This window comes from Mesoplodon densirostris, chromosome 18 (genome assembly GCF_025265405.1).
Source record: "Mesoplodon densirostris isolate mMesDen1 chromosome 18, mMesDen1 primary haplotype, whole genome shotgun sequence".
Taxonomy (NCBI): Eukaryota; Metazoa; Chordata; class Mammalia; order Artiodactyla; family Ziphiidae; genus Mesoplodon; species Mesoplodon densirostris.
In genome coordinates, this window is record NC_082678.1 from 39,045,460 (window position 1) to 39,189,638 (window position 144,179).

General features: G+C 42.8%; 2 protein-coding genes and 1 pseudogene across 2 annotated transcripts; 1 reads left to right on the forward strand and 2 right to left on the reverse strand.

The window, feature by feature from the left end:
* Positions 1 to 1,539: 1,539 nt before the first annotated feature.
* On the reverse strand, positions 1,540 to 7,463 carry LOC132479227 (uncharacterized protein C3orf38 homolog; annotated as a pseudogene).
* A 9,469-nt stretch (positions 7,464 to 16,932) lies between these two features.
* On the forward strand, positions 16,933 to 96,094 carry HS3ST3A1 (heparan sulfate-glucosamine 3-sulfotransferase 3A1). Its single transcript, XM_060082146.1, has 2 exons — positions 16,933 to 17,531; positions 95,473 to 96,094. Exons 1-2 carry the CDS (start codon positions 16,933 to 16,935, stop codon positions 96,092 to 96,094), a joined length of 1,221 nt encoding a protein of 406 aa, XP_059938129.1.
* Positions 96,095 to 106,473: 10,379 nt separating this feature from the next.
* Positions 106,474 to 108,135, reverse strand: LOC132478406 (cytokine receptor-like factor 3). Its single transcript, XM_060081570.1, is given in 2 exon segments — positions 106,474 to 107,870; positions 107,872 to 108,135. Coding segments are annotated over 2 exon segments (1,317 nt in total). The 5' UTR covers positions 108,133 to 108,135; the 3' UTR covers positions 106,474 to 106,814.
* Between the last annotated feature and the right edge of the window lie 36,044 nt (positions 108,136 to 144,179).

Sequence of the window (144,179 nt, forward strand, 5' to 3'; positions counted from 1 at the left end):
AAGAAGTCTCTGAAATTAGAGTTGTCCAGACTTCCTCAGTGGTGAGAATAACGCCTTCCCTCGGGGTCAATGTTTGTTATTCAGAGAACTTTCTGGGCCCTCCACTAGAGATGCTTATTTAGTAGTGAGGGCAGGCAGGGGTTCTAGCACACTAACAAGGGTCCCAGGTGAGTCTGGCCAGCAGAAAACTCTGGGTCGCATTGCCCGAAAGAGTGTGTTTGTGACAGTTCTGGTGTGAGCTGGGGTCTCACGTGTAACCCGAGCTGCATGCCTTCTGCCCTTCTCTGGTGATGCGGTCCACCTTTGCCGTTCAGGTGTTTCGGGGACCACCTTCGACCTTTAACACCTTGGCAGGCTTGTTTCACTTTACTGCCATTACCTGGAGTCCTTGGCTACTTGTCTCCTGGAACCTGGTACTCGGTTCTCTCTCCTGTAGGTGGCTCCCTGTGTAGGAGGACGGCCACTGGGACACTGGGTGATTAAGTCCCTTCAGATTCGGCTCACCTCCAGGAGCGCAGCTTGGGATCCTGGTGAAACAGCTCTTTTCAGTTTTGCCACCCAGAGAGACCCTGAGAAGGGGCTAATTTGATCACAACGTGACACTGATGTCAGGGCCATCACCTCGTGACTGCCCTGTCCCTGAGTTGTCGTTGCTTCTGTCACTAACCACCCTCTTTTCCATACCTGTAAACTAGATAACACACACACATGCACATGCACACCCTTTCCAAAATTCTCAAACATATTTGTAAATAGCCCTACCTATGGGTGAGGTCCAGTTATTTCTCGTAGGGCTACTGGGCTCATCCAAATTAGAGGCTGTGATGAGGCACCTGTTTAGGTGACCCCAAGCATCCATATATAGATAAAGAGGCCTCCTCTTTCCTGAACGCAAGGAAGATCTCAAAAAACGGTGTCGCAAACTGCACGGGCTACTGTGGGCAACTCGGCCAAGGTACCACGCGCCACACCTTTAAAAAGAGTCGTCACTTCTTCCCGGTTCATTTCATCGTCTCAGCCCACGTTTATTGCCACCTCGATGCTGTGACTCATGCCGTTCCCCTTGCCTGGAAGTCCTCTCCTTTCCTTCCACCTACCCAAACTCTAAGCGTTAAAAAAAGGAATCCTCTCCTCAGGCTTCTGATTCTTCCAGCCTTCAGTGAGCAACTTCTTTTCTGAATTTCTAATCCTGCATGATCATTTTTTTTACAACGTTTAAAGTGGGATTTATTTGATGAATTGCATGAAGCTTTCAGAACATTTGCTGCAACTCAAGTAGAAGGAGGCAAGTGTTCACATAATATGTTAACCTGTAGTCAAGAAAGACATTTCAGCTAAAATATGTCAATCCCCGAATCTGAAATCACTTAAACATTACTATTGTAGTATCTGGAAGAATTTCTGTATACAAGATTTTTCAGACTGACATAGTACTTCAAGGGCTTCAAGGGCTAGGAAAAATTAATTCTCTTTTGTTCAACAGTGTCTCCTTTCCACTAGATAAAGTTTGGTCTCCAATCCCACTGTCCAGTGCCTGCCTTACATTGAGTCGTACTTCACTGGACCACGTAAAGTGTTTACATTATAAAAGGCTTCTAGATCACTTGGTTCAAGTGTAATAGCTGGTGTCATTAATGTCCCAGGAGCAAGGGAACTCTCTCCAATAATTCTCAGGTTGATAAATTTGATTTTCCCAGTATTCTCCACAAAAGGGCAGTGGATGAGTCCAAAAATCTGTTCAAAAATGCCCAAACAGGTGTTCCCTTGGTGGACGGTCCCAGCAAACTCCAACCATAATGAGACCATGGGGAGAAGAAGTGCATTTCAGTCCATGGGAATTTAGGTTGGGACTGAGAAAAAGATATTCTTCATTCCCTAGTGACAGCAGACGAAGTCTCACAACTTCTGCTCCATGGTAGTCTATCACATTTTGTTTCAGATATGTTGTAATAGAACCTAAGCTTGACATCATGCCAGAAGTGCTGTGGCCCCCATTCTTCTTGACGTGGTCCCAGAATAGCATTCTGAGAATTAAGAAGTTCAAAGAACCAGTGACAGAATTCTTCACCTAATCAACGAAAATCAAACTTTTCAGCTTTTTTATCTTCTTTCTCCTGCTGTTCAAAGAGTCTCATGTCCTCTGTCTTAACTGGCTTTGGCATTTCCTTCAATTTCACTTTTGACTGCTTTTTCTAGTAATCCTTCACATGCTGAATAAGATTGTGTTTTTCAGTAGCTGGAGGTATAATAACCACCTGTGTTGCAAGTACTTAAATATGATTTCTTGGTGGACTTTTTTGCACCTCAAAAGTTCTTCTGCACTTTGACTGTACACTAATATTGCACAAATGGCATCTTGGTGGTCCTCAGGCTGCACCAGGCAGTTGGTGATGGTGTCGCATAGGGCCGTGATCTCGTTCGTCGTTGTCCAATAGGCCGAGCAGGTTACGACAGCCCTCCATCTCTGGGTAGCTGAGCCCCAACTTCTCAACCCCCAGAAAGGGAGGGAGAGGATGCCAATAACGTCGCCCCCTTAGGCCCACCAGGCTGGCACCTTGGCAACAGATACCCTAATCCTGCCTGATCTTTATTGCACAATTTGCATTTGACTGCATGTCGTTTGTATCATTAAATATCAGTTCAATTATACATTTTCATTAGATCCATGAACATTATAAATTCCATTTTGGCATTCCTTTGGCCAAATTCTGTTTCTTTGATGGGCACTTATTTTCTTCCTTTTATTGTTAATGAGCTTTTCGAGTGCCTGCCTTCTGTTCTAACTAGATGGTTAGTTAGTATATCAGTCGGAAAAGACCTGCTGAACACCCACCATGTGCTGGCGAAATGTGTTCAAGGCAGATTTATTTTCACTGTCATGGAGCTCACAATCTTCCAGTTTTCTCCGGTAAGAAACCACTATTTCCTCAAAGAGAATTACATGTTTTAAAGTCCTTTATTCCTGCTGTGGAGATACCCTCGAAAACAAGATATAAAGCACCCATCCCATAAGTTTGGCTGCAAGATGTTCCCATTGTCAGGTCTAAAAATAAGTAAAAGGGAATAATAGCAATTACATATTTACCATTTTTTGAGCACTTTCTATGAGTCAGGCACTCTATAAAGCCTTTTATATGTATTAATTCATTTATTGCTCACATCAACTCAGTCATGATAGACAATCACATTACTGTTATCTCCATGGCACAGAAAAGGAAACTGAAGCCAGGAGAGATGAGGTAACTTGTCCAAGATCAGGCAGCTGACAGATGGTGGAGTCAGGGTTAAACCCAGATATTTCAACTCCAGAACTCAGCACAATATAAATGTTAGTTACTCTTTCATATAATCCCTCAGTCCCTTGTCTGTAAAATGGGGATGTTAGGTTTGATCTGATGTATCCCAGTTTATTTCTGTAATGGGTATATGATCAGAAATTCATCTGTTTATAAATTCCAAGGATCTTTTAATGATAAATTTTACTGAATTAAGAGTGTCTACACTTAGTGGTTGAGTATTAGATGTGACTCCACCATGATTCAAATGTACATGAAGGTATGATTTATACCTATTTTCCTTCTGTCAGCAATCCTTCATTATGTCAGTTTGGTGATGTAAATTTAATGAAGTTAAACTGCAGCTGCTCAAAATTGTGTGACTAATGACATTGCACTTCAGTTATAATTGGTACTCGATCCAAGGATGCTAGAGGTACACCTGGCAAGGTTAGTTCTACAAAAGGACCAGCGGGGCTGGTGGCAAATGCTTGCTGTCCTGTGAAGTCATGTGTGTTGGCCAAATTGATAGAAAACATTTGCTAACAAGCCTTCTGGGGCACACCGTTGGCCCCCAGATCACTGCAAGTGCAGTGGAGTGGAAAGATCACAGCCAGGCAGATCTGCAGTGCATCCCTGCTGACACCTGTTCAGCTTTCTGAGCCTGGCCCAGCATCTAAGATCCTGTAGGAGAGCTGTAAGGTTTAGACTTGATACAGATAAAACATCTAGCATAAAGCTAGTATTTTGGACTTGCCAGCCTCTATGATCATATGAGCCAATTCCAATAAACAAATAAATAAATAAATAAAATATATGGAGAGAGTTGCAGGTAGAGATGCATGTATGTATATGTGTATTGGGTTGTGATAAAAAATGTATTTTTTTACTGTAGGTCAAGGTCAAAAACAGTTTTAAAAGTACTGCCTTAGGTCTTATCATGACCAATAATTGCACTATCTCCAAAAGCCTTGTAACATCACATCTTATTTCTCTAGTCACTCACCTCAGATCCACTGGTTTTACCATTTCTCACTGTTTGATACACACTCACACCTTCCCTTTTCTCCCACTCATCTTAGGTTCTATGGTTTTCATACAATCCCTCCCTTAACTCCGTTTTCTTCTTTGACTTCAGAGTATTTGTTTGACACACTCCACCTTGATTCGTCCCTTATCTTGATGTATTTCAGCCTGGACCCATGCAACAAACTGCACATGACTCAAGACAATACAACTGTGCTGATTTGTTGTACTTTAAGTTCATGGCCACAAGTGCCAAGTGGGCTGCTGTGCTACATTTCTGGATAAATTCACTCTCCTGCTCTTAGACAGTACAGTTTCACACCCTTGTGTTTGTTTTCAGTCTCAGGCAAACTCTATCCACAAGGAGGCAAAGACACTTGTTTTCATTTTGTTTTGTAACTAAAGATTCTGTGATAGTGTATTTTTTTTCTAAGACTTAGTAAAAGTCTCATGAAAGGTTTTAATTAACTGGGTTTGGGTCATTGGCCTGGTTGTGAACAAATCACCATGGCCAAGTTCTGGCTTTTGTGCCCACGCCTGTAAATCAGGCTGGATCCATGCTTCCCAGGCCACATGGGCTAAGAATGAGGGAGTGCTCACTCCCCAAAGAGATGTTTTGGCTCGCCCATGTAAAATGAGACAGAGTGTTTCTACCTTGTATATGAGGTTCATAACACAATGCCCAACCCATAGCAAGTAAGCATTAGCTCGATACAAACAGCACATAGAAAAGCTTTGGGATGTAGACAAAGTTCTACTTAGATAAAATCTATAACCCTAAAAACTTCCATCACTGAACAACCAAAAAATGAAAATAAATAAAATATGATCTCTATTCTTGCTCAAGATTCCAGAACAGAGCAACAAAATGCATCTAAGGAAACTTACAGCAAAAATCAATGAATCAGAAAATAGAAAATGGTAGTTTTACTTCTCAATTTTTTGTTTTTGAACAAAATAAATAAACATACATAACTCTGGCAAGCTTAATTTAAAAAATATAGGGGAGGCTAAAACACAAGTGTACTAAATAAGAATTAGAATCATGAAGTAAACAGATACAATATTTTAAAAATCATAATTGAATACTGTACACAATTTGAACACTGATGAATAGAAAGATTTTAGCATGTTTTATGTTTATTAAGCAAATATTATACAAGTGAAACACGAGCATATTGTCATAGAAAGAAATCAAACAATTAAGTACAGCAAAACCAAGAAATCCCCTTTTCCATATCTCTTGAACTCCTCTTCTTAAAGATAACCACCATCAAGAGTTGAGTGTTCATTGTTTTCCCCCACTGAGGCCTATACATATGTGTGTATTTATGTCTTTGGTGTCATATGGGAAAATCTACATGTGAGATAATATTATCCATGCTGCTCTGGAACTTCCTTTTTCACTTAAGCAAATGAGTTGATGGTAAATCTAGTGTTGACATGTGGATCTACCTCATCCAATTTTACAGCTTCAGCATGTTCCTTGGGAAGGTAGCCTTTTAAATTACTTAACCATGTCTCTGTTGGACATTTAGGATGTTAGTAACTTTGCTTTTATCAACAACATGGAAATTGAGCATCTCTGCATCTTTGGGCACAAGTGCAAGTATTTCTTTAGCATAAATTTCTGGAAGGATTTATCATTTCTAGTTTGATAGAGAGTGGAAACTCACCTTCCTAAAAGTCAACACCAATATACTTTTCGCATTACTCTTTTAGATTTTTTTATTTTTATTTTTGCTCATTCTTGAAAATCTTTTCTGTCATCAGTGTTTTTACTCTGGCAGTTGGATGAGACCACCCAGCAATATATCTCATGCTTTCACTGCTCCCCAGCAGTAATTTCTATTACTTATTGATCAGAAGAGTCAAAAGATAAAGCTCCCTCCTCAGTTTTCATCTCTCCAGACTTGGGAATATTAGTAAAATTTCTCAGGTTTATGTCTCTTCACCTAGAATGGTTTCTAGGGATTGAAACAGACATAGGAGCAGAATCAAGTTTATCCCCAGCTCTGCTCAAATTGAATTAGGTCTCCTTTCTTTTTCTTTCCTCCCTCCCTCCCTTCCTTCCTTCTTTCCTGATACATTTTGTAATGGGAGAGAGGTAGCTTGTTTCTTAATTTTTACTCATTTCTTTAGGTATTGGCAAAGAGATTTTCTGTGAAGAAATTTCAGTGTTAAGGCAGAAGTAGAGTTGATTCTTTTCTGTGAATGCAGTGGTCTTTTGATCATCACTGACAATATTAATTTTACTTATTGAAAAGTGTTTTTGCTTCTTCTCTTTGCAATTTTACCTGTGGATATTGTTCCTTCTTTTTTTTTTTTTTTTTTTTTTTTTTTTGCTGTACGCGGGCCTCTCACTGCTGTGGCCTCTCCCGTTGCGGAGCACAGGCTCCGGACACACAGGCTCCGCGGCCATGGCTCGCGGGCCCAGCCGCTCCGCGGCATGTGGGATCTTCCGGGATCGGGGCACGAACCCGTGTCCCCTGCATCGGCAGGCGGACTCTCAACCACTGCGCCACCATGGAAGCCCTATTGTTCCTTCTTTTTTTTTTTTTTTTTTTTTTTTTTTTTTCTTTTTGCGGTACGTGGGCCTCTCACTGTTGTGGCCTCTCCCGTTGCGGAGCACAGGCTCCGGATGCGCAGGCCCAGCGGCCATGGCTCACGGGCCCAGCCGCTCCGCGGCATATGGGATCCTCCCAGACCGGGGCACGAACCCGTATCCCCTGCATTGGCAGGCGGACTCTTAACCACTTGCGCCACCAGGGAGGCCCTGTTCCTTCTTTTAATGCAATTAAGTATTGATCTTTCCTGGTGGTTCAAAGCAGGTTAACCAAATGTTATTACTGATGTTTGACTATTTTGTAACCTATAAAAACAGTGAATTCGTATTTTGCAAGTCTCGTAAGACCCTCTGTTTCTCTGCCTATGCTTTTCTATGTAGTTTGGTCACCGATAGGGTTACCGGGTGGGGTGGGCTGGCCCCTTGTGAACCAGAACCTCTGAGGGCTTCCCACTGCCTGGCCACACTGCAAGCTGGAGGGGCAGAGGGAGGAGGTTGAGCACTGCTTCCCATTTCATCACCCTGAGGAACTACTCCTCCACTTTTCATACCCACCCGTTGACTATGGCATTGAGACTACACGGGACCACGCTCATCTCTGCGACAGCGTCTCCTACAGCAGGGGTCCCCAACCCCTGCCCTGGGCCATGCAAATGAAGCTTCATCTGCGGCTCCCCATCGCTCCCATTACCGCCTGAACCCATCTCCTCCCAACCGCTGCCCCCCTCCAGCCACTCCCCTCTGCCCGCCACCGCCCCCCCACCCCCCCACCCCCCGGTCGGTGGAAGAATTGTCTTCCACAAAACCAGTCCCTGGTGCCAAAAAGGTTGGAGACCGCTGCCCTACAGCATGTTGGGTAGCACTTGGTTCCCTGTATCTATTCTTCTGTCTTGCTTTCATGCATTCTGCAACATTTCTGGTCTACTTGTTACACTTGTTACACTTTTTCCTTTATTTTCCTCCCCATAAGGTAATGAGCATGCTCACTTTACTATATTGATCTAAATTCTCATGAATGATTTTAAGGAATAATTACTGACTCGAGAAATGTTAGAAAATCTGAATATAACAACCATGATTTTTAAAAATTATTGATGAATATCCTTCCCCATTAGGGCTCCAGATCTGAATTGCTTTATGGATAGTTTTTATATTACTCTCATATAAATTATTTATACTCTTGCAGAGCACGGAAAAAATGTAGAATTTCTCGTGTCCTTTTAGAAAGCCAGCTTAATCATAATAAAAACACCTGACCAAAATTGAATACAATAAAAGTTTAGCCTTTTGAATGAATATAGATACAAGCATCCCAAATAAAATCTTAGCAAAACACATACAATGGCAAAATAAAATAATAATAACAATACAACATTACCAAGGAGATGAATATGAGTACACTTCAACATTAACACAAATTGATGTAACATAATATATTACATCACAGAAAACAAACCAAAAAGAACAGGTATCTCAGTATCTGTAAAAGGCCTTAAACAAAATCTCACTTATAATTAAAGTGTATTTTTATATTAGAAATGAAGTTAGCTAATTCTTTAATAAGATGAAGACTCCATAGTGGAAAAAAGAACAAATGTCATACTTAAAGGTCAAATTCAGAATTATTCCATAAATAACATAAACAGAAGAAGGACATCCGATATTTTATCATCATTTTTGCATTATTTTTATAGTTCTAGCCAATGCAGTGTAGCAAGAAAAATAAATGAGTTAGACTTTTTGGAAAGAGGATTTAAAATTCTTGTCAACTAGAGATTAAATAATTGTCTAACTGAAAAACATTGAAACTAGTAAGTAAGAGTATCCATTATGGGTGCCAGTTATTGAATATATGTGGAAAAGGTAATAACTTGCTTATATATCAAGGAAAAATCATGAGAAATATCTTGCGGAAAGATTCATTTACAAAACAATCATACATTTAACTCATACAGGAATAACCATAACAAAAGATGCAGGAATTTTTTGAAGACAATGAAAAATTCTTCCTGTGGTCATGCAATATAATTCAATAGAACAGAATAATGGTGATGATATAGAATAAGGCATACTGTGTTCTTGGAAGGGACTATATTGTATTATATTATATATACCTCAAGAAATCAGTAAATGAAATTAAAGTCCAGTAAAAATATAAACAGCATATTTTTGGGGGTAATTGATCTAATAAACTTAAATTTCTAGGAAAATAAAGTGTGAGAATAGTCAAGACACTTTGGAATGGTAGTTTAGGGTTTGGAGTCTTAAAGTGATAGTACATACATAGTAAGTACTATAATGATAGTGTGGTCCTGAAAGTAACAGATGAATAGAACAAAATAAAATGTCCCAGGACAGATTCAAGTACGTTTTAAGCTAAATATAAGAGAAACATGTCATTTCAAGTCAGCAAGGAAAGCATAGGTATTAGGTAAACTAGTTCATCATTTGGGGTGGGGGTGGGGAAACGTTGAATGGTTACCTTACAACACATAGAGAAATTGTTTAGGTAAGAAATGTACTCAGAATATCCCTTTCTTGGTAACTTTCCCTGGTCTCATTCATAATCTTTTGAGATGTTTAGTACACTGGATTGAATTCCCCTGTTTATAAAGGAAAAAAAGAGACCTAATCATATACAAAGAAGGGACTATTTTTTAAAATCAATATATATCCATGTCTAAAAACGTTATTTTTTTCCTGGGCAAATGGGTCCATAAAAATCACATTCCTATATAGTCTGGGATTTGAATTATTCCAAATCCTTTAAAAGAGCAAGAGCCGTGTCAGAGGCTAAGCTGTAAAAAGCTCAGAGGTGAGCTTGGGCTTTTAGTGTTTAATTAGTAAAGATAAGCATTATCTTTGCAGCCCCAGCTAATATTATGCCCGCAGTTGAAGGGCAGAATGCTAAAGAGAAGGGGCGATCAGATGGATAAAATGACCAAGTCAACATGCAGAAAAATATCCGCAGTAATGAGTCTTGCAGTCTTGGCACTCAGTTGCTTAATAATATGTCTGGAAAAGCTATATGATTGTGTAGAGATAATAATCAGAACTAAAAAGGAAAATAAAAACATTTGTTGAAAGAGGTGCTATGCATGGGTGTGTCAAGGCATGCCTTATATGTTCTGATGAGTTAACTAAGCCTAGGGGTTCTATACCTACTTCAGAGAGTATAATGAGCACAAAAATCTCAAACTGGAAATCAGGTGTGCACAAAGTAACTGTCTCATGCTTCTGAAAACTGAACTGGCTTTCCTTTTTTAGTGCCTGTTTTTCACAATGGCAGAAATGTAATCTCAGTACATTCTGGGGACCCTCAGGGTCTCCCCATCCCTCCCCCTGCCCCCAGTCCTTCTGCTCTCACTCCATATCTCTGGTTTGGTCTTAGAGATGCCAAGATATCATAGGGAATCTGGGTTTTGGCCATTGTTACCCATCCACTGGGCATCTGATGAGCTGTACTTTGTCCTTCCTGTCCTTGGTCACCAGCCCACGCCTATCATGGTTGCATCATGCCTTGTTCCTGATCCCCAGGCTTCTCCGGACCCTGCTCCGTCTCAGCTGATTGATTCTTCTTCCGTGCCTCTGGAGTCTTGAGGGGCCCCTAGGGAGTTGTTGCTGGTGCTAAGGAATCCACAGCCCTTCTCCTCTTCTGCTCTCAAGCTGCTCTGAGGTGGGGTATCTCTTTGAGGCTCGCCGCTTCCCTGGGTCCTCCCTGGGGACTGAGGCACAAGGCTCCTTTGCTCTCAGATTCCCTTGGCTCACCTAGGGGGTCGATGTCTCTCCTCCAGCTCCTGCCTTGGGAGGGGGACAGATAGGAAGCACCAGGCTGTCGCTCACCTGCTTTCCCTCCGACTCATACCTCCTTCTCCTATGATGTAAGGAAAGTTTAAAAATCTCCTCTAGAGGTGGAGAACCAAGGACACTCACTCTGACTCCCCTTATCCTTCAGGTCTATTATTTATGCCCCACATCATTCTAAAGTTCACCTAAAATATTAACTCAGTTTTGGTCTACTACCATAAAAAGTATGTGATATCTTTTAAATAAAAGAAATACCAATATTATAATAAACCAAAGAAAAAATTATGGACTCAGCATCCTCTCAGAAGAGAAACTGAGAATAAATAAAAAATAACCGTATAGCCCTTCTTGAATCAACTTTTAGCGCTCTATTATTTATTTAGGTAGGTCCTGCTTTTTAACTAACAGTTCTTATTTCTTCCTGCTTAACTTGTATTGTAGCCTGGAGATTTTGAGAAATGAGTGGTCAGTCTGCTGAAAATGTCCCTTGATCCTTTTGCATGCTAATTCACTTCTTAATAAGGTATATTTCAAAACCTGCACCCATTTCTTTCATATGTCACAGAATCGGAAAGAATTGACTCAGGACAGAAGCAAGACGCATGAGAAAATCTCTGTGTGATTATCAAGCTTTCCAGTTATTTTTGGCTGAATCAATAATTCATGAAAATTACCATTTGTCAAGACCTTAGTTAAAGCCCTGTCCCTCGGGGGAGGTGGGTCCCGGGAGAAATAATAGAACAAAGAAAAGTCCAGATACTTGGTGAAATGTCCCCCACCTGGTCTCAAAGTAAACCAAACCCTCACTATTTGTAGTTGAGGCCCCTGTACATTCAGAAAACATTTGTCCTTTGAGGTTCCTGACAACAGCAAGCCTTTGTAAAGTTTAGGATTACATTTCTTGATACATGTTCCTGAGAACAAGGAATATTACTGGATAGGGCATGGGTAATGGGAGTCCATGGTCCAAAAGCCTTGGAAAACATTGGATTAAGCAAAATTTAACTGGTGTCTTTACTGAAAAGTCATTTCAGAGACTGTAACATGCTAAAGTTTATCAGGAATGCCCAAGAGAGGGTAGTCTTTCAAATTTATTCTATCACAGAATACTTTGCTATGGAACACTTACCAGGATTAGGGGTATATCTGGGGAAACTCTGGCCTCTTCCAACATTAGAAATGGCAAGCAAAGACTTGAGCATCCACTCAGAGTAAGACCTAGTAGGAGCAGCTCCAGCACCCAGCACAATGTCTGGCCTTCAGGGGATATCACTAGTCTCTCTCCCTCATCATCCTTTCTTGTCGAAACTACGAAGACTAATATTGGTCACCAACGGTTGTAAGAACACTTTTTAATATTGTCTTGTAATAATTCTGTTTATTTTGTTTCTCGGTCTGGAACTACCACCATGCTCATCTCCATCTGCAAAACTCTTACTCCTTCTTCTACAAGGTCCTTCTTAAATTCCACTTACTTTGGGAATTCTTGGCGATCTTTCTATTTTATTGGAACTCTTAATGACTCACAGGATAGCCATTAATACATATTAATCAACATGTCACCTGAGATTGAGAAAACCATATTGCCCCCCACATGAGATGAGTAAGGATCATAGTGATCAAAATAGTCACTGGGACCTCTTGTCAAGTCTGCTTCATCCTTTGGTGAGAACGGTCTTGTGTCCAACGCTGTATCTTCAGTTCTGATAGTGACTTGATCCACCTTCAACTCCCACTTGGCCATTTGACTGCTACCTACTCAGCTCCATTTCTCCAGTCCTACTCGTGGGTCCCCAAGTCAATTTAGAGTATTCACCAGCATGCCCAACTGCAAAGATAGATGAAAAAACTGACTAGCAAACACACACCAGGCCAACTGGAGAAGGACCCATTCAGTGGCGATACTTGGAATGGCTTCTGAGTTTTCTTTCATCTGCGACATTTGCCCTATCACAGATTTTATGTTTCTTTGTAAGATATTTTAGATTTTCTCTATTTGTACCCTCTGCTAACGTTACAGTTTGGGATTTTATGATTTCATGGCTTATATCTAACTCTGGACTCTCCACTGGGTTGTCTACATCCAAGCTTTTCTAACCAATCCAGCATTCAGCTCGCAGAGTAATTTTCTAAAATGTTACCTTCACTATTCCTGGACTGAGCACAAGAAATCAGCCACTTGAATTTGAAGTCTGAAGATCGCAGACCCTAACATTTTTGTCTCTTAAGTTAAAAGAGAGAGCACTGAAACACTTCCTTAGGGCTACAATAAGTATAAATGAAGATTTGGTCACAGGGCATTACTCAACATTTATTGTCTGTGTCTTGCAGCAGACACCTTAGTGCTTATTCCTTGTGACCTAAAATATCATGTCCCCCCACCCCAGTCAATTCCTTAAGACCCATGTTGAAATCCAGCACCTCCACCAAATCTCCCTCCTTATTTCTAGCTAATTATCAAGACTCCTGCTTTCTTCTCTAGTCTTGTTTTTGTACTAATTCTAGTCCCCCCAGTGCCTTCCCCAGGCCAGCCCACACTTGGTTCACACTGAAACACAAGCGGTTTACACTGCACTATGCTCCCTCCCGTCTCTTGGCTTCTATGTGGTGCTCTCTCAGACTGGGATGCCCAGCCCCCAATCCTCTAGGTTCATTAGTTCATCAACAGATCTTCACCAGGCATCTCCTTGCACCAAGTAATATGCTAGATATTCCAGGTGTGCTACTGAGGAGTGGTTCCCGGCTCCTTGGAGTACAGCCTCTAACGGGGAAACACAGACATAACCACACACCTGTAACATTGCAAACCCTCATCAAGTCTGTAAGGAAACTGCCAGGAACTTTGAGAATCTGTACCAGGAGACATGATCAAACCAGGGACAGGGGATGCAGAGGGAAGGCATCCTTAAAGATGTGTACAGCTGACATCTGAGGGATGAAGAGGGTGTACATTCTAGGTCGAAACACCATGTGCTTTGGGACAGAAAGGGACAGGGCACATCCCGGAGCTGGATGCGAATCTGGTGAGTGGGCAGCACACCTGTGTTCAGTTGAACACAATGCGATTTTGCATTTCTAAAGAGTGTGTGTACGTTTTGTCTCATTAAGATCATATGCTCCTAAAACAAGGAATGGGGCAGTGGCGCGCCATAGCATTGTTTCCGAGATTTGTCAGTCTTCTGGGGGAAGCGTGGCAGTATGAAAGGTCCAGTGAAGCACCCAAAATTCTTTGAGGAGAACCATTCATGAATCCATGCACATCAACACCAGACACTCCTCTCACCAAAAACAACATCCTCATTTGTGCCGTCCAACATGGAAGCCACTAGCTCTTGTGGTTACTGAACATTTGACATGTGGCTCGTCCCTATAAAGCAGTGCTGAAAGTGTAAAACACATACTGGATTTTGAAGGCTTGGTATGAAAAGAAAGAACATAAATGACCTCAGTAATTTTTATATTGACTACATGGTAAAATCACATTTTTAGGTATGTTGGCTATATTAGTGAAATTAATTTCACCTGCTTTTTACCATTGTTAAGGTGGCTACTAGACATTTTAAATGACCTATGAGGCTTGTGTTCATGGCTTATATTTTATTTCTAATGCACAGAGCTGCCCTAGAGCTAGATATGGTGTGAGTGGTCCTTAGAACCCTGTCTCCTACATAGTGTGGGTGTTTAATACCCACATAAAGGAAATACCTGTGCTGGGAATGTGAAAGCAAAACGCATAATATCCTACCATGTTGGAGCTAGAAGGGAACTTGGCCACCACCATTCTCCAGATGGGAAAACCCAAGCATGTTTGAAAACATTTATGGGATTGCATATACTTTCAGAATAACTTTAAAACTGCCTTTTTTTTTTGGTCTCACTTTTGCAAGTCAAACTGAAATACTAAGAGACAAACTAGAATATATTAAAGCTCAAGTTAGTATTAAACCTCAACTAGATTGTTGATGTCCAATTTTAGGACACAGAGAGGCATTAAAGCTTGGCAGGACTTACTGTTCATCCTTGTAAAAAGCCCATTGCTTTATGGCAGTGGAACCTAACAAGCTCTTCACTAGTTTACAGAATAGGTTGGGACTGGCACTTCATAAACAGAAAACCACGTCCAGTCCTGGGTATTTATCCAACCGGCACAAACACAGCGATTCCACCCAGGCACCGAGTCAGAACCACCAGGTCCCCTTTGGAAGGTTAAAAAGGACTTCAATTCCACGTCAGATAGAGCACAGGAAGCCGAAGTTTCCCCTGTGAGTTTCCTGCAACCCTAGCTCTGCTGCCGCTGCCAGCCCTGGTCAGCACCCGCAGTGCGCCCCGAAAGCAGCCTGCACAGCTTGCAAGGGTGGGTACGAGGAGGTCAGGCTACCACCCACATTGCGGGGCATCCTGCCGAGGCGAGGAAGCCAAGAAATCAGGAACAAATCGGACTGGAATTAAAAACCACCTCATGCAGGTTCCACGGGCCACCTCCCTCCATTAAACAGCAAGGCGATTTGTATCCCTTCCTGACCTGCTCTCCGAGGAGCGCAGGGAGAGGATATAGGGTCAGGGGAGGCAAGAGAAAGAGGAAACCGCTTAGGAAAGCACATATAACTCTTTTAGCGTGGAGAGCGCGCGTGTGCGCGCGCGCACACACACACACACACACACACTAGTGCAAGCAACACTAAAAAAAGCCCTTCCTCAAAAACTGGGCATATGGATTTGGAATTGTAGCTGATATAATTTTTTAAATCTTCATTTCTCCCCTTATTTATTGGCTCATTTCCTAAGAGGTTGCTCCTTTCCACGTCCTGGGGAACTCTGATCATCCTAAACGAATACAAAGGAAAACAATCAAATGAAAAAACAAAAAACAACAAAAGCTGCTGCGGGGAGAAAAGGCTTTGCTCCGGAGCCTGCAGTGGACAGCAGAGTAGGTGGAAGGCGAAGCCGCAGCGGAGGAATTCAGTTCGTACAGGACAAATGGGGGCGTGGCGTGCGGCTTGGTCCCGGGAACCTCCGCCAACAAAACTTCTAAAGGTTCGCGGAGGTGGCGGGGGGCGGGGCGGAGCGGGGGAAGGATGTAGCGACTCCGGAGGGAGGGAACCAGGGCCCTCGGAGGGGTCTGGGCTGCGAAGGGCAGAGCGGCGTCGCAGAGGTTTGGGAACCCCTGATCCAGCGAGCGGCTGGCTGGGTGGAAGTCAGGCCCCCGGGGATCCGGCCACCCTGGCTGTCAGTCAGACGCCCCAGGAGCCACCGCAGACCCGGCAGCGCTCCGAGGGGGCGAGGCCGCCGGCTGGGGTTGGCGGGGAGGGGTGGGCGGAGTGGGGAAGGGGCGTCGCCCCTGTCGCCCCCGCCCTCTCCGATGTCATTGGGCGGCCGCCTCGGGGTCCGCGCCACCTTTTCCCCGTCGCACCCCGCCCTCCCCGCTGCGCTCGTCCGGGGGCCGGTCCGGCCCTGGCCGTTGACGTCACCTCCAAGTTTGCTGCCCTCGGAGCCCCACGTGTGGCGGCAGCGACGGCCCGGGAGGCGGCGAGCGCAGTGGCCACGGCTGCTGACAGGTCCCGCGCAGACCGGCTCGGCCACGCCGCTCCCAGGTGGGGCCCGAGAGCCGCCGGAGCGGCCGGGCGCGCACCAAGAGGGTCGGACGGCTCGGCGCGGGCCCTCTGGCTCCCGCTCGGGTAGAGGGATTCAGGGGACCTCGCCCCGGGGCCGAGAGCGCGCGCCCAGGCGGGCCGGGGACAGAGGAAGCGGCGGCTGGGAGGCACTGTCCCCGCCGCGGTCTGCAGCGCACGGAGCTCAGCGGCCCCGGAGCCGCACCTCCCCTCACCGGGACCGAGCGAGGGATGCACGATCGCTGAGCTGGGACTCGCGCCGAGAGGCCGTTCCGTCCCGGGTCTGAGACGCACGCCTTCGCCACCGCCGCCGACACCCCCATTCCGGCGACTCTCGGGGACCGGGGGCGCCGAGCGCGGCCCCGGGCTCAGGACTTGGGCGATTCTCAGACGATGGTTTCCTAAGCACGGCACCACGTCCCCCTTCCCGCCCCCTCGACCGGAGGCTGGGATCCCGCGCAGGGCTCCGTGGGCTCCGTCTCCCCGAGGAGCCTCGGCTGCCGCCGCCCGGGCAGCTCGCACGGCCGCAGGGGCGCAGGGCGATGTGGCCTCCGTCCAGCGCGCCGGCCCCCCCGGAGGATGCCACGGCACCTGGCGGAGTCCCGGCCTAGCATGGCCCGCGCGCTGCCCGACGTCGCCTCCGGCTAGGATGGCCCCTCCGGCCCCGGCCGGCTCCCACCCCACCTCGGCCGAGCCGCTGTCCCGCAGCATCTTCCGGAAGTTCTTGCTGATGCTCTGCTCCTTGCTCACGTCCCTCTACGTCTTCTACTGCCTGGCCGAGCGCTGCCAGACCCTGTCGGGCCCCGTCGTGGGGCGGTCGGGCGGTGGCAAGGAGGCGGGGGCCCCGAGTCGCGGCATCCCGGCGGGAGGCCCGGGGGAGCCGGCGGCGTGGCCCGCGGCCGCGCGAAGGAAGCGCCTCCTGCAAGTGCAGCCGTGGCCGAGGCGCCGGCCGCCCGCGCCGCGGGAAGACGGCGAGGTGGCGGCCTGGGAAGAGGAGCCCCCTGGCCTGGCGGGGAGTCCCGGCGGCTCCGGGGCCGGGAGCAGCGTGGCCGAGACGCCACCGGGGACCCTGGCCCTGCTGCTGGACGAAGGCAGCAAGCAGTTGCCGCAGGCCATCATCATCGGCGTGAAGAAGGGCGGCACGCGGGCGCTGCTCGAGTTCCTGCGCGTGCACCCCGACGTGCGCGCCGTGGGCGCCGAGCCCCACTTCTTCGACCGCAGCTACGATAAGGGCCTCGCCTGGTACCGGTGAGCTGGGGCCGGACAAGGCGGGCAGGCGGGGGCGGCCAGAGCCCGGGGTAGGGGCTCGAGGAGCCTGTGGTGACGCCCACCCAGTTCATCGCCCTCCCCGGTTTCATGCAGAGGGCAGAGGGTCATCGGTAGTTGTCCTTAAGATGAGGGGTCTCCTTCCCCACCCTGCCTTCTCCCGGGGAAGAGGGAGCGGGTGGGAGGGAAATTTTGGCCTTGCAGATTTTTTCTTTAGTTCTTGGAATTCCCTTTTCCCCAAATAGCCAATCTCATCATTTTCTCCTGCTTTGTGAAAGTTTCCCTGTGCGTAGCTAAAGAGAGAGAGAGAGAGAGAGAGAGAGAGAGAGAGAGAAAAAGAAACATGTTTCTTCCAAGTTAGAAACCTGTTCACCAATTACTGGATACGTGACCTAGTGGATCCCTTTCCCAAGGAAGCCTGTTTTTATTTCTTCTTCATCTTCTGGGCGTTTCCCTGCAGTTAACGCAGCCTTTGCCATCGCCTGTTTATTTATTTACCTTAACTCTTTGCCTAATTGTCCTAGGTAGTAAGTAATATAGACACTGAGTTAAAGTGTCAAGAACTAGACTCTAGGTTTTGGAGAGGTATATCTGAGAGCAGCGTGTTTTAAAGAAGGCTTCGTTGGCAATAACTTTTGTTTGGGGCTAGGAATGACTTTGTATAAAATGCTTTCTGTATTTGTAGGGAAGAGAACCTTTTGTCTCTGGACTGGCAGAAAGTTTTCTAAGGATCTCCAAACAATTCCCTTTAAAAATGAGGTAGACAAAATTTTTTGAAAGGAAGAAAAGTGGGGAAAAATAGGGATCCTGGTTACATTGTGAAAAACCCTCCTAATACAGGGTAGGAAACAAGTCTGATTTAGGTCTTAATCTTAAACTTGGCAGTCTTCTCAAATTCAGACCACCTTTAATAATAGAATAAGCCAAATTCTAATAAATCTTAGTGTCACCTGGATTTTGTTTGCCATAAAATATTGGCCTTTTTTTCTTTCCTCTGAGTATATGGAAGAATAGGCCAGAATTTTCCATTTTATAAAGTTTTATCTTGTTCATTAAATTTGCAGTCTCCTTGTTATCTTAACTGAAATGATAGGACAAAAGTTACAATACCATTTAAATATATTTCAAAAGCCCACTCAATTAACCATTCATCCCCAAAAGAGAAATGGATGTGATTTGACAAGTTTATTTACTTGAGGGTCAAGCACAGGAAGCAAATTTACAGTAACCCAACTCATGAGAAAACGTTTGGTCCTAAAAGTCGAACTAGAACATTAAACATGTTTAAAACAGTAACTTTCCATTTGTTGGAGAGGAAAACAAACAACCTTCCCTTACTATAGAATATATATCATTTAAAATCATCAGCCACTTAAAAAATCCCCTTGTGTTTCTGTCATTTACGTTGTATCCTCTGGGAAGTTCTTATAAAAATGACCTGTTGAATCTGGAAACAACAGGTCCTTCTTCTTAGCACAAAGGCAGCTCTGTTTTTTCCATCAAGGACACAAGAAAGAAGTGATTAAAGACCCCTAAAACTCTTATCTATAGCAGTTTGCATTGTATGTGGCCTGGTACAGGGCTATAAGTGAACACATTTCAAGCCGACTGCCCAAAAACATCTAAGACAATGTTGGACTCTGAGGTGCTATTAAATATGGTGAAATATTTAGTACTAAAACCCTTTATTTTCATTTTGCTATATAACTTTTATTTCCACAAAGTAGGACTGTTTCTTCCTATTCCAGAAATGAGTATTTGGGGGCACAGTATATCCACAGAGCTGGATCTTATTTTCCGTTGACCTTTCTGAGCTTGTGTAAGAGAAGGAAGGTTTCAAGGTAACTAGAAACACAAGTGTTTAAAAAAAAAAAAAAGGAAAGAAAAAAAGAAGAAAAAGTCATGAACTTTTAGGCTGCTGTCTTGTTTGGAAACTGGAGGCATGCTGTAAAGTAAATATCTCCTTGGATTGTTTACTTCGGTAGAGGAGTTTTATAAAGCAATTTATGGTGATTACAAAAATAACTGCACAGTAGACTTCATGGTTTGGTGAATTTAATTTTCTAAGTGTTGGAGCAGTGTCTTTGTTTTACCATTTGCAGTGGTCTTTTATTGAACGCATAAATTTAAGTTTAACTCAATTACATGGAAAACTATTTAAAAAGTCCAACCTATGGGGCCTGGATTATGTGATTATTTAATGAAACTTTGCTACAGTTCTCTTTCGTCTCGGCCCTGAACTTGGAGTTAGACGTTTGTGAAAAAGACTGAAGACTTACCTATGACAAAAAAATCACACAGAATGCCATTTAACTATTAGGCACGTTTTAGCTGCTTGTGTTTAGCCAGTATTTTAGGTAAAGGGATTCGCTAAGACCTTCTTGAGTCAGCCCAAAAATTGTAATATAGGGTTTCTAACACATTTATGACCACACACACACACACACACACACACACACACACACACAGAAAGAAAACCCTAGTATTTGAACCCTGAAGTGAATTATGGAAGAGAAAAAATTTGTACAATATTTTTTACATGCTCATTGACATGAGAGAATCATAATGTCTAAGCCTTGTTTTTTCGCCCAGTGAAATGTTCGGAAGCACTTTTGCCATAATAGTTTGTTGTGGCAGCGCCCCCTACCGTCCTGACAACGGGACAAATCTGTTGCTGCTGCGAAGTTGGAAGAAAATCTCTTGGAAATTGAGTTTGAGAGTTAAAAACGCCTGTTGTTAGGATGCGTCAATAAATTTCTCTCTCTGGGAAAAAATTAAAAGTACTTTAAAAACTACATGCAGAGAACAGTGTAATCAATGGTTTCTTCGTTTGGACAAATGTGTAGTAAAGGCCAAGAAAACGAATTTATTTAAAATCTCTAAAAAGGAAATTATTCTTATTGATTTAAAAATGTCCTAATATTACTCTAAAATAAATGAAATAAAGGAACATTTTAATATGACAGGAAATTTGTTGATGATAATTTAGGACGCTTCAGCGGACTTTTCTGGATATGAAACTCCACTCTGATGGGGTTTAAAAAAACATTCCACATTACTTAATTTAGCTGACATGATATCAGGACAACAAATGTCTGTGGCTTTCGTGTCACAGGAAAGCAATCCTTCACCGTGAGCGGTCTCCATTTCCATCGGATGTGTGGTGGGTTCCTCAAGAAAAGGGGGGAATTATTTCATTACCTTCAGAACTTTGAGATCTTTTCTGGAAGTTAAGACCAAATGCCTCTGCTGTGGTTCAAGAGCAGGTGAACTTGGAATTCTAAAAGAAGCCCCCTCCCCTACTCTGCCTGTATATCTGCACCAACTAGAGGCCATGGTTATTTTTCTCCTAAGACAAAAGATAGCTATTTATAAAGTATTTAAAGATATGTGTGTGCTTATATATACTAGTTACATATATATATATATTTATATATGTATATGAATATAAATGTTTGGATTCTGTAACACTTCAGTCTTTTGTTTGGGGACAAGATAGTAAGTTTTCATCATCTAATCTCTTGTGCTAGCATGTCTCTTTCCTATATTTTGACTCATTTTCTTTAGTGAGACTGGGTGATTTCCCCAGAGAAGAATGTCACTAAACTTATTTTACTCTGTAGCGTCCAGAAAGATCAAAGATTCCTCAGCTTGGAGTTGAGGAGTTGGTCCTTTCCGTGGCTTCATCAGAATGTGAAGTCTTCTGGCCCTTCCTGATCACTGCCTTGTTTATCAAGTCCATGGGAGAGGCAGGCTGAGCAGAGGCACTTCCGGTTCCTATCGGGGGCGATCGCATCTCGGAGCAGCTGGGAGCAGCTGCAGAGTACCTCCGTGTGCACTTCCCCACCCTCCTGAGCCACCAGCCCTTCTACATGAAGGGTTGGAAGTGAAATTCGAGCCAAGGGAGTCTGGCCACCCATGCAAGGTCCTGGGGATTGACATCCAGAGGGGCTCTGTGTCCTCAGAGGGAAGCAAAGGACCTTGGAAGGGATAAGAGGTGTTGGGAGGAAATCGGGGAGAAGCAGCTTTGGGCCCTGAGTCTAGGGTACATGTCTGTGTGTGTGTTGGGGGAGGGCCCAATTTCTTTCATGCATTTGCTCCCTGGAGCCCTCAGTGATTGGACACTCTCCATCAACTGAGGGGTTGCAAAGAACCCCTTTGAGAAGCCACATGCTGCCATTTTGTTTGCCCTGGGTTCATCTCCTCAGTAGACCAACCCAGCAAGACAAGTCCAACAGTCTCATTGTGTGTGTGTGTGTGTGTGTGTGTGTGTGGCGCACGAGGTTCATTCATGAACCCCTACACACATGTATGCAAGAGCAGGTACCCAGTAGGTGGGGAAAGTGATAGAATTGATAACAGAAAAGTTATTTAGTGGTTGGGGAACTTCTGAGCAGCATCAGACACCCAGGTGGAGCAAGGTCTAGGATTATTGAGTCCAGGCATTAAAAACAACAATAGCAAAACCATGTTTGGTATAGCCCGGCATTGGAATACCTTATGTGAGTGATTATTCCCGTGTAGTGATGAGATTTATCATGTGCTGATGTAGTGTGTGTGAAATGCACAGCCAAGTAGGAGCGAAAACCCTCCACGATATTGTAATCTTCTGCCTGCCTCTTAAAAAAAATCAAGAAACGCTCTGGCCAAAATATTTGTCTCATAGAAATGTCTGTTGATTGGCCCAGAAAGAGTACGTGCCACATCTGTATTCTGGAGGGGTCATGAGAACAAAATAAGCCTGTGCAATTAATGGCAACAGGGGCTGACCTTACACAGACCAGATGCTCCCATCATAGTAGGAGAGTGTCACAGAGCAAACAAACTGACTTGGTATAAACAACAAAGGCCTGCTATCTCTACGGGATGCATTTGAAGGACTGCACATCACAATTACCATCAGCCACATTGCTGCACTGGGTTGGGAACTTGACAGACATAGCGATTTCCCTTGGGGGCATGTCTTCCTCCCCCAAGGAACAGGAACTGGGCTGATAAAGAGCATCCTTTCTCCGTGTGCTTCCCAATGATATTAGACTCGAAGCTTTTAGAAAGTTTGTTTTTCCTTAAGTGATGAATCATAATTGTGGAAATGAGGTTTCTTATTAAAACATATGCCTTTGATGTGTAATCAGAGGAAATTGCACCTAAGTAATATTTTAGCTCCCTAGTCTTTGCATTTTTAAGAATGTCTTAAAAATATTTGGAAGCACTTTAAAATCTTTGCTCATTTGATACAGTTTAAAAAATCTATTTGGAGGGGGGAATATTGATATAGTTAATAAATAAACTTATGTGAAATAAACTTATGTGAAAGCAGAATGTAGAAACTGAGGAAATGCTGAGTTCAGAGAATTGAAACATCTTCCCAGCTGCTTGCCTCCAGTGATGCAACTCCTGATTTTATATATTACTCATGTGGTCATGACTGTTACGCCTCTAACATTTACATTTATTCTGTGATTCCTTGAAAGCTGGATTCCAGAAGTTCAGATTTGCTCAGTTTCAGAAGCTGTCAGATGGCAGTAAATGTGAAAACGAAAAGGGGAACTGCTTAATAAGAAGGAAGTTTAGTACTTGCCGTTAGTTTAGTACTTGTGATATTCTCACAAAGGTTAAAAAAAAAATCCTCTTCCTGGTCTCTTTTGAGAGCAGCCCACTTTGAATGTGACCTTTAGCGCCACCTAGTGGGATGGAGAGTCAGCAAGGAACTCAAAAGGGTGGACTTTGAAAACCTCATCATGATCAGAGTATATTTGGTCTCACTTAAAAAAAAAAATCATCCTGGGTAGCACTTACCGCCACTCTGCCTGAGCCGGCTCTTTCAGGCAGGGAGATTATCCTTTGGAGAGAAATAGAAAAGAGCTGCCTTGACAATAAACCTGAAAAAGAAGAGAGAAGTGATTGGGAGATTTATATTAGAAATGTGTGTGCCTGAAAGGAATGCCATATGCCCAGATTAGTTTTGTTAGTGTGTTTTGCCTCTGTTTCTGAAAGCCAGCTTCACATGAAAATACTCCCAGATGATTTTATTTCAACATCAGTAATGCAGTCTTATTTCTATCCCTGTGTTGTACAGGCTCTGGAAGAGGGTCCCAGGGTTCTTAACAGGCAGCACCCAGAAGCCTGTTTAACCCTTAATGCACCTGAGATACACTTTGGGAAGATCCACCACGTGGGATAGTTTTATAGGAAGGTGTTTTCAGAGTTCCAACGGGAGACTGTTTCCTGTGACTTTGGTCCAGGGCCTGGTGACGGGGGGTGAGCAGGTATGCACTACTATATATAGAATAGAACACCAGCAAGGACCTACTGTAGAGCACAGGGAACTCTACTCAATATTCTGTAATAACCTATAAGGGAGAAGAATCTAAAAAGATTAGATAGATATGTATTTACATCTGAATCACTTTGCTGTACACCCGAAACTAATATAACATTGTAAATCAACTATAATTCAACTTAAAAAAAAATAAGGAAGGGGGAAAGGGGAACATGGGAACGCTACGGTGGAGGAACGTGGCGGACCCCACTGGACCAAGTGCTGAGGGTGACGTTCCCTAGTTGCTGTGTTGAGATCTTGTATCCCCTGGTGTAAGGCAGGGAGGAGGGCTTCAACTGTGGGGTTTTCTTCCCCTAAATCCTTGACCCCCATCTAATCATGAGAAAACGTTAGACCAGCATGAATGGATGGTACAGCCGCAGAATACCTGACCAGCATTCTTCACAAGTGGCGAGATCATGAATAACAAAATAAGACCGATAAACTGTCTCAAAAGAGACTAATTGCTAATGCATAAATACAGTCTGGTACCGTCGACTGGATCCTGGAATAGAAAAAGGGCATTGGTGGAAAACTGAGGAAATGTGACTGATGTGTGTGGTTTAGTTCACGGTGTCATACCAAGGTTGATTTCTTGGTTTTGATCCTTTACCAGGGTTATGGAAGATGACAACCTCAGGGGAAACTGTCTGGCTGAAAGGGTCTCTGAGACTTTTCTGTACTGCTTTTTTTTTTTTTTTTTTTTTTACAGTTTTGTTGTCTAGAATGATTCCAAAACCAAAGGGAAAAGAACACCATTAACAAAGAAGGCAGAGGGTGTGAGGGGTCATCCTGAAACACTCCACCAAGCCAGCCCTTCACTCCTCTCCTCCCCGAGGCCCCCAGCACCAGCCTGCTAGCTCCCTCCACGCCAGCACCTGTTGCTCCAGGCATGCTGATCTTTCCCTCAGCTTATTTCATAATAAAATTGGCTCAGGGCCCCCTCCTACTCTCTTGTCTCTGAAACACGGACAGAGACTGTTTTGTCTTTCTTTCTCTTCTTTATGGTTGGCAAGTGTCAAGTCAAGAAGGTATAAAAAGTCACCCAGCCCTGACTGAATCCCTCTCTGCCTGGAGAGCAAAAACTTTGATGTCGGTGGCAAGTTTTTGAGAACACAAAGAACTGAAGTAGGGGTCAGAGGAAAATCTGATGTGGGCATCTGGCTTTTTTGCCTCCAATGTAGGAGGGGCAGTTGTCAGGACTGGGGAAGCTGGTGATGTGGTGACGAGATGGGGCCGTGCCTGGGGACACTCCTTACAGCTAAGATGACAGCACAGTCTGGATTTTCTGGGTCAGCTTAAATGTTCTATCTGCTTACTTGCCCTTGTGCTTTAACCTTTGGTTTAGACCCTGGCTTATGGGATCTGCCACGGGAGCAAAGCAGACCTGGAGCAATCACAGGGTTGAAGGAGAGGGTGGAAGGGAGAAAATCCAACTTCCGGAGCACTGGAGGACAGGACCTGGGCATCCTGGTGGTTCTTCCTGCTGGAACAGCTAAGCCTGGGATGCCAGCATTATCAGACTCAAAGTTCCTGTCCAGGTAGCGTGCTGGCATTTTCTGCTTCTGTTGTGCATCAGAGGCTCAGGTTTAATAGAGTAATGACAATCTGCCTCAAAACATTTCCTTTGATATTTTAACAACTGTCAAAATTAAAATCACATTTTCACTTAGGCAAAATGAAACAACACCTGGTACATCTCGAGACTCAGAGAAGATAACAGTATTTCCTCTTAATCGTTGGCTCACTTACCATGGTTGCATCTGTTTTATGAACCTGTATCGTGCAAAGGACAGGCTACTAAATGCTTATGTAGATAAAAATAATTCTGTGATTTAATGCCATTCTGGGCTTATTGTTTGACATTTTCCCATCTTAGTTGGTATAATGCTTTTCTTCATGCATGTTGAAACTTTTTAAAAATAGCAAAATATTTGAACCCTGCAAAGTACATTTGACGAAATCTGTCATTTTAGTTTCTATTTCATTTATTTTCACTCTGATTTTCGTTATTGCTTTCCTTCTTCTAACTGTGGGCTTAGATTGCTCTTCTTTTTCTGGTTCCTTAAGGGGTAAAGTTAGGTTGCTTATTTGAGATTTTCTTTTTCCTTAATGTAGGCATTTGTCACTATGAACCTCCCTCTTAGAACTGCTTTTGCTGCATCCCATAAGTTTTGGTGTGTTCGGATTCCATTTTCATTTGTCTCAAGATATTTTCTGATTTACTTTTTGATTTCTTCTTTGGCTCATTGGTTTTAAGTAGGATGTTGTTCAACATCCACACATTTGTGAATTTTCCAGTTTTCTGCTTGTTACTGATTTCAGGCTTCATACCATTGTGTTCAGAAAAGATACTTGATATGATCTCAATCTTCTTAAATGTGTTAAGACTAGATTTGTGGTCAAGCATACGATCCACCCTGGAGAACGTTCTGTGTGCATCCTGCTGCTGTTGTGTGGAATGTTCTGTATATGTCTGTTAGGTCTATCCAGTCTAACACATAGTTCAAATCCAATGTTTCCTTACTAATTTTCTGTCTGAATGATCTATCTATCATTTTAGATGTAAGGTAATAATAGCTGCATTTGTTGAGCCCACACTGGATGTTGCTAGATTTTACTGCATGACCTGCTGCATGTAGTCTGGATATTTTATTAATAAGACTAATATCATTAGGTAGGTCCTATCATTTACTGCCTTTTATAGCTCAAGAAACTGAGGCTCAAAAAGATGAAGTAACTTGCCCAGGGTTATATAGTCAAGTAAATAGTAGAACTAGTGCTGAACCCAAGTCCACCCACCTTATGCCAATGCTTCACCGCTGGGAAGCATCATGTTCTCAGATGGAATTGCCCGTGTGTGGTTCCTGCCTAGATATCCAGCCATCAGTGGCTCAACGATGGTAGGGATTGAAAGCCTGTCCCATGTGATAGAAGGACTTGGACATGTTTGATTCTGGGCCTTAGACCTTTAGTTAAAAACTAGGCAGCATATCAACATAGGGTTGACAAAGTGAATTTTTAAGTCTTTAAATATCCTTGTGAGTCTATTGGCCTATCTGGAATAACTAAAACCACCTCTACTTTTTGTGTAATTCTTTTTTTTTTTTAAGAAATAATATAATCTGATCACAGAGCTCATCTTATTGATCATATCAGAAATCCTGAGCCATTCAATTGATTTTTCACCCACCCATTGAAAAATAATCACCCTGAAAAAAACCTCTTTGTTTAGTGGTCCAAATGAGCAAGTTTCCTTCTTCTAAATGGCTGCATGGGGAAGCCAAAATATTGTCAGAGATATATGAGAAGGTGGCTGGCTGCTCCTGGAAGTGGGACAAGGCGAGTTGGTGGTTGTACCCATTCCCTGCTGTCTTCAACTTTGTAGGAAACCCCCAACCAGCCATGGCTGAGTCATGCCAAAGTCCATCTTTCTCACTCTTTTCTGTATTTGCCCTTTATTTTTTAGCTTTTTATTTTATATTGGAGTATAGCCAATTAACAATGTTGTAATAGTTTCAGGTACACAGCAAAGTGACTCAGTCATCCATATACATGTACTTGCACTTTCTGATTGACACTTTTTATTCTTTAGAAATGTTAATATTCCCAATCAGGCCATAGCGCAATTTTTACCCCCAAGCACTCTTCTATCTTCATTATTATTGTTATTAATAATTTTTATCTAATTATCCTGCCAGCTGGTCATTAATAGTGCCAAGCTCTTTACTGTAGTGATCGGATCATTGCCAAATAAGGCATGGTTGTTGATTTGAACTTTTCTGGCTCTAACCAGACAGAATCATAAACCGTAAAGGAAGTTGGAATTAAAAAGTATCTCAGAGATTGTCTTCTGCCTATGAGAAAACAGGGTGCGTTGCCCAAGGTTAAGCTAAAAGACAAGAGCTTAGAGCTTCCATTTTTCAGGGTAAAATTCTGGAGACTACAAGTGGGAAACCATTGCATGCTCTGAATTACATAAATATCATTTTGGAGGATTTGTATCGATGGCAAAATTATTCCAGAGAATGGAACAATTGATAGCATTATTCTTTCTCCTCCCAGAACTGGCGAATTAAAGTATTGAATTGAATTTAGTCAGTGATCAATTCATCTTTACATTTGTGGTTTTCATCTCAGATGTTTTCCCCAGTATTTTGATGCTTATGGATTTTGGAACCCAGCTAGCATGATTGGCCTGTGGATCCTTGTAAGTAATTTGTGTTTTATGGTTGTTACCTGCTTGTAAAAGATTAGTGGGAGAAATCCAACTACAGACAGAAAAAAAGTTTGCTTTTTCTCTCTCTCGAGCGTTCAGAGTAGGCAGTAATCAATCAAATTATGGGAATAAAATTCCTTTTCCCTTTTTCAGAGTTCTTACTTGGATTAGAGCTCTCCTTTCAATAGGAAATATCAAAGTTGCCAGGCTGGTTTGAATGACAAATTCAAAAGTGGTGTGTTTGTTACGGTCGTAAATCTTTGCAGATTCTCCTTAAGCTCAGGTATTTAAAAAGGGAACTGAATTAAGCCGAAACGAAAGTTACATTCCCAGAGCTAACTGCGCCCCTGGTCACCTTTCTTAACTGAAGCCATGTTTGCTTGCAATCGATGTTTGAAAAGTTCTGGTGGTAAGAAAAGGCTGCAGTGATGAAGTGATTTCGTTTTACAAACAAAGCTTTTGAGTAAACAAAAACTGGCATCTGGGTTTTTTCTTAATTTTCTGGTGGACTTTAATTATTGTAGTTTCTTTCATCAGATGTTGTGGGTTTTTCTTAAAGAAATAAAGGCCGCTTGTTTTTCTTTCTAATGAGACCTTTCTCTTTCTTCTTGGTGTAGGAGGACTTGAGATTACAACAGTATCTGTTAAAAAGGCTTTCCCCAAAGCCAGAGGGTCTACTAGAATGCCCTGCTAGGGTTTAATGATGGAAAGAAAACACATTGGATCTGTTTTATAGTTATATGGGGGGAGAGTTCATGGGGAGCTAATGCTTGCGATGAAAATTCTTGGGATTTTCAGGTGCATTTGCCCTGTGGCAGAGGGTGGCAAGTTGGAAGCAGACATTGGAGAAACCACTTCTCAGCTCCAGCTGACAGTTACCAAGAAAGAAAGTAGACTCATGATTGCCCTGCCCTCTGATTTTTCTAAAGAACCTTGGGATACTGATTTTTTAAAAAAACATATTGAGAAATAATTAACATATTAAAAACCAAAACTAACACAAACCAAAATTCTGCATAGAGGGAGTAAATCAATTTCATCTGGAGGAGAGGGGCTGCTAGTTTATAACCTTTGGCTTATAGTGAAGATCAGAGTTAGCAACAAAAAGCTGGTGTGTATTAAGAGTTTTTCAAACTGTGAATCCCAAGACATTAGTGTATAATAAAACCAATTATTATTTTTTTAATGGAAGGGGCTATAACAGGATAAAATAAGAGAGTGGATCCCAGGTAGTAAGCCGGGCAAATATTATCTTGACAGGCTTGGTTCAGGTATGTACATACATAAATAGATCAGTGTGTGCTGAAAGATTGGATGTAAACGTAATTATTATTAGTGGATTTCAATAGAAAAAAGTTTGAAAAGCACTGGCCAGTATGAACAGAAGTCCTGTGTGAAGAGACTAAAGTGAACATGCTTCAGGGTCCCTCGAGAAACTAACCTTCGTCTTTTTCAACTTTGTATCTCTGGGCCCTGGAACTGTACCTGTCACAGAAGAGATTCACTCTTTGTTTAATAAAAAAAGATGATGCCTTAGGCCATGGCTCAGTGATTTTTTTTCTGGAAAGGGCCAATAGTAAATGTTTTAGGTTTCATGGGTCATATGGTCTCCGTCACAACTATTCAACTCTGCTTTTTAGCAGGAAAGCAGCCTTAGACAATATGTAAATGAATGGGTGTGGCTATGTTCCAATAAAACGTTATTGACCAAAACAGGCCTTTGGCTCACTGGCCTGGTTTGCAGACTTCTAGGATAGGCTAAAAGCTTCAAATATGTCCCTGGACCTTCCCTTACTTTACTTAGCATGTGAGTATCCACCACGAACATTCATGGGAGGTGCTGAGGGTGTAGCTGAGGGACCCCCTATGCGAGGTGCCGCTCAGAAATAACAGCTCCTCGAGACTGGATGAGGCTAGAAGTGTCCATCCCAGGCAGTGACCAGTGGAAACTTTTTGAAATATGCAGACTTGTTCAGCATGGTGGCATTCCATGTAAAGGTGATTCATATGCTCAATGACAAATGTTCTACTTTGGAAGAGACATCATATAAACACAAATCGGCAGTCTTTGGTCATTTTTTTAAAAAAGCTTAATAATGCCTTTTGCTGTTTCCTTGACTTTGTCTTGAGTAGCTGTTTAATTTACATAGATCTTCCCCTGCTTCTCTATTCTTCCGTCTGTCTTCTGGATGCCTGGGCATCCTGTGATGGGGTCACCTGACCTCTGTCCTGAGAAGCAATCCCACCCAGCAGTTTCAGTCAGCAGTCTGAGTTTGCAGGTGAAGAGTGAGGCATCACGTTGGGATCAAAGTGTCAGAAAAGATTTTTGAGACCATTCAATAACATGTTTAGGGAGTTTGGACTTCATTCTAGATCAGCGTTGTCCAACAGAAATGTAACGGGAACCGCATATGTCCTCTTAAATGTTCTGGTAGCTTCTTTAAAAAAGTAGGAATGAAGAGGCAATGTTCATTCTAATAATATTTTGATTGAAACCAAGTTGTCTGAAATATTATAATTTCAATATGTAATCAACAATAAAACATTATCAACGAGACATTTTGCATTTTTTGTACAAAATCTTCCAAATCTCATATGCATTTTATTTTATTTTATTTTTTTAACACTTTATTTTATTTTATTTTTATTTTTTGGCCGTGCCACACTGCATGTGGGATCTTAGTTCCCTGACCAGGGTTTGAACCTGTGCCCCCTGCCTTGGAAGCACGGAATCTTAATCACTGGACTGCCAGGGAAGTCCCTCATATGCATTTTATGCTTGCGGCATTTCTCAATTCCGACTACCCACATTTCGAGTATTCAGTAGCTCCCTGAGGCCAGTGACTACCATATTGGGTAGTTACGGCTCTTGAGGCAAGGCCAGGGGAGGGGTTTTGAAGGCTTTCCATAGAGAGCTGATTCCGTAGACGTCCTCTGGTTCTGCCCAGGAAACCCAGTCCGAGGTGGCATGGGAAGGGCGGGGGATGCACACCAAGCCCCTGGTTGTTGAGTCTCAAGGACAGAGATGGAGGCTTGAACTAGAACAGGGCCATGGCCATGGGAAGTGGTAGGAAGGAGATTTTGCTGGACGTTTTGGTGGAAGGAATCATAAAACTTTGTGTGGGATGCTAACGAGGAGGAAGGGGAGAAACTGGAGAATACTGGAGGATTTCTAGCTCAGGGATAGTTATGATTGACTGTGACTGTCATAGGGAGGGACACAGAGGAGTTAACAGGTACCAAGGGGAACAGGCAACTTTGTTTTAGGCACATGAAGTGGATGGAGCCTCAAGGTGGGCTGGAGCACACAAATAAGGTCAGGCTTGGGGCCACCGTAGGCCTGATGGCTGAGGCCATGCCAGCCGTCACTGTAGCCGAGATATGAAACTGTGGAACAGAAACACAGGGGAGGGAGGGAAGAGCAGGAACAGGAAAACATGGTTATATTCTTGCCCCAAAGAAGGACCGTTTCTACAGTTTATGCTGTGCACGCACAAGTGTTTAGAGGGAAAGGTACTGATGTCTAGAATTTGGTTTGAAACACATTCAAAAGGATGAGATGAATTGATGGATGGGTAGAGGGTTGTGTAGATATGTGATAATAAAAGTGCAGAAAAATCCCTATTTAGAGTCTAGTTTGTGGGTAGATGGGTGTTTGGTTGTACAGTTCTTACCAATTTTTGCTATATTTAAAATTTTCATAAGAAAATGTTGGCAGTAGCAGGGAAGAGATGTTTTCAAGGTCAGTGGTATGAAATGCTACAGAAGGTGTGAATAGAGGTCCAAGACCAAAGAATGTTTGTCTCGTCAACTAGGAAGTTATTGGTGACCCTGAGACCAGGTGGGCTATGGCGTGTGACAAAAGCCAGCGGGCAGTGTGTTGATGGGTAAAAGAAAATTACTCAGAAGAGGCAGAGAGTGTGATGAACTTCATCCATGTGTCTGCCTGATCTTTGCTGTCTCCCTCTTTTTCCTGGATTGAGTTGGCCAGTGGGGTCCTCCTACTTGCTTTATGAACATTATGGCTGGTCATCCACGTAAATAAAACTTCCCTATATAGAAAGGAGGTTTTTACAATGTGTTTAGTATGTTTCTGTCCTGGTTACTGCATTTGTGTGTCCTGTTTTCTGCATGGATGTTGTTACTTAGGTCTGGTGGCTTGATCAGCAGTTTCTTTATCACAAGGTTTTAGGAAGCCTTTTCTTTTTTAATTGCAGACTGTGCTCTTTGGATGGATGCTTAAGACTTCCTGCGTTAGTTACTGAACACAAGTAGCATCTGATAGACCTGTTTAAGTTTCTTGAACATTCTGGTAAAAGTGTAGTGGCTAATTTTCAAGGCAGTGCTATACCAGCCTATTCTAAACTCCACTGCAAGGCTGGGCAGCAAAAGAAACTTGCTTTAAGAATCTCTGTCTTTTTGAAAACTCACTTGAAAATTCCCTGAAAGAATGAGGACTTCTGAATGCTTTGTGTTTTCTCTCACCAACACTGAAGTTTAAAGTTTCAACCATGGATATTCTTTCACTGGTGACATCTTTTTTTTTTTAAGATTTATTTTTATTTATTTATTTATTTATTGAGGTTGCACTGGGTCTTAGTTGCGGCATGAGAGCTCTTAGTTGCGGCACGTGTGCAGGATCTTGTTAGTTCCCTGACCGGGGATCGAACCTGGGCCCCTGCATTGGGATTGCGGAGTCCCACCCACTGGACCACCAGGGAAGTCCCTGTTGGTGACATCTTATTTTTCTCTAGGAATACCAAATAGAAGACATTCTTAGTAATGCTTCTAATATTTTCCTTTCTCTTCCCTGGAAATTTTGCTGCTGATGAGAAAGCATTTAAAAAAAAAAAAAAGGAAAAAAGAAAAACCTGAGAAAACCAAACCAACTTACTCCTACTGACTGACTCACAGATCTACTGCTTATGGGAAAAAAAATTGTTTTTGTAGTGTTTGTTTCTCATTTAAGTCAATGGCAGTCATTTCTTTCTGACTCATAGAGGCTCTTAGGGAAAGGACGTGAAGGACATTTCAAGTTGAAAATTGCTTAAAATAAGGGGACTCGCGTAATCTAAAGTTCAGAAACTGTTTTCATGGCATCTCTCTAGGTTTAGTCTTGGAGTATTGCAAATAATTCATCTGTTTCACCATGATGGTCCTTTCTAGTCCACTCAGAAATTGAGGGTGGACCTTTAAACAGCGTGGTGAGAGGTCAGCGTGGTGGTGAGATTTGGGAAGCGGGGGTGAGACGACCAGAGGACCGAGGAACTCAGAAGCTCGAGGGCTTACGTGTAAACAAATGACTGCATGAAATCTTCACTCATCTAATATCCTGATTAAAATGAAGCAGGCCACCGTGTCACCCTTTGCATTTGTGTGACAGAACTGGAGAACTTCTCATTGCGTGGCCAGAGGGCTGCATAATTGCAGCAGTGGAGAAAGTAGAAAACTAGAAGGGGAAAAGAAAGAGAAGCACTGCTGAGCTAAGGCTTCAGAGGCCACCAGTAAAGGGGCCCAGAGACCCACGAGGAGGGGCGTGGAGTGGGAAAGCGGGTTCAGAACTGGCTCAGATCTGGAACCCTTGATGTTTTCAGTAGATACCTCTGGGGACTTTTGTGAGTCCTGAAATTCTCAGATGTGGAAATGTTCGCACCTGCCCCTCCTTGTGTGTCTCCCTGTCTGCAAGCCTTCCTGTGGCCATCAGTTTCCAGTAAAGGTCTTCATTATTCTGTCCACTTGATCTTTCTCGAAAAGGAGCATCTCCCCACATTCGTGGAGACTGAACGGGCTATGTGCCTTCACAGGAATTCACATCGTCTGCGTCTGCAAATTAACACGTGTCTGAACCTCGTGAACTGTGCAGTCTGCTTACATAGCATCAGTGTGTCTGCTGGGGGTTACTATCTATGACAGACAAAGAGGATTTCAGAAAAATATGACAGTATTTCAAATATGGTTTCTTTAATAGATTATCGATTTCTTGGGGAGAGGAAACAGGAAAATCATGAGTCACCTGATACAATGTATGAACAGGGGTATGCAGATGTAAAAGGTGATTATTATGAAATACTTGGAAATCTGTTGGACATGAGATGTCTCATTCCATGGCCAATCCCCTGATTGTTCATCAAACTATGTCAAGGGATAGATTATATATATATGTTTTTAATTTTTTTATTGACATATAGTTGATTTACAATGTTGTGTTAGTTTCTACTGCACAGCACAGTGACTCAGTTATACATATGTATACACTCTTTCCTATTCTTTTCCATTTATCCGAGGACATTGAATCTAGTTCCCTGTGCTCTACAGCAGGACCTCGTTGTGTATCCTTTCAAATAGATTATATTTTGACTCTCTTCTTTCAGGCATTGTTTCCCCTTCCTTCATAAAAGAAAGCAAATAAATAATAGTTTATTTAAACAGCTCTGTTAGTACATTGGCTTGAACATGGGACGTATGTGTACCTATTGTCATAATCTGCAGCACAGTTTTAAAGGTTTGGGTGAAATCGTTGCCCTTCAAAACAGTAAGTTCTTGAAATTGCATAATAACTAAATATGTAAACAATTTCAGTGTATTGATTTGGGCCTCTGGCTTCTGAGGGCCTCTTATCAGAATTTGGTCGCATGCTGGCTCCGTTTTGAAAGCGTGGGCAAAATCATTTTCCTTAAATAAAGAAAATTCTTTTCCTTACTCCCAAGGCCTTAAAAATCTGAACTGTTGAACCCAGCTTTGAGTAATGATGTACTATACTTTGCCAAATGAGTCGTTTCCCCTTTTATCACATCCATCAGAAAAAGGAAGTGTTCTGTTGGACAAACTGTGTCCCAGGAAAGGCTTTTTTGTGCGTGTGTTTGTTTGCTTAAGTCAAGGTAAGTTTAAAATCAGAGGAAAATTTCATATTGTTCTCAGGTGATATTTACAACTTTGAGTCTGTGGGTTGTATTCTGTCGGCACAGAAATGCTAAGACAGTAGTTAAAGGAAAGAGGAATCTGTAATCAAAGGAAAGTAATGTAGACTGTTTAATAGTGCATGTTCATATAACAATGATGGAAATAAGACAGATTTGCAGTTTTTTTTAGACACAGCCACAACAAAATATAAAATGTATCATAAACAGTTTTTGAAAATTTGAAATATTTAGGCTCAGAACAGTGTGACCGAATTTACTTTTATGATACTCAATTCCTGTTTGAGTTTCACGGACTTTGTACTAAATCTCAATTCTCTTGGAACTGAACTTGTTTGTTCTCACCCCCAAATAAATTATCTAATTATTAAGAAATAAGTACACTATCATAAAGTCTCATTATTAGCATTAGAAATGACCTCCAGGTCATCTAGCTCAATACTTAGCTGACAGACCAAAGTATATTAAATGAGTTCCGTAGCTGCTCTAGTCAACAAATAATCTTCTGATATGTCTTCAAACACCGATATAACCTGACTTATTTGAAGGGTAAACTATTTAGTCAGTTCTTGGCTTCTTTTGCCTACTGGTTGCCAAGCAGAATCTCATCTATTTATTCTTTATTCATGTGACTAGTTGTTTGGAGAGAGTGCAGAGGGTGTAGACCGCTTTAGAAAGAGGGTTTTAGTAGCTCATATTCACGTTTATTTATTTATTAGAAAGGTAATACAGCAGTTCTGCTAGAGTGATTGTTTCGAACACGTTGAGTTTATTCCAGTGGAATTCATAGTTTAGGAAACCGTTTGCCTATACTGCCAATTTTAGATTTGTACATTTGTAGCCCATGTACATTTTCATCAGCAAGCAACACTAGGTGAATGCAGAAAACTGCACTCAGCTGAAGTGAGTCGTGTAAGAACACACACACACACGTGCACACATTAGCACACATGTGCCTCAACTGTCCACCAGCCACCTCAGCTCAGAGCCAGTTCTGAGTTACATTCATCTACATCTGGTGAACAACTTTCCGTCCCATTTTTGATAACCTGCTTTCAACCACTTCGCAATAACTCCCAAGCTGCAACCTTCCCAATGCGCAATTCCACTAGAAAACTTTAGGGCTTTTTCAAGGTCAAGTGTCATATTTATTGTACTGTTTATGAATCAATTGCTTAACCAGTTAAAGTGTGAAAACTGGGCTACCGTTATTATTAGGTTCCTACCTTTCAAAAAATGTGCCACTGATAAATTTTGAGAGTATTGTACCTTAAGTCCATTTTCCCCGTAAGCTCTGTGGTTTTTATTGTGTGATTTTAGGTAGTGGAGGGATTTTAGGAATGCACGTGTTGGAGTTCTAGCACAGCTGACTGGATACCATTACAGAAAATGCAGCAAATGCAGTACAGACAAGCCTTGTAACCAATGTGATGTATTTCCTCTCAGGCATTTTACTATGTGTCACATATTTTTTAAATTTGTTAATGTAATTAGGCTCAGGGCATATGTACAATTTGTTAGAAATTTTATCATTTAGGAGTGTCATATAAATATTTTCTAACTATATTGTTAGACCTTTTATAAATACTGTAATGACTTCTAAATCCCCTTTTAAGAATGTATCATAATTTACTTAAGGCCTTTACCAAAGGCCTTTAGGCATTTTTTAATTTGGGGCTCTTATACACAGTACTTTGATGGATATCTTTGTAACGCTTTTTGTTATATTGAATACAAGTTGTTTAGAATGACCTGCCAGAAATAGAATCGTAAGGTCAAAGGCTGTGAATATTTGATACATATTGCTGAATTGATTTCCAAAAGGATTGTGTGAATTTATACTCGCAGCAGTGTTGTACAGGTAGAAATGTGATCAAGTTTCTGTTTCTGGGATTCTAAAACAACAGAGTGACAATTTCATTTGAATGGGAAAACATGAGCCCTGTATCCGCAGAATCAGATGCTCAGCTGCTCACACGTCACCTCTGCTGGCTCTTGCCTTGTCCTTAGCATCCTGGCTTCTTTTAAACCTCCTTCTAAAATGTCCAAATGTGTTGGTTTTCTAATCCTTTCAAGGAATGTCCACAATACAAAGGTCCAACTGTCCATCTCCTAGGAAGGAAAGTGTCACAGTGTGATCTGAAAACTGGAGACGTACTCCTGAACCCGCCAGGTGATGACTTGATTTGGGACAAGTCTGTTCCCCTTGGTAGGACCTCAGTTTTGTTTTCTTAAAAACTGGGTTTGACTCAGTGTTTTCTGAACATATTTGGTCATCTTTAGAGATGTGTTCTCAAGGAATCGTAGAGGTAAGAAAGACACGGTGAGGGGGTGAGGTGAAGAGAGATGAAGGCAGGTGAAAAAAGATCTATTCAGCAGCATTCTGTTACTTAGGAGAACACTAATTTTCAAAACAGCATTTTGTTATGAAATATTTCAGTATATAGTAAAGTTAAAAGACTTTTGCAGTAAACACCCATCTACTCACTACCTAGAGTCTATTCTTAGAATTTTATTGTGCTTGTTTTATCACATATTTTTCCATCAATGTGTCCTCTGTGCACTGTGGATTCTCTTTTGTTTGTACGGTCCCTTAGGGCATGGTGACTCTCCTCAGACACCACAGGGCCCTGGGAAAGTTGGGGTAAGTTGCCAGTTAGTCACTGAGACCACTGGAGTTGGCAGATTCATACCCAGCGCCATCTTGGATGTCCTCTGAGGGAGAGTTTCTTCCTGCAGTTTCACAGAAAAGAGCTTTTGCTAAAATGATGCGTCAACTGCACAATATAAAATATAAGAATAAGGAGACTGAATATAAAAAAGCACAGGATCTGTAGATCCAAATGAGCAAAGTTCATCAAAGCAGTCTCCAGTGGAGGCTATGTACCTCCTCCAGTGTCGCCGTCACCCGGAGTACTTGGGGGCATTTTTTCGTTTGGAATTCCTCTCAGGATGCTACAGCTCCTAAGACAACTGGCTTTCTTGCTCGGAGCAGACACACGCAGGTTAGACTAGTGATGCTACTCCTCCAAGCCACCCTTCACCGCCCTTTCTCCCTTTAATCCCAGCTGTGGCTACTGTTCTCAGCACCCATGAGCTTGTGCGGGCTGAAGTCACAAACCTGAGTTCCCTGTGTTTGCAGACATCTAAGGAGAGAGCTTTCGTGACAACAAGCTTCTCTTGTCTCTCTGTGATGCTGAGCAACTCGCCACCAAATAAATGCCTGTGCTTGTTTCTTTCTCTGTAACATAGGGCCAAGAATTTTTACCAGGCTCAAGTTAGAGGGTTGTTGTGATAAAAAAAAAAAAAAAAAAAATGAGATACTTAGGAACCCCAAACTCCTGTAAATACATGGGGTAAAATGATTTTAAATATCATTTTACGATATTGAAATAAAAGTCATAAGGAAAAAAAGACTGAAAGGAGACACAGTAAAATGCTAGCATGCTAGAATTAGGGACCAGTGATGATTTCCTCTTCCTGTTTCCAAAGTTGTTTATACGGTGATACTCCCTTTATCATGAAAAAGTGTATTAGGACTAAGCATCTGTTGTTCTCATCATTTTAGGACAAAAAGCAAGAAATGATTTTTGTAGTAGATCGTGGAAGAAAGCAATCAGTCATTTGGGGGAGAAACTGAAATATCACAGAAATGAACCTTCTTTGCCTACTAGTAGTACTGACTGCTGATTTATACCTTCTGTAGCCTAAGAACATTTGTTTACTTTGCATCCCTTGGTAACAGCTGGAGTCTCACAAATGTGTGGAGAATATTTGACTGTCAATAATTCTAGAAGATTTTATCACTTGGAGCTCTGAGAAGACTTTGAGAGGTTAGATTAACCGTTGGCTAACCTGCTAACTCCTGTCTTCCGCACTGTGCCACTTTCCAAGCGGGATTAGTGGCACCCAGAATAGAATTCCCAGGGCCCAGCTTCCGTCAGCAGGAAGGTGGGAGGAGCGAGGGATGGCTCAAGACCCATTTTAGGTTTTTAAGCAGAGAATGCGAAAACCAGCGAGGTTGCAAGGGCAGGCGTCCTTGAAGTTCTTGGGTGTGCTCTTCAGAAGTTATGTTTTGCCCTTTTCTTCCTCCCACTGTCTTTCCCAAGGGAAAGGGATTTACATCAGAATTTTACTTCCAGTCTAGTTTCCTGCATTAAAATTTCAGAAGTTGCTAGTTGTGAGAAATGGACATCTTAAAAATCATGGCTGGTTGTACAGAGAAAGAGGAACCAGAAGAGCTGGCAGGACGCGGCCTGGGAACAGGAGTGATGACTCATCAAGTTCATTCTTGGGTCCTCTGTGAGCATCAGGCTTTGGGCAGGTGATGCATTTCAGGGTTGTCTCCTTCGGAGGGCTCCTGTGCTGTATGCGTCTGCCGTGTGTTCCTGCAATGCACGGAGATGCCGTACACTTAGCCTCTCCGCTCATGAGATGTGGGACTAATATAGCCTCACAATGAAAACCTTTATTTATCTCAGAAACACTTCCAGTGATGAGAAGGACTGAGCTGGGGAAAGATGTGATCCCCTTCCCACCTCCCTCGGCCACTAACAATAAACACACAGGGATGTTGCAGAAAATATAACAACCACCACAACAAAAACAAGTGCCCCCAGCCAGAGTCCACAGGCAGGGAATTCTGCCTGCCAGAGCAGTGGAGGCCAAGGCTGTGGTACCCGTAGAGGATGCCCAGGAGGGAGGGCTTGTAGGCGGAAGGCTGGGGTTCTGGGATGCAGCCTGTGTTTCCCAGGAGAGACAAAATGGTGGCCCCTGCATCTGCCAAATGCCATGACAAACCCCCTCCTCTCTGTCCTCGTGGCTCACCTATCAAGCTCAGAAAAATGTGGCCAGGAGGCTTGCCTTCTCTATAGGTTTTTGGACAAAAGAAAAAATCACCCACAAAAAATTAAAACCGCAGTTCTATATGTTGGCATATGGTCTGAGTTTATACTTCCTGTGAAGTATAAACTGAGAAGTATGTGTAAACTGTGATTTCACACACTGAGAAATCAACATAAGAACTGGTCTCAGGGCCATTGAAACCCCTGGTATCTTTGGCAGACAAAAAAAAAAAAACAAAAACAAAAAAACTGCTTTGGATTTTTTAATAACTTGGTTCCCAGGAGAATTCCCCAGAATGAACAACCGGGATGGAGGATGAGGGCACCATTAGCAATTTCAATCATTTGAGAAAAGAAATCAACCGTGAGTGAGAAACAGGGGACTCAGCAAACCCCAGAAAGACCTCAAAGATACAGCACTCTGAAAGGTGTTTACAACTCGTTTTAAGTTATTAGAGAAATTTAAAAATATATAAAAATCACAATGAAAAATTACGACAACATAAAAAAGATTTGGAAAAGAACCAAAGAGAATGTGAAAGGAACAATAGAGTTGAATTAATAACTAAAAGCTTTGATGAAATTACCAAAGAGATAAAGAGACGGAGGACTAGGAGAGGGTGGTTTCTAGGCACAGAGAATAGACTAACTAGGTCCAAGGTACCTTTAGTAAGACATCCAGAGAACAGAACGTGGAGAACTTTCAGATAAATAAAGAGCTAACTACACACAGACTTTGACTGAAACAACTACTAAATGATATACTTTAGCAAGAAAGACTGAATCCGTAAGGAAAGCATGATGTAATAAAAGCCGTGTAGAGCCAAGAATTGGGTAAAATGCTAGTACATCTAAATGAGCAAGGACTGTAAAATTAATAAAAGTAATAAATTTGTTGGATTATTAATGAGAATGAGGTGAAGGGTAGTGTTGATAGTGAGAAGGAGAGTGATATTCACTTCAGATTTTCTTAAGTTAATCATCATGCAAACCATTTGCATGTAACCACTAAAAGAATAAAAATAACTTCAAACTGGAGAGATGGTAAAATAATATAAATAAACTCAATCAACCCAATAGAAGTCAACAAAGTAGCAAAAAAAAAAAACATAGAATAGGAACAAAAAAACATAGGAATAGACATAGAATCTAGAAAGCATCAGATAAGATGGTAGAAAAGAAGTCCAAATTTATAAGTAATCAAAATAAATGTAAATGGATTAAACTCAGACATTGAAAGATTCTCGGATTGGATAATTTTCTCAGAAACGTAAGTCTCTGTCAGAAAGAACCTGGATCTTTGGAGAAAATTTCTACTCCTTTCAGACTTCTGCAATACACTGCACTTCTAGTATCTTCTACACCAAGGCATTAAAATACATGCTGCTGTGCACAGGCTGAATAAAGATCAATGTGTAGAAAAAATATCATTAACACATGTCCTGAGGTGCTGCTGATGGAAGAATGGCTTTTCTTGGATTAACATTAAAAGTTTCCTAAAATCAGGGCTTCCCTGGTGGCACAGTGGTTGAGAGTCTGCCTGCCGATGCAGGGGACATGGGTTCATGCCCCAGTCCGGGAAGATCCCACATGCCGCGGAGCGGCTGGGCCCGTGAGCCATGGCTGCTGAGCCTGCGCCTCCGGAGCCTGTGCTCCGCAACGGGAGAGGCCACAACAGTGAGAGGCCCGCGTTCAGCAAAAAAAAAAAAAGTTTCCTAAAATCAAACCTAAACTCTATAGTTTCCTACAGAGCAGTAGTAATGCAGCTTTTTGGTCAGGGGGACCCGTCCACATGTTTCATTGTGTACTAGTACATTGGGCCATGCATTCAACAGTAATTGAGAAAAACTCTACGCCCAGCACCAGTGCTAATAGTTGCAATTTTGTGATTTTCATTTGCCCTCTCTCAGTTGATGAAAAGCATTTTAAGAGTTCAGAGACATCTATTCAAGACAGGAAGGAGCTCCAGCCATGTTCTTTGGGGACACGTTTCCATAGCCAGAAAGAGAGAGGACAGAGCCTCGAGTCCGGCATGGGGAACCCGTGTCTTGGAGGAAGGTCATCTTGTGATGCTTTGCTGAGCTAAACACCTTTGTATTAGTGTTCCTAGAGGTAGAGCTTGAAAGAACCTTCTGAATTTCCAACCTGCCAAGCTGCTATAGACATGAACAAGCTAAATGCCCCCTGCACCCTACCCACCATGCCACCCTGCACTGGGATCAGCAGACTAGCTGGACATCTGTGACATTTACAGTTTGCCCAGATTCTGACTTCTAGATTACCTACACAGATCCTCCTACAGTTGCCCTGGTTCCAGATGACATAATGTCCTCCTGCATCCGAACACGACACTGGTACCAGCACACAGACTCTTCAGGTGCCTCAAAGAGCAGAGAATTCGCCATCCTGTTTCAGTAGCGTTGGTGCCCTTCTAACCCCTCCACTTCCCTGGGCTCCACCTTTAGTGTCTTTCAGTACCATTGCCCCCCTGAACAGATGACCTGTGATCTAACTTTCCCCAGGGTTCTGGTGGCCCACCCAAAAGGTTCATCACTTACTTTCCGAATGGGATCCATGCATCCCTGGAGGAAGGAGGGTCTGGTACTCATTTGGGGAAAATGGGTTCCCCTTCCCCTGCCTTCCGTCTGCACTGTACATCACAGGTTGTATCTTTCCCACTTCCAGTGCAGCCCTGAGAATCTTGGGGGTCTTGTCGTGGGCCGCCTGGGGTTGATTTGACTCCTTTACCCCTACAAAGTGAGCAGCAACAGCGGGCCCACTGAGCTTTGCAGGCTCTGTACCCACTCCTCATACACAATCCCCTTGTAGAAGAAGCTCGGGCCTTCCAGGCAACCGAAGTTAGACAAAAATCATCTTTTCTATGAGCTCAAATACGGTCCTGTCATAGTAAATATAAGATGGTTTACGGTCGCAGGGCACGTCGGCTGGCTTCATAAACCCTGAGTCCTGGAGCTCAGCTGGGTGCCTTGATATTTGACTCTCTGGATGGAGTTTGGCCCAGTGGAAATGTTTGCCAGCAGTTTCCATCAATGTAGAAAAACAGGACTTACAGCCCATAAATCCTCTGCCTGGCCGGGGCTGGGGTGGGGGTGGGGGGGTATGGAGGGGCCTGGGGGGAGGATGGTAAAGGACTTCCTTCGGGGTAATGTTTCTCCAGTTTTTGAATCTTTCACACTGGACATTTTTATAGGGCCATTTGATCCCAGGATGTAAGAGAGATCAGAGGAGGTGGCAGGGGGCGGCGATGTCAGGAATTGGATAGGGTTACTGTCCGTGAGTCCCCAGCCACCACACTGGTGACAGGATGTGCAGTGCTCACAGAAGGGCTTGGGGTGTCTGTCAGAGGCAGCCGGGTCTATCCCTGCCTTCTGCAGAGGGAGTTACCCTGGACTCCTCCGGGCCAGGTCTGTGTCTGACTCATCTCCTGGCACGCAGTACGCCTGCAGGCTGCTGGGCGCCCCCTGTAACAGCGAAGAGCCAAACCTGACTACACGTTGGATCTTTCTTTCACTTTAACATTTGCTTCCCGTTGCTTTTGTTCACTGAAAGGATACTGTCTATATATACATAACGACCTACCTCGGGGCACCCTGTCCTTCTGCCTGAATGTTAAACTAAAGTGCCTTTGTTCAGGGAGACATCTGGACCCTGTCCACCTGTGGATGGCTGCAAGGAAGAAGAAATTAACATATCCCCTCCCTGAGGTTGGCCATTCCAGGGGATATTTGCAAAACTTATGGCCTTTTTACTTTACTTCCTCATCTCCTCCCCCTCTCTGTGCTATAAAAGAAACTGGCATCCAAACCCCCAGAAGGTGGTTTTTCGGAGACACTAGTCTGCCATCTTCTCTGTCTGCGGGCCAAAGTCACCTCACCTCCGATTCATTGGCCTGTCGTGTGGCGAGCCGAGCTGGAGACATAGCCAAAGATACTGCTGGTCTCAGCCACGCAGGACAGGGCTGGAAGGCCTTGGGTGGAGGGAAAGGGGGCGGAGTCCAATCCATCGTCGGTTCCCATTTTTAGGTTTTTGGAGACAGGCTGAACAGACTGGTTGGTCTCTGCTTGAGGAGCCAGCTGTCCGTAAGGGCGGACCTTGCAGCCTGCTTTGGCAAGTGTAGGGTCCTCCTGCCGCCGAGCTCGCCAGCACAGTGAGAACCCCATCACGGCCAAAAGCTTATCCGAGGAAGCTGCCTTCAGCACAGATCAGCACACAACGTTGTCACTTGCTTTTGGAGCCTCCTCTTGTCACCCCTGTGATGGGGACCTTCGCTCTTGCAAAATGCACAGCATTTTGGGTGCTTCTGTGAGCAAAAGGGCTGCTGCTTGCTGCTGGGCCCACGTACTGGCAGAATTCCTCAGTGCCTCTAGCTCGCTGGGAGGTCTGTGGCCAGTGCGTTTAGGGATGCTTCTGGCCTGGCAGCATCTCAGGGAGAATGCTTGGGAGAGAGTCAGCAGCGGGGAGAGAAAAAATGCAGACTAGCATTACCTCCTAAGACAAGAAACTTCCCACTTGTGGGAAGTAGACAAAAGTACTTGGCTGCAGCTAATGTCTGGGCTGCCGTTCCTCCAGGGCACTGGGTCCTGGGGCTGGCCACTTTCTAGAGCCCCCTGGGCAGCTGGTAATACTGATGCCCCGGGTCTCCTATCTAATTGGTCTGAGCTGGACGCCGAAGCATCTGGGTGTCCTGTAAATGGTCCCGGGATGATTCGAATGTGCGTGATGGGTGGGGCTTCTGTTTGGATGTGTTAGTTGCAGAAATGAGGGAGACGGAAACATTTGTTTCTGGTCTTTTGTGACTCTTTTACAGCCACATCCCCCATAGGCTAAGCATTTAAGTTTTCTTGCTTTGCTGGATGACACTGCTGGAATTTGTCTGAATTTCACCAACCTTTTCTCAGACGGTAAACTTGAGGAATGCCACTTTAATTTCCCGAACTTTGGTGTATTTATCATTTAAAAGAAGAAAACACTGAAAAGAGTTCTCTTGAAGTGCTGAGTACTTTAGATCAAAATCAGTTTCTCTATTAGATACCTGTATTGCAGTTTACTTTGAGTGAAATAGAGTTGTGATACTGAATCATTTAGAGAGATTTATCCTTTGAGTAATGGAGCTATATTGTTTTGCCCTGGAAGAGGTCAGCTCACTTTTAGCATAAGCATAATCAGCAAAGGTATCCAGACTAATGGAGACCTTATGTTCTAAACCAAAAATCGAGACACATGTTATGACCAAAAAAGAAAAAAATAAAGCCTTAATGTTAAACGTCCTGAGCGTGGCAATTGTATTCTGATTATTTAGGAGAATGACTTTTGTCCTTAGGAGATATATGTGGAAGCATCTAGGGATGAGGTGTCACTGTGCCTGCAACTAACTCTGTTACAGTTCATCAAAAGAATATATACATTTGCACACACAGGAGCACATGTGGCAAAAAACAAAAACAGTTGGTGATTCTAGGTAAAGAATTTAATGGGCAATTCACTCCTACTATTGTTGTAACTCTCCTAGAACTTTGACATTTTTCAAAATAAAAGCTTATGGAATCAAAGAATTGACTAAAAAAAAAAGTCGGTGGACCAACTATAAATGAACCCTTTGAAAAATGAATATTGTTAATTGCACAACCTAAACAAAAAATATCAGAATCTATATTTGCCTGTTGTTCATCAGTTTCCTCAGTTATTTTAAGGCTAGTGTATGCTGACATTCTGTGCCTAGAATGTGACTAAGAGAATGCTAGTCCCTGTCAGCTATTTGCTGAAGCTATCTGCCATAACAGTGTGTTCATTTCCAGAATTTTATAAGGGGAAGGATACCATAAACATAATAAGTTGCTTAAAACCTTTTTGCATATACTATAGCTATATAGAGATATGGATAATATATATGTTAATCTCTCTTTAGCTGTAAGTGTAGTCTAGAACTAAAGTTTGGATATACAGATGTGTGAGTTCCTAGATATTTGGGGGAGGGACTGTCCATTAATATGAAATGACCTTCCCCAGCTTTGCTCAGTGCTGGTACCCAGCTGAGGGGCTGGGGTGCTGAAACAAAGATGCTCACGGCTGATGATGCCACACTGAGCATCCTGCCCCGGGGCTGCAGCACCCAAGGATGGGGCTCTTTTTCACATCTGCATCAAGGTGCCATATGGGCAACAAAGAGGTTTTGACTGTTACCATTATTCAGTGCATTTGCCCTTAAACTCTGATTTATTTGGTGTTGTTCTCCTACTTAATTTGTTTATTCATTGTTGCTTGAACTTGAATTCAAGTTCTTTGCCTTAATTTTACTTTTTAAAACCATTTGATGCCACCTTGTTTTAGGTATATCTCTTCAGAGCAAATCGTTGCTGGATTTTTTACAATACGTGTAACAGTCTGATAGGCTGACCCCACTTTTGTTCATTGATGAACAAATGCATGAATGAACATTCATTCATGCATCTGTTCATATAAGCATATAGTATGTTTGGACAAATGATCATCCTATTTCATGGGTTTTGTTGTCATTGTTACTTATTTTTAAACTTCTTTTATTTTTATACACAGACTATGTTTTTTTTTAATTAACTCTCTAAAACTAATTTGGCTGATGTTTATCATATTCTTCATTCTGCTAATTTTATCATTAATTTTTTAAAAATTGAAACTATATTTCTCTTATAATGAGGATATGGAGAGAAAAAGTACTGATTTACTTTCTGAAAGATGAACTGATATTCTTGCTTTTATTTCCTGCAACACTTTTTCCACCCTGTCCCATTTTTTGTTTTAATAATACTGGTAATAGCTAATATTAATTCAGAATCCATATGTTCTAGGCTCTAGGATGAGAGATTTGTAATTGTTGTTTCACATAATTGTTACAGTTATCCTTGGAGGCAGGTATCACTGTGAACCTTGTAAGACAAAGGGAGAAACTGATTCAGAGAGGTGCTGCAATTTTCCTAAAGTCACACAGCCATTAGGTGCTGGAGTCAGGCTCGGAACACAGATCAGCGTTATCCCCGAACTCAGACCTTAAACTGCTAATATTATATCCCCTGGCATCTTATTATTACTTTTCATTAACCTTGTCATTTTTCAAGAGCTGTTTTTGACCTTGGCATTTTGTAAACTTTTTTATGACAATTATTTAGACTTCTGTATTGAGCTTATTTGATGATAAAGCCTTTTATTCTCTGATCTCTCCTTTATTCAGTTATTTTTTAAAGGACATATACAATGTCAAGCATAGAAATAATACAGATGATCTCTAATGTACCAGACCTGACCTTTTTCCATATTTGCTTCAGACATAGGTAGAGATGGATATAGATGTTTTTCAAAGGCATAAACTGGTGTTATTTCATGTCAGTTTCCTCGTGTCCCTGTTTGATTCCAGCCCCTATACTCCGTCCCTTGTGGTAATCTTTTTTTAAAATCATTCAGTTGTATATTTTTATTTTTATTACTGACGCATACCATAAATAACTGCTCTCTTTTGTTTTTAAAATTTATGTAAGATATTTGACCATTTTATTTCCATGTATCCATGTATTCATTGTAGTACTTTAATATTTCAGCATTTCATTATGATTCTTTGCATGTCCAATATAAAAAAAATCTTCTCTTAAATGAAATCTTGGTAAATGTTAGCTTTCTTGAGTCATAGATATTCCCCCCCCCCAAATTCCACAGAAGCGGATTTCTGGTTTTATGGTATTTCATGCTGTGAAAGAGATGCCTTAGGCAACTGTTGTCTTGCTTTTAGGTAACTTGTATGATTCTGTCTTCATTCTTAAAATTCAAAATATTTACCAGGATACATACATCACATGTTTGTCCCTTTTCAGTAGTCGTCCTTGTCCATGGTAAGCCCTTCCTGTCTCAGGATTCAGGATCCTGAGAGCTGTATCTGGAGCAGTCCATCCCCACGTCGTGGAGCCCTGGTCTCTGTTTGCCCTTACCCCTCTTCTGTCCTCTTCTCTCCACAACTTTTCTCTGCAGCCTAAGAGGAGACGACGTCACCTTTGGCCTCCACAGTGATGATGAACTTTTCTACCTTTGTATTTTTCGTGTCTTTTAATGATTGTCCTGTTTCCCTTCCCATTTCTGTTACCTCTCAACCCACTCCTTTTTGTAAAGTTTTTTTTTTATCGAAATATAGTTGATTTACAATGTTGTGTTACTTTCTGCTGTACAGCAAAGTTCCATTATGGTTTATTATAGGATATTGGATCTAGTTCCCTGTGCTCTACAGTAGGACCTCGTTGTTTATCCATTCTATGTATAATAGTTTGCATCTGCTAATCCCAAACTCCCAGTCCATCCCTCTCCCACCCCTTCCGCCTTGGCAACCACAATTCTGTTCTGTACGTCTGTGAGTCTGTTTCTGTTTCATAGGTAAGTGAATTTGTGTCATATTTTAGATTCCACATATAAGTGACACCATATGGTATTTGTCTTTGTCTGACTTACTTCACTCAGTATGACAATCTCTAGGTCCATCCATGTTGCTGCAAATGGCATTATTTCATTCTTTTTTATGGCTGAATAGTATTCCATTGTATATATGTACCACATCTTCTTTATCCATTCCTCTGTCAATGGACTTTTAGGTTGCTTGGCTATTGTGAATAGTGCTGCTGTGAACATAGGGGTGCATGCATCTTTTTGAATTAGAGTTTTGTCCAGATCTATGCCCAGGAGTGGGATTGCTGGATTGTATGGCAACTCTTTTCATCAATTTGCTCTTTCTTAGCCTGTCTTTATCCTTACTATTTCACAATTTATCTCTGTTTCCATAAAGTCCATATTTAAGTTTTGTGGGCATATCGGGCAGATACCTCTTAAAACTTACTTCAGGTTTTGTTTATTTGTTGTAAATTTTTTTTTCTCTCCAAAATGTACCTTTGTAGTCCCTTTCTATTTAGGGTTTCGTTCCTTTAACTTTGTGGCTTCTCTTTCTAGAACTGATGTCTGTTGTTATCTGTTGACTTATACTTGAATGCTCAAGGTTTTATTCAGGCCTTTAATTTGCATGAAAAATAGGGTGTGTGAATCACCCCAGATAAACAGGAGGTTCAGTTAATGAAAAATCCAGTCTAATTAAGTGATTCAGTGACTGTGAGCCGGAGGGAAGAGGTGGCATCTCACAGGACCTACCAGGGAAACAGTTCCAGCCTGTCCCCCAACCCCTGTTCATTTTGTGAACCTGCTGAGCTACATGGATGCTTTTGACGTGGGCTTTGGCTTCTTGGGAGTTTGCTGTTTTTGTTTGTTTTCAACAGAAGCATGCTCACGCGGTTTGCCTACAAGGAGATCACTTACGAGGACATCACATAGTTTAGTTTACAGATAAGAAGGCACGGAGGGTGGACAGATGCTGGAGGGAGGTGACATCTGTTGCGGGGACAGCATCTTTCCCCACCTCAGCAGGTCTGGAAAACCTCGATGAACTTTTCCTCTTCCTGCTTGAAAAACAAAACCTTTGCCTTATCTCTCCTTTGGAAGAAGGCTGAGCGTGCTGCTAACTAGGTTGCCCTCATAGGGTTGGGACATGACAGTTCCTGAATCACTGGCACTCAGCGAGGAAGGCTGTGCTCCGGTCAGGGCTGTGCAGTGACCTCTGAGCGCCCGGCAGGTGGCCGCATCCCAGGGATAGCAGTGCCACGTGCGGTCTTGAGCAGTCAGATGGCGGCTCTGGTCATGGCTGTGTCTGGAAAAACTTCGCGGATTTGCCATTCCCCTTGGAGCACTTTTATTTCTCATTTTTATTTTTTAATCAGCCTGATGCATTGCTAATTTACTATTAAAATTGGAACCAGTAGAGCAATAACTGACAATTACCGCTTTGAGAGCTTCGAATTTCCCTGCTACTTTGCTGCAATCAGTGGAGGGCTCCAAGCTGCTTGAACTGCTGGACTTGGGCTGTGGGCTTTGCAGCTGGACCTGCGAAGCTCTGAGCCTCAATCCTGCCTGGAGCACAGGCTGGCAACTCGATAGAAACTCTCAGAAACAAAGCAAAAGAAAACAAACAAGCAAGAAAACCCCAAGGAATAAACCTACGATCTGTCGAATGGATAAGATGTCTCGTTTATGTGGCAGGAAGTGTCCCCAACTCTGGTTAATTTACCGAGAAGGTTCTTTTTTGTTCGAATCTCTGATTTTCCTTGGGGTCTCCAGCCCCCTTACTTGCTGGCGATCATATCAGAGGCTCCGTTTCCTTATCTCAGTGTCTACTTTCCGTTGTAGATTCCTGCCTGGAGTTTTCATAGGAAATTTATTAGATCATCCTTTGCTCTGAAGTCTCTATCTGTAAGGGCTTCCAAAAGAGTAAGATTCCTCCTGGGTATCATTTTAAGGGAAATTTGATAAAGACGTGAGGGGTTAGGCCAAGATGGTTACAGTTTTAAAAGGAGGTACCTGAAAGGGTAAGGGGAGGAGGTTAGGGATGATGAACTTAAAAAATATATATATTTTGGGAAATCAGCACTATTTCTTGTGCCTGGGAAAAACGCCAGAGCATTCAGAAAGTAGTTTATCAGCCGGCCAGGGGCGCTTCACGTGAAATACCCCTTTTTTAAAGCAAGGAGTGCTGTGGATGGCAACTTGCTTGGTGAGGCATCATCTCAGAGATGTTTAGGGAGATCTGAACTGCTGTTTAGAATTTCAGTACCTGGAGAGTTTCTTTAGAATGTCATCTGATCTGGACAAGTCTTGAGGACCCTGAAGGAACCACAGGTAGAAAAGATCTTTGTTTTTTTCAGTGACGAGAGAAAGCATAGTATCATCAGCAGAGAAATCCATATCAATGCACTGAGAACCTGCAGTGATGCCTTAGGACGGCTCCTGCATCAGCAGGGCAGCCGTGAGAGCTGCTCCTTCCCGCAGGCAGCTTCTCTTGCACGGGGTCCAGGAGGTGCTCTCCTGGGTTTCCACCCACTGGCTACACCTGCTCAGGCAGCATCAAGTTTCCCGTCATGTGAACCCGCAGCACCCCAACTCTCTCCTGTTTCCCCACCCCCACGAGGAGCTGGTGGGGGCACTGGCACCAGTCTCTACTCAGCCTTGAAGACACAAGCCAACCTCTTGTTCACAGGGCTCTGGATTTTGTGTGCGCCTTTGGGCCACAGTGAGGCTTACTGATTGACTCTGCCCCATGGGAAGGAAAAAAAAGGAATTTAAATTAACTTGATCATAGATAGGGAGATTGGGATTGACATGTACACACTGCTCTATTTAAAATGGATAACCAGGGGACTTCCCTGGTGGTGCAGTGGTTAAGAATCCACCTGCCAGTGCAGGGGATTTGGGTTCAAGCCTTGGTCAGGGAAGATCCCACATGCCGCGGAGCAACTAAGCCCGTGCACCACAACTGCTGAGCCTGCGCTATACAGCCGCGAGCCACAACTACTGAAGCCCGCGTGCCCAGGGCCCGTGCTCCACAACAAGGGAAACCACCACAATGAGAAGCCTGCGCACCGCAACAAAGAGTAGCCCCCGCTCGGTGCAACTAGAGAAAGCCAGTGCACAGCGATGAAGAACCAATGCAGCCAAATATAAATAAATAAATAAATAAATTTATTTATTTTTTAAAAAAAGGATAGCCAACAAGGACCTACTGTATAGCACAGGGAACTCTGCTCAATATTATATAACAACCTAAATGGGAAAAGAATTTGAAAAAGAACAGATACATGTATATGTATAAATGAATCACTTTGCTGTACACCTGAAGCTATCACAACATTGTTAATCAACAATACTCCCATATAAAATAAAAAGTTTTTTTAAAAAGTTACTTGATCATGGAAAAAGCCAGGAAGCCTTAGTCCCAGGGGAACCAAATGTCCAAATGACACCAAAAGGCCACTTCTCTAAGCAATCGATTGCAATCCCCTCCCTGCTAAAGGGGAAGCAGTATTAGTAACCAAATAATCTGAACCTTGACTGGGTTACTGAAGGTTCTGATTATTTGCTTTTGCTGCAGAAAGATTAGGTGTGGGAAGCTCTTTACCCTACTCTGCAGCTTCCATTCCCCCTTCTCAAGTTCAAGAGCTGGAGAAGAGGCTGGAAGAGGGAACATTTTATTTTTTATTTATTTTTAAAATTTTTTTAAATTTTTATATATTTTTTAACATCTTTATTGGAGTATAATTGCTTTACAATGGTGTGTTAGTTTGTGCTTTATAACAAAGTGAATCAGTTATACATATACATATGTTCCCATATCTCTTCCCTCTTGCATCTCCCTCCCTCCCACCCTCCCTATCCCACCCCTCTAGGTGGTCACAAAGCACCCAGCTGATCTCCCTGTGCTATGCGGCTGCTTCCCACTAGCTATCTATTTTATGTTTGGTAGTGTATATATGTCCATGCCACTCTCTCACTTTGTCCCAGCTTACCCTTCCCCCTCACTGTATCCTCAAGTCCATTCTCTAGTAGGTCTGTGTCTTTATTCCCATCTTACCCCTAGGTTCTTCATGACCATTTTTTTTTTCTTAGATTCCATATATATGTGTTAGCATACGGTATTTGTTTTTCTCTTTCTGACTTACTTCACTCTGTATGACAGACTCTAGGTCCATCCACCTCACTACAAATAACTCAATTTCGTTTCTTTTTATGGCTGAGTAATATTCCATTGTATATATGTGCCACATCTTCTTTATCCATTCATCTGTCGATGGACACTTAGGTTGCTTCCACGTCCTGGCTATTGTAAATAGTGCTGCAGTGAACATTTTGGTACATGACTCTTTTTGAATTATGGTTTTCTCAGGGTATATGCCCAGTAGTAGGATTGCTGGGTCGTGTGGTAGTTGTATTTGTAGTTTTTTACCTTTCTTTGCCTTAATTTGCACTTGAAAAAGTCCCCCAGACCTGCCAGAAAAGTTACTAACAAATGCAGTACTGAATGATCATGATGCTGACGGTAGATTGGGGCACCGCCTCTCCAGCCAGTAGGCAGAGTTTTGGAGACAAACACATTTCAGTACAGATGGGAACTCAAATAAAATTACACATGAGGCGACGGAGCCAAAGCCATCCACCTAAGAAGAGGCAGAAAGAATCCCCTCCACCCTCCCCACAGCCACTTTCCATACACCCTTGAGGAGGCTTTCACGGGGAGGCCGTATCGATCAGTGTTGCAATCGTATTTTGCCCTGACATACCTTGGCACTTGGATTGTAAGTACCGTGATCAGCCAAGGGAAAATTAAAGCGTTCAAAACCAAAAACAGCAATTGCCAGTCAGACAGCCATAAACTCAGGCCTAAATCAAATCAGTTAAGTGCCTGTCAGTCGGATAAGACAGAACTTTCTTCACTTTCACAAAGTGCACAGCTTAGTTGGATAAAGTAGACTCAGTCCTACAAAGCTGAATAGTAATTCTTGGGTTAAATCATATATGAAAAACAGAAAAGGAAATGCAGGAGGCAAATACGTCATTATGAGAAAGTTGCATGAAGGAGGTTGTTGGATCTTAATGGAGAGGGTTTGGTAAAGAGTGAAAATTTAAGAATGGGAGAAAGTTTAAACACAGCATCAAGATAGAAGCGAATACAGTTTGTTTGTTTTTTCAGAGACAGAAATTCATCAAAGCACGGAAAATAGTTGGAGCCTGAGAGTGAAGGGCGCTGGCTCAGGAGTTTAGAGTTATCTGTGGTCCTCTGAACAGGGCAGGGTGAGATGCAAGCTGTTCTTTAGGAAAGTTCATTGGTGCTGTGTGCATGGTAGAGGGTGGAAACCTATCAAATTAGGGGAGGACGCTGCTGGAGCAAATAAACGATGATCCTGCCTTTATTTAAAAGGTTTCTCATTTGTGATCGATATTTTTTGCATCAATTCTGATTTCTTAAAATATTGCATTAACATCTTATTTACCTTGATGACTGAACTTTTTGTGCCCCCTTAAATTGCACACCAGAGGAAAATCTCTCACTCATGTCACCCTAGTCCTGTCTTTGAATAAATCCCCCGATCTGAGCTTCTCTGTAAACAAAAGTTGAGAGTAAGGACCAGCTGCCGTCAGAAAAGGACCAATGGATGTGGTTCGCTGCGAGGAATCAGGGTCAGGGGATCCCCTGAGGCCATAAGATGGTTGGATAACGATTCATCTGGTACTTTTTAAGTTATTGGGCTGGGTGCTCTGGGTGATGCAGACGGATCAGGAGACGGTCACGTCCAGGACCGGGTTCTCTTCCATGACCTCACGGACAAGGTGATGCAGCTCCAGATCCAGGATCCACATTCATCCGTGTCCGGAGCACAGTTGGCTTATTTCAGAGGCCATGTGACCATGGAAATAGGGCCCATTGGAGCGGGACAGAAAACATGAAAACTTCTTTCGTGAGGAGAGATGCTTAGCCCCCAAGTCTAGAGAGGAAAGAAAAGCTTTCTGGGGTGCTGATGGCAAACCAAGGGGAGAGAAAAATCCAGAAATGAAAGCCTGATGATAAGCAAACCCTGGGATAGGTTACTGGGGGAAGTGCTCCCTGGAGCGAGCAGAGGGTCGACGTCTCCATGCCTTGTTCCCGCCCCCTCACGCCACTCTCATTACCTGGACACTCTCTGGTGTCATTAGATATCAGCATTACTTAGGCGTATCAGCATTGGCGGGTTAATGATGTCTGGGGAAGACGCAGTGTTTATTCATGGGTGATCTGGGGCAGTTGTCAGGCTCCAGCCTGGAGATAAAGATGCAGGCCCTGAGGAATGCTAACCCTCCTGGCTGGCACTTGACAAACGCGAGCTGGCTATTACCAAACTGATTATTTCCATCATTAATAACCCATCCATCAGCCTCGTTTACCCGAGATGGCCACATGCATTCATCTCGTCATAAACAATTATCTGACAAGGGCGCCGAGAATTGATGTTCTAGAGGGAATTGCCCAACTTGGTCCACCACGGGATGCAGCAAGCTGCGCCCCGCCCCCCACCCCTGCCGTTAACACCGTCATTTCATTAATCAGATTAGGACAACAACCCGAACAGGGAGCATCGTGCTAGAAAACAATGTCCAGTCACGGGTTCCTTTGTGTTGCCCAACTCCGAGGCTGCATTTCTTTTTTAGGGGATGAGGCTTTCAGGTCCCCTTGGAAAAACCCCGTCTTTGTCTTTGCTCCTCCAGTCACCCGCCCATTTATAATAATTACTCGTGTTCCGAGGAGCCGGGTGCATGGAGGGGCTGGGTTAGTGGAGGCACCATCTGCGCCTTATCGCTCACCTGAGTCAGAGTCTCCTGACATCTCTTCTCCACGGCAACAGGAGCCAAAGGGAGCCAGGAAAGAGGCTGGGGCTGTGCCAGACGTCCAGGGCCTGAGGAGTGATGGATGAAAGCATGGGAGACAGCGGATCTGCTCCCAGGCAGACGGCCCTTTTCTCCAAAGTGTGACTCACAGGAAAGGCAGTTTTGCCCGAGTTACAAAGGTCGTCCCAGACCTTATCATGAAGGACTGACATTTCTTTCTCTCCATCTACAGCTTATACAGATCCCATTACACCTATTTTGGAAAACAGAACCCTCTGTCCAAGTTCACCTCTGCTTTTTCTTCTTCTTCTGATGTAATACAAAATTTCAGGGTTTGGTTTGTAAAGGAGTCTAGATGATTGCCTTTTCAATAAACACTTTCAAAAATAAATGTTTATATTTTTAAAGCAAGCCTAGAGCAAAAAAAATCATCATGGTGGGCTTCCCTGGTGGCGCAGTGGTTGAGAGTCCGCCTGCCGATGCAGGGGACGCGGGTTCGTGCCCCGATCCCGGAGGATCCCACATGCCGCGGAGCGGCTGGGCCCGCGAGCCATGGCTGCGGAGCCTGTGTGTCCGGAGCCTGTGCTCCGCGACGGGAGAGGCCACAGCAGTGAGAGGCCCGCGTACAGCAAAAAACAAAAAACAAACAAAAAAAAAAACAAAAAAACAAAAATCATCATGGTTACCAAATCCACAGATGCTGAGGTCCCATACCCAGCCCTGCTTGTCCTCGTTTCCATGTCCATGGATTCAACCAGCCGAGGATCATGGAATATTTATTGAAAAAAATCTTCAAGAACCCCACAGTTCAAACCTGTGTTGCTCAAGGGCCAACTGTATATAGACGCAGGCAAGAGGCTGGAGATAAAGATTCATCTGATATTTTTTAAGTTTTTGTGCTGGATGCTCTGGGTGATGCCAACATGAGCATACCTCGGAAATATTGTGGGTTTGTTTCCAGACCATTACAATAAAGCGAGTATTGTAATAAAGCAAGTCATGTGGATTTTTTGTCACATAAAAGTTATGTTTACATTGTACTGTGGTCTATTAAGTGTGCAATAGCATTATGTCTAAAAAGCAATGTACATACCTTACTTAAAAAATACTTTATTGCTAAAAATGCTAACCAGCATCTGAGCCTTCAGCAAATGATAATCTTTTTGTAATAGTAACATCAAAGATCAATGATCACAGAACACCCTAAAATTGTAATAATAATGAAAAAGTTTGAAATACTGTGGGGATTACAAAAATGTAACACAGAGACATGAAGTGAGCAAATTCTCTTGGAAAAATGGCGCCATTAGGCTTGCTTGAGGAAGAGTTGCCACAAACCTTCAATATGTAAAAAATGCAAATCTGTGAAGCACAATAAAGCTTCATAGATATAATAAAATGAGGTATGCCTATATATATATATGTATATATGTGTATATATATATATATATAGGCATTTCATTTGATGGCACAAAAAACATGATGATGGTGATGATGATTATTTTTTCCCATTCATATCATGCTTCACTAATAGTCTTTTTTGATTTTCACAATAATTGTACTTGCTTTAAAAAAGGATTTTGGAAACTGAGATGAAGAGATGTTATGCAGCTTGCCAAGATCATGATCTGGTTAGTGGTCAACTTTGTTGAGAGGTCTCCTTAATCCTACTTATACCACTTAAAGTCATCATAGACTCATAGTAGTCTGGCATTCTACATGATGCTTCAAATCCTGACAAATGATTATTTTGTGAAGGGATCTCATTTCCCTTTGTATATAGCTCATTCTTCTTTTGAATAGCTTTAGCCATTAAAACTTCTTTTTTATAATTGAGCCCAAATCCTTAGCTTTATAATTCTAGCAGATTCTGGATTTCCTCCTAGGCACACAGAGAAAAAAATTAGATTCTCTGTGTAGGAGCCCCCACATAAAGACAGTCCTAATGTCTCCTGGAAATTAATCTTTATGCTGATTCCGGGTCTTGAGGTTATATGGTACTGTATTCGTCTGCTAGGAATACCGTGATAAAATACCACAGGCTAGGTGGCTTAAATAAGAGGAATTTATTTTCTCACAGTTTGGGAGGCTGCAAGGCCAAGATCAAGGTTTCAGCAGGGCTGGTTTCTTATAAGACCTCTTTCCTGGCTGCAGACGGCCACCTTTTCTCTGTGTCCTCAAGGGGCCTTTCCTCTGCACGTGCATCCCTGTTGTCTCTGTCTCGTCTTATAAGGACACCAGTCCTTTTAGATTAAGGCTCACCCTTATGACTACATTTAACCTTAATTACCTCCTTAAAGGCCCTGTTTCTGAATACAGTCACTTAGGGGTTAAAGCTTCAACACACAAATTTTAAGGAGACACATTGAGCGCATAACAGGTACAGTTAGGTCAGGGTTTTCATTTCTTCAGCATACTTTATTACATGTACAGAAAACAGAGAAAACCAGCACCATTCAAAGACGGAAAAAGACCTGACCTGCATCTCCCTTATTTGAATAGCCTTCGGAATTTGTGTCCACTGAATGAGTGCTGTGTCAACAGCCAACAGAGATAGCCATCTGGCCATGATGCTCGAAGACTCAACCTAAATCAACGTTGAAAATAATCCAGTTTATGATTCCACTGAGAGAGGAGAGTTCCCACGGAGCATGAGTCTCTTGGAACTGGCTGTTCTATTATAGCACAGGATGTAAAATCGGAAGAATCAGCCTCTCAAATCTCAAAGAAACCAGACTCAGGCCTTGGTTTCTTACAATATGTTTGGGAAGGTGGAGAGGGTACTTATACAGACTGGCCCTTCCATTCCCAACACGTATACCAAGAGTGAGGGAGCCAGTGATGAACCACCCAGGATGAGGTTAGAATAATTCAATAAGAAGAGGTGGGAATGTGGTCTTTAATTCCTAACCTTTTGAGCTGTGGCTAAAATCCATTAATAGAACATGGATTAAGAAGTCCAAAGTAAGATCACTCAGCATCCCCCAACAGTGAATCACTCTGGCACTTGGGTCAGAATTAACATCTGAGAATTCTTTCAAACTTTATGGCTGGATCTTTTTTTTATTTTTATTTTTTCCTGGCTTGACTTCTTTTGTAGTCTTAGGCTCTTTAGCCTGGAGATAGGAAATGTTTGGCATCCATTCAACACTCATTCAAACTATAGGGTAGAACTATAAAGGAGGCCTTTGGGGATAGGCAGGGTCAGTCTGAATAGTTCATATCATAGATTTCAGTAGAAAAAAGTGCTTTTACAGCATCGGTAGGGAGAATTATATCACAATATTTAAGTAGATTTAGCAAGATTTACAAATCCACATGTGTTTCTTTAAGCAGTAGTTTTCAAATACTTGGTGACCTTAGAACTCTTGGTTCAAATGAAATTTTACACTGAAGTAAAATAGAACAATACTGGTAAGAGAAAGTTGCTCTGCTTGACGAAAGGATGTGAAGTCTCAGAGACCCCCACCTTTCCATTTCCCTCTTTTGGGTCGCCCCCAACAGAAACGAATGCCAAGATCTTCCAAGAAGATAGATTGAATGCATTTTCTCTAGGAGGTTCTTATTCTACAGTGAATTTCTCCTGAACCACAGAGCATGTGGGAGTGGAAGCTGATCATTAAGTAGTAAATCACACCTCTCCTTAAGTTTTGAAAACTATTTTGAAAATGATATGTGGTCTTCCAACATAAATGTAGAGATTAAAAGAATCAGATTTTCCCCACAGCAGGAGCTTTTAAAACTCTTTTGACTCTTTAAAGCAAACTGCTGAAACAAGATATATTTTATCAATTGACCATGCATTTTTTAATCCATCAAATCTACAGTGTTGAAGATGGCAGGGACCCTAGAAATTGAAATCAAATGAGATAATGACATAAAAGTGCTTTGTAACCTGTAAAACACTTTGCAAGAATAAGTGTTGATGATGATGTTTACTCCTTTTCTTTAACATTCCTTTGATGACCAGCCACTGAACCCCTTACCTGGAGCTCAGAGAATGGAAAAATATCTTGCCCAATGTTGAGAAGCTAGTCGGTGACACAGATAACACTAGAACAGTATGGATTGTTGCCTGAGGACAATTGGATCTATCAGAAAACCTCGGTAATCAGAGTCAATCAGAAATTTAAAAGAAACCATTTACTTTCTTTGTATAAAAATGCATTTCATCTATACTGGAGATGAATTGCAAGGAGCTAATTTCTGCTGGAACTCTAAAGATCAGTCCATCAGTCTCACCAGCAAGGCTCAGATGTTTTCGTGGCGGGAATTTGGGTTTATTTACCTGAGCCCAAACTCGGGAGCAGGGAGGGTACCCTTTCTTTATAGCTCTTCTGTGGTAAGTTTGGAACATGTAGAGTAGAATCTCACCTTATATGATTTGTGCTGAGCTTTTGATATCAGTGAGCTACAAAATTAAAATGCTGTCTGAGAATCCTTTAGACCCATAGAAGCCCAAAGACAAACCATATATTATTTTTCTTCCTGGAAATTTGGCTGAGATATTCTTTTTCCTGTGTTGTTGGAAGCCAAGGCCTCTTTTGAACTAAGCAGGGCAGCATAAATATATTATATGTTTCGTTCTCTTTCTTTTTTAAATTTTATTGGAGTGTAGTTGATTGACAATGTTGTGTTAGCTTCAGGTGTACAGCAAAGTGATTCAGTTATACATATACATGTATCCATTCTTTTTTTTAAATTTTAAACCTCATCAGTCTGTTTATTCATAGCACTCTTACAAACTTGTCGTTTTATTTATATTTTTTTGAATTTTATTTTATTTAGGTTTTTATACAGCAGGTTCTTATTAGTTATCCATTTTATACATATTATTGTATATATGTCAATCCAAGTCTCCCAATTTTCCATTCTTTTTTAGAATGTTTCATTCTCTTTGAGTGTGATTAGTTGAGTACGTTGAGGAATTGCATGGGATCTGATTCCACTCTACAAGTTTCCTACTTTATCCGCAAATTGACTCCTAGTGATAGGACTGATGTGTAACTCAAATAAACTTGAAATAAGGATATAATAGCAAATACGCAGTGTTGTTTAAGGGAAAAGGTGTTCTTTGGCAATGCATATAACCTGTGAAGTGAAATCATAGAGAATGACCACAAATTCCCCCAACTGACCTTTAGTACCCTCCCCTAAGCTAGGACCTCGGACTAGAAGAACACTGGGGGTTGGTCTGGGGTTGTTTCCAACAATGGCCACAGACGGTTCCTCCCATCCATACTTGTTCATCCATTTCTCCCATCAAGAGGTGGAATCTAATGATTTCTTCTCCCCTTGCATCTGAGCTGGCCATGTGACTTGCAGGGGCCAGTAGAGGGAGGCAGAAGTGATGCCATGCCAGTTCCAGGCTTAACCATGTAAGGGGCTGACACCTTCTGCTTTTGCTCTCTTGGCGCCCTGAGCCACCGTACAAGGAGTCCAACCCTGCTGGAGAAAGAGGCTAGCCAGCCCCCAGCTCTTCGGTCCCTGCAGCTGAGGACCCAGACATGTGATGGCAGCTATGTTGGTCATTCTAGCCCCAGCTGAGCTCCAAGATGAATAAAGCTAAATGAGTCCAAATGACATCATGTGCAGCAGAAGAACCACTTAGCCAAACTCTTCCTAAAATACAAAATGCTTTGTATCACTCTAAGCATTGAGTGCTTTGTTAAACAGCAGTAGCTAACTGAGACAACTGGCCAGGAGATTTCTGATGGATTTTGTTTGATAGACTTTTCCCTGATACTTTTCTTTCCTCCTGATAGACTCTTCTGCTTTTGTGTCTTCTGATGCTGCTCAGACTCTAGGTGAAGAAAAGCAAAACAAAACCAAAACATCAGGGACTTCTCAGTGTTAGACCCTGCAGAACTTCCCTTCCACCCAAATGGGGCTGAAGGATGGGGCTGGAGGACCTGGCCCCAGTGTCCTGATGTGACTCTCAGCTTTGTAGGTAGGAGTGGTCACCAGTGCGGGTCACGGTTTTATGAATTTCACATTCCATGTTATTTTACTGGTGCTTGGTGTTCAATTCTCATGGCAAAGGAAGACAGTGACAGGTGACACACACTTTCTTAAGAATACAAACCCTCAGGGAGAAGGGGGTAGTGATAAGGACCAGAAATGGGAAATTAGACACTTATAAGGTAAGGTGGTGGGGGGATGAATTTCAAGGAAAAGAAAGTGCTACCATCAAAATATCAAGAGACAACTTCGGTGGACTCGGAAAATGGTGAGTCCATGGTGAGCTACTCAATGGCCAATCCAGGTGGTTGGAGGTGAATCACTACGCCATTTCAGGGAACAGTAAAAAAAGTTTGATAAACAACAAAAAGGTGGAATCACCATCTGTAAACACAAAGGGTGACTTAGCTATGCAGTACCACAGTGAGCTTCGTTGCATGAAACTGTTGCTGGATGTCTGACGATTAAGTGGTCAGACATGTCACTTCTGTTGGATAGAAAAACACTATAAAATTTATGTGTCACTTAAAATACACAAATGTAGCACTTACAGGCCAAACAGATATTTCTTGATAGAAAACACTCTTTAAAACCTTAGAGGACAAAGCAATCTGCTAAAGAATGTTTATTGCATTTGTTGAAAACTCAATTAAATTTGGAGATGTCACCTAAGTAAACACTAAAGTCCAGATTTTCATGTTACTGAAATATTGATGGCATAAAATGGAGGCTGAAGAAATGAAGGATTCTTATTACTTTCAGTACCTCGGGATAACCTTCTACCTGTGAACCACAAGAGAATGCTTTCCCGCCGTCTCCTCTCCCCTCCCCCCATCCCTGTCTGGTACAAGAGGCATCTCTACCCTCAGTTGACAAGTGTCTGGTGGAAGTTTTATAAGATTTTTCAGTGAGGCATAAGTCGTCTTTAATACTTGAAAGGGAATTGAAGGGAAGGATTCAATTACTCATGTGAAAAATGAACCTTCTACCCAAGGTTTGGCCACTGCTGGTGTGCTTGTTTTAAAGCTGAATTATAGGTGCAATACGTTTGCCAGAGACACGGGCATTAATTTTTCTCAAACCGTTCAAGATGCGGAGGACAGAAGCGGGGGGAAGCAGAGAGAAAATAAGATAGTAAGAGTTTCACGTTGATTTATTCACCTTTGTGCAAAGTAATGGGGACAGGCGGGGGACCACTCCAGGAGCTGTGGAGGGAAGGATTGCAGGGCAGCCGGCCAAACAGAAAGTCATATTGTTGTTCTTAGATGATATAAGGTTGCTTTATTTCTCTAGCTGCTTTATAAAAATACATACGCATAAAATATGCCACTGATGCAGCCATATGAGCGAGGACCGTGCTGTTTATCCAGGAAACAATTGTATCCCTAACCTGCCTGTCTGTTAGCTCATTCTTTTAATAAAGTTAAACTGGGTCTGTGCAGAGCAGAGTGGAGGCTGTGATTCCAGTGCATTCGAGTCGGGCAGTGCAGAGAGATTGGTTCACAGCCTGCCCTGGGCAGATGGATGGATGGGTGGATGGACAGATGGACGGATGGATGGATGGATGGACAGATGAATGAACAGATGGATGGATGGGTTCTTGGGGCACAAAGTTGATGCCAGATGTCTCTGTAGGTGAGCTGTCCCGTGGACCTCAGGTGGTGTGACTGTGTCCAGATGGGAGAAGCACTGGACCAGGGATCTGGGGAGTTCTCCCTCAGTCAGTCATTAGCTTCATGCAGGACCAGGTGCGTACCTTATGGGGCGCAATGCAGAGTGAAAATGGAGGGGTCCTTGTTAAAAAGTTACTGCGAATTTTTAGGTGCAACAGCAGAGCACTGAACAGAGAGTGGAGCCCTTCTGAGCAGGCACCCTGTGGGATGGTGGGTCTGATGCCCACAAAGCCCATCCCGACTCCGTGACGAGTCTGAGACGAGCAGCTTTTTCTCATCTTGAGGTTTCGGTTTTCATGCCGTAAAGGGATTGGACATGACTGTCAGCTTTCACCTTAGCGGGGGGAGCACTGGTGGGATCAATTGGCAGCGTTATTATTAAGTAGGGTTTTCTCTCTATTATGAAATTCAAACCTTAAGTCCGAAGGACCTCTCCCTATTCTGTTCTGCAAACTATGCATCTGTGCAGAGAGGTCTGTGGACCCTCGTGGGTACCCAGAAGGTGGGGAGCAGAAAGCTTGTGGCCATTGTCTTGTAGAGCAAAGGAGAACTTAAGTTAAAAAAGAATGTATTTTTTCATATCTACAAAATGAAACCAAGTCCATTCAGTTGCATTAAAAATTAGCCTTTGCCTTTTTTTTAAAAAAAACAACTTAAACCTCTTTTTTTGTCCCCAAGCAGAAGTTTTAAAAACTAGCATAAGCTGATTTATCTTGGAATAGACTTTGCAAACGACTTTGGCAGGTTTGAAAAGAGACCTTGAAACCCAAGTGCCTTCTTTAAAGCTTGTGCTCTGAAGTTGAACTTCTGGGTTATTGACAAATGAGAATGGGATGAAGTCTAACTTTTCTTGCTTGAACCGTGAATGGGTCACTGAACCTGAGCATACAGGTTTGGTGTGTGAGTTCTGAGAAACAGCACTCTGCATGCAGCAGCCACACAATGAGTGACTCTGTGGTTCTCTGGGTTCTTTAGAGAAGGTTCTGGAGTCATCAGAAAAACATGCTGATATTTCTGTTTTTGGTCTTGATGAGAGAATCTAAAATAATTCTGTAGATCTGTTCTTTTCTCCCTTTTCATGCCCCAGAGATAGATAGTGTGTCAGTACATTCATTTATTAGCATAGGGAAAGCAATTTGACATCAACGTGCCATTTCGTATGAATGAATGTGTTTCTGACCTAAAGATGTTTTGCTTTTTTGTTTTTTGTAAGAGCAGAAAACCTAATTTGACATCAACGTGCCATTTCATAAGAATGAGTGTGTTTCTGACCTAAAGGTGTTTTGCTTTTTTTTTTTTTTGTAATAGCCGAAAACCTAATTTGGAAGAAGCCCTGCAATGCACTTGGCCTGCTTTTTACAGGTTTTTCATTTCACTTTCTATTCATCCACTTAATAAATACAGTTGACCTTTGTTATTCACAGATTTGTGTTTGTGAATTCGCCTACTTGCTGAAATGTATTTGCAGTCCCCCAGTTTTCACTTGCAGCACTTTCAGGGTCGTTTTTGGACATGAGCAGAGCACAGAAACCTTACGTCACCCTGTGTGTGTTCCCACCTGAGGTCACAAAAGAGCAACGCCTTGCCCTCCTGTTGCAGCTCAGACTGTGAACAGATGTCCTTCTGAGGATCTGTTTAGTGCCATGCTTTTCCCATTTTCCTGCTTTTTGTTGGTGATTTCACTTTTTAAAGTGGCCCCGAAGTGTAGAACTGAAGTGCTGTCTAGTGTTCCTAAGGCTGCGAGGTGCTCTATGGAGAAAATCCGTGTGTTAGATGAGCTTTGTTCAGGTCTGAGTTAGAGCATGGTTGGCTGCAAGTTCAACATTAATGAATCAACAGGATATATTAAATGAGGTGTCTTTAAACAGAAACACACATAAGACAAGGTGATGTACTGATTGATTGATGAAAATGTTGTGACCAGAGGCTCATGGGAGCCTAACCCTGCGTTTCCCCTAGGAGCATGATTCAGTATTCTCTCATTCAGTGTTTGCGGGACATTGTAAAGTGCCTGGAATAACGAGAATAGACTGACTGTGCGGTTGAGAGCCCACCTGTTCAGGTGAAGGATGCGAGGTGCAGCAGAACACGTCCCATCCTCAAGGAGTGTTTAATGACAGCGCTGGTCATTCGTGATGACTTCTCGTTCCCAGAACCTTAAATACGTCATCTTTAGATTCTCTCAGCAACACTGCAGACAGGGCATTAAACCACTTATAGGAACAAAGACTCAGGTTGGCACAGCTACGAACTGGCACTCACAGATGTCACTGAAAATAACCTGTTACGTTTCCTCCGTTTTCATCATGAGTCAAAGCAAATACGCCACCACATTTCTTACTAGTTGCAAGTATTTCTCAGGAATATTCAAAGCCATCATGATTATAAAGCCGCTGAATCTGCCTCCGGCATACGCTGCTTTTCGATGTTCTTATCCTCTGCTGCCCAGATGGCCCAAATCCCACACTTTTGTCCGAGGACCATGGAGAATGGTGGTCTTTCCCCATCTTGAGTATCCCATCAACAGAGGGCCAAGAATTCCTTAATTCTCTCATAAAGTCTGGATCTCCAGATTCCTTTTCTCCCTTGATCTCTACTTTGTTCCACTTCTGTTCTGACCCCTCGGGCTTTGGATTCTCCTAGAAATCTCACTTTCCCACCATCTTGCCTCTGTCTTCTTGGTGCCAGGACTTCTGCTTGCTCCGGAAGTGTAGCCTTCTTGTCCTGATTTTGGTAGCTATGGCTGCTGCTTCTGGAACTTGCTTCTGACCCCTGACAGCCTCAGGACCATGCATTTGCCAAGCTGAAGTCTGAACTTCTGAGTGCTCCGTTTGGTCTTTGTCTTGTTCCTCTGAGAACTACAAGAGTCCATCTTGGTCCCCCCTGTTACAGGACAACCAGGTCTTTTGCAAATATGATTGTAAGTGAACACACGGGCAGGGAACACTTGAGCTTGCACGGAGACCTCTCGCACGCAGGAGCCCACCTTCGGCTGCCCCTCCTCTGTCCTGGAGAGCAATGGCCAGAGAATTCAGTCGCTCACTGGTGAGCTGGGGCTTCTCTGCCGCAGAGTGGGCTGTGTCAACTCATCTGGCTGATTGTGCTTGCAGAGAGGCTTGATTTTCAACTCTAATTACAGCTGCTAATTCAGTCCTGGCCTTCTGATCATTCATCTTTTAAGTGTTCAGCTTCTGAATCCCATTTGGTTCCCTGTCCACCCTCTTCCCCCCGCTTTCCTCCCAACTCCCCTTGATGTGGTCAGAATAGTTAACTCAGACAATTAGTAAATGCTGAATCATTGAGTCAGTGAATGAAGCGAGTGTCTGTGTGAGGTATACAACTTCCTGAGTGGGTCTAATGGAAGCCTAAAGAGATTTTTCACAGATTCATGGGTTTTCAAAGGAGAAATTTGCATATTAATAAGAAGCTGTTCAGACTGATTCGCTTAATGTGTTTGAAGTAAGTATAATTAAATGTCAAGGGAGATATATCATGAAGTAATGGAGCTGAAGCCAATTTATCAAAAATAAGGCCTAGGGAGAGACATTTCAAATAATAAACAGTTCTCCAACCTTCCTTTTTAAGGTGATTTGCTTAGTCTGGGCCAAGATTTACATGCTTTTTGAGACTCGAACAGAGTGGGGTGTGGGGAAGAAGAATGGACATTTTTTCTCTTGAAGTTTATAACATTCAAGGCGGTCTCTCCTGCCTGAAACATTTTAAGGGAACAAAACCTATTTATTTTTTCGCTCCGATATTGGGATGTGGGTAGGACCAACACCCCCATGCCGCCCTCACAAGAGCTTCCACTTGCAAACTACTGTTCTGATGAGAGGGGATGTCACGCGCGGGGGTAGGTGATCACCCAGGAATTGCACTGATGAGGAAAACTGGTTGAAAATTGAAAATGCAACCGTGGGTTCTAGATTTTGAAGGCGAGCTATTTACTAATGAGCGTGTCTGAGGAGTTGGCCATTCTTTGAACAAACTCAATCCATGCTTTGCTTTGAATGCACTTGGGAGAGAAGCCATGATAAAATTACACAGCCGTCATTTTGTGCTTTCTTCCTTAAGTGTTTGATTGAATGAGTCAAGACAGCCAGGCTTCGGCAGTAGATGGATTCTCTCGAATTCTGGATGACACTAAGGTGACCTCGGGAATAGCTGCTTGACTGGCTCAAATGGGAACGGGTCTTGATTCTGTTTATCAGAATAGGTAGCCAGTGGGTTCGTTCCTGGGCAGGCTGGAGTGAGCACACACTCACTGGCCCTCCTCAAAGAGGTCTGGGCAGGGGGAGAGAAGGCCTTGACTCAATGATGTAAAACCACTGGGTGGAAGAGAGGAAATGCCCTCCTCATCCTTGCATGTGACACAAACAAAATGAAAAGTCACATTTCCAAAACTTTAAATATGTGTCCATGTGCAATGACTGCACATTGTACCGAGTGTAGCCACTGGGAAGTTTAAGCAGAGGAAGCCATGATTCAGGGATATAAGCTTTTTGAGCACCATTTAAATTTTTGTTGGTAGCAATTTCCTCCAAGTTCCACAAAGCAAGCTTACCTTGAGGATCATTGAGAATAATCTGTTTTGTCCTATATCTGAACAGATGTGTTACTTAGGGTTTTTAAAAGTTGCTTAATGTGGCCCACTGCCTTTGTAACAGCACTGCCGATCTTGGGTTCAAGTCCCAACACTCCTTCTTACCCCCAGGTAACTTGGGACAAGTTGTTGAATCTCTGCACACTTCAGTTTTGCCATCCAGAAAGGTGGAGACCACAGAGATAGTGTATGTGAACTATCTTGTTATTATTGTTGTGATTTTTGTCATTTGACCCGTGACCTCATGAAGCCATCATTTCTGGACCCATCATTTGTAAACATCCTCTGCACTTAAAGTGACTGGAGACATTGGACCTGGCAATTTCCTCTTATTTTCAAAGCCGAAAATAAGAACTGTATTTTAGGTGGGATTGTGGATAGCTAACCAGGAGAATCCCTTGGGAACTTCATGTTGCATTTATTCAGAGCAATAAAGAAGAGGGCATTTCTTTCCCTGTGATCAAGCCCCTGGTCACGTCCCTTTTCCTAATGACAGGTTTACCTTCCAGTGTGTGCACACTGATAGATAGATTACAGTTCTGATTTCAAATGTTTGTACAAACCTCCTGCCACCTCTTAGTCTATAAAAGAATCTGTGCTGACTGAATGAGGGAGGGTGGGTGTCCAGAACCCACCTGCTTGACCCACCCTCTCACCTAGTAGGGTGTCTCTAACACATTTCCAAGAAGCCTGGAGGTTTGTCTTCAGCCTAGTTTGAATGAACAGTTCATTGGCTTGCATTTTCTCTAGCTGTGTGGGACAGATTTGCATCATTTTTTAATAATGTGCAATTTTGATCACATCACTGAAACTTCAGGGGAACACAGGAATATTGCCCTGGGGTCACAAACACTAAGACAACTCTATACAAACGTTCCTTAATTTTGCAGAATAGGAAGTTCGTTCAGTAGATGATTGTTTGGCAGCTCAGCAAACCATAGGCTTGGAACTTCTCATTTATGCCTTCAATGTGTGCTTCCAGCGTAGAGCTTTTCTTTCGACCACAGAAACAGTAAATTTAATATTCTCCATCCCACCTTTCACTGGACCTTCCACACCATGACCAGTTGGAAGGACCATCCACATACCTGGTTGGGAATGAAACCCCTTTAACTTTACCCTTGAGGCACCAAGTTCAAGAATAAAAGATGGAATTTTGTGAAAGCAATGATTTTGTTTACTACTATCACATTTCGATAGGAAATGCTTTTGAAATCCTCAAAGTCAGCCTGCAAAATGTATTCCCTATAATGTTACTTCTATAGTGTCTGTGGGTGCTATGAGGGCAGGAAGATTTTGTGGTCAAATATGAATGGGAAATGGATTCAACAAACTTAAATGGTGGTCTTTTGAGAGTTTTCTCATGGTGGACTTTTAAGAGTTGTGTTTCTAAGGTTCAATATGACAAGTAAATGGGATTTGTCATGCACAGTGTTTCCCTCATGACAATGAAAACCCAAAGGACTATGTGTTCCTTGGAACAAAGTTTGGGAAATGCTGTTTTGTCTTTGTTTTTGTTTTTATTACAGCAAATTGTGACTTATAAAATGAAAACTTTGTTAGGATGGATGAACTTCAGTGTCAGAATTTGATAACGGTCCTTAAGGAAGTTATTTTGGGACCCAGGGGGCAGGTCCTTTTTTTCTCCTGAATAAGTAAAAAGGGATAGGAGTATTAACTGCCAGTTTCTTTCCTGAAAACATGGGCCTAGAGACTGAATTTTCCCTGATAGATTGGTGTTATGATATGATTGATTTTGCCATAACGTGGGACAAGCAATTCATTTTCTCCCTGACAAATAGCTGGTGGTCTTTGTTCAAGGAAACCACCTACATAGAAGTAAAATATCTTTTTTTTAGGGCTGTCAAAAGTACTGTGCTATGGAATTTCCCATATTTTATTGCTTTGGGTAGCTCATTCTTCTCTCAGGGTTCCCGTTTCCCTGTATCAGAGTCTAAAAACCAATAGGACTATATATACAGGGCTTTTGTGACAGCTGTGTATCTTGGATCCCGTGTTTTCCAGCTTTACCTTTCCGGCCCACCCTCCTGCCGCCACCGCTGCACACATGGAATGCTCCATTTCCAGGCACTGCCTGTGGTCCCACATCCTGTATATTTATATCGTTGTGCCTTTGTGCACGCATCCATCCCTCTGCTTGGAAGGCCAATTTTCTTCTTTTTCTACCCACTCATTCTTCAAAGGCCACCTTGAATGCCACTTCCTTCGTGACTGGGCTTTCCCCCATGGTTGGATTCATGGCATCCTTTCCTGAGTTTTATGCCATTTTGTTTACAGCTCATTCCCCATCACCCTTTGGGTTCTCCTTCTCCAGGAAGCAGATCCTGAGGAGTTAGGTGTATAAAAGATGTCTTGGAGAGAGGCCACCTGCGGAGGAAAAGGGAAGGAATCTGGGTTGGGCAGACCCAGTGTAGACCTGACAGTCTCTGTCAGCTCCAGCGGGAGACCCGGAGCAAAGATCAGTCATCAGAGACGTCCCAACTTGAGCAGACGGGGCTGAGCCCCCGGGCTACCTCCTTGTCCAGTCTTTGAAGGAGAGACCCCGGGAGCAAAGCCTGTGCTTCACAATAAGATGGACCCTAAGGGCTCAAACAACTGGGACCTGTCAGCTGGTCACACAGCCAGGTTGCAAGTCCTTTCATGAAAGGGGATCAGAGTAGTTCATCTCTGTGTCTTCCACCTTTTTTGCTGCTAATCAGAGTTTTTACTCTTTGACCTACATACCTAGAATATTAGAACCGGAAAGGGCCTTTAAAGTTCATGCACTGGAGCCTCTACATTTTACAGATGAGGAAGTGGAGACACTGTCTTATGACTTCCTTCATTCTAGGATCCATTCTGAATTGAATCTCAAATCAGAATCTACTAGATCAATCCAACCATTCCCATTCCTCTTCCTTCATTCCAATGACATTCAAGTATCCATGTATCTGGCCGCCCCAGGAGGCACCACCTTTTCCTGGGGGCCAAGGAAATGAATGCTGATGGATGTCAGGGAAGAAAATGAGGAAATTATTTGTGATATTGGCAGTAGGCCCAGTGGTTCAATTACACATTAAAAAAAAAAAACTGTATTGACACTTCAAATATTAGGCTTTTGTGACTTGAAGTCCCCAAATAATTAGAGGTTATAAGGGGAGCTGAACCCACAAAGACACATCAGCCGCAGCAAGAGCTGGGAGTCTGTGGGCAAAGTTTTGTTTGTAAAAGGAGGAAGATCAGTGACAGAATGGGAGTCGATTGTAGCAGAGTGCCTTCCTTTTTATCAGTTGCTCTTCCTAGAAGCTGCTGGGCTCCGAGACCTTAGATGCACTTGTGCTTGGGGGCTGGGGTCTGTGCACTGGCGGTGGGCACGGCCCTACCTTCCCCTCCCAAGGGATCTGCCCCACTCTTGGGTGACAATTGCGCCTTAATTACCAAGCCCAAAGCAGGTGATGTCTGTCTCCTTGGTCCTGAGGGCTCTTGATGACTGAACTCCCACAAAGGAAACACTTTCCACATCAATAATTAAACAGAGCAATTAGGGGAGTTTACAAAGTATAATTAGGCAGAACCCACTCTGTGTCTCTCGAGCATCCTATCTCTCTATCATGCCCCACTCCCTCCCTCCCTTTCCCCTGAAGTGTCACTTTGTGGACATAGAAAGCCTTTGTTTTGTATTTTTTTTTAAAGCCCAGGAAGAAAAGGGAAAAAAAACAAGCTGTTGGAAAGTATGGATGTGAGCAGTGGTAGGTGAGGGCAGACCCAGACTGCCGGTCTCAGCTCTCTCTTTACAGCTCCTGGGGCTTGAGGAGTGGAAACAGGCAGGTTGTTTGTGGGGGGGCACATGCGGAGGGGCAGGAAGTCCCTGGGGATGGGGCCCTGGTCCCCAGAACAGTGAAGCATTCAGCCAGAAGCCCAGTGTGGTGGAGGTTCCCAAAGGAGCCCCCGTAGGAAACCACCTCTGTCCGTGACCTTTACCTCACTCCCTTCTTGTCCATCATGTGTCCTCTGGTGAAGGAAATGAATGTGCTCAGGACACTTACATTAGCCTGCAGTTGGGCAAAACCATCTAACACAAAGCCTGTTTGATAACAAAGTGTTGAACATCTCATATAATGGATTGAGGTGAAAAGCAGAATGGTTGTCTGGGTCCATGATGGCTGTTAAGTGTATGGGTTGTTCACCCTTGTGATCTCGGGGCTGGCTGGGAACTATGGCTGCCCTGCCCAACATCACGAGACGGCATCATACCTCCTGTCACTCCACTCCCCTGGGGAAAGATCCAAATTCAAAATTCCAAGTACGGGGACTTCCCCGGCAGTCCAGTGGTTAGGACTCTGCACTTCCACTGCAGGGGAGCATGAGTTTGATCCCTGGTTGGGGAACTAAGATCCTGCGTGCCACATGGCGTGGCCAAAAAAAAAAAAAAAATTCCAAGTACAGTTTCCACTGAATGTATATTGCTTTTGCAGGATCTAAAGTTGAAAAGTCATAGACTGAAGCATCATAAATCACAGACCATCTATATCCCTGAAATATATAATCTACTGAAAGACACAAGTCACCAAAACTGTCTGCAGGAAACACAAAGGACATCAGTTATTGAAAGGCAATCCAAAGTAAATTAAAAACAACCAAAGAAAAGCAGACAAAGTCTTACTGAGAGAAAACTGTTAGAGATTTCTCCATGGAAAATTACGCTCCTCTGTTATCATTATCCAAGGCACAGAAAATTCCAGCCTCACCATGGGGAGTTGTCGAGGGCGTACTTTCCTTGGGCAACAAAGGTCCACCATGTTGTCAGATCCACCAGCCCTCTCCATCCTTACCCACATCTTTGCAGCATTTGATTTTTGACACTGTTGGTCAGGACCGCTGTTTAAAAGGTTTTCCTCCATCCCCTGTTGCGTTTTTCATCGACACCACCCTCTTCCTCCCCTACTTTGTCCCATCAATTGTTATATTCTTTGTTTCAATCACCAGATCCTGTTTCCTTCTCAAGAAACTAACCAGATTCTTTTTGTCTTTTCCTTCTTTTACCCACTTTCTGCACAACTACACAGCCAGATCTTGACATCACTTTTTTCTAGAAAGGAACTAATGTCAGAGGAAAGTGGACAAAACTTCTCTTGATCTTCTGCTTGATTCTAGAGTCTCAGATGATTCTACAGTCTTCGATGCTGAACCCTTGAGATCCAGTTCCTCCTTTCTCCTTTGTGAACCTGTTGGCTTGTATAATGTCTCACTTTTGACCTTACCTCTTGCCTCTGGTTCCTATCTTGACCCACTTCTGATTCATTTCCAAACACTCAGCATTTCTACCTCATTCCAGATGTCTATTTCAGCTTGAGAACGTGCTCTACCACTGCCTACAAAACTTCACTTGTGTGTTCCATGGTGATGTGGCCAAAACTAAGAGCAATATGTTCTTCTGTGCTCACTTTTTTTTTTGATCTATGAAGCCTGACTCATAACAGCTTTGGTTTGTGAAAGATTATTTTACCATTGTATACTTGTTTCAGTTTTTATGTGTTTATGTCAGACATCCCTAAAGAGCAGATATCATTTCTTGTATGACTTGATATTCACCAACTAACTCTGTGTGATCTGCCTGCAAAGTTAGACTTAAAGAAACATCGTTTAATACATGGTCTCCTAAAATAGATGATAAACCCTGAAATGGCAGCGTTTGGATTCACACATTTTCTTTCAGCCCATAGTCAAGACTCACTCATCTGGTGGATGACCCACAATGTTTTATTTTGATAATTTTGTAAATCTAGAGTAGAGATAAATCACCACAGTTGTCTTAATAAGGTAGAAGACAGAGTGCCCATTTGTTGTTGAAATAAAGCCATGCTAAATTAAAAAGAACCCAGTAAAAAGCATGCAATAAATTTTTGAAGAAAAATTAGAGATTTTTAAGTGGGAGACGAATACCCATCTCCTAGCAGAAGCACAGATAAGTAATTGCTTTTGTGAGGGTCAAGATACTCTATCAGTATTTTTCACTTTTTTTTTTACCATGACCCACGTTATTTACATGCATATACATACAAACAAAATGTGAAATACATGTTCAAGAAAGAATACTCTTGGACTTCCCTGGTGGTCCAGTGATTAAGACCCTGCGCTTCCAATGCAGGGGGCGCAGGTTCGATCCCTGGACAGGGAACTAAGATCCCATATGCCATGCGGCACAGCCAAAAAATAAAAAATAATTAAAAATTAAAAAAATAAAGCAAGTGCTTTTCAAAAAAAAATACTTTCTCTTATGTGATGCTGTCTGATAATTTCTATCCTGTCCTATTTTATTGAGATCTATTCTTTTTAATGCAGGTGGCAATCTTCTAAAGCAGTGATTCTCAGCAGGGGGTGATTTTGCTCCCCCAGGGGATATCTGGCAATGGCTGGACACATTTTTGTTTGTTATTATGTCGTAGGGGCTGGGCGGAGGGTGCTACTGGCATCTAGTGGGTAGAGGTCAGGGATGCTGCTCACATCCTACAAAACACGGATAGCCCACCACCAGAATTATCCATCCTGAGATGTCAGTAGTGTTGAGGCTGAGAAATGCTGATCTGAAGCTTTGTGCCCACAGATCTAAAGACACTTCTCTGCTAGGGTTACCAAGAAGGGGGAACACTGCCCCTAATAATATGCCAAGGTTCTTCCAAGGGGAATAATAAGTACAATTTTTGTCTTTAAAGGGACCCCACAGAGTAGACCCATTTTTCCTTACTTTAGTGTGTGGCGTACTCTTTCTTCAAGTGTAGGTCAACTAGTGAGACTTAGGTCTTCAAGGCCACACAGGGCATTTCAAGGTTAAAACACTAATGAATGCTTCTCTAAGTGTCCATGGAAGCTGATTCAGCACTCAGGGTGATTAGCAGGGTCGGGTTAGAACTAATGAGCTTTGGGTGCCCGTAGTTGGTATTTGAGCTTAGTGGGGCATTAAGACCCAACAGCCCTCAACTTCTTTCTGACCTGCCTGGGCCTCTATTACTTCAAAACCCAGGAGGGAGAAAACTGCTGAAATGGCAGTTTCCTCCCCATCAGGCTAATTACTTCTTTTCCCAAGATCAAGACTGTATTTGGAAGGGCGGAGACCTCTGAAAGCATAGGACACCCTGCCCACTGGGGCGAGGAAGCAAAGGCCCTTTCTGTGCCCCTCAAAAGAAACGGGTGCTTAGCAAAGAATCTGGAAGCAGAACACAAAGTGGAGAGACTTGGAATGTACTCTGTAGACCAACCCGGCCAAGAAGCAGGTTGTGACTGAAACTCCGAAGCCTGGATTTGGGAAGGGTGCCTCTGCAGACAGCTGCTCCTGAGTAGGATGAAAAGATGCCAGTGGGACCAGAAAAGTTCAGCAGAATGCGTGTGAAAGATGGAGAATTTGGAAGGAAGCTGATGAAATTGCTTTGGGTGGAAGGTTTAGGGTGGTCTCACCAAGCCCTCATCAAACTCAGCATATAGGGATGTGGTTCTAGTTTTTCTATGAATAAGCGATGCCTTTTATTTATCTAAATGGAAATATGTTGCCTGTTCTTCAGCATTTTTAGCTATAATCACTATGGATTGGTTCCACAGACATGCACTGGTTAGGAAATATTCCAGAGGTTGCTCTGGCCTGCAGTCTTAGATTTTTGTTCCTATTTGGTTAGTAGAATGTTGGGCAAATTATTTTGCATCTCAGAGCCAGGCTTTTGTAATATTTAAATGTGTGGTTGGACTGGTGTCATCTATAAAGCTTTGTTTCCCCTTGAACTTACTATGGATTTAAGAGAATTGGATAATAATAGAACTGGCCTATTACGGCAGATCCTACATATCTCCACCCAAGCAGAATTAGAAAATAAAAGCATACCGGGGAAAGGGGAGTTAGTAACGAATTAAAACTTTCCGATTATAAGAATTATGGACAGTGTCAGTAGCAGTGGTATGTAAATCAGCTCTTCCTTCATTGATCCTTTGCAGGCTTCTTACTGTTTGGAAGGCGGAAGTGGGAGATGGTGGCAAATGACTGAGTTTGACTTTTATGATGGGGCACTCTGACTATTTCCATGAAGTGGAGGAAGAGACTGAGACAGAAAGTAAGACACTTATAGGTCACATAATTATTAGGAAATGGAACCAGATGCGTCTAGTCCCCAAACCTGACCCGTTTTGACACCATTTCCCCATCTTACTACCTCTGCATTCTGTACTTCACACCAGGGCATGGTCCTCTGATACTTTGGATTTTACAGTTATTGTAAATGCCTTACAGGCAGTTAACAGTATTTGTTGAAGCTTAATGTGGGGAAGAAAAATCCAACCACATCATAAGAGTTTGTAATGACTTTCTCTTTTTCTAGACTTGGTCAAGTTTAAACAATAGCCATATCTTCTCCCAGACAGGTGGCATGAAGGAATGAAATAACTATACACATCAGTATCTGGTATTTAAAAATATCTCGTTTATTTTCATCATCTGAAAGTCCAAACTAGATCAACCTCAAGGACTTTAAGAGATCATGTAGCAGGTGGCCATTCCTGTGGTGAAAAATAAACTCATCGCATCAACTTCACTATACCAAGCACCTTCAGCTAATTTGCTTGTGTGTAGAGCATCTTGGGTAGCTCTAACAGTTTCTCATCCTGGCTTTTCCCATTCCTAGGAGACACAATCATTATCTTGATGACCTCACCCCAAGCAGGAGCTACTTGCATGTTTTACAAAAGAAAAATGGGCTAAAATAGAGGTTAAGTGGCTCCTTCACTGATGTTCGGACCATCAGTGTTGCAGGCAAGAACCAAAGACGACCATTCGAAACCTTTTGCAAACAAAGCCAGTGCTGTAACTATTTAGACTTCATCTTAAGGCTGCCAGGATTAGGGCCTATTTTCTTATCTACTCTGCTTTTGGCATTTTAAGAATAAGTTAAAGAAAGGAAAATGAACCAAATCAGAAGGTGCAACTCTGTTTCTTAGAAGGTACAGCAGTACTTTCGGTGTTGGGAAGTATAAGTTGACCAACACTTCCATTCCCTAGAGGTCACCACTGTTAATAGTTCAGTGTGTATCCGTCCAGATTTTTGGTAAGACAATATTATACACATCACATTAGTTATTATGGCTAAAATCGTGTTTCATAACATTACCATGAAACCTCAGAAACATACAGTTGTTTATTTGACAAGGCTACAGGGTTCCTCTGATCCGGGCTGGCCTGAGGTCTCAGCTGGCCTTACTCGTGTGTGTGTGGTCAGCTGTGAGTCAACCAGATGACTGTCCCGATCTCTCCTGGGTCTGCCCGCATGTCTGGGGAATCAGCTGGCCGAAGGCTGATCTCAGGTGGTCTTTGCTGAGATAACTTGGTCACTCAATGTTATTCCATCTGTCTTCCATCCTGCAGAAGGCCCATCCAGACATGTCCTCACAGAGGTGGCCAGGCACATGAGTGGAACATACAGGAGGTTTTTCAAGCCTCTTCTTGAAATAACTATACACTTGCTAATGCTCATTGACCTAAGCAAGCCGCATGGCAACTCAGTATCCAGGCATGGGAAAATAGATTCCACTTTCATGATGAAAAAGCTGCTAAGTTCATGGCAAAGGGCCAGGAGAGAGAGAGGAATGAAGAATTGGGGCCATCAAAACACCCAGCCTAACAATCACTGAAACGTAATTAACACACGAGCAGTTTTTAATTGCCTGTTTTTACAAATATGAGATAGTATCCTATCCTATCATTTTATGGCATATACAATATTGAAGACCTTTCTTAATTTGAAACAGATATAATTCAATCTTGTTAACCTTGCAAAATGTTCCTTTATATGAATATACCAGAAGTTTTTATCTAGTTCCCTAATATTGAGCATGTAAGTTGTTTTCTGTTTTGGGAACTTTGGGATAGTGCTGCAGTGGACACATGTTTGCATAACGGTTTGTGTACTGACACTGATATTTCAGTAAATTGAACCTGGGGGATCCTTCTTATTTTATCTTCCAGCAAGACTGAGCAACTTGTAATTCCCTGAATGTGCCACCATCTTCTATGCCCCTATGTTTTCAAACACTGTTTCTTCTAAAATCCTCCTCCTTCTTCCACTTGACCAATAAGCTACAGTGAAACCCAGGAGAAAGTGAACCTGCATATAGCATCACCGGTGATTGGCTGCCAGCCTCCGTATTAGACTCACCCTGCAGTATCTCAAGTTCACAGCGTTTGCAATTGAATGTCATTCCAGTCTTCACTCAGGCACCGCTGTGTTTGTGAAGCCTTCTCTAAATTCCTTGGGCAGATTGGTACTCCTTCTCTGACCAACTAAGCACTCCCATTACAATCATTGTCCCAAACGCATTTGCTACTACGTCTTTCTGTCAAGAGGAGGGTGAGCTCTGTGAGAGCAGGAATGTTGTCTTCTGAGCCTCATAGTTCCCTTTCCTAATGGGGTGCTTGACCAATGCAGGCACTTGACAAAGGTTTGCTAAGTTAAAATCTTACACTTGGGGGTCAAAACTAATGGTAGCCATATCAAAATAATTTAATAGATACTTATTTGTTCAGTGATTCAATAAATATTTATTGAATATGTGCAGGGACTGGGATATACTTGAAATGGGAAGATGGCAAGAATGTCAGTGTGGCTTCTTGACATCGGATGGTGTTCTGAGAGTCTGATGAAATTTCAGACTTTTCCCTCAGAAAAATAGGTATATGTTCTTGTTCCCATTTTTTTACATACACTTGCAGTGAGTTCTCTACTTCCTGTATTCAGTCTTCGGACCTTGGTTGAGAACCTCTACCTCCAGTTGATAGGAACATGACCCCATGTCAGACTTAGCTCCACGAAGGACAGATTTGGGGAACTTGGGGTTAGACCATCTGTCATCACCCTTCCCCCGTCATAGGCCTTAATTCTCACTTCATGACAAGTGTGCAAATGGCCAGAATATGGAATTTTCATATCACTATCTTTATATTTTAGAGATCTTACCTACACCTAAAATATTTTTGGAGACTCACAGATATATAAAAGGGAAACATCTGGGGCTTCCCTGGTGGCTCAGTGGTTGAGAGTCCCCCTGCTGATGCAGGGGACACGGGTTCGTGCCCCGGTCCGGGAAGATCCCACATGCCATGGAGCGGCTGGGCCTGTGAGCCATGGACGCTGAGCCTGTGCGTCTGGAGCCTGTGCTCCGCAACGGGAGAGGCCACAACAGTGAGAGGCCCGCGTACCGCAAAAAAAAAAAAAAAAAGGGAAACATCTACCACAAATAGGTCTCAAGACTCATTTGACATTACTTAACCATAATTCTGTGTAAATACATAGATATGTTCTATTTCTCGGAAGAAAGAGAGTTTTCAAAAAATGGATAAGAAATATGACTTCTGCATCTTAAAAAACACTTAAAAATAGTATTTTTAGATTAAATGAAACAGCAATATCCCATTCAAAATAGTAGCCAAAATACAAACTTTTAGGAATAATATCAATAAGAAGTGTGCACAACTTACCTGTAAAAAACTTTACCGAGGATTCATGATCTGTGGCAAGGCAGAGTTCTTAGACATGATGCTAAAAGCATAATTCATGAAATAAATGAATAAATCAAACTCCATCAAAATTAAAAACTTTGATCAGCTCTAGCAGTTTTCTGGTAGCATCTTTAGGATTCTCTATGTATAGTATCATGTCATCTGCAAACAGTGACAGCTTTACTTCTTTTCCGATTTGGATTCCTCTTATTTCCTTTTCTTCTCTGATTGCTGTGGCTAAAACTTCCAAAACTATGTTGAATAAGAGTAGTGAGAGTGGGCAACCTTGTCTGGTTCCTGATCTTAGTGGAAATGCTTTCAGTTTTTCACCATTGAGGACAATGTTGGCTGTGGGTTTGTCATATATGGCCTTTATTATGTTGAGGAAAGTTCCCTCTATGCCTACTTTCTGCAGGGTTTTTATCATAAATGGGTGTTGAATTTTGTCGAAAGCTTTCTCTGCATCTATTGAGATGATCATATGGTTTTTCTCCTTCAGTTTGTTAATATGGTGTATCATGTTGATTGATTTGTGTATATTGAAGAATCCTCGCATTCCTGGAGTAAACCCCACTTGATCATGGTGTATGATCCTTATCATGTGCTGCTGGATTCTGTTTGCTAGTATTTTGTTGAGGATTTTTGCATCTATGTTCATCAATGATATTGGCCTGTAGTTTTCTTTCTTTGTGACATCCTTGTCTGGTTTTGGTATCAGGGTGATGGTGGCCTCGTAGAATGAGTTTGGGAGTGTTCCTCCCTCTGCTATATTTTGGAAGAGTTTGAGAAGGATGGGTGTTAGCTCTTCTCTAAATGTTTGACAGAATTCACCTGTGAAGCCATCTGGTCTTGGGCTTTTGTTTGTTGGAAGATTTTTTTTTTTTTTTTCAGTACGCGGGCCTCTCACTGTTGTGGCCTCTCCTGTTGCAGAGCACAGGCTCAGCGGCCATGGCTCACGGGCCCAGCTGCTCCGCGGCATGTGGGATCTTCCTGGACCGGGGCATGAACCGATGTTCCCTGCATCGGCAGGCGGACTCTAAACCACTGTGCCACCAGGGAAGCCCTGTTGTAAGATTTTTAATCACAGTTTCAATTTCAGTGCTTGTGATTGGTCTGGTCATATTTTCTATTTCTTCCTGATTCAGTCTTGGCAGGTTTTGCATTTCTAAGAATTTGTCCATTTCTTCCAGGTTGTCCATTTTATTGGCATAGAGTTGCTTGTAGTAATCTCTCATGATCTTTTGTATTTCTGCAGTGTCAGTTGTTACTTCTCCTTTTTCATTTCTAATTCTATTGATTTGAGTCTTCTCCCTTTTTTTCTTGATGAGTCTGGCTAATGGTTTATCAATTTTGTTTATCTTCTCAAAGAACCAGCTTTTAGTTTTATTGATCTTTGCTATCGTTTCCTTCATTTCTTTTTCATTTTTTTCTGATCTGATCTTTATGATTTCTTTCCTTCTGCTAACCTTGGGGGTTTTTTGTTCTTCTTTCTCTAATTGCTTTAGGTGCAAGGTCAGGTTGTTTATTCAGGATGTTTCCTCTTTCTTAAGGTAGGATTGTATTGCTATAAACTTCCCTCTTAGAACTGCTTTTGCTGCGTCCCATAGGTGTTGGGTCGTCGTGTCTCCATTGTCATTTGTTTCTAGGTATTTTTTGATTTCCTCTTTGATTTCTTCAGTGATCACTTCGTTATTAAGTAGTGTATTTTTTAGCCTCCATGTGTATTTTTTACAGATCTTTTCCTGTAATTGATATCTAGTCTCATAGTGTTGTGGTTCGAAAAGATACTTGATGCAATTTCAATTTTCTTAAATTTACCAAGGCTTGATTTGTTACCCAAGATATGATCTATCCTGGAGAATGTTCCATGAGCACTTGAGAAAAATGTGTATTCTGTTGTTTTTGGATGGAATGTCCTATAAATATCAATTAAGTCCATCTTGTTTAATGTATCATTTAAAGCTTGTGTTTCCTTATTTATTTTCATTTTGGATGATCTGTCCATTGGTGAAAGTGGGGTGTTAAAGTCCCATACTATGAATGTGTTACTGTTGATTTTCGCTTTTATGGCTGTTAGTATTTGCCTTATGTATTGAGGTGCTCCTATGTTGGGTGCATAAATATTTACAATTGTTGTATCTTCTTCTTGGATCGATCCCTTGATCATTATGTAGTGTCCTTCTTTGTCTCTTCTAGTAGTCTTTATTTTAAAGTCTATTTTGTCTGATATGAGAATTGCTACTCCAGCTTTCTTTTGGTTTCCATTTGCATGGAATATCTTTTTCCACCCCCTCATTTTCAGTCTGTATGTGTCTCTAGGTCTGAAGTGGGTCTCTTGTAGACAGCATATATATGGGTCTTGTTTTTGTATCCATTCAGCTAATCTGTGTCTTTTGGTGGGAGCATTTAGTCCATTTACATTTAAGGTAATTATTGATATGTATGTTCCTATTCCCATTTTCTTAATTGTTTTGGGTTTGTTATTGTAGGTCTTTTCCTTCTCTTGTGTTTCTTGCCTAGAGAAGTTCCTTTAGCATTTGTTGTAAAGCTGGTTTGGTGGTGCTGAACTCTCTCAGCTTTTGCTTGTCTGTAAAGGTTTGAATTTCTCCATCAAATCTGAATGAGAACCTTGCTGGGTAGAGGAATCTTGGTTGCAGGTTTTTCTCCTTCATCACTTTAAATATGTCCTGCCAGTCCCTTCTGGCTTGCAGAGTTTCTGCTGAAAGATCAGCTGTTAACCTTATGGGGATTCCCTTGTGTGTTATTTGTTGTTTTTCCCTTGCTGCTTTTAATATGTTTTCTTTGTATTTAATTTTTGCCAGTTTGATTAATATGTGTCTTGGCGTACTTCTCTTTGGATTTATCCTGTATGGGACTCTCTGTGCTTCCTGGACTTGATTAACTATTTCCTTTCCCATTTTAGGGAAGTTTTCAACTATAATCTCTTCAAATATTTTCTCAGTTCCTTTTTTTTCTTCTTCTTCTGGAACCCCTATAATTCAAATGTTGCTGCATTTAATGTTGTCCCAGAGACTGTCCTCAGTTCATTCTTTTTTCTTTCTCCTGCTCTGCAGTAGTTATTTCCACTATTTTATCATCCACATCACTAATCCGTTCTTCTGCCTCAGTTATTCTGCTATGGATACCATCTAGAGTATTTTTTTTTTTTTCCTTTTTGCGTTATGTGGGCCTCTCACTGTTGTGGCCTCTCCCGTTGCGGAGCACAGGCTCCGGATGCGCAGGCCCAGCGGCCATGGCTCACGGGCCCAGCCGCTCCGCGGCATATGGGATCCTCCCAGACCGGGGCACGAACCCGTATCCCCTGCATCGGCAGGCGGACTCTCAACCACTGCGCCACCAGGGAGGCCCTAGAGTATTTTTAATTTCATTTATTGTGTTGTTCATCATTGCTTGTTTCATCTTTAGTTCTTCTAGGTCCTTGTTAAATGTTTCTTGTATTTTGTCTATTTTATTTCCAAGATTTTGGATCATCTTTACTATTATTATTCTGAATTCTTTTACAGGTAGACTGCCTATTTCCTCTTTTTTGTTAGGTCTGTTGGGTTTTTATGTTGCTCCTTCATCTGCTGTGTGTTTTTCTGTCTTCTCATTTTGCTTATCTTACTGTGTTTGCGGTCTCCTTTTTGCAGGCTGCAGGTATGTAGTTCCCGTTGTTTTTGGTGTCTGTCCCCAGTGGCTAAGGTTGGTTCAGTGGGTTGTGTAGGCTTCCTGTTGGAGGGGACTCGTGCCTGTGTTCTGGTGGATGAGGCTGGATCTTGTCTTTCTGGTGCGCAGGTCCACGTCTGGTGGTGTGTTTTCGGGTGTCTGTGGACTTTATATGATTTTAGGCAGCCTCTCTGCTAATGGGTGGGGTTGTGTTCCTGTCTTGCTAGTTGTTTGGCATAGGGTGTCCAGCACTGTAGCTTGCTGGTCGTTGAGTGAAGCTGGGTGTTGGTGTTGAGATGGAGATCTCTGGGAGATTTTCGCTGTTTGATATTATGTGGAGCTGGGAGGTCTCTTGTGGACCAGTGTCCTGAACTTGGCTCTCCCACCTCAGAGGCACAGCCTTGATGCCTGGCTGGAGCACCAAGAGTAGTGTTTCATCCACATGGCTCAGAATAAAAGGGAGAAAAAGTAGAAAGAAAGAAAGAGAGAGAGAGAGAGAAGATAAAATAAAATAAAGTAAGATAAAATAAAATAAAGTTATTAAAATAAAAAATAATTATTAAGAAAAAAAATTTTTTTAAGAAAAAAAAACAAGAAACAAAAAACAAAACGGACAGGTAGAACCCTAGGACAAATGGTGGAAGCAAAGCTATACAGACAAAATCTCACACAGACGCATACACATACACACAAAAAGAGGAAAAGGGGAAAAAATCATAAATATTGCTCTCAAAGCCCACCTCCTCAATTTGGGATGATTCATTGTCTATTCATGTATTCCACAGATGCAGGGTACATCAAGTTGATTGTGGAGCTTTAATCCGCTGCTTCTGAGGCTGCTGGGAGAGATTTCCCTTTCTCTTCTTTGTTCGCACAGCTCCCGGGTCTCAGCTTTGGATTTGGCCCCGCCTCTGCATGTAGGTCGCCGGAGGGCGTCTGTTCTTCCCTCAGACAGGACGGGGTTAAAGGAGCCGCTGATTCGGGGACTCTGGCTCCCTCAGGCCGGGGGGAGGGAGGGGTATGGCTGCGGGGCGAGCCTGCGGTGGCAGAGGCCAGCGTGACGGTTGCACCAGCCCGAGGCGCGCCGTGTGTTCTCCCGGGGAAGTTGTCCCTGGATCCTGGGACCCTGCCAGTGGCGGGCTGCACAGGCTCCCAGGAGGGGAGGTGTGGAGGTGACCTGTGCTCGGACACAGGCTTCTTGGTGGTGACAGCAGCAGCCTTAGCGTCCCACGCCCGTCTCTGGGGTCCGCGCTTTTAGCCGCGGCTCGCGCCGTCTCTGGAGCTCCTTTAAGCAGCGCTCTGAATCCCCTCTCCTCGCGCACCAGGAAACAAAGAGGGAAGAAAATGTCTCTTGTCTCTTCGGCAGGTCCAGACTTTTTCCCGTACTCCCTCCTGGCTAGCCGTGCCGCACTAACCCCGTGCAGGCTGTGTTCACGCCGCCAACCCCAGTCCTCTCCCTGCGCTCCGACCGAAGCCCGAGCCTCAGCCCCCAGCCCCGCCCGCCGTGGCGGGTGAGCAGACAAGCCTCTCGGGCTGGTGAGTGCTGGTCGGCACCAATCCTCTGTGCGGGCATCTCTCCGCTTTGCCCTCCGCACCCCTGTTGCTGCGCTCTCCTCTGCGGCTCTGAAGCTTCCGCCCTCCGCCTCCCGCAGTCTCCGCCCGCGAAGGGGCTCCTAGTGTGTGGAAACCTTTCCTCCTTCACGGCTCCCTCCCACTGGTGCAGGTCCCATCCCTATTCTTTTGTCTCTGTTTATTCTTTTTCTTTTGCCCTACCCAGGTACGTGGGGCAGTTTCTTGCCTTTTGGGAGGTCTGAGGTCTTCTGCCAGCGTTCAGTAGGTGTTCTGTAGGAGTTGTTCCACGTGTAGATGTATTTCTGGTGTATCTGTGGGGAGGAAGGTGATTTCCGCGTCTTACTCTTCCCTTCGTAGTCCCCCCAAAATAGCATTTCTAATAAATGTCTGAGAAAATGCTCACTAGCTTAAAACATAAGTATTAAAATATTTAAAAAACATTTCCATGTTTATTGGAATTAATTATGCAATATAATACACAGTATAAATGAATGCATTAGAAGACATTTTAACATACTGAAATAGAACTGAGATATCTAAAATAACATATTGAAATTCAAAGATAAAGTTTAAAAATCCTTATAGAAGTCCAGTTTGCAATATGATTCAAAAACCTTTGAAATATACACACCTTCCTTTGTACATCAAGGGAATAATTAAACATGAATGAAAATGTTTAACTTTGGAAACAACCTAAGTATCCAATAAGAAGGACTTCACTAAACATTTTATGGTGATTCATATAGTGGGTTACTGCACAGTCGTTTAAAATGAAGTCGATGTGCATTTAAGGTCAGGAATTTCCTGTTCCTCAGTGCAGAAAAGCAGTTCAGAATGGTTTACATACGAAACGATCTCATTTCACAAATGTTATAAAGAATTGCATAGAATAGTCTGGATGGATATACTTCAAGATACTACATCCGAGTGTAGAAGAATTTTGGGCTTCTCTGAATTTTCTCATTTTTCTACAATGTGCAGTTTGTGCAATTTTGTGCAATTCTTTTTCACTTGTGCAATTTGTAAATTTTTTAAATTTTTAATTAAAAAAAATAGTCCTTCTGGAAAGCAGCTATTTTTCTCCATGATCTCACCCTGCAGCCTATGGTGTTTTGTTTCCTTGAGCCGATAAGGAGAGATTCCTTCCTGGTCCATCACAGAGATGTAGTGACAGCACACCTGTGACATCTCTGCCATAGGAGAACCACCTGGTCCCTGTGAATTGCTTCATTTCAAAAGCCCAGTTCCTGGAGGCCCTCAGGCTTGTTTGGCGCCAAAGCCTTGTCTGTCTGCCTCCTGTTTCTCTGTGATGATTTCTTCTCCAAGCCCTGGTACATCCTCTTCTGATCCACCCTTAACAGGTCCCTGGACAAAACTACTCATGGAAACCCCACATCCCATGCATCTAAACATTTCAAAAGTGATAAATCAAGTTAATAAACTGTTAAACATAATATATTCTATTCTGACAAATATTCCTTCATAACTACAAAACAGAAAAAAATGTGCTTAAATCTATTATTTTTATATGTCTGAAAGTTTTGGCAAAATACCAGAGGGAACTCGATTTGATTGTTATTGCTCTGCTCGGTGTTCCGTGGATGGACCAGTGACGTGTGGATGAACAATAAAATGGAAACACACACACACACCATGAGCAATGATATCTTCTGCAGTACAGTTCATTTCTCCTGCTTAATTTCAGCAAAATACTAAATATGTTACCATCAGGATTTTTATAATAATTTTGTTCTGGTGGCAATAATGATCTAAAGCAGGGGTTGGCAAACATTTTCTGAAAAGGTCAAGGTCAGAAATATTTTAGAGTTTGCAGGCCATCTGGTCTCTGTCACAACTGCTTGGCCTGCTGTCCAAGTTCAGAAACGGCCGTAGACAATAAGTAAGCAAGCAGGCATGGCTGTGTGTCCATAAAACGTTACTGATAAAAATAGTTGGATTTGACCCATGGGCACCTGTGTCCCTGTTGGAGAGTTGTCCCCTTCTCGGTGGCACATCTGGCAGCTACGCCGATGGTGTGGGTCTAACGGACCCTCACTGGTTGCTCTCCTGAAGTTTGTTTTGTCCGTTTGCCTCACTTCACGATGACGCCATAAATTTGGAGGTTTGTTTTGTGTCACCAGAGTGAGATAATTTTGGAAGTTCTGTTAGTGAGACAGGATGTGGGTCGTTTTCTATTGTTCAAACCCAGGGAAGCTGATGGCAGGGTCCTGATGGCAAACTTTAGAAAGAACATGCAGGAAGGCCAGGGCCCCAGACCCTGTAAAATAATAGCTTCACGTCACGTTTCCTGTTTTAAACTTTAAAGACCTATTGATAAGCACCCACTCTGTGTCCAGAACCTAACAACCAACCAACAAAAAAAAAAAATCAAGGAAACCAAAACAAAAAATGCACCATTGTCAAAATGTAACAAAGAACCTTCTAAAATGGCAGGGTTTTCCTCATCATGCCCTCGGCCTGTCTCTCAGCTGCCTCACTGTCCTTAGATTGTCGATCTCAGGCGAGGAAAGCCGGGTTCTTCCCTTATCTGCAGGGCATGTATGCAAAAACCTGACGATTCCACGCTGATAAGAGGGCCCCACCCACAGTGCCACAGAAGCTGATAGCGCAGCTCTCAAACCAGTCGTTTATAAAAACCCCCGTCAGGAGCCAAGATGCGCTGAGCTGGGGGTGTGCGGGGTCGTGGCTGCAGAGCCGGGAGAGCTGCCCGCCAACCCCGACCCGGGCCCCGCCCACTCTGATGAGGAATTCCACATCCCCTCTGGATTGTTGATCTTAGAACGTGGTTGAAAGTACCAGATAGGATGAAGGACAATCAATTCTCCCTTTAATTAGGGCTCGTATTTAATGCACCTTTCCTGCCTCAGAAGTACCACGAAGGAATTTCCCTTGCAGGGATGAACTTTATTTTTTAGGGAGTTGAAACTTCAAGGTGGTCAAACCCTGAGCATGCTGTATTTCTAGAACTAGAGAATTCTGTATCATGGAAAGAACAGTGAACCCCAGGGCTCAGGAGACCAGAGTTAAGCCAAGCCTCGGGTCCATCTGGCTGCATGTCTTTTCAGAACTTCCTGCCTCTGTGAAACCACGGGGCTGGGTCGGGGGGCTTCTGAGACCCTCCCAGTTCGCAGTGATGGTGCCCCACATGACAGCCCAGTCCACCGGCTTCCTTTTCTCCAGCTCATTCTTTTTTTTTTTTTTTTAGCTTTATTTTATATTGGAGTATAGCTGATGTACAATGTGTTAGTTTCAGGTGTACAGCAAAGTGATTCATATATCTATTCTTTTTTCAAATTCCTTCCCCACATAGGTTATTACAGAGTATTGAGTAGAGTTCCCTGTGCTGTACAGTAGGTCCTTGTCGATTATCTATTTTATATATAGTAGTGCATATATGTTCCTCCCAAATTTATCCCCCCACCATGTTTCCCCTTTGGTAACTGTAAGTTTGTTTTCTGTGTCTGTGAGTCTGCTTCTGCTTTGGAAATAAGTTCATTTGTATCATTTTTTTAGATTCCACATGTAAGTGATATCATATGGTATTTGTCTTTGTCTTACTTTCTCCAGCTCATTCATTCTTGATGTCTTCTCTCTGTAATCTCTCTCTCTCTCTCTCTCTCTCTCTCTCTCACACACACACACACACACATTCTAAGCGTTTCTAAATATTTTTCAGGCTCTAGATCCTTACCAACTTAATCAGTTTATCTCTGTTTTCTATGGTCATTTTTTATAACTACTAGAAACATTCTTTAAGACGTTTCTATTCTAACTGGATTTCGATGTCCTGTTCGTTCCTTGAACACGTGAGCTTTTCATTTTGCTCTATCTGTTCTTCAGTTGAAATGAAATCTCAAGGTTGCACTTTTCTCAAGCTTGCCTAGATGCCAGGTGTTTGGAATCACTGCATATCTGAAGATGGTATTTGGATACTACTTTCAATGAAATAAAACTGAGCTCAGTGGAAAAGGTCTTGTTCTCTTTAATCTTTCATAAGCTCTGGGCCCTTATGACTGAAGTCAGGGCCAAGCTCCCCCTCCATCACCTCCATTCGTCAGGAGCCTAGTTACATGCTCTTTTGTTTGCCTTTCTGTGTGAACGCCTATGAAATACTTTCTTTATCCTCCAATTCTAAAGCATTTTGCTGATATATTTCAGAATGTAGGCCTCTACCAGGGCCAGAACTAGGGCGAGGCGTTGGGTAGCACACAGGGTGCAGAAGTGGAGGAGATGCTTCCTCTCTGGGTTGCAGTGTTGAATTCTTCACATCTGGATAGAACAATAATTGTCCCTTTCTAGCTTGAGGCATAAAGTACACCCGACATCCAGAGACAGACCCACTGTGGACAAGTGGCAAGTTCCTATCTTTTTCTAGGTGCTTTCTTAGGCTCTGATTTTCTTATAGATTCTGCCATTATTATTAGCGGGTCTGTGAATTTTAGTGTTTAAGGGTGTTAGGGCTTTCCTTCTGGATATTCTTTGATATTTTGTTAGGACTTTGGGAGAAGCTCATCAGTTCCCAAGAGCCAGACACTATTTTAAAACAGAGTTTGGGATGCTGTAAACAAGGTTAGAAATGATATTTTAAATCTTATGAATACATGAGTTTCCCAACGAAGTAAACTTAGAAGGAGAAAATCAGAGGGTGAAGCGATGAGCCTTATAAGTTACTGGTCTATTTTTATACTTCCTAAGAGCCCACGAATGAGAAAACTTGTGGAATTGCTTGGGAAACTCTGAGGTCCCACACAAACACCAAGGATTCCTGCTTGAATTTATGACCCCAGATAGCCCTTGCCCCTTCCCTTTCAGGGTGGCCCTTTCTGACCTGAGAGGTGTGTTTTCTGCCCTTTCATGGGTCACCCCAAACTACCAACCGAGACTGCTCTTCTCTTCTCCTCTCAGGGCCAAGGAATATTGTGTTGCTTTCTTGAAATAAGCTTGTTTCCTTTGTCATTAAGCCTGGGGAGGGTGAGACCCATGCCTTTCTGTCTCTTTACTTGATTGTTCAGAGGTTTAGAAGGAACCTGCCATCAAGGGCACTGGGAAACGTACCAGCCTTTAAGTTTGATGCGTGAATATCTTGACGACAGTTTGCTTATTAGATCTGCACATCCAGATTCGGTCAGTGTGGGAACCGGTTCAAAAACAATACGTCTCCCTCTCCCACAGAAGCCAACTCAAAAAACAATGAAAGGGAATTTTCTTTCCAGCCTCACAAGGCACGTTTGGCGAGGGGGGGTCCCACATAACAACAGCAGGAAAAGAAATATCGATGTGGCTGGTCCTTGGCCCCAGGGATGCTGGCCCAACAGCACCGGAGTTTGCTTTGCTTCCTCTGCTCCAGGCTCACGCCACCAGGGCCCCCGGGAACCACCTTCACGCCATGGCCGTGAAAAGAGCATGTTTCCCCTCGAATTTTCTGCTTTTACTGGAGGCTTCCAAAAACAGACACATGGTTCTCTTTGGTTGCAGAGACTTAAAAAAAAAACTCTATGTGTACACGGGCCAGATTTATTTATTTCTCAAGGTAAATTACCTTTGCCTTACCACTCAGGTCCTTTTCTTACAGAAGAGCGCCTTTGAAAAACATGTTATGTCTATTACCTGTTTGCAAGATTCCAATGATTGATTTATACTCTGAGATGAATACGGAAGTAGTGCATTTAGCATTCCTATGTTTTGACAGAACGTCAAAGATGGCTATACCATCCACCCAAAGACTCTTGCTGATGTTGCCTGGGTGTCTGGGACGGAGGAAGGAGCGTGTGCTTTAGAGCAGAATAGACCTGGATTTTCATTCTGGCCCTTTCACTCATTGCTGTGTGTCTTTGGACAACTCACATTACCTCTCTGAGTCTATTATCTCATCTGAGAAATTATGCCAATAATTCTAGCTTTTTGCTGTTGTGAGACACAGGAAAGAAAACATCAGATCTTGGTCTGTGGTAAATGCTTAGTAAGTGCTCATTTGCTTCTGTCTTCATTATGTTCTTCCTAAGACACTTGGACTTGAAATCTTGTCTGCCCTGTGTGTGTTATTGGTAACAGTGCCCTATCTGGGAACCTCACCTTCTAGCAGTGACATCTTGTTTTGATGTTTTGGGCACAGAGGACGCGTGGGACAGAGATGGGTCTCCTTCATCCCTGCCCTCTTAAAGGCCGTGAGAGCACTCAGCTGGTGGACTTGTTGGTCTTTCTGCTAGCTCCAGGCATGAGGGACATGGCCAGTACAGCCTTCATCTGAACCAGCCTGAGCACTTTCCCTAAGCACACATATGTACACACCCACACATACAGGTACACACACAAGTACACCCCCCCACACACAACATACACACATACACACCCACACCCACGTACACCCCCCCCACACACAGGTACACACACACACACACACATACAGGTACACACACAGGTACACACATACACACGTCCACACCCACCCACACATACACACACGTCCACACCCACACACACATACCCACACACCCACACACACGTACACACCCATACACACAGGTACACACACACCCACATACATACATCCACACCCACACGCACACACACACCCACACAAGTACACACCCACACACACACAACATACACACAGGTAAACACCCCCACACCCCACACACACACACCCACACCGGTACACACATTTACACATACACCCCCACACACACATACACAACATACACACCCACACCCACACATGTACACACACACACGGGAGGAGACGGATGCCCCTGAGAAGCCAAGCTCATCTCTCCCACCAGAACCAGCCAGCCTCTGTCCTTCCAGAGAATTCGGCTTTGCCAGCTCACAACTCGCACATCAGCCTCCTTACCACCTGAGGCCTCAAGTGAGCAGGTGTGTGTGCACGTCCCAGGAATACGCCCGGGGGTCTCTGATCTCCTCTGGATCCGAGTTATCTGGACAGAATGGGGTTCTCCCGACTTCTGGGAATTCTGTACACCAGGCATCACTTTCTTAAGAGCAGTGCTTGGGGGTGTTCCTTGTAGAAATTGTCGTGCTGACACTTCGTTACAATCCAGATTTCCCAAGCTCTTGGCTTGACTTTTCTGGCGATATTGGAAAGGTTATGAGTAGCGCCTGGTCACCCCGCTGGCAGTTAAAAAATCAGAAGCACTATAAACACAAAGGTAAACAAAAAGGTAAACAAAAAGGAAATGAGAAATGATACAGGCCACAAACATTTCTGATCTCAGCTCCATAAAATCATCATGATTATATTCCCGTTTGGTCTTAAAAGAGGAAAGCAAGGCCACCATCTTCTTCAGGTACCTCATCCTAGTGTTTAATTACCTGCAAAGCCAAAATGATTCATTTATCTAATTCAAGTCTGTCGATGCAATTTGAAGTCTTTGCCCTCTGGGTGAGTTCTCTTTTTAAGAAATCAGGGTAAAATAGACATAACATAATATTTACCATCTTAACCATTCTTATGTGTCCAGGTCAACAGCGGTAAGTACATTTATGGTGCTGAGCAATCACTCTCCAGAACTCTTTTCATCTCGAAAAACTAAAACTCTGTCCCCATCAAATACAAACTCCTCATCCCCCCACCCCCAGGCCCTGGCAATCACTATCTTACTTTCTGTCTCTGTGATTTCAACTCCTCTAGAGACCTCATACAAGTGGAATCACACAATCTCTGTCCTTCTGTGTCTGGCTTATTTCACTCAGCATAAAGTCCTCAAGGTTCATCCACATTGCAGCAGGTGTCAGAATTCTGTTCCTTTTTTAAGGCTGAATAATATTCCACTGCATGGATAGATCACATTTTGCCTGCCCATTCAGCCCTCCATGGATATTTGTGTTGCTTCTACTGTTTGGCTATGGTGAATTCTCCTTTTGTTCTTTGGGGACAAAGAACAAATGTGTGGGACACACCTGGTAATAATCCTGCATTTGCTTGTAAAACCCCTTCTTCTCCTTGTCATCTTCAGGAGAAAACAAATAAGCGTCTCTAATTTTTCTTTATTATTCTAGTTTCTACCCATTTCTCCTCCCCTATACTTACTATAAATGTCTCCAAATTCTTTTCACTATGGAGAAGTGAATGGAATAGCCAATACTGTTTGCCTGGAAATTAAGGTGTCCTAGGACCTCCCCTTCCCATCGTTCAGTGGAATTTCTCACCCTCCGCCCCAGCTTGTCCTGTCTTTAGACAAACCTCAAATGTCTTCTCATCGCCTACACCTTTCCGTTCCCCTCATGTGCCTGGTGTTTCTACAAAGCTCTCATCGTACTGGGATGGCTCTTTCATTGCCCATCCCAGGCCGAGCCCTTGCACAGAGTCACAGTACATGCCTCACTCTGGTAAGGAAGGAAGATTTCTAAGTTTGCCTAAACACCTCGAAATACGATATTCCAAAGTACATGTGCATTTTGTTTTATGTGATAGAGGAGCACTTTTCTGAACATTAAAATTCAAATTGCAATAAGAAAATGAATGTAGAATTTAAAAGGGAGATTGCTCTTTAAAGAATTCTGTTGTGAATCCTTTTACCAAACAACTGTGCTGTACAATGTAAGCCTCATTGAGGATTTATTTATACTTGCACGTCTTTGTTTTTGAAGAAAGTAGATTGCAGAGAGTTCATAGTTAACCCCGACTCCCCATCCCAATGGGGATGCTAAACCTTTCAGCTTTCCTCATCCTGTAGATGACAGTAATTAATGTGTTTTTCCTCTGAAATCCTATTTTAGCTGTTTCCTCTTCAAACTCCTCCTATTTTGGAGAGCTCTTTTTCCTATCCTATTGAGATAATTTAAAATATTGTTTCTTTTTTCAGAGATATTGGTAATATTTCCTCTGGGACAGCACATTCTGCAGCTTTAGTCTCTGCTGAAAGGCTACTGGGGAGTCTGTGTTTTTCCCCAGGGCCGGAGGGCAGGAAGGCTGAGATTACCAACCAGTAGCTCCCACGTGAAGTATGTTATCTCTATTCTACTGGCCGAAATATGAGGTCGAGTGGTTAAAAGTCAGAGATGATAGGGAAGGAGGCAAGAATGCTGACTTTTAAAAAAATCACCAAATACTCCTTCTTATAGTTTCAGTGATGCTTGATGTTTGCTTTTACAGTCCAAAACTTTTTCACACCTTTGAGCCAATTTTCTTCACTGAGATAGTCCAACAGTTTCTGGATAGATCTCCTGGCTCATCTTACAAAAGTGTAACTAAGCTTCCAAAGTAGGTTGGTCTAGCCCATTTCTCAATTCCATGAAGGGAATATATATATATATACACACACACACACACATATACAGTGCATATATATATGTATATACAGCGGTGAAATCTGTGAATTCATGTCACGAAGTGGCTCCAGCATTGCGTCGGCAGTAAAGACAGTCTGTGTCTCCCTTGTGTCAACACTGACCTCCCTGGTCTTCGCTTTATCCTACCCAGACCTTCAGGCATTTTTAAGAAATGGGGAATGGGCACACATTAAAAGTTCTTTTGAAAAAGGAATTGCAGATTTTTAAAACAACAAAGAAAAAAGCAACAAATGAGATATCTAATTATCATTTCCCCCTCCAAAAAAAAAGTAGAGATAATCTGACTGAAATATCGAAGAAGGCAAAAGTGTGAGAAAACCTGCATCATTAAACTAACACAGCACCAGTGGCTTAGGGCCACAACTGTTGAGGAATCTGTGCCAGGTGTAATGCAGATGGGCACCAGATTGTTTATGAACCAGCTGATATGATGTCTGGGATAAACTTCAAAATAATTCATTTAGAAAAATATTAATTGCCAAACTTGACACAAGATGCGGCAGAGTATTACAAAAAACAACCACCACAGAAGAAACTGAAGAGATACCTGAAGATTCTAATCCCTTTCTTACCCTCTACCCCAAAAGTACCAGTATTAGGTGGCTTTGTAGGTGAACCATCAAATTTTGAAGGAATAGAAAATTATTTTGCTATTGAAACTTCTTTAGGATATAGAAAAATATGAAACATTTCTCATTTTATTTCTGGAATAATTCATGTTCTCACAATTGATTAAGCTATTGATCAAAAGAAAAACTACAGGAACATCTCATTAATGCATATGGATGAGAAATCCAAAGCAAAATAATGATGAATCAAGTCTAGGACTATATTGAAATAATAATATACCATGATCAAATAGGGTTTATTCCAGGAATAAAAGTGAATCTAATATTAGCGTATTTATCAGTTTGGATCAGTGGATCAAAGGACAAAATACATTTTGTCATTGTAATAAATCTCCCAAATACATTTATCTAATATTGATTTGAGCAATGTCTATTTCTTATAAAACTTGGAATTAGCAAGATGGTGCTTTAAAATTAGAATATATATGTATTTCATATATATAATAAATAGTGGCTTTAATGGCAGTACACTTTTGGAAGAATAAATAGGTTTTCCCTCTCCTACTCACACTTTTGGACTGGCTTCGAGACCCATCACTTCTCAGTAGGAATGCATGCTTGAACTAGGTAGCAATCTCTGCTCCATCAAGGCTCCAACAGGATTTCTTTTTTCCACATGACAGAGTGATTCTCACATTCATCTGGAAGAATAAACAGACAAGAATCATTAAGAACGTTTTGAACAACAGAGTCAGAATTTACTTTGATGTACATGAAAATATACCATAATGTGATAATTGGGCCAATAGAAAGAGGAACCAAGATATTTAGACTACTGGAAGGATGTCATTTCAAATTATTAGATAAAAGATGGATTATTTCATGTCTTGTTTGTTATAGGAAAATTCAGGAATTATAAAGAGAAGTATTTTGTGTACTATGCAATGGTATTATGTTGACTGTAATTGCTTTGTTTGTTAGAAAACTACAGAAAGGGCTCAGGGTATTTTAACACCATCCCATAGTCATATAATTGTGTTTATTACACTATCCTAATTCACCTAAAGAATTACATCAAGGTTATTTTCTTACAGCCTTGTGGGTTGATAATTATAAAAAATAAAAATTACACAGCGCTTATTCTATGCCAGGCACTTTTCTAAGCTGTTGAGGTATATTAATACGTTTAATCATCACAACAACCATAGGAGATCGGTCGTGTTATTATTTCCCACGAAGTACATCCGCGAGGAACCAGGGGTGCACAGCCTTGCGTCTGTGCGACTTCTCCGCGATCGCGGTCACACATCTAGCAAGGAGAGCAGTTGGTACCTCAACTCAGGCTCCGGGTCTGTAAGAACCCCCCCCCCCCTCTGCTGGGAAGGAGCTCGTGGTGGCAATCAGGGGAGGCGCTCAGTTTTCAGGCCCTAACGTCCCTTTCTGCTTCGCTCAGGGACCTGATGCCGCGGACCCTGGAGGGGCAGATCACCATGGAGAAGACGCCCAGCTACTTCGTGACGCGCGAGGCGCCCGCGCGCATCTCGGCCATGTCCAAGGACACCAAGCTCCTGGTGGTGGTGCGGGACCCGGTGACCAGGGCCGTCTCGGACTATACGCAGACGCTGTCCAAGCGGCCCGACATCCCCAGCTTCGAGAGCCTGGCCTTCAGGAACCGGACGGCGGGCCTCGTGGACCGGGCGTGGAGCGCCATCCAGATCGGCCTGTACGCCGAGCACCTGGAGCGCTGGCTGCGCCACTTCCCCGCCCGCCAGCTGCTCTTCGTGAGCGGCGAGCGGCTGGTGCGCGACCCGGCCGGCGAGCTGGGCCGCGTGCAGGACTTCCTGGGCCTCAAGCGCATCATCTCCGACAAGCACTTCTACTTCAACCAGACCAAGGGCTTCCCCTGCCTCAAGAAGGCCGAGGGCAGCGGCCGCCCTCACTGCCTGGGCAAGACCAAGGGCAGACCCCACCCCGATATCGACGGCCAGGTGCTGCGGCGGCTGCGCGACTTCTACCGGCCCTTCAACCGCAAGTTCTACCAGATGACGGGCCACGACTTCGGCTGGGACGGATAACCTTATAATTTAAAAAGAAAAAAAAATATCAGAAGATAATATATTTTTTTACCAATCGGTAGAGAAGAGGCAGTTTAATATTTGCGCTGCTGATATGTTTCAGTATTTTTTTCCCATGAATGTTAAAGAGATTGTTCTCGCCTCCGCCCTCACCGTCATGTACAACTGCGCGCACAAACATTTGGAGAAACAAAAAAGGAAACCTGCGTGCATCTAAATTCTCTCCATTTTCCATGTTCACTTCATGTTTTATATGCATAGTTATGAAGTATGAGCATCAGCTGCCATTAAAACTTTTAAGAAAATCCTGAGGGTGTAGCTCGTGCTCTCTCTCTTTTTTTAACAAAGCCCGGATGAGATTGATGTCTACCCTTATGTTTTTCTCCCTTTAGTTTTTCTCCTGTGCCACTTTTTCTTAACACCTTTCCCAGTTAGTGATTCTGTATGTTTGCACATCACTTCCCAGTTACCACAGTGCTTGCAAATACAGTACCTTTCTTGATCCTTATACTCAGATGTGATACAATAACATAAGACATGGAGATTATTACCCCTGTTTTACAGATAAGGAAACTGAGTCTCAGGGAGCTTAAGTGATGTGTCCTAAGGCCAGATGGTGGACTCTGGACAAAACCTCATCTTCCACTTGTTCCCTATTTTGTGCCACTTTTTCCAGTGAGAATGGGAAAGGCACAGACAGCCTTTAGAAATGGTTAGCTAGTTTGGGGACCAACAGAGAGGGTTTCCTGTTGCTTTCTAAGTTCTAGGCTAGCCTCTATGGCACTCAGACACCTTACACAGTTGTACTCAAGGAAACCACTCTGTCTTGGGCACAACATCTTTTAAGAGCCAATCTTGGGTTGCTAAAGCACCCTGAGACATGGAAATCTCGACTCAATTGAAGTTGAGAGAAATTATTGGATTCTTGTATGGAGAACAAGATGGCCAGTCACACTAGGAGTAGGACAAGGTGTGGTAGGAGAAGAATTTACCTATTCTTGTTTTGACTGTGTTTTCCTTTTTTTTCTTAAAGAAAAACCCACTTCAGTAAGAGCTTACAAATATGAATCTCATTTTATAAACCTCTTTTTTAACAAAGAAAATCTGCCTCTCTTTGTAATATCTTATTTCTAAACTTGCAGCTAGTACTAAAAAAAGGTCAATCAACATCTCATTTACAAGGCCCCAGTTTTTCATGGGTGGAGGGAGGGCTGTCACTTTGTCACTTTATTTTTCCCTATTTCCTCTTTGTACCAGTTATAACCTAATATTCATTAATATTTGGAAAATAAGAAATGCAGATATGGGTAAAGTGGTGATTTTTCCTCTTCTCCCATCTGTTTCTGCCTGTTCCCCATTAAAATAGCTCAAATAAATCAATAGTTTATTAAGAGTATTCCTTTCCTCTCTGAGTGGGCATTAACGAGATTAGCATTAATGGGAATTAAATTGGTTTAGAGAAGAGCACATATGCACAAACTATATAAAACATTCATAATTAGTCTGTCAGCAACATTTTTTTTTTTTTTTTTTTTGCGGTATGCAGGCCTCTCACTGTTGTGGCCTCTCCCGTTGTGGGGCACAGGCTCCGGACGCGCAGGCTCAGCGGCCATGGCTCACGGGCCCAGCCGCTCCGCGGCATGTGGGATCCTCCCTGACCGGGGCACAAACCCGTGTCCCCTGCATTGGCAGGCGGACTCGCAACCACTGCGCCACCAGGGAAGCCCCCGTCAGCAACATTTTTATAACAGGTTTAAACACAAGAGGAAAATGTCTCCAATCTCATGGAAATTTTCCATACCTGCTAAAATGTAAAGGACCAGACACTCCAGTATTCTAAAACAATATTCTTCTCCAGTGTTGTCAGTCAAAAGAAACTAAAGTTGTTTTAAAATATGCAGTTTTACTGTGCATTTGACATAGATGCTGCATCGGGTGAAGTAAATATTTCTTGAGAAGCCTAACACGGGATTAAAATGAAGGAAAAACATTTAAGTTTCTAGATATTCTATCGTTGCTCTAAATCTCTGGATTTATTAATTCTCTTTTATGGGGGTTAAGGAAACCCCCAATCCAGGTCCCCTTTCCCAGCCGATAGCCTTCCCTCCTACGCCCTCAATTTCCCGATGCTACAGCCTGTTTTTTTGCTCTACTTGAATCATCACTACCAGCAACAAGAAACGCATTTTTAACTCTGTTCGTCTTTTCTCTTAACTCATGTTTGTGCTTCTGATTCCCTAATAAGCATGTGCTGGACCTTGTGCGAAGGTGGCTCGCACAAGGACACAAGTGCATCTAACAACTGCATTCAGCAACCGTCATCTTTTTGTGTTAAGAAATAATAAAAGAACAGAATTGAGTGCAAAGAACCTCTTCTTGCATGTAGATTTTTTGTTTGGTCATATGATTTTTAAAATGAATGACTACAGAGCATTCCAGGAAAACCTTCTAACTTCTAAGATTTCATAAGAGTGGTAGAGGTTTTAGATCCCAGACAAGTGTATAAAGATCTTGGGTCAGTGTACCCCAGAACATGAATTTTCCATTTCTGCCTTTATGTGGTACTTCCTCTTGTTATACACGGACTTGGCCTCGGGTTTCTTTCGTCCATTTAGCTACATCAGATCATAGGCTCTGCTCTTGATTTGAACACTGTAATCATCCTTCCTCCAAGCTCACCCCTCTTAGAGAACAACCAGAGGTCTACAGCTTCATTCTGAATCGTTTGCTTTTGAGGCCATGCCTATAGCGTATAAATTCTTCCGGTGACTAAGAAATTTTAAGGGAAATTAATTTTGTCCTATTAACTACAGATTAATAAGGTTTCCAGTTGAAGAAGTACACCAGTTACAGCTAGTCTTGTGTCCAAACCAGGTCTAAAAACCAGACTTGAATTAAGGTTTGGCTAGTAATTCTTTCACTCACCACTCTAGGTTTTCTCTTGAAAACCTTTCCTTCTCTAACTCTGTAAGTGACTCCACTATAGTTACTAGATCAGTGTTTAAGGGTGTGCTTTATCAAGAGAGGTACTAAAGAGAAGCATCGCTGAGCTGGGTTTTTTACAACTGAGATACAGGAGCAGCTTGTAACAAATGGATCACTGCATTTCTGGGAAGTGGAATCAGTCAGCTTCAGGTGGAAAAATGTCATTCTGATAAAACATTTCTGAAGTCTTTTTCGAGTCTTGCAGCTTCAGTTTGCCTCCATGAGAGTGCCATGACAGTATTTCTTGTCACCTGGCACAACCAAGTGTCGAGAAATAGAAGTAAATGGCTGGACTTCTGTAAACCAGCTAAATCCAGATAGATGTGCTACGGTTTACAATTGGCCCTGAGTGGCTGAATAATAGCAAAGGAAGATGAATTCTTACTGCCACATTTTCTAGAAACCCCAGGTCTTTGTATGGGCCCACCATAGAATCAGGGAAGAGAAAATCATATGGTTCCCCAAATTAAGAAAATATGGCTCAGAGTCCAGTGAAAGTCTTAGTGTAGAAATAAAATACCCACCTATTCTCCTATTGCATCCTGTAATCACTGAGGAAGAACGGGACTTTCAAAACCCAAACATCAAGAAACATCAGTGCTACTGTAGAATTTATGGTCTTTGAAATATCTTCATCGATGTGAAAACAGATTTGCATTCAGAGCCTCAATTATATGGGTGAAAAACATGGATAGGGAAAGTATGGACCTGTTTGTCACATAATGAAATTGTGGAATGGCAGGTCTTTCGTTTAAAGTTTAAAAAAATGAATTTTGGAAAATTACAAGGCAGTGCAACCTCAAATACAGAGTAATAAAATAATGGATTTTCGTTAAGTCAGGAGGAAATAAAACTGAAAACAGAAATTGCTTCTAATATATGAATCCATTGTGGGACATTTAAGATGTTTAGTTAGTATGTTTCAGGCTATAACCCTAATTATCTAGTTAAATTTCCAACAGTTGGTTGTGTTCTTTTAATAGCTATAGGCTCAACATCTTAATTCTCCTCTAATTTTACTGTCAAAATAAAAAGTAACAATAAAGAGGGATTATACATTCTGTTGTGAGTCCTTTTCATCCCCCAATTCCTAGGTCTGATATTTTAGGTATATTCGAAGGATCACATATGATGAGAAATGGCATCCTTTGTTAGCTCTGCCTGGCTGGTACGTGATGAGGCCAGATTCCTAGCTTGGCGCTAACTGATAATTCCTCAGGGGCATTCAGGTTACTGTCTGGTCTAGACATTGTCCAACTATGGTCCACGTACCCAAAGTCACTTTATAGTCATCATAAAGTGTTTACCATCCTTGGGGGCTTGTTTTCATCACAAGGAGAAGTGATGTGCCTTTCCCCCTCCTACCTCCTAGGTCCCTGCTTCCTTCACTTTTCAAGTAACTTCTCCCCCCTCACCCTGCCTGTGTCCACTGCTCCCTTGTGTCCTTATGGGCTTAACCCTACTGGTCTAAGTTGTACCCTCTCATCAGAAGCACCATACTTGATGGTGTCCACTTCACACTTCAGATTCCTGGGGAAAACCTTGTGGTCCACCTGGGGCAACTGCTCTGAGCTTTAGCTCTACAGAAAGTAGTCTGTTTATCTGATGTAGACACCCAGACAGATGCAGGTTAGATGAGTTTCATTTTCCCAGAGAATATTTACATTAGGAAAACAGGGCCCGAAGGAAGATGGATGAAACAGAGGTGAAAGTTGTGGGCACGCTTTTGACTGGAGCTGGAGGGTTCTTGGAAGGACACTTCCCAGGTCCCCAGGGCCCTGTTCTTCATCCCTGACCTGAAGAGCCAGGGTCAGCAGCTTGGCATTCCACTCCTGAAAGGTTGTCTGCCTCTGGTCTGGGCAATGGCATTTTTCTCCCACCTGTTTTCCCACAAAGCCTTATCTAAGCTCAGATTTCTTTATTTCAAGCCTGCAACAGCTGGTCAACTAGGGAACAGTAGGAAGCAAGAAAATTTTGCAGTCATTTCACTGCAGTTTTTCAGAAGGAACAAGAGTTCCTGATGAGTTACTATCAACTGATACCTTTACAGCAAAACATAGTTCTTGTTTCAGACCACTTGATCTTACCCCTTAAACCCCAGATCAGTTGTTCTTTGTCATGAAAAGTCCAAGTAAATATTCTAGAATAATAATAAATTACCTTTATATATAGAATGAGTCAAAGCACTTTTATACCGTATTTAGGCCTGAATAATTTTTTTTTATTTCTTTCTAAATAAAAAAAAAAGTTTAGGCTATTACAGCTCTTCAGCATTTCCAGCAAACTCCACATTTCCTCTCAACTGAATAACTTACAAATATCTTTTCACCCCTTTTTTCCCACCCTTCTTACTTCCATATCATCTTTCTTCTAGGTGACCTTTTACCCTGCAATACTTTCTTGTATCAAAATCTTTATGCCAAAAGTCATCTTGCATCTTTATTTTTTTGGATTCCTGCCTTTCTTTTTTTTTTTTTTTTCTTTTTGCTGTATGCGGGCCTCTCACTTCTGTGGCCTCTCCCGTTGCGGAGCACAGGCTCCGGATGCGCAGGCCCAGCGGCCATAGCTCACGGGCCCAGCCGCTCCGCGGCATATGGGATCCTCCCAGACCGGGGCACGAACCCGTATCCCCTGCATCGGCAGGCGGACTCTTAACCACTGCGCCACCAGGGAGGCCCTCTTTTTTTTTTTTGCAGTACGCGGGCCTCTCACTGCTGTGGCCTCTCCCATTGCGGAGCACAGGCTCCGGACGCGCAGGCTCAGCGGCCATGGCTCACGGGCCCAGGCGCTCCACGACATGTGGAATCTTCCCAGACCGGGACACGAACCCGTGTCCCCTGCATCAGCAGGCAGACTCTCAACCACTGCGCCACCAGGGAAGCCCCTGCCTTTCTTTTCAATGAGACTCTTAGTTGTCACTTTTCCCTTTTTGTAACCATCTGGCCCCAGAACGATACCTTGTTTTTATTTCCAAACTTGGCCTTGATTCTACCTTCTTTGATCTTCTTTACCTTTTCTTAGAATGTGCCTTTTCATTTTAGGAAAAGTCCTCTTTAGAGAAAAATCCCCTTCCCACTAGTGACTGAGCATCTGGAATTGAGAACTTTCTTGGGGATGTAGCTTTCTGATCCCTTCTTACCCACTAAGATGCAAAAGCACCAAATGGCATTGGCTCCCAGCTGTGAAACGATTCTGTGTTGAACACGTTTAGCTCTTCTTCCATCTAGCTGTAGATAATGCTCTTTTTCAGACTCTTTGGCCTCTGCTATTTGATGAGGCCATGAGTAAGAAGTTCTGTATGAACGGAATGATAAACTCCGCTAGCCTGAGCCATATATAATGAATACATGGAAAAATTGGAAGCAGATCTCTTTGACCAGCATCATCCTGTGTCCTAAGTTAAGCTGCAATTCTCCCGTGTGATAACAATGCCCAGAGTCTGCTTCCCTCATCAGTCCTTCGATGTGTGTCTCTAGCTCTCTCGCCAGTCTGTTCCCTGCTTGTTCAGGCCCATTTATTCCTACGACAGTTTCATTATTTAATTGACTCTGGCTCCAGTTTCTCTAGCCTGATCGTCATCCTTTTTACTGTCCTCTCCTTTATTTCTACTCTGGCCACTGTGATGTCTGCTATGTGTCCAGAACTGTGCTGAGTCTGCCTTTGCCTGACCCTTCCTAAGCAGCCCTTCTCATTTCCTACATTACTTAAATTTTTTTTCTGCACTCACTGTTTGAGGCCAGGGATAGAGCCGTACTGATAAATAATATGATTATATAGTCATTAGATTCATCTCACACTTCAAAGTTAAATATGCCTTGAAAAGAATCCATGACCTGTCCAATCCATCCATTTTCTTAACCCTAGCTTCCTTTAAAAAAGCAAAAAAAAAAAAAAGATGTTTCATTTCATCAGCTTTTTCTGTGCCTTAATGATGAAACCCCATGTCCTATGGATTATTTTGTGAACAGTCTTGATTTGACCAGAAATGATGAAGTCTTGCATGAATCATTCAGTACCACTAAACCTCAATTTTCTCATTTATTTTAAAAAATGCACAGGATAAACTGTACTGTCAAGCCCAGTCCAACTGAAATGTCTGGAAACATTTTATGGTTGGAGCTGTCACAATTATTTTTCTTCTGTCTCTTAAAATGTTTATCATTAAAATCAATTGCTTTACCTATTTCCCATAGGCCACTAAAAACTGTGACCAAAATTTGCTTTTATTAATAAGAATCAGTGCTAGCTGGCCACCAAACCTTTCCTTCCTCTATCACTTAGCTGCATTTGTCAATGTCAGAGGAGTGATGACTGCCCTTGAATTTTGTGTTTCTTCCTATTTTCTCTGCAATCCTGGCATTCTCACTCCTTGACTGTAAGGCTGTTATCTTTTCTGGATTCTGAAGAAAAAAATTCTGTTTAAAAAAAAGGTCCTAAATTACCAATGGCATTTTTTACAGAACTAGAACAAAAAACCTTAAAATCTGGTATGGAGACACAGAAGACCCCGAATAGCCAAAGCAGTCTTGAGGGAAAAAAACGGAGCTGGAGGAATCAGACTCCCTGACATCAGTCTATACTACAAAGCTACAGTAATCAAGAGAGTATGGTACTGGCACAAAAACAGAAACATAGATCCATGGAACTAGATAGAAAGCCCAGAGATAAACCCATGCACCTTTGGTCAACTAATCTATGACAAAGGAGGCAAGGATATTCAATGGAGAAAAGACAGTCTCTTCAGTAAGTGGTGCTGGGAAAACTGGACAGCTACATGTAAAAGAATGGAATTAGAACACTCCCTAACACCATACACAAAAATAAACTCAAAATGGATTAGAGACCTAAATGTAAGACCAGACACTATAAAACTCTTAGAGGAAAACATAGGAAGAACACTGTTTGACATAAGTCACAGCAAAATCTTTTTTGATCCACCTCCTAGAGTAATGGAAATAAAAACAAAAATAAACAAATGGGACCTAATGAAACTTCAAAGCTTTTGTACTACCAAGGAAACCGTAAAGAAGACAAAAAGACAACCCTCAGAACGGGAGAAAATATTTGCAAATGAATCTACGGACAAAGGATTAATCTCCAAAATATATAAACAGCTCATGCAGCTCAATATTAAAAAAACAAACAACCCAATCCAAAACTGGGCAGAGGACCTAAACAGACATTTCTCCAAAGAAGACATACAGATGGCCAAGAAGCACGTGAAAAGCTGCTCAACATCACTAGTTATTAGAGAAATGCAAATCAAAACTACAATGAGGTATCACCTCACACCAGTTAGGATGGGCATCATCAGAAAATCTACAAACAACAAATGCTGGAGAGGGTGTGGAGAAAAGAGAACCCTCTTCCACTGTTGGTGGGAATGTAAATTGATACAGCCACTATGGAGAACAGTATGGAGGTTCCTTAAAAAACTAAAAATAGAACTACCATATGACCCAGCAATCTCACTATTGGGCATATACCCAGAGAAAACCATAATTCAAAAAGACACATGCACCCCAATGTTCATTGCTGCACTATTTACAATAGCCAGGTCACGGAAGCAACCTAAATGTCCATCGACAGATGAATGGATAAAGAAGATGTGGTACATATATACAATGGAATATTACTCAGCCATAAAAAGGAACGATATTGGGTCATTTGTTGAGACGAGGATGGATCTAGAGACTGTCATACAGAGTGAAGTAAGTCAGAAAGAGGAAAACAAATATCATATATTAATGCATATATGTGGAATCTAGAAAAATGGTACAGATGAACTGGCTTGCAGGGCAGAAATTGAGACACAGATGTAGAGAACAAACGTATGGACACCAAGGGGGGAAAGCTGTGGGGGGAGGGGTGGTGGTGGGATGAATTGGGTGATTGGGATTGACATGTATACACCGATGTGTATTAAATTGATGACTAATAAGAATCTGCTGTATAAAAAAATAAATAAAATTAAAAAAAAATTTTTTTAAAAAGGTCCTTAATAACAGTTTCTACTTTGGGACTATCTTCATCCATCCATTTTGGGTCTTTAATTTACAGACTACCTCCCACCTTGAACAGTAAAATATAGCTATAAAGAAACTCATTCATGCTTGTGTTAACCATTTCCTTCATCATCACTTTGATCTGGTCCAGACAGACCATGTTTTTCCTTTGACATATGCTATTTTCCGTGGATTTTTTATACTCTGGCTTTTCCCACCTCCTGCACCATTCATTCCCTGCTTGCAAAGGAAGAAGATAGAACCTCACTCTGTGAATCCTTTACTCTTGAGAAAATGCACCTTTGATAACCATTTGGAAATGGGGACCATACTTCCTGACTCTTGATCAACCATACAAATGCCTTCTGAGTCTAGGGTTTGCCCAACGATTATCCTCAAGGGACCAGAAAAGGCACTATCCATTGCTTTGTGTCTAAGGTCCTCATAATTAAATCCAGTTGGCATGGAATTTACTTAGTTTCCAAGGGATCTTTTGAACTCTCTCTTTTTTTTTTTTACCTTTTAGTTTTTTATTTTGTTTCAGACAGTTGGACGAGAGGCATCTACATTCTAGCACATCTTCTTAACAGTCACTAAGCAAGTGAAAAACAGCTTACTTATAAAAAGGCAAGGGGAAAAGGTCATGATTGTCTAATAGGGAACTGGAATTCCTGAATAAATTATCTCACAAAAATATCAAACTTGCTTTTCCACTTTTCTGTTAAAAATGAAAAAAAAATCACATTAAAGAAAAAAGATCTTAAGCTGTTATATAGCAAAATAATCATTTTTACATCCTAAGTCCTTCAAATAAATATTTTAAACAAATTTAAGTTTTCCAAAAAATAGGTCAAGTATTTACCCTACATTTGTTTAGTCCACTAAAAGACCATTTATGAAGCTGACATGAAACTGGACTGCAGTTCAGACCCTAGGAAGAACAACATGCATGTCACTGAGGCTGGATATGCACCTGTGCATATTTCAAACATGGGACATGGCTAACACTGCTGTGCATACTACTTCCATAAGTAGTTTTACCCTGTAAAAACCCTCTAACCTATCGTGAATGGAACTGCAAGGAAAGAACAAAAGAAAACACCTTGCCTGTTGTAGACATTTGCTCAGTAATTTTTAAAAATGCAAAAATTATCATGCTTTTGGGACTTAAAGATTACTGAACATGAGATAAAATTCAATACTGCTTACAAATCCCTGAATATGAAGAGCATATTCAACACTCCTGTGGAGAACACATAAGAGAGTGTATATTACGGCATACATGGTGGCATATTCTACCTGGTCTATTCTTGCCTATTCATTCTAAAGTCTTGGATGGCCTTGGATCTTTAAAAGATAAAGATTTAATTTAAAAAAATGTTATGTTACATTTTTGTGTTCTTACAGCCAACTTTAAAAAGAAGTACAGTGGAAAGGTACATAGGGCTGTCTGTATCACCTCATACTTTTAAAAGCCAATTTGATTTTTATTGTGATGTGATATTCCAATTAACACTATGCTAAAAATAAAATGGACTGCATTACTGTTTTGTCCACAATATTCATGCCTCTTATTGCTAAGATATTGGAAAATAAATCCAGTAAATAATTTGTTTCCAATGACTTAACTGAGAGATGAATCTAACCATTTTTTAAACCAATGACAACTGAACTGGGCTGAGGAAAGCTATGTGAAACCCCTGCAAACCCAAAGCCAATCATCTGAAAATCTAGAATACCAACACTTTCCACCCAGGATAGAAAAACGAGCATCCAAAGTAAAGAGAACCACAAGACTGATCGAGCAACCAATCAAACACCACTTCTCTGTTATTTGAGCTAATAGTTACTCGAAGCTTGATGTTTCCGCCTTCGTTATTATTGCTGGATCCTAGAGTCACAGCTTCAATGTCAAATGTGACAGTGGACCCAGAAGTAACTGCGGGCAACTGATTAGTCATTTCTTTTCCATTTACAAAAACTGCACCATTTGTACTAATGCAAACTGCTTGATCCCGCTGCAGGGAGTCATATCCATTCTGTTTTTCTGCACACACTCCTATACTGTCTCTTCTGTCTGGCTGTCCCACAGTTTCAACTCTGAATGTTAATGTCTGCCCACAGAAGTAAGTGGGAGCGCTGGAGTAGAGAACACCGGACGATTCAGCATCATTCCGAAGCGCTATGTTTCTTCGACGGCTCAGACTGTACCCCTCAAAGCCAGCTGTCCACTCATGAGGCACCAGCGTGGAATGACCTATCTGGGGGACACTCCAAGGACTCCACTCCTGTCGGCCATCTCCTCGGGCGCAGACTCTGAACTGATAATCAACATTGGGGTCTATGTGCAATACTATGAATTCAGTTTCAGAGCCTACATACACGTCCTCAAAATGACTGGAAGTACATTTACGGAACTGGAGCCTGTAATCTTGGGCGGTAAAGTCGTCATCCACCTTACACCATCGTATGATGATGCCTCCGGGTTTCTCTATCAATTCTTCTATCTGTACTGGTGGGTGAGATGCTACTGTTCCATGCTTGAAAATATGGTCTTTCACTATGTTAAGAATTGAGTCATCCAACTGAGCAGATAAGCAAGGCACATCAACCAGTAAAGTCACCTCTGGTAAGCTGTCCAACTGGATGTGTGAGGCCTTTTTGGTAAAGCTCCACAGTTTTTCATTCTGTTCTCCTACACCACCCAGAATGGCGATCTCACCTTCTTGGACTAAGTCCGCTGCAGTGTTAACTCCGTGCTCTATCAGCTTCTGGCAGTCATCTAAGTGGTTTAATGGTCTCCTGTTCAATGGTGTCCACCTCTTGCAAAAGGGTCACCAATCGCTCATCCAGGAGCTTCCCAAGGGTTCCTTTCAAATCATTAAAATGCTGTTTGAGGACACCTCTCGTCTGGGATGCACTCTCTTTGATCTGCCTCCGCGCCTCCCGCAGCCCCTGCAGCCTCTGGCCTAGCTCCCGCCGGTAGCTCTGCGCCACTTCCACGCTCTCGCGGGCCTCCTGCAGCAGCAGCTCGGGCTCCAGCTCCATCGTCCCCTCGTCCGGCCGCGCAGCTGCGGTTCCCGACTGTCCCGGGTGCCGCCGAGCGGCCCCGAGCGGCCACGCGCAGGCGGAAGCACCTGAACTCTCTTTTGTTTAAAAGTGTCCTTAAAAAAATTTTTTTTTGGTAAAATACACATAAAATCTACCATCTTAACCATGAAGTGTATAATCCGGTGGCATTAAATACATTCACAATGTTGTCCTGTAACAATCACCACCAACCATCTCCAAAACTTCATCCTCCCAAACAGAAGCTCTGTACCCATTAAACAATAACTCCCCATCCCCTTCCCCCAGCCCAGGTAGTGTCTATCCTATTTTCTGTCTCCGTAAATTTGACTCCCCTATACATACCTCATGGTAGAATCATATAATACTTGTCCTTTTGTGTCTGGGCTGTTTCACCTATAATGTCTCTAAGGATCATCCACATTGTGATGATCCTTTATTTTTAAGGATAAATAATATTCCATTGCATATATATATATATATATATATATATATATATATATATATAATTTCATTTATTCATCCATCTTTTTTTTTTTTTTTTTTTCTTTTTGCGGTATGCGGGCCTCTCACTGTTGTGGCCTCTCCCGTTGCGGAGCACAGGCTCCGGATGCGCAGGCCCAGCGGCCATGGCTCACGGGCCCAGCCGCTCCGCGGCATATGGGATCCTCCCAGACCGGGGCACGAACCCGTATCCCCTGCATCGGCAGGCGGACTCTCAACCACTGCGCCACCAGGGAGGCCCTATTCATCCATCTTTTGATGGACCTTGGGCTGTTTCCACCTTTTGTGAATGATGCTGCTATGAACATGGGTGTACAAATGTCTGCTAAAGTCTCTGCTTTCAATTCTGTTGCGCATATACCTCAGAGTGGATTCCTGAATCATAGGGTAGTTCTGTGCTTAACTCTTTGAGGACCTGCCAGACATTTCCATAGCTGCTGCACCATCTTACATTCCCACCAGCAAAGCATGAAATTTCGAATGTGTCCACATCCTCTCCAACATGTGTTATTTTCTGTTTGATTTTTACTTTATTTGAATTTTTTTTTTGATAATAGTGATCCTAATAGATGTGGGGGGAAAAGGACACTTTTTTTTCTATTCTTATTCCTTAGCTCAAAATCTTTGTTTCTGGCCCTTTCCTTCTTCTTGTCATTCTTCTTGGGGCTTTTAATTTTTTTTATTTTTTAAATACATAGACTTGTTTCTCATTTTCCTTGCCCTTTCCTGACCGTTTCCCCCCTCTCCGTCCCTCAGATGAAATCAGCTTCCCCCTTTTCTTTCCACAACAAGAACCAACTCATCCTCTGTTTTCTTCCACGGCTTCCTCTGCCTTCTTCCCAACATTCCACATCCCAGAGACCCTCCTGATCATCTATCCTGAAAGCACATGGCGGCTTCATCTGGATGGATCCTGATTCCCCCAGCTTGTCTGGCTTTTCCATTCTGGTCTCTGGAAGGCCACCAACCTGTACCTCCTTCTCATCACAGTAGCATGTGGCCAGGGCACACACTCAGCCACACGCACACAGCCTTCCCCGAAGCCACGTTCAAATTCACCTTGATTTGAAGTGTTGCAAGGCTCTTGGTTTATTCCCCAGCTCCCCTTCCTCATTCTCATCATTTGCTCCTGGTTGGCAGCTGTAACTTACAGGAAAGGCTGATGGAGCCATGCAAGAGACAAGGACAACCCAGTACAATGGAGACCATCCTCTCAGCTCCAATTGAAAGGAATGATGACGATGTATTTTAATTTTAACTGGTAGTCCCAGATCACCTCACATCCTTCTTAAGCCCGTCTGAGCTTATTTTCTAACTAAGTCTTTAATCCTGAGGGTCTGTGTAAATTATTAGTTAAGAGCATGGATATTTGATTTGAATTCTAGATTTATTACTTTCTAAATGTATTAATTTATGAAGACCCTGGGAAACATACTTAAGCTCTCTGCGCCCCAGTTTTCTAACCTGTAAAGAAAGGACGATAATAATAGCACTTAAAACACTGGCTTGACATGAGGGTTGAATTGTTATGTGAAGCACTGATATCAATGCCTGGCACACAGCAAACAGGATGTAAGTTTCAGCCTTTCTGTTTGCTACTGTTTAGGAGTATTACAGACCCCCTCTCTTGCTTTTAGGAAATGACTGTTTGCATGAACACGTTTACATACAGGTGCATCCCTATCTTCCTATGAATTTCCAGGTCTCTTTGGACAGAGATTATGCAATTTGGGATAATTGCACTCCATTTTAAGGTTATTTTACCCTGAAATCAGAAGACTGCTCAAACACACTGGAAGTTTCCAAATCCCAGAGATGGAAGGAGCGGGCAGTAGCGTAAACCCACTGATGGAGTCTGTGTTTGTGACCCCTCAGTCACCTCCCCCGCCTCTATTTTGCAGAAACAAGTCATGGGCAGGAGGGAGACCACTTAGGCTTGCCCACTGTAAGTCATCCTACAGAGAGCAAACCCGTGGGGTTATCTGGTGGAGTGACCTGTGGGTCTCCCCAGGGCAGGGCTGGAGCAGCCCCATAGCCTCATGGCCCACTCTCTTGTGACTTTACAGAAATCCTTAGGGCTCCTAGAGTCTCACTTTGCTCCTCAGGAAGGAGAACAGATGGCTTTGAAGGTTCCCACCAGCTCTAAACAAGGATACATGCACGTTTTGTCAAACTTGAAAACATGATCGCTTGGCTAAGCCTGATGATGACACATTTTAATTGTGGCCACTTTAAAGTTTGCCCAAGACTTTTGACACCAAAGGCTAACTTTTTTTTTTGGAGTCAGAGCCCCTGAAGGTGAATATTTTCATGTTCATCACCGAGTATTCCTCATAGCCCCTAAGTTCAATGGTTCTTCTTCAGTAATACCTTTGCAACTACATGGCAGAGTATTTTCTTTATTTTAAGAATTATTATCACCAGCCCAGTGACCCAGCAGATTTCGTACTAGTCTATGCCACACCCCACTTCTGCAATCATCTGGTATGGAGACAACGTAAATTCACATTTTCTGCTTTTATTAGAAGAGGAGGAAAGATGATGGTTCGGAAGTTTAAAATATATTGATTTTTCAAGTGATAACTTCAGGGAAAAAAGCCTAATGAGAGATGACTCACATACTGGCAAGGGTGTTGTTCAACCTCTTCGACTACAAACTAGGTTAATAAAACTGGGATGCTGTGTTTATCAGACTGTTTGAGGTCATGGAATTAATTCACGATTACAGTTGCAAAACCTCAATATGACAAAAATGCTCCTTAGCAGCACTTCTATAAAATGAAGATATTTACCATGAAATAGGACTTACATGCTATGAAATAAAACTTTACAAGTCTCCCACCCTTATAGACTAGGACTATTAGCATTTTATATATCTATCAAATTGGTTAAACAGTTTTAGCTTCCCTGACTTTCTGAAATTAAAAGTTGGAATTTTTCAAGGGTACATCTGGGTTTCCTATGGATTTCTGCAAACATATTAAGGTTCATAAAAAACAAGCAAATTCATAGTTTCCCTTCATGGTTTGGTTCCGTTAAGCCAATTGTACATGTTTGTTTATTTTCTTCCCCCTGGAAAGCAAAGGCAACTGAAAGGAGACCATTGGTGGTCGTGGATGTTGATTTGATGCAATTTATTTTCTCATGTTTGTTGAAGTATAAATAAGATTTACATATATGCTGTATTAAGGGGGTACTCTATTTGAAGTTCCAAGTTGTTTGGTCGTATTTGATGACAATTAACTTAAAAAAAATAAGCCTTTCAAAGCTCCTTTAAAGTATTTTTCTCTGACAATTATCAAAAAGGTAGCTTTTATGTGCTTTAAGTCTTTGAATTTCTTTTTTAGTACTGCAAATTTTACCCCATCTGAGACAACTGATCTCTGAGGATATATAATTTCTTCTTCTGTTTTCAGTCCATAATTCTTTTTTTTTTTACATCTTTATTGGAGTATAATTGCTCCACAGTGGTGTTAGTTTCTGCTTTATAACAAAGTGAATCAGTTATACATATACATATGTTCCCATATCTCTTCCCTCTTGCGTCTCCCTCCCTCCCACCCTCCCTATCCTACCCCTCTAGGTGGTCACAAAGCACCCAGCTGATCTCCCTGTGCTATGCGGCTGCTTCCCACTAACTATCTATTTTACCTTTGGTAGTATATATATGCCCATGCCACTCTCTCGCTTTGTCACAGCTTACCCTTCCCCCTCTCCATATCCTCAAGTCCATTCTCTAGTAGGTCTGTGTCTTTATTCCTGTCTTACCCCTAGGTTCTTCATGACATTTTTTTTTTTCGTGAATTCTGTCAAACATTTAGAGAAGAGCTAACACCTATCCTTCTCAAACTCTTCCAAAATATAGCAGAGGGAGGAACACTCCCAAACTCATTCTACGAGGCCACCATCACCCTGATACCAAAACCAGACAAGGATGTCACAAAGAAAGAAAACTACAGGCCAATATCACTGATGAACACAGATGCAAAAATCCTCAACAAAATACTAGCAAACAGAATCCAACAGCACATTAAAAGGATCATACATCATGATCAAGTGGGGTTTATCCCAGGAATGCAAGGATTCTTCAATATACACAAATTAATCAACGTGATACACCATATTAACAACTTGAAGGAGAAAAACCATATGATCATCTCAATAGATGCAGAGAAAGCTTTCGACAAAATTCAACACCCATTTGTGATAAAAACCCTGCAGTCCATCATTCTTGATCAGTTCTTACAAAAGCTGCTAAGGTCTTTTATTCAAAATGGTTCTCTGAGAATTTTCTTAATTCTTTAACTTTTCTACTCTAGTAATTTAAACTAGACACTGTTTAATGTATTAATTACATTTAATGTATTAAGACTCGCTGTGACAAAATTACAAAAAGGAAAGTTAGAGGCAATAGTAACAAATAAAATTTAAGCTTAAGGGAATTCCCTGGCGGTTCCCTGCTTCCACTACAGGGGGTGCGGGTTCGATCCCTGGTCAGGGAACTAAGATCCCGCATGCCCTGGGGTGAGGCCAAAAATAAAAAAATTTTAAGCTTAAAATTGGAAAATCCCATTTTAAATGTATTTATTAAATTGTACCACTGCACCAGGTTTTCTATCTCTTTCTATGTAACATAAAATACGTACGTTTTCTGTGATAAAGGTTTAAAGAATTTAAAACATCTGTCTTCACGTATTTTGTTGGACACTTTCTGTTTCGTGTTATTTCTGTTTTAAAAAAAAATTCTGTGTTTGTGTTTTATATTGTATGTAATAAATGGCACCCATTTCATACGATACAGGGTCTGTTGCTGTCATTCACTGGTGCTTCTTTATAGGACATTCCTTATTATTTTACACGGAGATTCAAGTAAAGTAATTCTGATTGGGGGCCAGTAGCTGGTGAAACTCTTCTTTGAATCTCCAGCCTCACCACCGCGGACCATCCCTCAGGCTATAATGGTATTTGACCCAAACCTCCTAGGATGGATGGGATTGTTGCTGGTGGTGTGAAGGCATGAGAAAACACGGTGCCACCACAGAGAAGCGTCTCAGGACACATAAGTTAATGAACTGATTTACTGTTTCAGGTCCCTATGGATGGGTCAACGGAGATAGGATGGCACCACTGTGGCACAAGATGGTCTTAGCCCGCCTCCCCCGCCTCCCCCACTCCCGCCTGTACCCACAGAAGATGCTATTCTTTCATCTTAGCGCTCCGACGTACTGAATCCCGGTTCCCCTGAGAATCCTCCCCAGCCACATGCTTTGGGAACCTCCGACCAAGTGACTGAAGCCCCTGCATGTGATAACCCTATTTGCCATCCCTGATCTAGAATTCAGGGAATGAACTCTAGGAATAAAATGGAAAAGTGAGGCTTGGAAGGGAAGATGGACGAGATCCCCAGGGTCTCAGATGATAACTTACTCTTTTATAGTATGTTCAACTTAATCACATTTCAGCTTCCCAGACCTACAGCTGAAATACAGGTGCCCAGAAGATATCTGGGTTCCCAGAGATCGCAGAGTCAGATGACAGTGTTTTCAATTTGCTTCACTTTCCTTTGTTAATAGGGGTATTAATGACATCAGATCTGCAGAATTGTTTTAAAGGTTCAATAAAGTTGCGTGCCTCAGGTTCTGAGAGCAGGGCTTGGCCAGTGACAGGTACTCGGTAAATGTGAGCTGCCGCTGCTGTTAACATCACTCAAGACCAAGCACTCCCCTCCTGGTGAGGTCTGGGAGGCGCCTCTTGTGTGGGCTGGGAGGGACTCCAGCCCTGCTCTAGGGACAAGCCATGTGAAGGAAGTGGCAAACCTGCTTCCCTCTAAGTTTACCACGTCACGTCAGAGTGGATACATCTGCAGGGTCTACAGCACTGTGTGAACCGTAATAAACTTCCCCAAGGCAACCCGATCCCGGCCCCTCACTGTGCTTCCCGTTAACTTCTACTTCACCTCCGAAAGACCTTCACAGGAAATGTGGTTTTAAAGTGTTGGAGGAATTTGTCAGCAGGGAGCTCTTCAGTTACAGAACTCAGGTGAAGTAACCAGGGCAGGAAGTACATCTGTTCCACAGCACTGGGCTGCCCCAGTGGGTGCGCACCTCTCCAACTCAGGGGAACTCTGCACACCCGCATCCCGTATAACCGCCATCTGCCCCAATAAATTCCGCACCTACTGCTAGTTAAAACCAGCGGTATCCCGGGATGGAATGCTTGATTCATTAGCCACTGATGAGGCTAGGAATCCAAAGACCTGTCTTCTCTTTCCTGCTTCATTACATTCAAGAGCAATTAAGAAAAGCTATGTTGTCATCACACGCTTGGCAGTAAACGCCGTGACAGTGAGTGAAGCTGTAGCCTTGAAGCAAAAAAGGGTCAGACGTACCATCACATTTTCAGGATGAAGCTAATGAAGGTCAGTGTCACAGGCTTTTTTGCCTATCTGTGTCTCTCTTTTACTGTCTAAAAATAAAGAAGAATGGATGGACACACTGACCTCCTTTCAACAGAGCCATGGAAGTCGGACCCAGATGGCCCTCAGGGACCTTCTTCTTGCACAATGGATCATGCTTTATAGCTGAGATTCTTAAAGGAAAGTTGCTCTTCAACCTGACGTATGGCTCAGGGGCCAGGAGTCTGCCAACAGGCATGAGAGCCCTCCCAGATTTATGAAGTGTTCTGAGATTTCAACTTCCATTCCAGACCTGGTGGGTACATAAATTCCTTCTCCCTGTGCCTTTGGGTGATGCACTGTAGCATTCTGAAGGGCTGTAATAGGGAAGGTGGGATGACATTAAAGAATTCGGCAGGGCCTCCCTGGTGGCGCAAGTGGTTGAGAGTCCGCCTGCCGATGCAGGGGATACGGGTTCGTGCCCCGGTCTGGGAGGATCCCATATGCCGCGGAGCGGCTGGGCCCGTGAGCCATGGCCGCTGAGCCTGCGCGTCCGGAGCCTGCGCGTCCGGAGCCTGTGCTCCGCAACGGGGGAGGCCACAACAGTGAGAGGCCCGCATACCGCAAAAAAAAAAAACAAAAAAAACAAAAAAAAAGAATTCGGCAAATCACAGGGTCTTTTTTTGCCTGTGCTCCAAGCAAAAAACATTTGAAAAGGAATGAAAAAAGAAATACCTCAATGAAATCAGTGATTCCAATGATTGCCACTGAAAAACGTTCTGCCTCAATCCTAATTATATCCACAACCCACACGACCTTTTTCATGAAAAATAGAAGATACATTAAATTTTAAAGCTTTCTAACAACTTAGGGTTTGAAAGACAGCCATGCAATTTGATCCTTTCCCAACCCCCTGGACCCAAATCCAGGAATTCAATATGATTGGCCAGAGGCATAAACAAATGCACAGCACTGTCAATTAAATGTTAAATGCCATGCAGAAAATCTCAGTTAATTTTCAATTTCATTTAATCGTGGAATTCAACAAGATCTTTGGAGTTAACCATGGTAGCTTCCTGAAGACCTAGACAAAGCCCCCAAGTGGTCACCCTCGTCCTTCTCTCTAGTGGTCACATCCTGATTTCCTTGACCTTCTAAGGGAACAGAGGAGAAGACCCCTTCGACCCCTCTTATTCTATTAACTATTGGACGTAAAGAGAAATCCTAGATGGACTGACTCTCCATGAGAAAACAAGGGTTCTTGACTTTATTCTTGTGACTTCAAACTCTATCCATTGGCACATTAATGAAATTTTATTTTCCTTGTAAGGAGTGGAAAGAAGAGAGCCTAGCACTTCTAGAAGTTGTTGGATGCCAGTAACAATTCCACACTCGATTCAGTCCTGGCTTTGACTTCCGGATGTCAATTCAGACCTGGCTTTGTGGACTCTGTAATTTGCCTAATGCCACTGGAATGACTTTCAAACTCATCTCACCTTCCCCACCTTCTCCGTTTCCTAGCACACTATGCCCCCAGCCACGATCTCTTCAGCCCACCGGCTACTGAAGCTGCCTGTTCTGCTCTTGTTCCTGTGACTTAACCTGGGAACCCAGTACAGAGAGCATGAGGCATTCATGTTCAAGAACTGGGGCTTCAGATGTGGGGGGAAGGAATGAATACCACTGTGTTGTGTAGCATAACTGGGCTCAGCTCAAGGGCTGGAATGAGACACTCTTTCCGATGTGGCTGCAAACCACCTGTGATGTGAGGGCAGACGGGTTTAATCCAACTCATAGAGCCAGAGTGTAGAACAAAGAAAGCCCTAACTCTGGCAAGTGGAAGGGTGAAAGTGTGCAGGGATTTAATGCATGCCAAACTCACTGTGATGGGGGAATGACGAGGGTCAGGTGAGAGAAAGCAAAGAACCAAAGGAGATAAGACCCCATGAAAAAAGCGTCACCCAAAGGGGCTTGGGAAGAGATGAGGGCATCAAGATTGTGAGACATGAGCTGATTTGGTCAGTTAGGCTCTAGTCCTGAACTCCTGGTTTATTTCAGAAGGATGTTCTCCCCAGCCGGACATCATTCAAACAATCCCCGAAGTTGCTGGTGGATGGAATGACTAATCCACAATCCATGGGCGGGATTGAGCACATCCTGCCCAAATGAGTAAATCAGGAAGTTGCATTTTTTCTCCATCTGTCTACACAACTGTAAATTCTTCAGAAATTCTATCCGTGGGGCAGGGGTGGGAGCGAGAAGAGGACCCCTAAGCTCATTGTTACTGCTCCCTTCCCATTTTGTATCCACACACACGCACATCTGCCTCCCGCCCTCTTGTAAATTAACTATGCACATCTATGGATTTGGTTTTTAAAAAAATATTTAGGAGATTATGTGAAGAATAGGGATTAGTTACTGATTCCTTCAAAATACTAACTTTGGACCAAGGGGAAATTCAGGAAGAAGATACTCCTATTCTCATTCTCCCTATTACTGGAGAACAATGTTCTTTTTGTTTGTTTGTTTGTTTTTTTGCTGTACACGGGCCTCTCACTGCTGTGGCCTCTCCCGTTGTGGAGCACAGGCTCCGGACGCGCAGGCTCAGTGGCCATGGCTCACGGGCCCAGCCGCTCCGCGGCATGTGGGATCTTCCCGGTCCGGGGCATGAACCCATGTCCCCTGCATCGGCAGGCGGACTCTCAACCACTGCGCCACCAGGGAAGCCCCGGAGAACAATGTTTTTTAAAAAACCAAACCAAAACAAAACATTTTTCCCATTTTATCAATATGTAACTGACATATAACTCTATTAGTTTAAGGTATGTAACACAATGATTTGATAAATGTATATAATGCGAAATGATTGCCACAATAAGTCTAGTTAACATCCATCACCTCGAATTGTTACACATTTTTTTCTTGTGATGAGAACTTTTAAGATCTACTCTTAGCAACTTTCATATATATGATACAGTATTGTTAGCCAGAGTCACCATGCCATACATTACATCCCCAGGACTTATTTATCTTGAAACTGGGAGAACAGCAGGTATTTTTGAAGAAAGCTGGACTGAGATGGTAGATCTATAGGAGAGAGAGCAAATTCTGAATGAGGAAGAAGGAAAGTGTAGATCAAGTGAACTCCTCTCATGAGTTGTATATGTGCACTGGTTTAAAAAAGGGGTGGGGGAGGGTAGATAATCTTAGAATAAAATCAGTCTCAGAAGAGAACATGTGTTGGGCTGGTGAGCAGCAGTGGAGTCTGGGGCCCAGATCTCACTCTCCTAACTTGACACCAGCACAAAATGAAGCATTCTTTAAAGTTTTGTTGCAAAACCTGTTATCGATGTTGGTGGTGACCTAAAAGTGTTTAAAAAAAAAAAAAGATCTGGCTGCTTTAAAAGGAAATGTGTTCTCCCAGGAAAGAGGTAAAGACGGGGAGTTCTTTATGCTCCCGTTACAGGACACCTGGCGGGCGGCTGCGCTCCCCTCCCATCTCCCCCGGACCCCTGGGGGCTCGGCCTGGCGTGGGGAGGGAAGGTAGGGCGAGCAGGGAGGTCTGGAGCAATTCAGGAGACCTCGCGCGAGCATAGAGGCTCCAGAAAGCCCTCCAGGGGTGACTTTGATAGAAAACATCTAAAAACCCTTATTGTCCACAGCCTAAAAGGGGCTTCATTAAGACAATTTCTCTTCTAAGCAGCAGGGAAGGCACCGCTACAGCTCGATTCCAGAGGCACAAACATGTCCCGCTCCGTTATGGATGTTCAAGGGGTGAGCAAACTTCCATCTGATAGCGATGAAGGTCAACAGTCAAGAGAAGTTGATAGGAATCCTGGGCTAATATTTACTGCTTGCTTATCATGGGTTAGGTATTATTCTAAGTCCATGTGCGGGTTCACTTAGTGTTGTCAGTAACCTCCACGTTCGTTTATGGAAGAGGAAACCGAGGCCTGGGGTAGCTAAGGGCTAGTTGAAGCTTTCGAAGGAGGCAAGCAATGGAGGGCATGACACTAGACAGTCTGGCTCCAGAGCCTCTGACCCCACTGCTCCGACACCTCTGCCTTCTGACAGGTCCATCGTCGCAGAGGGCTTTGCACTTGAGCGTTTCAAAGTGAAATGAGTCATTGTTGGGAAAGCAGTTCCAAGCCATTCCTATAGACGCGGTGTTGGATGGTTTTACGTCACTTTTGGCAGCCACCCCGTGATGAGTCTATTCCATTTCTTTCATAAGAAAAATTTTCATGAGGAAAAACAGAAAGAAAAATTTAATGAGTGAATCCTACTATCTCCTCCTTCTTTAGGGATTCATCCGGCTTCACATGGTCATAGGGACCATCTTTCCCCGTGGCGGATACCCAGGCCCTGGCAGGCTGTCCGGGCAGAGCTAATTTACCTCCAGAGCTACTGTTATACGGCTCCCGTATCCTTTTCATCGATGCCAGATGTCACATTCGTTGTCACCTTTTAATGAGTATGGCATCCTGATCAGGAGAAGTTTCAATGTCAGATTGTTTCTGTATGGATCAGCGAAAAGGATCCCGTTTCCCTTATGTTCCTGGCTTCACCCCATCACCACAGTCGTCTTCCAGAAACTCCCTCCTGGTCAAAATATTTCATTAATTCACTATTTGTCTTGCCATAGTCTGTCTGGATTTTATTTTCTGTGATTCCTTCCTTCATTTCCTGCTCCCCAGTTTACAGTCCATGCCTGCCTGACTCTGATACACTGGCTCATGCTTTCTGGAATGTTCTCCTGTTGTCCTTCCCTCCTAATTTCTCCACAGGTCTTCATAGTGTGACCCTTTCAAGGCCCAGTTGCAGCACTGTGTCTTTAATAATCCCTTCTCCAACCACTCTACGACCTAAGCTACCCCACCCTTCTCCAAGCCCTTCGTGACACCTGACAACTTCTTTGTTTTTCTTTGTATACTAGCTATTTATATACAAAACCTATATTCCTAGATTGCAGTTTCCTTAGGCGCAGGACTGGTTTCACTCCGGGATAGAAATCGAGGCAGACCCGGGCACTGTGATGAGGACACAAGGGAAGGCGAGCCAGGGTCCAGCTGTTATGGCACCAGACAGGCCCCTCATTTCACTGGAAGAACAGCTTCTCCCCCTCCACAGAGAAAGACTGAGGGCGAAGGACTCACCTTGTCTGTGTTTACATTTATGTTTTTCCCGATCGGACCATTTTGCCACCACGCTGTACAAGTGCCCCTACAGGAGGTGTTCATCCGAGGTCACCCTAGACACCCCACACACAGTTGCTTTGAACCAAGCACTAATCCTTAAATGAATCAGTGGTGGTCAGGGAAGTCCAGTTGGCTTTGTGAAAGTTTACTTTAGCCACAGCAGCTTATAGAGAAAATTCCTAGCGAGGGTCATTTTTCTTCAAAGGTGTTAGATTCCTTCTCTTGCCCAGCACAATAGAATCTGCTTTCCATCAAGGCTGCATGAACAAGTCCTGGTTCCCAGTTTTGCATTTCTCTATATTGTGGCCAAACATAAGCAGGATGTCGAGGATCAAAACACGAGGGTTTGGCCAGTCCCCACTGCCTGTTCAACATCTTGAATGGCTAATGAATGACTCTTCTGACCTGTTTAGTCTTAGGCTGGAGCTTAAAGTACATTATGTCTGCTAGCTTGGGCTACAGCCAGTCATTCCTGCCCCCTCCATAGCTCAGATCAAGGGCTCTTTTATCGTCTGGGCTGGCTTGAAGAATACAGGTCAATCAGAAGTTCCTGGGCCTGTACCCATCACACAGCTTTGTATAACCAACCAACAGGCCCACGCACCAGTGGTGTGCTGGAACTGACCCCTACTGGCTCACTAGAGCCAACAGCTTGCATCTCTTCCCAGCTGCATGGACACCACATTCAGTGATGTCATGCTGGTACCTTGAACTCAACCATGGTGAGAGTATTTATACTGTGGATATTGGGAAACACTACAAATATGGTCTTTTTCCCTTCCTTCCTTCATTCCTTTCTCTTTCTCTTTCTCTCTCTCTCTTTCTTTCCTTTCTTTTTTTCCTAAGGGAGCTGGTTTACCAAATGCCACTGAAGCAAGCCCATCACTATTCCTAATGACAAATATAAGACAGAATACCTGCCCACAGGGACATTATCCCATTTCTCCCAACACAGAAAACATATCCTGTCTCTTTGAGGCCAAGTCCATATGAGGATGCTGAGGCACACAGCTGACTGCCCCGAGGGAAGGAGCCCTAAATGGAGCCCCAGAATCATCTAGACTGGCATCCTTAGCTCCACCCAGGTTTGGCCTTAAGGTACCAATTTTTTCTGCCCCAAAGAGTCAGATGAACCTAAGCCAGATGGGGGGTGGGGTGGGTGAAAGTCAAATGGACTGATTAACTTTTTTGAAAGGATAAATGAAGTCAATAAATGTTTAGAACAGAAAGAGCTGCTTCCACTCCAGCCTCTAGTACATTTCCACATCACGCTGGCCCTAATGGGGAGTGACAGCTGATGAAAGCTGCTATTCATGGTCATCTGAAACAGCTTTTCCTCCCAGATGAAATTCGGTGTGGCGTGAGTCTAAACACGCAGACCGAAGGCTGGGCGAATGTATTCCCCAGGTCCCCAAGGGCTGGCAGAGGCCACTCTGTTTGCGAAGGGGGCTTCCTGACCGGGCATCAGGCAGGCCCAGTGTAAACAATAGGGGTCTTTGTGCCCCCCTATGCTCAGGCCCGAGAGAGTGGTCCTGGCCCTAGACTGCCCATCTCAGGCCCTCCTCTTTGTTTATAATCAGCAGCAGGCACTCGGGGTGACTTTAAGTTTGGTGACTAGTATTTTCTACCACCATATGGAACAAAGCCCGGATTTATCCTCACTGCCTTCCAGGTGAACTGTGTCCCTGCAGGGAGCAATGTCGGGGTGGGCAACACGATGCTTCAATTCTGAGATGGCTATTCTGCCTTCTTGTCTGGAAAAACCAAGAGCACATGCACGTCTAGCAAAAGGACTTTTTGTATGGAGTTCAGGGATGCTGGGTTATCCCAGCAAACTGTAGGACTGATCTGTACAAGCCTAAGGCAAGCAAAGACCCCTTGGAACAAGAAGCCATAGCTTCTACTCCATGTCTTGCCATCTGACACTGACACGAAGTTACAAACATATGGTTTCCATCAAAACAGAGCTGGCAATACTCCATCAGCCTCAGGGAGCCAGGACTTAGAAACTAGGGCAGCTAGTAGCTTAGGAGCAAGAAGCTGGGCACTTGGAAGGTATCTGGGCATCTGGGCCAGGAGGTAAGTCCTTCTGGAAGAACCAATACACAAACTCCACGAGGGTGAGCATTGGGCAGAGTGACAAGATCAAGAGTCTAGGGTTGGGAGAAATCTTATTTAGTCCCATGACTTCTGCCTCTATCCTGAGTCACCTATCAAGATGGTTCCCTTTCTTTCTTGCTCTGAGGTTAGACTACCAGAAAGTTGGCTGCAGGGGCCCAGCAAAGAGAGATGAAGCATATTGTGCATCATGCTGGCAAAATCAGGCCCTCAAGCTAAGTAAACCAAAGCAAAACATCAATGTTTCTCTCTTTGTGTTTCCTGACTCCTGCCCCAACCCCAAGATCCCCGGGGAATGAATACCAATCTCAGGCCACAAACTCGCCTTTTCAAGACATTACCTTATTATCTCTAGCTAATCCTATTTTCTCTTTTAAGATCCTATGCCACTGGGTGGGACAATTTTTTCTATTCCTTTCTATCCCCAGGAACCTAAAACGATGTATAAAAACTCAAGAAACAAGTCATTGAATGTGTGAATTTTGGGATTCTCCCAATTCCTATAGCATTTTGTACTTCAGTTTCTTGCCAAGTGCCAAGGCAAGTGTGTGTGTATGTGTGTGTGTGTGTGTGTGTTTTGGAGGAGTGTCTGTCCCTCCGTTGCTGCTGGTCAGAGCTGGCATTCACTGGCTTATCTTTCCTTGGTCCCATCATTTCTCCAGTTACCTGACCATTCAGCCTGTTGCTCCATCCTTCTTGCCCCAGACAAAAGGCCTCTCCATACACACCTGTTTAGCTCCCCGTCAGCCTTTTCTGTGTTTCTCTGGCAGAGGGGAGAGGGGTGCAAGGCAGACATTCAGCCATTCTCTGGTGCCATTCTTGAGACTAAAGACTCTGAGTCCTCGAGACACACCTCACGGCCATTTCTACGCTACAGCTCCAGCATGCTGCTGAGCCTCAGAGAACAGGGTTTTTATCTCCCCAGGCTCCACAGGGAAGAGACGCAGATGTCGCGGCCTTACTTCTCCAGCCTACCTGGAATTATTATCCTGCTGACCTGCCTGAGGACCAGGTGGGTAGAGAGTGGAGCAGCATCACTCCTAACCAACCTCTAACTTCCTTTCTCCCTTCTAATGATCCTCTCTCCTCCCAGCCTTTGAAATCTGCCCAATACATAGGCAGGATAACTCAGCTCTTTATCTACCTCTCATTTCAGAGAGAGATATGAAAACATCTGCTGGACCATGTATGCTCTTGAAACTCCTAATTTTGAGTTCCTTGTGACTTAAAATTCTTTTTCTTGTAGACCACTGTTCCTGCCAGGAGTTTCCAGAATCAATTTTGATCCAAAGCTGACTCAGTTCTTCCTTTTGGCACAGCTGCTGACATATCCCTGTCCTGATACACCAAAGTGGAATGTTCTATCTGTCCTGGTGAGAGGAAGTCACACAGTACAAGAGGAGAACCTTTGTCTAATATTTCAAAATCTCATCCTGCATTATCTGCTGCTTTTGATCAGATGGATGCAACAAGCTTCCTGAAGTTAACTGTCTGTCCTGAAGCTGCTACTCCTGTGACCCCAAGGGTCCCTCAGGTACATTCAGGGTAAGTGACATATATTAGCTATGTTGTGAGAATAAAGGAGACTGAAAAATTAGGATCCTGCCAAAAAGTTTGGACAAAAGGAAATAGGCTCTTTATTTCCTGTCTCTCTGATGGGAGTGTCTTACAATGGCACATTTTACTGAGGAGCACTGGCAGGGTCTCCTGGCTGTCCGTCATCTTTGTATATTACGGTACTTAAAACCAACAGGGAGGGGGCTTAGATCCAAGAGATATTTTGCATTTTTCCAAGGTGTGTGGATTTCAGGGTCCTGTCCCAGAGGTGGGGAAAGGAAATGCAGAGGTTTATGCCAGATTTCCTTTCTCTTAGAGCTTCAGAGTGGTTCAGCATAAATAACCAAGGTTTCACCCTGTATTTCAAACCCCTTACATGTCATCTATTACTGTTGCTGCCTTGCACTGTCAGGACATCTATCCTGTGCCTTGATGGCCAAGCAAAGGACTTAAGAGTCTCACCAAGGAGTTGCCTGAGTGTGTCAACAAGACTTTTTTGCCCTGATATTCCAGAGCAGATGGGATATGGCTCTCAAGACCCATGTAGGTGGGTGTGTGTGACTGAGTGTGAGTGTATGTGGTGGTTAGACCTCGATGGCAGGAACATCACTCTTTCCAATCCTCCCAGAATCTCAACGCTACTTGACATTTTTCACTTCATCAACAGAAAGGCGGAACGCAAGTGATTTATTTGATCTAACAAGAATATGCAATAAATACATATATATATATATATATATACATATATCAGAAAGTATAAAGTAAAATTTCAACCATTTGTATTGTATGAATTCATTTTTCAGAAAATTCCCTTAATGTACAATAGACATTATACACTAGGTAGCACAGATGAGAAAGCTGATGCCAAGGGAACGGAATTACTTATCCAAAATCTTCCACTAGTTAAAGGCAGCAGACTGACTTCCATGGAAATTCTTTTCCCACTTTATGAGTTTAATCAGATTTCTGGTAGCCGGAATAATGGGCGCTAATAAAATAAGGATTTTAATATGGCTTTTACGTGAGAGCCAAGAATGAATTTGAGTGGTGAGAGTTCTAATTTGGGTGCAAAGGTTAAGGCTGTAGAAAATGCCAGAAGGAAGCTTGAAGCCACTGGCTACCAGGAGGTGCCAGAGGGGTTATGTAAAGAGGAGTGTGGGTGGGGAAATAGCAGAGATAAATTTTTGTGGGTTTTTTATTCAACAGTTATTTCAACTATGTTAGTTATACTCCAGGCATTTGTGATGGGAATATAAAGATGAATAAAACATGACCAAGTAAAATTCAGATGTAGCAGCATATGCATGTTTCACCTATCTTTTACAAAGTTCAACTTGATTTTTACTGTTTTCTTTGCTTCACTAGAAGGTTTCATCTGTCTTATTGGGGGATGGGGCTTAAGAAGGAGGATCAAGTCCTGCCCTACAGAGAGCGGGGACTTGGAAAGCAAACCAGTTGTGTGTGTGTGTGTGTGTGTGTTAATGGTTTAGGTAGGATAAGATAGATGGAATATTTATCTATTTCTGATATGCCACCAAAAAAAGAAAAGAAGGCTATTGTATGGGCAGATGCAGATGTGTAGGCAGGAACCCAGAGGACAGGGGAAGAGTGGGTGAAGGTGAGGAAGAAACCTAGGGTGAGGGTGAGGCTTAGGGTGAGGGTGATGTTTAGTTTTAGGGTTAGGGTTAGGGTTAGGTCTCTATGAGCAGACCCTACAATGGAATTTTAAGTAGGAGAGATTTGCTGGGGCAAATGCTGTTTCTCTTTCTATAAAGGGGAGGTGAAGCAAAATTTATTGAGGATAATAGCCTTCAGATCCGAATGCAAGTGTGACATTTATGAAAGGAATTAGGAAGGGAAGGAAGAGCCTCAAACTGCAGTGCAGCCCTGAGAAGGTCCTCGGATGGGGAGTCCTAGAGCAGAGGCTGCTCGTTACAGGGGCTCCACATTGGTAAGAAATGGCGTTCTTTGAGCCCCCCTCCCGCCCCTGGCCACTATACTCCTTCCTCGGCCGGAAGCAGCCTGGGGAGAGGATGGCCTTGGCACACATGCCACAGTGGATCCAAGGTGTGGCAGCTGAAGGCCGTCAGTCCCCCGCTCTCCACTTAGCAGGCTCCCCCAGATCACCTGAGCCATGCAGCTCCATGGAGACCACACCTGCTGGTCCTCAAGCCAGTAGACGAGCCCAAGCATAGACTATCCCCTGAAGGGCCTGGGTGAGGAATCCAAGGGCTGCTCTTTCTTGTGGGCGCTTCTCAAGTGCTTCAAAGCTGTGTTGGATCAGAGGCTTTGCTAGGCAGCCACCCAAAACTCACATGAGGGGAACTTCCCACCCTCTGCATCAAGAAAGCCCTTGATGGAAAACTGGACAGGTACATGTAAAAGTATGAGATTAGAACACTCCCTAACACCATACACAAAAATAAACTCAAAATGGATTAAAGACCTAAATGTAAGGCCAGAAACTATCAAACTCTTAGAGGAAAACATAGGCAGAACACTCTATGACATAAATCACAGCAAGATCCTTTTGGACCCACCTCCTAGAGAAATGGAAATAAAAACAAAGATAAACAAATGGGACCTAATGAAACTTCAAAGCTTTTGCACAGCAGAGGAAACCATAAACAAGACCAAAAGACAACCCTCAGAATGGGAGAAAATACTTGCAATGAAGCAACTGACAAAGGATTAATCTCAAAAATTTACAAGCAGCTCATGTAGCTCAATAACAAAAAAAACAAACAAGCCAATCCAAAAATGGGCAGAAGACCTAAAAAGACATTTCTCCAAAGAAGATATAGAGACTGCCAACAAACACATGAAAGAATGCTCAACATCATTAATCATTAGAGAAATGCAAATCAAAACTACAATGAGATATCATCTCACACCAGTCAGAATGGCCATCATCAAAAAATCTAGAAACAATAAATGCTGGAGAGGGTGTGCAGAAAAGGGAACACTCTTGCACTGCTGGTGGGAATGTGAATTAGTACAGCCACTATGGAGAACAGTATGGAGGTTCCTTAAAAAACTACAAATAGAATTACCATATGACCCTGCAATCCCACTGTTGGGCATATACCCTGAGAAAACCATAATTCAAAAAGAGTCATGGGGGCTTCCCTGGTGGCGCAGTGGTTGAGAGTCCGCCTGCCGATGCAGGGGACGCGGGTTCGTGCCCCGGTCCAGGAGGATCCCACATGCCGCGGGGCGGCTGGGCCCGTTAGCCATGGCCGCTGAGCCTGCACGTCCGGAGCCTGTGCTCCGCAACGGGAGAGGCCACAACAGTGACAGGCCCGCGTACCAAAAAAAAAAAAAAAAAAAAAGAGTCATGTACAAAAATGTTCATTTCAGCTCTATTTACAATAGCCAGGAGACGGAAACAACCTAAGTGTCCATCATCAGATGAATGGATAAAGAAGATGTGGTACATATATACAATGGAGTATTACTCAGCCATAAAAAGAAACGAAATTGAGTTATTTGTAGTGAGGTGGATGGACCTAGAGTCTGTCATACAGAGTGAAGTAAGTCAGAAAGAGAAAGACAAATACCGTATGCTAACACATATATATGGAATATAAGAAAAAAAATGTCATGAAGAATCTAGGGGTAAGATGGGAATAAAGACACAGACCTACTAGAGAATGGACTTGAGGATATGGGGAGGGGGAAGGGTAAGCTGTGACAAAGTGACAGAGTGGCATGGACATATATACAGTACCAAAGGTAAAATAGATAGCTAGTGGGAAGCAGCCGCATAGCACAGGGAGATCAGCTCTGTGCTTTGTGACCACCTAGAGGGGTGGGATAGGGAAGGTGGGAGGGAGGGAGACACAAGAGGGAAGAGATATGGGAATCATATGTATATGTATAGCTGATTCACTTTGTTATAAAGCAGAAACTAACACACCATTGTAAAGCAATTATACTCCAATAAAGATGTAAAAAGAAAGCCCTTGACGAATCTAAAAAAAAGTGGAGATGTATATATATATGTGTGTATATATGCATATATGGTGTATATATGTAGATGTATATATATATGTATGTATATATAACTGATTCACTTTGCTGTATAGCAGAAAGGAACACAACATTGCAAATCAACTATATTCCAATAAATTTTTTTAAAAAATAAAAGATAAAAATAAAGAAAGCCCTTGACAGGTGTCTGGAAGAGGAGTAATTCCTGGCCCACGTGATGTACCTTCCCCTAGTCTCCTACTAAGTGAGCACAGCAGTGAGGTGGCCGCTGTATATGCACTGGGGGATGAATGAACTCCTTGGAGAGCTCACACACTAGGCTGTTGATAACCCGATTTCAGTTCTTTACGCTTTCCACACAGACCTTGGAAACCAGGTTCTCTGATCTGACAATGGGATGTGATGGATGTAGAGAGTTAAGCGGAAGGAAAGTCAGTTTAAAATACCTTTAAATACCTTTGAGAATCATGCCCTCACTAAGGTTAGGGTAAGGAGTGATGCCTGAGAAGGTGTTTGCTCCCAGGGTTTAATTAATGATGTCGTGATGCAGTAGTTCTGTCCTGGGGGTAGAGAGAGGGAATGAGATTTCTCGTGAATGAATGCACTCCTGATATGCATCTGTCACAACTCCTGGGTTTCTGAGTACAGGGCAACATGGGGATTGGATGAAAAGGGCACGGTCAACTAGAAATCCTTTATCAAATGCACAGGTTACCACAGCGCCACATGCTTTGTGAGAGTACATCCACCACCATCAAAAAGAAAATTACATGTTTTAGAGTAATAACAGCAGTCATGCCTTGTGCACACAAAAAGCTATACTTGGAGACAGAGTGTTCTGAATAAATAATTGATGATTCTTTCTGCCGAATGCACAGTGGATTTTTTTGCATCATAAATAAATGAGCAACCTTTTATTTATCCAGCGAGACCTTCCTGAGTGCATGTGGAACATCATTCTTGTATCATCGTGTTCATTAAGGACTAACCAGCTGTTTGCGCTCTGTGGGATGGTGAAATGGTTCATACAAATGAAAATAGCAAATAAGTGTCAGCCACAGGTACTGCGAGGGCCTTGATCGGATGATGTTTTATGGCATTTTCTTAAACTTCGCACGAAGAAACATGGAACGTTGTTTCCTGGAAGATGGGTTTTATGTATCTGTATTGGGAGTAGCAATGTTTTGTGAAGTTCTCACTTTGTGCGTGGGCTGCAAACGCAGGACTCAAGAAGTGCATCGTTTCCTCCTGGGCATTCTGCTTGCCACCACTGGGTGCATAGTTTTGCTTTGCTGCAGCTCTATGGGCCACACAACGAAGCTCATGCTTCAGTATCGGGGAATTAAATTTTCCAATCAATTAAATAAAAATAGCATTCAAGGATTCAGTCAAGCAAATTGTGGCAGTTTGAAAACAGTCCTGTGAGGTTGTTTGTTTGTTTGTTTGTTTTGCGGTACACGGGCCTCTCACTGTTGTGGCCTCTCCCGCTGCGGAGCACAGGCTCCAGACGCGCAGGCTCAGCGGCCATGGCTCACGGGCTCAGCCGCTCCGCAGCATGTGGGATCCTCCCAGACTGGGGCATAAACCCATGTCCCCTGCATCGGCAGGCGGACTCTCAACCACTGCGCCACTAGGGAAGCCCTCCTGTGAGTTTTTGATTCTCTTGTCCTGGAGAGATGGGGTCCACATCCCCTCTGTTGAATCTGGCCAACCTTCGTGATGGGTCAGTCCACAGGCTATGGTGGAAGTGATGCCACGTGACTTTGGAGGCTGTCATATGAGAGGTACAGCTTCACCTGGTACCCTGGGGCACTCAAGCTGGAGTTCTAAACAGCCAGACCAAAGTCCTTCCCCTGGGAGGACACCATGTCATGAGGAAGCTCAAGGCAGCCCATGTGGGAAAAACACATGGAGAAGCTCTTTAGACTAAACCAAGACAGAGAGATGCCTGGCCAGTTCCTGTTTGACTGAACTGAGAGACCTCAAGCCAAGACTGCCTATTTGAACCTTCTCCAAATTCCTAACCCACAGACACTGCCAGAGATAATAAAAAGTTTACTCTTATTTTAAGCCACTAAGTTTTGGAGTGGCTTGTTAGGCAGCCATAGAGGACAGGAATACAAATGAATCATACGCGCACAGAGAATTATAGACACAGAAATTACTCATCAACTTATTTTAACTTAATTATCATCTACTGCACAGACCTTGTTCACGATTATCCATGCCATGGTGCACGAATGACAGCACTCACCTGGGATTTTGTTTTGTTTTGTTTTCTTCCAGTTTTATTGATATATAATTGACAGAGAGCTCTGTATAAGTTTAAGGTGTCCAGCATAACAATTTGCTTTACATACATAATGAAGTGACTATCACAGTAAATTTAATGATCATCCATCATCTCATCCAGGTGCAAAATTAAAGAAGTAGAAAAAAATTTTTTTCTTGTGATATAAACTCTTAGGATTACTCTCCCTTAACAAATTTCATATATAATGCAGAGCAGTGTTAATTATATTTATCATGTTGTACGATATATCCCTAGTACTTATTTATCTTATAACTGGAAGTTTGTACCTTAAAAATTTTTTTTTATTGGAGTATAGTTGATGTACTATTGTATATGTTGTGTTAGTTTCAGGTGTACAGCAAAGTGAATCAGGTATACATATACATCTATCCACTCTTTTTTAGATTCTTTTCCCATGTATCGCCTGGGATTTTGAAGCTTCACCATGTGTCAGGGCTTATAGCAGTCTTTTTTTTTTTTTTTTTTGCAGCATAAGGCCTTAACAGAGTCTTTTCAGAGATTTCTTCAAGCCTATAAGAAGAAAGTCTGCATTTTCCTTTCTAATTTCCCTGCTTGCTATTCCTGTATCCATGTAAGACGTAAAATTGCAATCTTTCCCCTTCAATCATGTGCCCTCCTTCACCAGTATTCTAACTGGTAACAATATTATGTACTAGATTAATTTAATTACTTAAGAAAGAATCCCTCCATATCCATCCAGCATTATATTAAAAGGGTTATACACCATGACCAAGTGGGACTTATCCCAGGAAAGCAACAGTGGTTCAGTATAGGAAAATCAACCAAAGTAATAAGCATATTAATAGAAAGGAGGGGAAAAAAACAAACGATCTTCTCAATTGATGCAGAAAAACCTCTGACAAAATCCAACATTTTTTTTCATGATAAAAACACTCAAAGAATTAGGAATAGAAGAAACCTTCCTCCACCTGGTAAAGGGCACTTACGAAAAAAACACATTTAATGTCATACTCAATGGTGAAAGACTGAAAGTTTTTCCTCTGAGATTGGGAGTAAGACAAGCAAGTCTATTGTGTCCACTTCTTTTCAACATAGTACTAGCAGTTCTAGTCAGAGCAATCAGGCAAGCAAAAGAAATAAAAGCATCCAAACTGTAAGGCAGAAGTACAGCTATTCACAGATGCCATGATGTTATAGACAGAAAATCCTAGAGAACCTATTTTTAAAAACCCACTACAGCTAATAAACTAATTGAGCAAAGTCATAGCATATTAAGATTAACATGCAAAAATCAGTTGGATTTCTATATCCTAGCAATGAACAATCCAGAAAGGAAATTAAGAAAATGATTTCATTTACAATAGCATCAAAAGAATAAAATACTTGGAAATGAATTTAAGGAAGACATACATACTGAAATTGACAAGACACGCTGAAAGAAGTTAAAGAAGACCTAAATAATTGGAAAAACATCCCTGTTTATGGACTGCAAGACTTAATATTATTAAGATGGTAATATGTTCCAAGGCAGTCTATAGATTCAACGCAATTCCTATCAAAATCCCCATGGCTTTTTTTTTTTTTTGCAGAAATGAAAAACCAATCCTAAAACTCATATGGAGTTGCAAGGGATCATAAATATCCAAAATCGTCTTGAAAAATAATAAAACTGGAGGACTCACACTTCCTTATTTAAAAATTTACACAATCCCCATCATTCTCCAAGGCCTCTAAGGTGCTTTTCATCTGGCATCTTAGATTACCATCCTAGAAGTGGTCTCCCCACCTATATCCTCAGGTACTCTGAACCTTTCCTAGAGCCTCTGTCAAGTTTTACCTACTTTTATGATCACTTGTGTACATGTCTTTTTATCTACCAGGCCAGGGTGTAGTGTAGTATGAAATTCAAGGTCCCAGCATGACTTGGCATTAAGCAGTATATATCCTTGGGAACAACACAACTTCTCTCTGAGCCCTAGTTCCCTCAACTTAATGCTGGTAAAATGGTGCTACATTACTGGTTCCAAGGCAGGAGATATATCAGAATTACCTGTGTTGCCATGATTCTATGAAAACCGACCAAATCAGAATCTTCAAGGTGGCGTGAAGTCCTGGCATGGGCATCTTATAAGCTTTTCAGGTGATTCTAGAACATGCCCCTGGACCCCAGGAACCAGAGATCTTGCCTGTCTTGGCTTATTGCCATCTCTTTAGTTTTCTAGAGGGAAGCAAAGCTCGGCACATAGTGGTGACCCAGTATTTATGGGTCACCATAATGATCTCTAAGGCCCTTTCCATCACAAGTATTTATGTCTCTCACCTTGTTCATGTATACATCCTCAAGGTGCTTAAACATAGTGTCTTGGCTGTATTAGGTGATGACTGAGTATCTGTTGAATTGAACTAAAGTCAGAGAGTGAATCTGAGGCACAGAAGCAGAATTCTGGGAATCCATCAGATGACAGCAGAAACTTTTCCACTCCATGTGTAAGAGAGACATTGTGGAGGCATAAAAATCTTCTATTGAATGTTTTTGGAGATGTTTTTTAAAGAAAGTGTTTTAGTACAATATGATTTCAACTCTTACTCTCACAAATTTGATTTCTGCCACGTTTCAGCTGGTTTCATGCGGAGTCCTTCTGTATCCATATGTCATGAGGCCTCCTGGAGCTGCTGTCTGCACTTTATCTCTATGCCAGTCCTTCAGGCTGAGGCACTGGAATAGATGTGGGATGCCTGCAAACCAGAGGACCATACAGTGGTGGGGAGGGCATGGGGGGGTATGTGGTCTAGCTTGGTCCATACTGGTTCCCTCCCCAAGATGAAGCAGACCCGCCCCAAGCACTGCTCCCTGCAAGAATGCCCAGCGAAAAGGACAACTCAGAATAGGCATCCTTTGATTCAGCTATTTATACCGCCTCATCTGCTAGACTCCAACCATTCCAGGGCCTTTAGTCTTATTTCCAACACGCCCTGTCTTTAGATGACAGCTTGAGGCTTTACCCTTTAATAACCCCAGCTTGTTATCTGTCTTTCAAAGGCCCTGGGAGAACCTACTTGATAGACGCAGGTTTCACAGAGAGTCTTTTCAGTTCAATCTCTGCATCTGAGGGAGGATACATTAGCAGGGAAAAAAAATTCGTAACTTCCATTTGCTTCACTTTATCTGATTAACAGGCAAGAGAACCTGCATACGTTAAGAAATATTAGACATGTGTCTAATTTTCATCATCAATTTGAGAGATCAGGGAGCTGTGAATTCAAACTGTAAATATAGGAGTCTTACCAGAGTTGAAGCCGGAATGTGCCCTGAGGGGATGGCTGGATGAAGCTCGGTTTTGTGTGCTGGGTTTATGGATTTTGTTCATTTGCTCTGTTTGGTTGCTGGCAGCTCTCTTATGACAAGCAGCTGCCTCTGTACAGAGCAGACCTTCCACTGCGCATGTGCTGACTCCCTGACCTCAACTGCTGACCACGCTGCTGCCAATAGTTGGGCTCTACACACCTAGAAAGAGTCGCTGTGAATCGAGGAACCGAGGCTTGAAATTTCTGTCTCCCTCACAAGCCCCTGAACTTCAGGACTTAGGATTCTGCTAAGCCGCTGATAGTCAGCCATCCAAACTACAGGCTTCTTCACTCACTCAACAGTTACTCACCGAGTGTCAATCACATGCCGGGTACCACTACCCCGAGTACTGCGGATGTATGAACCGAAAGAAAAGACCTGGTTTCATGTCCTGAGTGGTTTTACCACATTCAAGGGAGACACACGACAGATATGCAAAATAAGAGTCTAAAATTAAGCATCAATTAAATATGAATTCAGACTCTATTGATTCAAAACTTTGAGGTTCTAGAGGTGGGATAAACTAACATTTAACTGAGGACTATCTGAAGAATATATAACTTACTTATGGGAACTCATGTTTCGAATTCTGTCCCCAAAATCCAAAATAGTAATTCTTAAAAGTTTGTTTGCACTTAGATTACTTCTATCTCTTGGCTATTGTAAATAACACTGCAATAAACATGGGTGAGCATGTATCCTTTTGAGTTAGTGTTTTCTGTTTCCATTGGATAAATACCCAGAGGTGGGGGATTGCTGGATCACCCGGTCATTCTATTTTTTATTTTCTTAGGAACCTGAAAACTGTCTTATAGAGTGGCTGCACCATTTCACATTCCCACCAACAGTTAAAAGAATCACACTTGGTGTGATATATAGTTGAGAGGAGAGACAAAACTCTGCCATATGATCCTTTTGTGTTGTGTGTGTATGTGTGTAATTGCTTGTGTAAGTATAAAAGGTCTGAAAGGATATATGAAAAACAAACAAACGAATCAAGCCCTGCTTCATGTGACTGCACTGTAGGAGGAGATCTGGGTAGGTGGGGGAGTTTAGGGTGCAGGAAGATTTACTCTTTTTTAATCCTCATTTGTATGGTTCGAATCTTGAACCATGTGGATGAATTTATTACCTGTTCTATAAATATGTAAATTTTTGAAAAGAAAAGAATGAATACATATAATTATTTAAGTAATTAAAATACACATCCCTGGGTCCTACCACAGAGATTTGGTTGCCATAGGTGTGTATGTATTAGTGGGATAGGGTCTGGGTCCTACCACAGAGATTTGGTTGCCATAGGTGTGTATGTATTAGTGGGATAGGGTAGGGGCTTACAAATTTGCATTTGTAACAAGAATTCCATGTTCATATGCTGCACAGACTTTAAGGACCACACTTGAGAATCCTATCAGGATTCTCAAGACGTTTGTTTTGTTGTTTGATTTGTGAGGCGTTTGTTCATCCATCAGTTAAGGAGGGTGTACCTATCATGCTCCAAGCACTGTGACAGACACTGATGACATGAGGATGAGGTGAGAAGTTCAGTGTCCGGAGGGCAGGACAGACATGCAAATATTCCACTGCAATGTTGGGTCTCAAAATTTAGCACCTATCGATGTAAACAAGAGGGCTTGTTAAAATGCAGCCAGCGGGGCCCCATTCCCAGATCTTCTAACTCAGTAGGTCTGGGGTGGCGCCTCCGAACAGTAGGTCTGGGGTGGGGGCCTGAGAATCTGCACTTCTAACAAGGTCCAGGGTGATGATGATGATGGTGATGCTGGTCCAGGGACCACCACATTTTGAGAAATTGCTCTAAAATGTCCCTGAAAAGTAGTTAACTCATCTGAACATATTTTAGATGTGGAACTCACTGCTCATACATGAAGGAAGTTCATACTTCCTTCATTAAAAGGCAAACAAATAAAAACAAAAAACCTAAAAGGTTTCTCTATAACTACCATTCATACCTACTCTACGATCACATGGATGTTGAATTCCACTCTAAGTAGGTGAAGAAAGCTACTCCCTTCTTCTCTTTGCTATTGAACCTTCTGACTCTCAGATGAAAAGTCCTTGACAGTCCTTAGAAGACTCAGTTTTGAGTTTGTTTTTTTTTTATAAATTTATTTATTTTATTTTTGGCTGCATTGGGTCTTCGGTGCTGTACATGGGCTTTCTCTAGTTGCAGCGAGTGGGGCTACTCTTCGTTGTGGTGCACTGGCTTCTCATTGCAGTGCCTTCTCTTGTGGAGCACAGGCTCTAGGCACGCGGGCTTCAGTAGTTGTGGCATGCAGGCTCTAGAGTGCAGGCTCAGTATTCGTGGCACATGGGCTTAGTTGCTCTGCAGCATGTGGGATTTTCCCGGACCAGGGCTTGAACCCGTGTCCCCTGCATTGGCAGGCAGATTCTTAACCACTGTGCCACCAGGGAAGCCCCCAGTTTTGAGTTTCTTGGTTTCTCTTCTCTGGAGACCCTACAATGTGTTACTATTCCTCTTACAATATGGTTACCAACAATTCATCAGGCATGAATCTGAGGACTCACCCACTCAAAGTACAACGACCCTTTCACCTGCTTTCTTAGGCAGCAGCGTCGGTCGGGGAAGGATCCCATCACTGCTGTTGCAGACAGAGGCCACCTATCTTTTACTGGGGTGCCCTCCCCAGCCCCTAACTGTGCCTACCTCTCCACTGGGGCTGCCTCTCTCAGCTACATCACCAACCGTATCCCTGCATTATTTAATTTGGGATGTCTAATTGGAGGCTTTCCTCTTCTTACTTTCTTCCCAATGTAAGTTACACACAGGTTGTCTTAACCTATGAGCCTCGTGGATCCTGCTGTCACCTTTCCATTTCTATGGATCTTTTTTAAAAATTAATTTTCACTGGAGTATAGCTGATTTACACTGTTGTGTTAGTTTCTGCTCTACAGCAAAGTGAATCCGTTATACATATACATGTATCCACTCTTTTCTAGACTTCCTTCCCATTTAGGTCACCACAGAGCATTGAGTAGAGCTCCCTGTGATATACAGTAGGTTCTCATTAGTTATCTATTTTATATATAGTAGTGTATATATGTCAATCCCAATCTCCATATTCGTCCCACCTCCCCCCTTCCCTCTTGGTAACCATAAGTTTGTTCTCTACATCTGTGACTCTATTTCTTCTTTGCAAATAAGTTCATCTGTACCATTTTTCTAGATTCCACATATAAGTAATATTATACAACATTTGGTTTTCTTTTTCTCACTTACTTCACTCTGTGTGACAATCTCTAGGGCCATCCACACCATGGCACTATTTCGTTCCTTTTTATGGCTGAGTAATATTCTGTGGGTCTTTTGAGGTTTGGGCGGAAGGGGAGGCGGGGCTTCTTGCACTTGTGTCTGTTGTTTCCTTAGTGAAAACAACTGTTCTAGGTCCCTTTTCCCTTCCGCAAAACTCACTGGCACCACAATGGAAAGGCTTGAAGACTTCAAACTCTGTTTGGTGTTTCTGTACGATGACACCACAGGGTCTCATAGCCTGACCCAGGAATTTCCATTCAGAGCTGGAGACTAAAAGAGTTTTCACCTAGCGGGTAATGGAAGTCCCTGTAAGCTGGCTAAGAAAATGAGGCCAAACATTCCATGTCTTTCCACCTTCTGGGCTGTACTGGCTCTGAATGAGTGTGAAACAGTCTCAGAGAAAATGAGACCAGTGATCATAACAGTCATGGAGATTAATGCACTGCTTTCCTAGAACGAGAGTGCAAGCGGAGAGAGTGATGAATGGACGGGAACGTTCTTGAAGGTGGAACGTTTCGTAAGCTCGTTATCATGAACGCGGCATCGTCCTTTCCGCGAGTCTCATGCTGAACGGTAACGTTCTCATTCCCAAATGCAGCACCATAAAAATGTATCTTTGAAATTTATGCCATTATATATCAAATTGATGACGAGACCCAAACAAAAATCACCCACAATCACAACACTTAATGCCTTTTAAATGCAGTTATGGAAATAGATGGAAAACAGCCAGTGTCTGCTCAGCACAAGGATTTTCCAATTTGATACAATAATCATAAGTTTATGTTTCTCCAAGCACCCTTCCTAATGTATCAAAAGCCACACAAAATTTAAATAATAGAGTCAGTCATCTAGCAAATGTGATTTGGAGGGAAAGGTTTCTCATTAGATTGTTTGGGGATATTTCAGCCTGATAAAACCCCCATTCCCTAGATTCAAAACCCAGACAATGTTTTGTTGACAAAACATTCGAGCAGCAGGTTATTACAAACACCATCAAGGAACTCATAATCCAACACTGAAGAACTTCTTGGAAGCCATAATAACAACAGAGGCAGGAGTTGCAAAGCGTAAAATCATTGGTTTTCGGAAGCAAAATCAAATGGCAAACACTCAGGAGGCTATTTCTATTTGGGTCTAATTAGGCCGTTTTCTGGGTGCCATCAGAATCTGGGGGAACAATTTGCTCCAGGGAGATTTAGAAGAGAAAGTTCCATGGAGCATCACACCAATTGATTGGGCAAAAGCCTTTAGTTGACCAGAACACTCACGTGAGACATGCTCCAAGCCCCTCCCATTCACAGATCCATCACAGACACACAACTGATTCCTGACTTGGTTTGCCAGAGGTCTTTGTCTTAGATAATATTGGAAATCATGGTCAAATTCTTATTCTCTGTTTCCTACTTCTGGACTTCTGGTAGACTGTCATTTTTTAACAAGAACAGCAGGATCAGTAACAGTAATAATAACAGGGGTACCAGTAGTAGCAGACAGCAGCAACAGTTGTGGCTCTTGAACAATACAACATATGACTACCATTAACAAAATTAAAAATAAAAACCAAGCGACCAAAGATGGTGAGGCGGGAAAGTTTCACTGTCCTTCAGTGAACCCAATCCCACACAGCACCTCAGCTTGCGGGGGTGAGGTTCTGGGGTAGAGAAATGGGACAGGCCTTTTAAACCCCAAAGGATGAGAACCATATCTGTCCCATGTCAAGGGAGCAGGCCTGTGAGTGCTGCTCCATGGCTGGGGGCACTGGGCTGTAGGGCAGGTGACCTGCTCTGAACACAGGATGCACACCTTGGGATCCTGATGACCAGCTGTCCAGCCTGTGTTGATAACATCCCAGAGTCAGGAGGATGGACCAGTGTTGGCAGCCGAGGAGGACAGGTAAGGGTTCACATTGCCTTGGGGGACCTGGGGTCACCTCAGTGTTTCACAGGTAGGATATAATTCCTCTGCCCATGGTTTACTTTACACTACTTGCTGTAGTAGATATCAGCGTTTGTTCGCCACTGCATTTCAAATTCCTTTTGGAAGAGCACTTCATCCTACTCTCTACTCATGTAGCATTGACTGTACCCTCAGGGGAAGACCATGCCCTAGGCTAGGTCAGTCAGCACATCTTTGCCCCCATCCCTCTCCCCCCACATGTTGGTCAGTTCCAGGACGGGGATAACACAAGTCAGGTTAAACAGACCTGGTGATTCTCAGTTGTGAGGCTTCAGTTGGATCTATGGGAGCATCGACTCTTCTCCACTTCGTCTGAGACTGAAGCTGTGGGGACTGCCACCTACAGCTGAGCCCGGGATACAGCCCCAAAGATAAGCACTGTGATCCTGGCCATGTGACAACAACACTGAAATAAACGACACCTAAAGCTCGCTCGACCTCCCAAATTCCCCAGCCTCAGAGGAGGCCAGGCCTCTCCCAGCTTAAACCAAAGTTAGGTTGGAGTGGGGTCTCCATCCCTCATAATCTAAGGGCTGTAACTCTGTCAAGGAAGATGTGGGGTTGTCTTTCTCAATTTGTCACTAATAGAAATGTTAACGTAAACAAACACATAGAAGTTGTAGTATGTACTTTTTTTTTTTTTTTTTGCCACACCACGTGGCATGTAGGATCTTAGTTTCCCGACCAGGGATTGAACTCGTGCCCCTTGTAGTGGAAGCGCAGAGCCTTAACCACTGTACCGCCAGGGAAGTCCCTGTACTTCTTTCTCCTTCATGTATCCTTAATCAATGGAAATCACTCTCCCTTACTAGAGTGTAAGCTTCTGGAGGGCAGAAAGCAGGTAGTCTTTTCCCTCATAGAGTGTACTCTCCAGTAGAAGTTAAAGGGTTTTGTTTGCTAAGCACTGTGCCAGGGAGACATGTGCAAATTTAAATGCAGAAGCCAGCTGAGCTGAGTTGTTCTGGATATTAACACTACAATTTTCTCTTTTGGGAGGAGAGATGGTGAGAAACTCAGAGATGGAGAAGAACAGACGGAAGCCAGCAAAGGTGGAGACCCCTTTCTGTAATATCCCTTTGCAACCCCCCAAACCTTAGTAAGATTGAAAACAATCTATGTTTCATGGGAACTGGAAGCCGTGTGGAATTATAGGAATGAGAAGACAGCTCCATGTTGGGTTGTATTTACCTGTAAGATTCTACAATACTGGCTAATTCCTGGACTTAGATTATGAAGTACTTCTTCCTTTGGGGGGCTGGACCTCCGTGATCTGTACAGCAATTACATTACCAGCTAAAGCTGCATGGAAAGTGACTGGGGAGAGGCCCCATCCATCTACAAGAGTTTACTTTGGCAAATTACCCTCTAGGATGGAAAATAGCCACAGGCCGAGAGGCCGAGAGAGCCCTTAGTTATTGTTTCTGCTGTTGACCTCTGCGCTCCAGAAGACATCCCAGAGGAAATCAGACTCCCGGGTCAGCTCAATTGCTTTTTTGAGCCTCACCCATTTAAGTGATTACTCCTGTTCGCATGCCACAAATCACAGATTAAACAGAAACGAAGAGAAATTTTTGTCATCAACGTTTTTCTGAGCATAGTGTGTTCTCATAGTTCGAGACAAGGAACAAATCAAGGCTTCACTTCAGTTAGTTGGGGCTGAACCCCTGCCCTAAAAATGCCCTTTGGTGTCTACTACCTTTTAAAATGCAAACCTTGATTCTTCTTTTTTTTTAACCAAAACAATCTGATGGCTCATTAATAAACTACAAGCCCAGGGAAGGGCTGAGTACTTGGAAAAAGATAAACCTTAATTAAAAGAAAAAAAATACAAAGTCTGCCTGGCAAAGGGAAGTCAACGGGGCCAGAGGCAGACCTACGTCCCACCACATGGAGTTAGCTTCTCTCTACGGAGCCAGGTCGCCCCGTTACAGCCGGCCAGGTTCAGGCAAGGAGCAGAGTGGTTCCTACCTGGGCAAAATGAACAGGTGCCACTGGGGCCGGACACCTCAAAGAATGAAAGGTAGACATTAGAAATCATCCCTTCCCAAGCTGAAAAAAAAAAATAAAGCGAAAGAGGACATTTGGGGGACCACTGGGAAGATGTGAATATTGACTGCATGGATTAAAACAATGTAAAATTTCTTAAGAATGGTTTCTATTGTGATTATGTAGGAGATTATGAGCATTTTTAATAGACACATACTGAAGTGCTTAAAGTTTTAAGTTGTTTATAACTTACTCTCAATTCAAGTGCAAAAAAATTCCTACATATGTAAATATAAGGTAATATAATATGATATAAATACACACACACATACAGTCATACATATGTAGAGTGAGAACTAACCCAGGAGAACTCAAGAGCTTCCCTTCCAGAATTAAAATATATATGAAATGTTGGGGGAAGGCTCATGTGAGTGAAATTAGTATTGTTAAAATTAAAGGAAAAAAATCAACTCCACTTATGTTCAAATCTACACGAAAGACAATTCTCTTATTTGAGAGATTTATAAAATTTAAATTTTTCTCTGTGCTGCTTTTAATCATAGTATCCTACTCTTGGGCCAGTAGTAAACACCTTAAAAATAAAATTGTAATGGGATTTTTAGATACTGGTTTCAGGCAGTGAAGCTCACGGAGCAGTCTTAGGACCAGTTCTGATTTGCTATATAGTAGGAGATTGTGAACCAGTCAAAAATAACCGGTAAAAAAAAACAATGAGATCATTTCAAAAAAAAAGCCAGGCAAAAACAAAGGGAAGGACAATCTCTGTGTATATGTGTGTGTGTATTTAAAAGGTAGATGAAGCAATATTTGTTAAAGTTCCTATTATGTGCAGAGGATTTTACCTCATTCATTCATTTTATCCTTAGAATAACCATGCAAAGCTGGCTTTATTATACTCAGCTTACACATAGGAAACTTAGGCTCAGAGAGGTTAGGTAACAGATCATGTATTTAAGAGCCAGGATTCAAAGCTAGGATTGTGCTCATGGTCCTGTACCAACTCAATATTAAAGGCATTGTCCAAAGGCCCGCAATTCAGTCCCTCGAGTGGCACTTGAGAGTCACTCAAGGGAAGGGAGAACAGGGGAGCAGAATGGAGCCTGCCTCTGTGCTGGAGCCCCTCAGTTTGTATGGGAGGGGTCCTGGCCACCCAGGGCTGGGCTGTTGGCTTTTTCTCTATCCCCCATCAGATTCTCTGTTCTTTCAACATAGACAGAAAACTTATATGCTAAACAAGCCTGATAGAAAAAGGAAAGAGGACAGTTGATCTTCCTCCTTTAGGTCCTAAAACATATTCATCAGTTGTCTTTTAAACCAGGCGTCTGCAGTCTTCGTTTCTGTAAATAAAGTTTTACTGGAACACAGATACAACCATGTTTGTGCTATTGCATGTGGTTGCTTTCATGCTACTATGGCAGAGTTGAGTATTTGTAACACAGACTATAACACCCACTTTCCCTTTACAGAAAAATACTATCTTTCCCTTTACATAAAAAGATCTAAACATAATGATCAGTCTTTCCACCTCTAATGCAGAGACTCTGGTGGTTTCCATTTCTAAAAAAATACAAGTACCCTTGGATTACCAAAAAAAAAAAAAAAAAGTCAATACATTTTTAAAGGCTGATATACTACAGATACATTCTCTCATCGTTGTCCAATACAACTGAAAATTAATATTTAAAATGAAAGCAAAAAACCCCCTCCAAATCCATCAAACACACATCCAACTACCTATAAATCTATCACTACTTTTTCTTTTAAACACTCTTGAGTCAAAGAAGAAATAAAACTATGTGAACAAGAGTTTCCTGAGACAAATGGTAACCAGATGAAAGAAAATGTCCCATTAAAATAAATGAAGAGGGACTTCCCTGGTGGTGTAGTGGTTAAGAATCCGCCTGCCAATACAGGGGACATGGATTCAATCCCTTGTCCGAGAATATCCCACATGCGGCAGAGCAACTAAGCCTGTGTGCCACCACTACTGAGCCTGTGCTCTAGAGCCTGCAAGCCACAACTACTGAAGCCCGCATGCCTAGAGCCCGTGTTCTGCAACAAGAAAAGCCACCGCAATGAGAAGTCCGCTCACCGCAACTAGAGAAAGCCCGCGGGCAGCAAGGAAGACCCAACACAGCTAAAAATAAAAAAATAAAATAAATGAAAATAAGTAAATAAAATAAATGAAGATAAGATAAAGATAAGCTACCAAGGAACGTAGACCAAGATAAGCTAAAGATAAAATATTTTGGAATAAACGTAACAAATATGCAGTCAAAATTCTTACGAAGGATCTAAAAAATGCTTGAAAAAATGGAAGCATTTCTTTGTTCTTCAGTAAGAAGACTCAATATAATTGTAAAGAAGTCTATTTCACATACATAAATTTTGGAATTTAATGAATTTCTTTCATTTTGATACAGTTATACAAAATTTCAACTGTAAACAAACCTGAGACTATTCAAGAAAATTTGAAAATAAAATGTAATGAAGGATAATTACCTCTACCAAATAATAAAACATATTATACAGCTATAATTGTATCAGGCAGTGTCCAATCAGGAAAGAGAAACCAGTTATTTGAATGGAAAAAGTTCATTATATGCCAGACCAATAGTCCTTTGCACACTGTGTACATACAAAGACATTTCTTCAGAATCATGTCTGTAGTTATTTAAAGAGCTTGTTTTGCTTTTGCCTCTATCTTTGAAATTCTTGCTTGGTCTGAAACCCTTACTAATAAAAAGATAGTCCATTCTTTTTTTTTTTTTTTTGCTGTACGCGGGCCTCTCACTGCTGTGGCCTCTCCCGCTGCGGAGCACAGGCTCCGGACACACAGGCCCCGCGGCCATGGCTCGCGGGCCCAGCCGCTCCGCGGCACGTGGGATCCTCCGGGATCGGGGCACGAACCCGCGTCCCCTGCATCGGCAGGCGGACTCTCAACCACTGCGCCACCAGGGAGGCCCAAGATAGTCCATTCTTTAAAGTCATACATCAGACTGATGATTCAGTGGTTCATTTGTTTCTCAGCTGTATATTGTTGTGCTTTGTTGCTCAGGAATTTTTTATGTTTTACAGTTGCCTGATGGAGCTTAAAAGAAATAAAAGGACAAGGAAAAAACCTTTGGAGGCAAAAAAAAAGAATTAATAACTATTACTGGGCAATGGCGTAAGAAAGGATTGGCTAGTAAGAAGTAAAGATAAATGTAAAGAATATAAGCATAACAGATATAAGGAACGCCCACTACCCCTAGAGCTCAAGTAGATTGCCCAAGAAAGAAGTATCACCGCTGTCTCCACCTTACACACACACAATCATACTGAGCTGAGATCCAAACCTTCTTGAAGAAAGCACTAGAAAAAGACAGATCAACATCACCCAC

Excerpts from the sequence above, each read along its gene's own strand:
- HS3ST3A1 (XM_060082146.1), top strand. The coding sequence starts at position 16,933 with ATGGCCCCTCCGGCCCCGGCCGGCTCCCACCCCACCTCGGCCGAGCCG. Across the intron at positions 17,532-95,472 it reads AAGGGCCTCGCCTGGTACCG|GGACCTGATGCCGCGGACCC; the intron begins GTGAGCTGGGGC and ends TGCTTCGCTCAG.